The sequence below is a fragment of the Anolis sagrei genome, chromosome Y, assembly GCF_037176765.1.
Source record: "Anolis sagrei isolate rAnoSag1 chromosome Y, rAnoSag1.mat, whole genome shotgun sequence".
NCBI classification, from domain to species: Eukaryota; Metazoa; Chordata; class Lepidosauria; order Squamata; family Dactyloidae; genus Anolis; species Anolis sagrei.
Window position 1 is genome coordinate 44,460,344 of NC_090035.1, and position 141,100 is coordinate 44,601,443.

Sequence of the window (141,100 nt, forward strand, 5' to 3'; positions counted from 1 at the left end):
GACTCTCCTAAAGTTCCTATCTACTTCAAATTGGCCTGATCCAAGGTGGTCACACTCATGCTCTTTGTCAAAGATCAGGCAGCCGTTGAGGCCTTGTCCTCCCAGTAATATCTCAACTGGGAAGGTTGTGTTAAACTGGGGAGGCCTGCCTGGGCCTGATTCAAGATGGTTGTCTTCACACTCTCTCTGGGCATTTTCAGAGGGCATTTCTGTGACTGAAACCCCTGCTGCATCTTCCTATTTAAACACTTGTGTGTTATGTTACAAAATGGCTGCAATCCAACGAATCATAAACATATTATAAGGATATTATGTTATCACTATATTATTACATTGCCTTGCATATTGTTTGTTCGTTTAAAGTGTCCACGAAGAAGGACCAAAAGCTAGTGTCGCCTGAGGAAAAAGAGGCCACGCCCTTCGACGCATTCTAAGGCGTCAGGGTAAAAAAAAAGCATCACTACCGCAAATAACCGGTCCGCTCCCCTCCCCAGAGTTCTTTCTCTTCCAACCCCTTAACAGACGCGCAGGCCGCCCAATGGGAGCCGCGGTTCGCCAGCGAGGCAGCCAATGACCGGCGTCGGAAGGGGAGGCGTGCGCTAGGGAGAGGGCGGGAGAATTCTTTCTCCTACTACCACGCGCGGATCGCCCCATGGTAGCTGCGGTTGGCCCGCGAGTCAGCCAATGAGCAGCTTCGGAAGGGAAGGCGGCCGTTTGGGAGAGGGCGGGAGAAGTCTTTCTCCGCTTACCTCTTAACAGACGCGCGCACCGCCCAATGGGAGTGGCAGTTGGCCCGCGAGACAGCCAATGAGTGTCGGCAGATGTAGGAGAGGGCGTGACCCTCGCTTGGCTCCGCCTTCCCTCCGCCTTTTTTTGGCTGCTGGCTGAGGGAGCGGACGTTGCGGTGCTTCCTCCTCCTCCTCCTCTCTTTTTCCCCGCTGCTTAGTCTGCGTCTTCTTGGCCTGCTTTCCCCATTTGTCAGGTAACGCCGCCTCGGGTGAAGGAAGGAAAAGGATGAGGTCGCAAGGACCGTGCGGCTTTGTCGGTGACGTAGGCCGAGGGGCGTGGCCGGAGCGAGAGTGGGTGGGCCCTGAGGGAGAGGGGTGTGGGAGGGGGCCCCAACGTCATCAGCAGGCGCCGTCCTCCGGAGTGATGTAGGCCTCGTCGTCAGAGTATTGGGATCCCTCGCCGTTGGGAGGTTCTTTTTTTTCCCCCTTGGTTACCGGTACGTTGAAGGGAAGGCCTCGAGGACTTCCTCGCAAGGGCCTTTGCGCTGGAGCGCGGAGCCCCCCCACTCAACAGAGACATGGATGGATGAGGTTGAGATGGATAGGTAGAGAGGTAGATAGGGTTAAGATGTGTGTCTCATAGAATCCTAGGGTCGGAAAGGAACCCCAAGTGCCGTCCAGCTAAGCCCCATTCGGCCAGGCAGGAAGAGCACCATCAAAGCATTTATTTATTTAGGGCTTTTATATCCCGTCCTTTCTCAACCTCCGCAGAGGGACTCAGGACGGCTAACAAAGTGGCACTCCATGGCGCCCACATCAAAACATAAATATACAATTAACAGCAATGTAGTAATAACAACAATATAAAATAGTACAAACAGTATAAAACTGTATAAACAATATAAAAACACCATTAAAGCCTTGGCAGACCGTACAAAAAGAATCTGCGAACCCCACCTCCTCCAAGATGAACTGAACCACCTCAACTGGGCTCTCCAGGCCAATGGATACTCCACCTCAGACATCAGAAGAGCTTCAAGACCAAGAACAAGCTACGGGAGTAAAGATGAAGATCCACCCAGAGGAAAAGTGTTCCTGCCATACATCAAGGGAACCACTGACCGCATAGGGAAGCTGATGAGGAAACACAACATACAAACAATCTACAAACCCACCAAGAAAATCCAACAAATGCTACGTTCAGCAAAGGACAAGAGGGATCCTCTCACCTCTGCAGGAGTCTACCGTATACCATGCAGCTGTGGACAAGTCTACATAGGGACCACCAAACGCAGCACCCAAACAAGAATCCAGGAACATGAAAGGCACTGCAGACTACTCCAACCAGAGAAATCAGCCATAGCAGAGCACCTGATGAACCAATCTGGGCACAGCATTTTATTTGAGAACACAAAAATGCTGGACCACTCTCACAACCACCATGTCAGACTACACAGAGAAGCCATTGAAATCCACAAACATGTGGACAATTTCAACAGAAAGGAAGAAACCATGAAAATGAACAAAATCTGGCTACCAGTATTAAAAAATTCTAAAATTGCAACAGCAAAACAGCAGGGAGACAAACAGGCAGGGACATCTAATCACCTTTCAAGAAGAGTTTGCTCCAGGCACTATCAGCCCATTGTATGCTAATCAAGGTGGTCAGTGGAAAGGCTCACACCCAGCCCAACTTACAAAAGCCCTTTGTCTCACCCTGGTCATTCCACAGATATATAAACCCCTTTTTCCCATTTCCAGCAGACCTCACCTCTGAGGATGCTTGCCATAGATGCAGGCGAAACGTCAGGAGAAATGCCTCTAGAACATGGCCATATAGCCCGAAAAAAAAACACAAGAACTGAATATAAAAACAGACAACAAGTAGTCAGTGTGGTCACCGATTTAAATCATTATCCAAGGGCAGTCCCAGCCAGAGACATGGAGATGTATGAGATGTATGTCTCATAGGATCCTAGAGTTCGAAAAGCCTTGTAGACAACCCTATTTATTTAAAACAGCAAGGCACAATCAAAGCCTTCCAGACAGATGGCCACCTACCCATAGATATGATCAATAGCTATAGTAGATATAGTAGATACAGAACCCTAAATTTGAACGAGGCCTTTAGAGCCCCCCCCCCCCAAAGTCCAGCCCCCTTCTGCCAGGCAGGAAAGGCACCATCAAAGCACTCCCAACAGATGGCCATCTGACCAGCTGCGTTTCTATCAGTTCCATTCTGCAGTTTTTCAGAACAATTACTGAGGATCCTAATGGGAAGGCAACCCTAAGGGAGTTGCGGTTTGAGTCCTTAAGTGGGTTTGTAGCGCAAGGTGTTCTGGGGGAATGGGCTAGGAGGACAGTGCTGCCTTTCCTTGGAAGCCTCTTGGAATCCGTAAGCAAAAGGGAGGAGATCAGGATCGTCGAGGCAGAAAAAGGCAGGATGGCCGGACAATGGGGTTTGAAACGTCTCAACAGGCAGCCAGCAGCTGAAAGGCAACTTCTGTCTTGGCTGGTCATGCATTTTGCCCAGTGACGGGTTCCTCTTCCTCCCCATTGAGCATGAAGCGAGCTTTTGTGCGCAGGAAGATGGATGTTGGTCAGGGTTGATTCTGCAGGCTGGATGTGGGCTAAATGGAGATGGCAGTCATCTGGCCTCTTTCCATGCAGTTGAATTCATTCACTCAGCTGGGCTGGTCTTGTCTGTTGTCTCCTACCATTACTAGATCTTGTGCACATATATGTACAGATAGATCTAGATATGCTTCGTCTTTTATGTAGGTCATTGCCAAAACAATGCCCGAGTGTTTATTATGTTCAATGTGATTCTGAAAAGCAGTCCAAGCCTGGAGAGATTATTAATAACAATGATTAATAATAGAATGATAATAATTGGGGGGGGGGGGGGGTTATGTATAAAATGGACACACAATAATAAGTATAGTAGTGGTAGTATAAAATATATTAATTGAAGGGAAAATAGAAAAAATGGACATACATAGTAATAATAATAGTTGTTGTGTTAGCATAATATACTAGTAATTGAAAAAGGTTTATGGAGAAAGTATACAAATAATAATAATAATAATAATAGAGGGTTACTATTATAGTGTTATAATGATTATTTTTAATATCAGTTAAGCAGTCAAACTATCCAAGCCTGGAGGATTAATAATAACAATAATTAATTAATTAATTAATAATTAATCATAGTAGTCAAGCAGTCCAAACCTGGCAGGATTATAAATAACAACGATTTATAATAATAGCAATAGAATACAGTATAGTCTTGCTTATCCAAGCTTCGCTCATCCAACATTATGTATTATGCAATGCAATCTGCCTCCAACCCAGATCCACCTCTGTTTTAACATTGCAATGTTTTGGTGCTAAATTGGTAAATATAGTAATTACTACATAACGTTACTGTGTATTGAACTGTCCATTTGTTGTAAAACATGGTGCTTTTGTGCTTGATTTGTAAAAATAAGGTAATTTGATGTTTAATAGGCTTTTCCTTAATCCCTCCTTATTATCCAACATTTTCACATATCCAACGTTCTGCCAACCCATTTAATCTACTGTAATAACAATAGAGGTGTTTATGAAAAGCAGGTATTGTCTCATTGGACTTTATAGTCCAATTCTAGAAAGTGTGGTGACACTTTCACCACCTAGCTTTTGATGCGTGTAACTCAGTGAAAGGGAAGCCTGGTCATTTCCATGCTTTCAGTGGTTTGTCCTGGTTTTTCCGGCCCGTTATTATTACTTTTTTTTGGTGGCATGAAACAAACAGCCGTTTGTTTGCGTTTTCCAACAGGGTCTTTTTCTGGTAAAAATGTCAAATGGTTATGAGGATCACATGGCTGAGGACCTCAAGGACGACATTGGCCGGACGAACCTGATTGTGAACTATCTTCCCCAGAATATGACCCAGGATGAGTTGCGGAGCTTGTTCAGCAGCATCGGGGAAGTGGAGTCTGCCAAGCTCATTCGGGACAAAGTTGCAGGTAAAGCAGCGGACAGAGGAAGGGAGGGGCTTCTGCGGAGGCCATAATACAAGTGTAATGGCTCCATATGGCGTCTGTGCGCTGACCCCATCTCTCTCTCTCCATAGGACACAGCTTGGGCTATGGCTTTGTGAACTATGTGACGGCTAAAGATGCCGAAAGAGCCATTAACACGCTGAATGGCCTGAGGCTCCAGTCCAAAACCATCAAGGTAAGAGTGACGTTAGTAGTTTCCCTTCCCATTGCTTTTGCCTTCTGTGTCTTGTTCTCTGAGCCAGGCTGCATTGCTTTTGTTAGTTAGTCCATCCATAAGTTGATTAGTGTCCCTCGCGGTCTAACGAATGGCACAGAAGTGCACTCAGTAAATAACCCAACGTATTATGGCTCGCACATCTACATGGGTTGGTTTAGAACGGTGGAGACCAAAATCCACTGATTGTGGTAATATGAAAATAACTAAATTAACTGAATATATATATTACAAATACACATATAAAAAAAACCTGCCACATTCACATTAAGTAGAAACAACTGGTTCTTCTCTTGAAGTATAAAACAAAGTCTTCGTTTGAGAAAATGTCCTGTTCTTTATTGCATATGAGTAGACTCCAGTAGTCACATGAATTGACTCCAACCTGCAACCGGTTTCGACTCACAAGAGCTTTCGTCAGGCGGTTGGGTCTACAAACAACACATATAATGAATACACATATACGATTGAACAATTTGTTATAACAAGTTTGTAAGAATATATACAGACACTACTTACTAAAATTATAAAAAAGCTCAACTTTTGAGGTGAGAAATTCACCAACAGTCTTTTGGAGGGGTGGATCCTAAGGGGACATAGATAGTGGCTAAAGGTACATTGTGACATTAATTATAAACCATACATAGAGAAATAATATCTATGAAACAAAAATAATATTATAACTCACAGCTATTCTTTGTTGAGCAATATACCCTGCAAGGAGTTTTATTCTGTGGCGAGTATAGGATCAAAATAACTCAACTCATTACTAATATATCAAGTCCATTGGTCAGGTGATAGTGACATCTTTATCAGTTCAGAATACATTGGGGTAAAACCTACTCTGTTATAAAAAGCAGTCATATGAATTGGTGTTGTTTAACCCTTTTGGATGGTCTGTTTGCAGGGTAAAGATCCAGAAGGATTCCCGTTGTAAAAGTTTAGTTTGGAAGTTAGTGTCTCTGGGTGGAGTAACCACCTCTAAAATCTGTACTTGAAATGATTCAGAGCTGTGGTTCAGGTCCACAAAATGCTTATACAGAATGGAATCAGAATGTTTCCTGATTTTACTTTTGTGCTCAATGATCCTGAGCTTGACTTCTCTGCTTGTTTGACCAATGTAAATACATGAGCAGGGACAGGTGATGGCATATATTACACCTTCAGTGGAACAGGTAGCAAAGTGATTGATTCTATACTGAGTTTAATGTGCTGGTTCTGAAAGAACTTAGTTTGTACAAACTGTGAACATATAGAACAGTGATGACAAATATAGTTTCCTATTAGAATAGGTTTAGAGATCACTGGCTTAGGTTCTGTATCTGAGTGAATCAAAATATCCCTGATGTTTTGTGTTCTCCTGTGTGCAATGGGGGGGTCTCTCACAACCTGGTACATCTCTTACCAAGTTCCAGTACTTTTTCACTGTTTTTATAGTGCGTTTAGATAGGTTGGTCAAAGTGAAAGGCCATACTACTCTGTTATCCCTGGGTTTGATCTTATCTTCTAGTATAGCAGATCTTGGAATACTGGAAGCTTTAGTACTAGCCTTATGAATCACATATTCAGGATAGCCCTTGTTTCTAAACTGATTTTGCAGTATTTTCTTGTTATGTTCGAAGTCCTGTGGTAAGGTGCAGTTACGTTTGATTCTTAGCATCTGTGCATATGGTAGATTATTTTTTAGGGGTATGTTGTGATAACTATTGTAATGCAAAAATGCATTTCTGTCTGAGGTTTTGCGATAATTGTTAACTAGCAGCTTGTTGTTGTCTTTCATTACTTTTACATCCAGATATGTTACACTATTGGAATTGATGTTTTCTGTAAATTTAATGCAAGGATGAATGGTATTGACCCTTGTTATTAATTCCTGAGCTGTCTGTTCATTCTGCATGATCAAAAAATATCATCTATGTATCTACAATATTTTACCATGTGGTTGTGAAGGGGATTTTTTCCGTGATTCAAAATAAATTAAACTTCCAAATCATTCATGAATAAATTGGCTATGGATGGAGCAACTGCGCTGCCCATAGCCACGCCTTGAATTTGAAAATAAAAACATTGGTCAAATCTGAAATAGTTTTTCTCAAGGATTACATCAATCAAATCTATTGGAAAATGAGTAGGAGGATGTAAGGTGGATCTCAAATCAAGTGTGTTTGCACAGATCTCTCGAGCTTCTGCTAAAGGAATCCTAGTATATAAGGAAGTCACATCCATAGTCATTATAACTGCACCAGCGGGAACACAAAGATTTTCTATGATGTTAATGAAATGTTTAGTGTTTTTGACGTATAATATGGTTTGTTTGGCAAAGGGCTGTAGAAAAAAATCAACAAATTTAGATAATGGTTCGAGAACTGAGCCGGACCCAGAAACAATGGGCCGGCCTAAAGGTGGCCTAATGTCTTTGTTAATTTTTGGAAATACGTACAAGACCAGAGTGCGAGGATGTAGGGTTGTAAGAAAATCTCTTTCTTTTTCTGTGATGTAACCAAGACTGAGTCCCTCCAGGGTTATGGTTCTGATAATGAGTTGGATGTGTAGGGTCTTTGTCCACAGAGGAGTAATGTTCTTGGATAGAAAGTTGTCTGTATACTTCATTCATGTAATCTGTAGTGTTCATGGCAACAATGGCACCCCCCTTATCTGCCTGTTTCCACACAATGTTCTTGTCATTGGTTAATTCCTTGAGAATTTGCCAATCAGTGCTGGAAAAAATATTTTTGTATCTATCCTTATTGGGAATGTTTTTCAAAAAAAATTAATCACAGGCAATTTTCTCAAAGGCCTTGATCCCAACGTGATCAGTAAATGGAACAAAGGTACTGCGGGTTTTAAATGAGGTTGCACTGGTATTTATTGTGTTGCCAAAATGATAATGCAATTTAATAGAACGGAACAATTTAGATAGTTCACAAGAGCCTTCGTCAGGCGGTTGGGTCTACAAACAACACATATACAATTGAACAATTTGTTATAACAAGTTTGTAAGAATATATACAGACACTCTACTTACTAAAATTATAAAAAAGCTCAACTTTTGAGGTGAGAAATTCACCAACAGTCTTTTGGAGGGGTGGATCCTAAGGGGACATAGATAGTGGCTAAAGGTACATTGTGACATGAATTATAAACCATACATAGAGAAATAATATCTATGAAACAAAAATAATATAATAACTCACAACTATTCTTTGTTGAGCAATATACCCTGCAAGGAGTTTTATTCTGTGGCGAGTATAGGATCAAAATAACTCAACCCATTACTAATATAGCAAGTCCATCAGTCAGGTGAGATTAGGCAAGCCCCCACACTAACAGCCTTTAAGAAAGATCTGACAACCTGGCTCTTCCATTGTGCCTTTGGAGAGTAACCATTCATCCCATTTCTCTCCGTTCCATCTACAGTGTTGTCCTCATGATGCACTTTTCCCCATCCTAAATTGAAGGCCTAATCGTACTGTTTGTCCTTTTTGGGCTCCTCTTAAATACACTTTTTTTACTCCTACCTCGTCCAGGGCTTTATCATTTTATCTTGTCTATTTGTCCTGACCATTTTGTTTGATTTTCTACTATGCTATTTTGCTTTGTTTACTTTATTTTGCCACTGTATGTACTTCATTGTGATGTAATTTTTGTTGTTGTATTTTGCACTTTATTTTGCTGTATTGTATCTTTGGCCTTGGTCTCATATTAGCCTTGTTTTCTGCTGCCCCTGAAACTAGGAATAGTAGTGGTTCAAATGGCAAGAAAGGAGATTCCACCTGAACATTAGGAAGAACTTCCTGACTGTACGAGCTGTTTAACAGTGGAACTCTCAGCCTTGGAGTCTGGTGGATGCTCCTTACTTGAAGGCTTTGAAACAGTCTGGATGGCCATCTGTCAGGAGAGCTTTGATTGTGCTTTTCCTGCATGGAAAAAAGAAGGGGGTTGGCCTAGATGGCCCATGCGGTCTCTTCCAACTCTATGATTCTATATTCATTTCCTTTCTTAAAGACGTAGCACATGTGCCCTGGCATCCGAGTGCAAAAAAGTGCCGCCTGGGGTTAAATGAGCGAGTCCGAAGAGATTGTTGGGCTCACTGGTCCTTGCACTTCCTTGTGGGCACTTTTGCGTGGTTTGGTTTTCAAGCATGTATTATCACCAGTATTTATTCAAGTCTAATGTGCCATGAATCTAATGCACACTTCCATTTTCACAACCCTGAAACAAAACAAACATTTGCTGGCAGAGGTAATACGCAGTAACAAGAAGAATGCACTCTTTGTCATTTGGCCCAAAAGGGTGTCCATTACAGTTGCTGCATGTTTAGGATTCAGTCTTTAAAACACAAAAATGTTAGAACCCCAAAGCTTTTAGCAAGGGATGTGAAGGACGGCATCTCTGTTCTAGACGAACAGCCGGACTAGATCCCTTCCAGTCTGGCTTCCGTGTGGGGCATGGGACAGAGATTGTGCTGGTCTCCATCACAGATCACCTTCGATGCCAGATTGACCAGGGTGGGTCGGTGCTGCTTGTGTTATTGGATCTCACAGCAGCATTTGACCCACCGCCTTGCTGCTGTTGGAGGCAGGGGGCCAGCTTTAAATGGGCTGTCCTCCTTTCTTCACAACCGTGGACAGGAGTGGAGAGGGGAGGCCTGCTCTCTGAAAGGTCCCCTCTATCTTGTGGTGTTCCTTAGGGAGCCATTCTCTCCCCTCTGTTGTTTAACATTTATATGTGACCACTTGCTCAGCTAGTTCAAGGTTTTGGGCTTGAATGTTACCAGTATGCTGATGACACTTAGCTTGTGCTGAAGGTGGAAGGCCGACCGGACTCTGTACCCGATTGTTTCCATCAGTGCCTCGAGGCCTTTCCTCGAGGCACTGATGCCAGCAGGTTGAGGGTGAATCCAGCAACATGCCAGCAAGTTGAGGGTGAATCCAGCAAAGACAGAGATCCTATGGCTGGGTCAACCGGGCAGTGGGGATATCCAGCAGCCTACCCTGGATGTCGAGGCGCTACGCCCGTCATCATTGATAAAGAGTCTGGGAGTCCTTTTGGACCCTCTGCTGACGATGGAGGCCCAGGTCTCCGCCGCTAGCAGAACCGCCTTTTTTCATCTGCAGCAGGCTAGATGGCTGGTCCCTACCTGTCCAGGGATGACCTAGCTATGGTGATCCAGGCTACGGTCATCTCAAGACTGGATTACTGTAACGCCCTCTACATTGGCCTTCCTCTGTCAGTGATCCGGAAGCTCAAGTTGGTACAAGATGCAGCTGCTTGGCTTCTTGCGGGAATTCCAATGAGATGCCACATAACATCAATCTTACTGCAGCTGCATTGGTTACCAAAGTGATGGTACTCATTTTTAAGGCCTTGCATGGTCTGGGGCCGATGTACCTGAGGGACCGCCTCTCCTCCTACCAACCTCAGAGATCCCTCCATTCTGATGAGCAAGATTCGTTGGAAATTCCCAATTTCAAAACCTTGAGTCTAACAGCAACCAGACGCAGAGCCTTTACAGCAGTGGCACCATCACTCTGGAATACTCTGCCACCTGAAGTCCGTGCCTTGCGGGAGTTAGCAGCTTTCCGCAGGGCATGCAAGACATATCTATTTTGACAGGCCTTTGATCTTTAATATTGCTGTTTTTAAATTGTTTTTAAATTGTGTTAGATTTTAGCTTGTTCTTGTAAGCCGCTCTGAGCCCCAGGGGAGTGGCAGCATATAAGTTTGAATAATAAATAAATAAATAATTTAATGCTATGCAGTGCTGGGAGCTGTAGTTTGGTTAGGCATCCTCATTCCTTGGCAAAGGAGTCCCCGGTGGCGCAGTGGCTAAAACCTTGTGTTGACAGGACTGACAGGTCAGCAGTTCGAATCCAGGGAGAGCAGGTTGAGCTCCCTCTGTCAGCTCCAGCTCCCTATGCAGGGGCATAAGAGAAGCCTCCCACAAAGATGGTAAAACATCAAACATCTGGGCAACGTCCCCTGGGCAGCATCCTTACAGACAGCCAATTCTCTCACACCAGAAGTGACTTGCAGTTTCTCAAGTCACTCCTGACACACACAAAAAAATTCTTGGCAAACAAGGTTCAACACTTAGTCAAATTACAGCATTGAACCAAGGGTATTAAAATATTTATTTTTTGTGTTGGAAGCAATGTATAGAAAAACCACAAAGTTAAGAACTTGGCATGATGCTAAATGTCCTTTTACTTGAAGCTGGCCACTTGGAGTGTCTCTGGTGTCGCTATTAGGAGGTCCTCCATTCTGCATGTGGCAGGGCACCGTAAGTGGTCTCTGGTTTGCTCTTCTCCGCATTCTCAAGTCATGGATTCTGCATTGCAGACCCATTTCTTAAGATTGGCTCTGTGCCTCATGGTGCCAGAGTGCAACCTGTTCAGTGCCTTCCAAGATGGCCAGTCTTCTGTGTGCTCAGGAGGGAGTCTCTCATTTGGTCTCAGCCGGCTTAGGTTATTTCCAGCACCCACTTTTTGCTTGTAAGTCAGAGCATGATCCAGGGTGATTCCAGGTATTTGGGTGTGCTGCAGTGCTCCAGTGGGATTCCTTCCCAGGTCATCCTCGGAACTCGAGATGCTTGTCTGTTCTTAAGATGGAAAGCACACGTCTGCGTGTTAGATGGATTAGGAATTAGCTGGTTTTCCCTGTAATAGGCAGTAAGCATTTAGAGCAGTGGTTCTCAACTTGTGGCTCCCCAGGCGTTTTTGCTTACAACTCCCAGAAATCCCAGGCAGTTAGGATTTATGGGAGTTGAAGGCCAAAACATCTGGTGACCCACAGGTTGAAAACCACTGATCTAGAGGTTTGGAGAGCTTCTGTTCGGCCATTTCAAAGCTCCCTGTTTTTCTGCAATGATGGCGCAATCATTTGCATAGATGAAGCTCTGTCCCTTCTAGCAGTTGCTGGTCATTTGTGGAAATATTGATAATTGATGGAGCAAGCAAACATCAGAAGTGAGTTGCAGTATGCAACTAAATAATCAGGCAATTAAAGTGGATTCATTCTCCAACAGAGATGCATCTCAAGGTTTTTTGCTTTCTCTTGCTGAATGCCTTGGGGTTCTAACGTCTTGTATTGTTGTCTTCTTTTCCAACCCAAGGTGTCGTATGCCCGGCCCAGCTCTGAGGTGATCAAGGACGCCAACCTGTACATCAGCGGCCTGCCGCGAACGATGACACAGAAAGATGTGGAAGACATGTTCTCGCGGTTTGGGCGCATCATCAACTCCCGCGTCCTGGTTGACCAGACCACAGGTGCGCACAGCTGGTGGAGTAGGGCTCTCGTCTTGTCTTTGAGGAGTGGGCTGTCGGGAGCATTGCCACAGGGTGCCTCTTATAGCCACTTAGTCCAGGGAGCCCAGTCCCATGGCTTCCATGGACAAAGGGACCAGGCCAGCTTCTCCTTTAATTCCTCTGGGCTCTAAGAAGGAGCTCTGCTTGACAATTGGTATTAATAATTCCATACGTTTTGGCTTGAAAAGCCCAGAGACCGAATTCCCCCTTCTGGGACAGTCTTCGACCCAGTCCAGAGCAGGGGCTAGATACCATGGTGGTTTTGGGAAAGACATGACTGTGTTAGAGAGTGTAACCTTTTGTAAAAATATGATCTTCCTGAGAAGAGTTAAAAATTCTCTTGAGTCAACCTTCTCAACAGTGGTAAATATATCCACCAGTATTCATTCAAGGCAATTCGGTTCCTCAGCTGTTAGACTGATAGACCTGGTTATCTCTGAACTGTTAGGAACAAAGATATGCCAATACACAAAAACAGCAGAGTCTCAGAAGTGTTCTTTTCAGTGCCCAAAAACATCTACTCTCCCTTAAAACATCTTGGTTTTAATCATGCTCTCAAGAGACCAAAATAAGTAGACTTTGTTAAAATAACATACCTGGTTGCTCACACACTTCATGTATTCACCATGCAGGTACATTGCTTATCAGTCCAATTGCAGATAGATTTGAAGTTGTTTCTCTGCAGATAACACGGGGCATCTTTCTTGGAGCCGTAACAGTCCAAAGTCTAAAGCATCTCTCCAGTCTAAGAGTCTAATAGAGTATCTTGTCTTTGTAGAGCATTCTGTTTCGACTGATTTCTAAAATGGAGTCTGAATCTGAAAAATCCCAGACCTGGTTACATGGTTGTCAGCCCCTCCCACAACATAGAGTTAAGGAAAACTGCATACCAAAACACACACATACAGTAAGCAAACGGAATTAAATTATTATTATTATGATTGCATATCAAATCAGTTACAGATAAGATTTGAAGTAGTTTCTCTGTGCAGATAACACAGGGCATCTTCCTTATAATCAACAGTCCAAAGTCTAAAGCATCTCTCTGGACTGAGAATCTAATAGTGTCTCTGCTCTAAAGCATTCTCTTTCAACTGATTTCTAAAAGCATACTGTTTCTAAAATGGAGCCTGTCCTAAATAGTCCCAGATTAGGTCACATGGTCTGCAGCCCCTCCCACAACATAGAGTTAAGGAAAACTGCATACCAAAACACAAATATACAATACAGTGAGCAATCTGAATTATTTACATAGCAAATAACTACTGTAGAAGGTTGCCATTTCCAACTGGTTGGGCAAAATATGGTGCTCTTGCCTGTTTCTGTAACAGCCCAACTTGGTCAGAGCCTGGCCCTCTGCCCAACCCATTGACCCTGCTGGCAAAGCCTGAGCCATAGTTCAGGCCTTTTTATCCTGCATCCCTCCAGGCATTTGAACCTCCAACTCCAAGAAGCCCCTCTTGTTCAATTGCCAGAGATTTTAGAAAACCAAGAAAATCAGCCTTTGGTTCTATATGGAGATGAGTGGAGCAGTGCTACATGATGAAGGGGGTAGCATTCATACTGTGGCTGCATAGGTGGTGAAGAGGACACAGCACACATTGTATCATGATCTGAGACTTAAGGAACCAACAGTTGAAGTTCTCCCTCTGTTCTTTAGACAATGTTCGAACCCGTTGCATCTGCACACGGTTTGCTCATTCCACAGAGGCAGATAGGAAAGCACCCTAGAGAATTATGGGTTGCCCTCTTTCTTTCCTCTTTGTAATATTTGTATAATTCCCACTGACTTTAGAAAACTCTATTGTGAAGTATCCATTTCACCCTGGGTGTTCTCTTTTTCAATTGCTACCACCTCTATCAGAAGGCACAGGATGGTAAAAACAAAGACAAAGGAGAAGAGAGAACTTTCATTCCATATTGAACTTTGGTTTCACACTGATGGGGCATTATAGGGATTGCACAGTAGTGAGTAGAATGCGGAAGGATGGGTGTTTTGGGTTGCTGTGAATTTTTGAGCTGTATGACCATGTTCCAGTAGCATTCCCTATTAATGTCTGGCTTCTATCTGTGGCCAGCATCCTCATAGGGGTTTTGTTTTGTAATTCTACATATATAATAATGTGTATTGGGGATTAGGAATTGTGGGAGTTGAAGTCCAAAACACACAGAGGGCCGAAGTTTACCCATGCCTCCTTTACAGTCTGTCTGATTGCTGCTCCACATCTGAAATGTACATCTTCACTAATATAATCATTATAATAAAATTAAAATTATAATAACAAAAGTGATCTCGTTCATTGTGTTCTTACCTTGTTGTTTATCTAAATAATAATAATAATAATAATAATAATAATAATAATAATGGAAGTATGGGAGTTGAAGTCCAAAACTCCCGAAGGGCCGAAGTTTGCCCATTCTTCCTTCGCAGTCTGTTTGGTGCTTTGTGTTGTCTAAAATTTACGTGTTTAATAATAATATGTAATAGTGATGACAATAATGTGTGAAAGTCCAAAACACCCAGAGGGCCGAAGTTTGCCTGTGCCAGGAGTAGAGGAAATTCATTGATAGAAAGATGTAAGTGATCGCGTGCTCTAACTGGCAAAGGTGAGGGGGGTTGGGAAGGCAGGGTTTGCTTACTGGTTTCTCTAGTGGTGGAAGTTCCTTCCTTGGTAACTTTTAGACAGAGACTGGATGGCCATCTGTCAGGGGTACTTTTATTGTGCTTCTTCTGCATGGCAGGGGGTGGGACTAGAGTTATTTATTTATTGTGTCAGAAGCAATTTGCAATGTATAGAAAAACCACAAACAAAGTTTAAAAACTTGGCATTATACTAAATGTCCTTTGACCAGAAGCTGGCCACTTAGAGTGCCTCTGGTGTGGCTGTGAGAAGGTCCTCCGTTGTTCATGTGGCAGAGCTCACACTGCATTGTAATAGGTGGCTTGCGATTTGCTCTTCTCCACACTTGCATGTTGTGGACACCACTTTGTGACCCCATTTCTTAAGATTGGCTCTGCAGCTCATGGTGCCAGAGCGCAGTCTGGTCAGTGCCTTCCAAGTCACCCAGTCTTCTCTGTGCCCAGGAGGGAGTCTCTCATCTGGTCTCAGCCACTGACTGAGGTTCCAGATTTTGTCTGCCACTTTTGGACTCTCACTTGTTGAGGTATTCTTTCAAGTGTCTCTGTAGATCTTAGGAAGCTGTTTCTTGATTTAGGGCGTTAGCTTGCTGGCTGATATCAGAACACAGTATTGGCCGGAGATGTCACTGCCTTGGTCCTTTCATTGCTGCTACTACTTCCCGGCGTATGTCAGGTGGTGGAGTGATATCCTGTGACATCCTGTGATAATGCGACATGTCTTATTAAGAGCCACATCCATTGTTTTAGCGTGATGGGAGGTGTTCCACACTGGGCGTGCGTACTCAGCAGCAGAGTATCAAAACGCAAAGGCAGATGTCTTCACTGTGTCTGCTTGTGATCCCCAGGTTGTGCCAGCCAGCTTTTGTATGATGTTGTTTCTAACACTCACTTTTTGCTTGATATTCAAGCAGCTCTTTTTGTAAGTCAGAGCATGGTCCAGGGTGACTCCCAGGTATTTGGGTGTGCTGCAATGCTCCAGAGGGATTCCTTCCCTGGTCATCCTCGGAGCTCAAGATGCTTCTTGGTTCTTAAGATGGAAAGCACACATCTGTGTTTTAGATGGATTAGGAATCAAGTGGTTTTCTCTGTAATAGGCAGGGAGAGCACCTAAAGCAGTGGTTCCCAACCTTTAGGCCTCCAGGTATTTTGGGCTTCAACTCCCACAGTTCGTAACAGCTGGTAAACTGGCTGGGATTTCTGGGAGTTGAAGTCCAAAACACCTGGGTGCCTAAAGGTTAGGAACCACTGACCTAAAGCTTTGGAGAGCTTATGTTCAACTATTTCAAAGCTCCCTGCTTGAGCAGTGATGGTATGATCATCAGCATAGATGAAACTCTGTTTCCTTTCTGGCAGTGGCTGGTCATTTGTGTAGATGTTGAACATTGATGGAGCAAGCACACTCACTTTTTTTTGCCATCTGCTTCTGTGACCCTGGAACTCAACAAAAAAGCTCTTGTTTTGTAGCAGATTTCCTATGAGGTGGTGATCTTTTGTGACTAGATGGTTCCTTGGGGTCTCTTCCAACTTTATGATTCTGTTATTATTATTCTTCCTCCTCCTCTGCCAGGCTTGTCCCGTGGGGTGGCCTTTATCCGTTTCGACAAGCGCTCCGAAGCCGAGGAGGCCATCTCCAGCTACAACGGCCACAAGCCCCCTGGCTCCTCTGAACCTATCACTGTCAAGTTTGCTGCCAACCCCAACCAGAACAAGAATGTGGCGCTGCTCCCCCAGCTGTACCACTCTCCGGCCCGGCGGTTTGGGGGCCCCGTCCACCACCAGGCACAGAGGTTCAGGTAGGTCTCCAAGTGGCCCCAGGAGGTCTGCAGTGACATCACGCTTTCTCTCTCTGTCTCTTGTCACTTCCTTTGCTCATTGCTGTCCATCATCAGACCCTATGCACTGACTACGCCACCACCTTTCAGTCACTAAATCAGGCATGGGCAACTTTGGCCCTCTCTCTGGGTATTTTGGACTTCAGCTCCCAGTATTCTTTTACTTTCTGCTTAAGCGGCTGAAGGAGACAAGGAAAAGGTCTGAGGTTGTTAGGAATGGTGGAAGTTGAAATCCAAAACACCTGGAGGAAGGACCAAAGTTTGCCCAAGTCTGCACTAGATGAAGTGAGACTAGGACCCCCCCCCCCCCCCCCATCCTTCAGTATATCCTCCCCTGTTCCTCAATGTTAGTGTTTGCTCTCTGGGAAGTCTTGTAGGCCCCTTGCCCTCCTCCCTCTCCTTGGGCCCATGTCCCTTGTGGCTGCCATATTGGTGTGCTTGCACTGCCAGGAACGCTTTCTCTTCCTCCTCCTGGTTTAGGGCTCAATGTAAATCTGTGTCCGCGGATTTCTGCGATGCCTTTAACCAACTCTTTCCCCATGTTTCTTGACAGTTCGCGTGGAGTCCATCCGCTTGGTCCCAATTGCACCTCCAACTTCTTCCATTAGAGTATTGTTCTTATTCTTATTTTTCTCCTCTTCTTTTTTAAAAATTCTGTGTAACCACACACAGAGAGAGAGAGAGAGTGAGTTCTGATCTCCTTTTCATCTTGAAAACCCACAGCGGAGTGCTTCTGTCCCCCTCCTCCAAATGATTTCTGTACCCCAAGCGATGTCAGTGAACATTGTTGATGTCCATTTCTGTTTCTGATTATTATTTTATTTCTGTTCTACAGGCCTTTCTCTCCCCCCTCATCCCGTCTCTCTCTCTCTGAACCTCCTTTCTCTTCTCCCCCCCCCCCCCTTTTTAATTAGATTTTCATTTAAATAGTGGATTAAACATTGCCCTTCAGGCCCGCTTTTCCCTGTGAATAAAGATTGAAACTGTCTCTGTCTGCTCTGATGCTTCATGACCAGATTGTCAAACATTTCATTTAGAAATTGTGTGGAAGGGGAGGTGGTGGTGATGATCATGTGGTGTTCATTGCAAGGCATGCTTCCTCAGTCAGCAAAAAAGCCACAAATTTAAAAATGTGTTGTCAAGGGAAGTCTTTCAAGGCCAGAATGTTTGGGTTGCTATGAGTTTTCTGGGCTGCCTGGCCATGTTCCAGAAGCATGCTCTCCTGATGTTTCGCCCACATGTATGGCAGGCATCCTCAGAGGTTGAAAGGTCTGTTGGAAACTAGTCAAGTGGGGTTTCTATATTGTGGAATAATATCAGCTGCAAAGTCATTCAGTGAGGGTCTCTGCATAGAGGTAGTGAAGCAAGTGGACTATATATATATCACTGTGGAATGGTGTCTAGAACTCTTGTCTGTTGGAGGCAAGTGGGAACATAGCAGTGAGCAAAGTTGAATAGCATTGAGTAGCCTTGCAGCTGCAAAGTCCATCAGTGAGGGTCTCTACATAGAGGTCTGTTGGAAATTAGGCAAGTGGGGTTTATGTATTTCTGCAATGTCCAGGGAGGAAGAAAGAACTCTTGTCTGTTGGAGGTAAGTGGGAATGTTGCAGTTGGCCAACTTGATTAGCACTGAATAGCCTTAATAAAAACCTTTATTTGTATACCACTCCATCTCCCTGAGGGGACTCAGGGCAGTTTCCAGCATGGTAAAACATTGCAATTACTGACATAAAAACATACAAAAAGTCATTATAAAAAGTATAACTATACTATAATAATTGCACATATTTTTTAAAAATTCAAGTAATTTTTAATTTATTATTAATAATAAGGGAATGGGAAAGAGAGAGTATAGAGTTCCATGTAAAGTGGGAGAACAATTGTATAAAAGAAAAGTAAAGAAAGTAGAAGCGGGGTGGGGAATCCAGTACAAATATAGGCAAAAAAGGTCAGAGAGAACAAAATATAAAAAATTAAAAAATAATTCAAAATAAAAAAAGAAAAGAAATGAAACTGTGAAAAGATAAAAAAGATGAAAAAATGAATAAAATATAAAATTGTGACTTCTATCTAATCCTTTGCGGTTTAGAGTTTATTCCATCTGTGAATGGAATAAACTGTGAATGTTGCAGTTAGCATCTGAGTAGCCTATGGCTCTTCTCTCCCCTGGATGCCATAGTGATTACATTTGGAAAGGAGGAGAGCTGAGGTCTAGGACCGAAGATGGTGCTGAGGACAGCTGTATAGCAAAACTCCCCGGTCTGTTTTTATGTTTTAATTACCTATATTATCGTATACTAGCATTTTATCAGCTATTATTTTAGACTATATCTGTGGAAGCCGGGAGGAAAGCGAAACTGATTAGGCTGCTCTTCAGAACTATATAACCCTTCAGAACTATATAAGGACAAAACAATGAGAGGCATGAGGCACATCTAAAATGCGATGAGGCAAGAAAAGACTTGCCTCATCAACTGTCCAGAGCTCTCAAATTGACAAGAAAAATGTAAAAGAAGGAAAAGATCTTCAGTGCTAGTGGGTGAATCCATTTTACTAAAACAAAGGTACTTAGAGGCCTTTGTAATTGCACACCAAGCCCAGGCCCCAAGGATGCCTGAGGAGACAGCTGTTACTTTAACCAACAGATTTGACCCTTTGATGGAGGGGGAGCTGACACCACTCCCTAATCAAACCAGTCTGAATGTGGGGGTTGAGGAAGAGGAGATGTCAAAAGCATCAAAATGCATAGAAGACAGAATTGATATATCACTACTTGCTGAGCAATGTATTCTAATGGCAAAGATGCTTGAACTCCTGAGCTCCAAAGTAATAGAGATCCTGGATTTACTTACAAAGCAATCAGAGAAGCAATCACAGATACTAGAGGCCTTATGCAGTGCAGGGAGTCAGCGACTCCCCTCAGCATAGACCGCAGGAGTGAAAGCCAAAAATGGGAAAAACCTTACCAACCTACGGACATAAATGAACAGGCCCTGGAGGAACATGGCAAGAGTTTGATGATACAAAACTTTGTACTAGTATTAGATATTTGCCCATTTAATGGAGCCCTCCCAACTGGAATTCTGTACCCAAAGCTAACAACCATATCAGAGAGATTTTGCAATGCAGGAATACATCTCTTAACAGCAGTCAAGCCTCTGATGGGTACTCAGGAATTCACAAGGGTGTCTCTCCATTTCAAACACACCTATATTCCTGGATTATTAATTTGGAAGAAGTCATTGGGAATTTTCCCCACACGTTATTACAAGGACGTTTGTTTTATACCGCTGCTTTCAAGGAGACAACTGAGCACAGATAACACAGAAGAGTTATTGATAGAGAACTTCCACAACCTCTCTCTGATGGCCTGGGACAGAGTTTTAGCTAAACTACAAACTGGAATGAAACACCTAAATTCAACATCAAGCTGCAAGGACTTAAATCAGGAGGACACACCAATCCAAGGTAGCACCACCTTTCACAGACGAGACCAAGATGGTCAGATAAGCAAAAACAGGGAAATGTGTGCAACCCCAAACTCATTTTGCAATAGAATGAGCACTAATTACCCAGACATGAATCCTGGTTAGTAGGAGTGGATGACTCAATACAATTACCCAGGTGTCAATGTTGGTACACACCTGCTTATAAAAGAAGGAATAAAAGGTGTGCCTCGGGGGTGGGCGGGCTATGTATATGTATTAAGGAGGAATTACAGTGGCAAGGGGAAGGATTGGTCATGGGGGATGATAACCACAACACATTGGCTATTAAGTTCAGTCATAAAGAAATGGAGCTTAAACTGATAAATGTTTACATCCCACCAGTCACATCCTCTTACTATAGTCCTAATACCTGGGTACAGTTAGAAATAATGGTGGAAGAATTAACAGTGATGTATACACAAAGAACAATTACTTTAATCAGAGACTTTAATGCTAAATTAGGGCCATCCATTCATGAACTAGTTCAATATGGTGGTCTACCACGTGATTTTATTAACAACCATCCTCAATGTTATTCCAGAGACAAAAGGTTCAGTAGGGCTGGTATAAGTCTGCTTTCATTGATTTATAAGTGTGATTTACAAATCCGAGGAGGTAAGAATAATTCTAACAATCAGGACTATGTATACCCTAACACATTTCATTCTAGGCACACAAGTGGTGCCTTAGATCTCATATGTGTTTCAGCAGATACGGCTGATCTTTTCTCACAGTTCAATGTGCTTTTGAGGGGAGAAAGTGACCACCAACTGGTGTGTGCAAATTTTTGGGCCCTTCAGATTTAAGGCCAAACAATAGGAATGATAAATGGATTACAGCCAACACAGAGGTGATAGAAAGTAAAAAAAAAAAACTTGCTTGGACCAAAGTAGACATGCTGGTAATAGCGAACATCTTCAAATAAGAAGATATAGCAAAGTGGGCCTTACAGTCACTCTCGGCTGAGTGGCAGACAGTCTCTAATGCATTCACAAATATTTGAGGTAACCTAAAGGAACATCTTGTAACAAAAGCCTTTCCTAAAGATTCTCATGGAGCCCCCGGTGGTGCAGTGGGTTAAAGCACCTAGCTGCTGAGCTTGTTGATCGAAAGGTTGCAGGTTCGATTCCGGGGAGCGGCGTGAGCTTCTGCTGTCAGCCCTAGCTTCTGCCAACCTAGCAGTTCGAAAACATGCAAATGTGAGTAGATCAATAGGTACCGCTCCAGCGGGAAGGTAACGGCGCTCCATGCAGTCATGCTGGCCACATGACCTTGGAGGTGTCTACGGACAACGCTGGCTCTTTGGCTTAGAAATGGAGATGAGCACCACACCCCAGAGTCAGACATGACTGGACTTAATGTCAGGGGACTACCTTTACCTTTACCTTAAAGATTTTCACATGAGCAGAGCACCCTGGTTTGACAAAGAATGCCAGCTTCTGAGAATGAAGAGGACATCAATGAGGCGTGCTCAGGGACAGCATTCTGCACATTTGCAAGCAGAAATGTTGACCCTGAGACAAGAATACAAGAAACTTATTAAAACGAAAAGGGGAAATCATACAGTCTCAATCTGGTCTGGACTTGAGTGTTCAGCTAAGAGTAATAACTCAGCTATCTTTTAGCATGCAGTAACTGGAATTTTGAAGGAAAGGAAATTTGCATTTGATATACCTATCCTCGCAGAGGACCAGGAAAATTACTATACCCACTTGTTTGCTCCATCAGAACCCACAGTGACACAGCCTCCAGTTAAAGATTTACCAATAGAAGCCCTACCCCATTGGCCTCCAGTAAAACAATATGAGATCAGATGTATCATAAATGACCTAAAGACCAATAAAGTCCGAGGGGAGTCTACCTGCTGAGCTATTCAAACAATGGAGTTCAGCCAGAGTGAGAGTATAGGCAAATCAACTGCTTAAATTAACAAATCATAGCCAACCAGGGTCTTTAGACCTGCTTCTTAAAATCTATAAAGCAAAGGTTACCCCCCCCCCTCATCCCACCCCCCATGCTCCTGTACAGAGCGGAAGTCTAGGGCCTAAACCAGATATCATTATTAGAGCAATCTCAAGCACAGCACCTGTGTAACTTTCTGGGAGTGGAGAAAAAGACCCCAGCTGCAGCAGTGAGAGCAGAAATGGGAGTATACACAGTTGATGGTTTATCAAATATTAGGGCATGTAAATATTCGTTAAAACTAAATGCCATGGCAAATGATAGACTACCAAAAGTGTGCTTGTTAGAGCAGACCAAAAATCAACATTAGTCCTCTTGGCTAGCTCAACTGACAAAATATCGTAGGAGTTGTGGACTTCCAATTCTATATCCAAATCTCCTAAAAGAACCAGATCCAAAAATAGTAGCACAACAAATGCAGGATATAGAGGCTCAGACATTGCTACCCTCAGTAACGTCAACTCACTGAAATGGCTAAGTCACTTCAAACACACTTTTCAAACAGCCGAATACCTAAAGACAGAAATACTCTACATCTCAGGAGGGTATTCACTAGAACCAGATTTGAACCGATGAATACAATGATTAAACATGGAAGGTTTAACCAGGTTCCATATAACAAACATTTCTGTATCTGTGGGGCGACAGAGGTAGAGGATGTTACGCATGTACTGTTTAGTTGTATATTGTACAAGAAAGAGAGAAATCAATACCTCGGACTGTTCGTTACATAGAAGACTCATTGGGATCCCCATATTAAAACTAAATTTTAATGGCTGGCCAGAATGCTAAGATAACACCAAATGGCCCCTTTTCTCCTTAAAGCACTGCAGCTGAGAACTGCGTATTTGGAGGTGATTGGGGTAAACTTTAGTGATGACGCAGATATCTGAACTGGATTGGGATTGTGTAATAGCTGGTCTATTTTAACTTTTGTTTTAACCTTCATCCGTAACTTCTGTTGTATGAAGTTTTACATTGGCACTTTAATGATGATATTTTTAATTAACCTTAACTTAACTTAATCAAGTTTAATTGTGTTTTAATGTATGAGGGAAGTATGTTCACTATTACAGGAGTTTTGGGGCAGTGATTAGTGTCTATGTGTATTTTCTTTTTGTTTTTGTCTTTTACTATTGATATGGTCAGTGAACTAATCAATAAATTTTACTGAGTGTCCATGAAGTCTGCAAAGTCAGTGAAGGTCTCTACATAGAGGTAGTGAAGCAAGTGGAGTGCATATGTATCTGTGGAATGATTATGGTGGGCAATTGGTTACCTTGATTTGCATTGAATTACCTTGCCATATCAAAGCCTGGCTGCTTCCTGCTTGGGGAAATCCTTGGTTGGGAGGTGTTAGCTGGCCCTGATTGTTTCCTGTCTGGAATTCCCCTGTTTTCTGAGTGTTGTTCTTTATTTACTGTCCTGATTCTAGAATTTTTTAATCCTGGTCCCCAGATTTTGTTCATTTTCATGAATTTCAATGGCTTCTCTCTGTAGCCTGACGTGATGGTTGTTAGAGTAGTTCAGTATTTCTGTGTTTTCAAATAGTATTTGGTGTCCAGGTTGGTTCATCAGGTGCTCTGCTATGGCTGACTTCTCTGGCTGAATCAGTCTGCAGTGCCTTTCATGTTCCTTGATTTGTGTCTGCATTTGGTGATCCCTATGGAGACTTCTCATTCACAGCTGCACGGTATATGGTAGACTCCTGCAGAGGTGGGAAGATCCCTCTTGTCCTATGCTGAATGGAGCATTTGTTGAATGTTCTTAGTGGGTCTGGAAATAGTTTGTAGGTTGTGTTTCTCCCTCAGCTTCCCTCTGCAGTCAGTGATTCCCTTGATGTCTGGTAAGAACACTTTTCCTCTGGGTGGGTCTTTGTCTTGACTCCTATGGCTTGTTCTTGGCCCTGCAGCTCTTCTGATGCCTGTGGTGGAGCCTCCATAGGGCTGGAGAGCCCGGTTTAGGGGGTTCTGTTCACCTTGGAGGAAGTGGGCTTCACATATTCTATTTGCACGGTCTGCTAACTTGCAATGCTAATCAATCTGGTCAATCGCAACATTCCCACTTGCCTCCAACAGACAAGGATTCTTTCTTCCCACTCTGGACACCATTCTACAGGGATATATATAAACACCTCTTTCCTAGTTTCCAACAGACCTCACAACCTCTGAGGAGGCCTGTCATTGATGTGGGCGAAACGTTAGGAGAGAATGCTTTTGGAACATGGCCATTCAGCTCAGAAAACTCACATCTGCCCAATGTAATATACCTTTACTATCCTTGTAAGACTTGTTTTCTTCCCAAACCTGCCAAAGGGGTCTGTTTGTTTATTTTTTGTAAAAAAAAAAAAAAAAAAAAGTTTCTTCTCTGCTGTCACTTTGAATGCTGCTTCTTTGGCTTCTCTCACCCAAAACAATGCAAATACAAATGAAAGGTGGAGGAGATAGGCCTCAGTTGAACAGGGACTCCATTCGGGTCTGCTTTTAGATATAATGGAGAATAACACAGTAATTAATCGCAACAGTAAAGGACCTATAACACTCCTTGCCAAATGACCTAAAACAATAGAGTAAGTGTAGTTAACTCAGAAAGCTAGGCCTTCCTTCTATATCTAACATGGGTAATGTAATTAGATTTGGATTGCTAATCTTTTCAATGGGAGGAGCTGGGATGGACTGAGCCATCTTTTCTTCTTGATTTAATGACTCTTTTTTTTTTTTTTTTTTTTTTGCAACCTTGAATTAATAGGCATCTTCCTCCCTTAATTTAAAGCCTCGTCCTTCCCGGATAAACCCACCGTAGTTCGCCCAGGGAAACATAGCACTACTCCCTTCCTTATTTCTTATCTCACTTGCTTATGTGTATTATTATTAGTATTCTCGCTCCTTTTTTAGTCTTCTCTCATTTCCACACACTTGTTGTAACCTCCTTCTACTTTGCGGGGGACGGGGGGACGGGACCCTTTGCATGTATTGATGATGATTATAATGATGATGATGATTTCCATTCTCTCCAAAGTGAGCATGGGGCCGGGAAAAGCCTCTTTGTTTCTCCCATTATCTCGCCTTGGGAATTCTTGTCACTTGTGTGAAATAAAAACACACTCTTCTCTATCTGCCTGTCCTCCGCCTCTTCCATGCCAGACGATACTCAGGCCTGCCCTCGGCCTGCCCAATCCAGTGTGTTTTCTCATTGTCCAGGTATCCAGGGGGAAGCCTGTGGTATACCAACTTTCTCTCATGTTTCCCATCCCAGAAGCCGACCTTGGGTTCATATGGGATGTGGGAGGGACCTGGGCCTTTCCAGGGTCTTTCCCACTCTTCCACAAGCAGGAAGCCCACCAACCTCAGCAGGAAGCAGTTCCTTTCCCTGCCTCACAGTCCAGTGAAGGTGTGCTCTGCAGTGTCTCCCTTCTAATCCCACCCAACAGATGGCCGCCCTACTATACATAGAATTTAGAGCTAAAGATGTATACATATTATATAGCTGTGTGTGTGATTGGTCTTAGATTTTGACAAGACCCTAAGGGTCATCCAGTCCAACCCCTTTCTGCCAGGCAGGAAAAGCACAATCCAAGCCCTCTAACAGATGGCCACTCAGCCATACATAGGATTCAGAGCTAAAGATGTATACATATGGTTGATACACACACACACACACCCACAAGGAGACTCAAAGCAGCTACTTTGAGACATGGATAGATGGCTCTTGTGTGTGTTTGTATGTATAATACTGTATGTGTGTGTGTATATGATAGATCTACCATAGAACCTTAGAGTTGAATAAGACCCCAAGAGCCTTCCAGTCCAACCCCTTTCAGCCAGGCAGGAGGACACCATCCAAGCCCTCCCCACAGATAGTCATCCCGCTATAGATGAGATATATACGATTGCTCTCTCTCTGTGTGTGATAGGAATACCATAAAAATCTTAGATTTGTATGAAACCCCAAGGGTCCTTTGGTCCAATCCTGTTCATGTTGAACAGGAGATACACAATCTGATCTCTCCCTACAGGTGGGCCCCCAATGGTTGTGAGATATAGATAGATAGATAGATAGATAGATAGATAGATAGATAGATAGATATTGAATGATTAGGTGTAAACCGCCCCTGCAAGCTGAGAGGGGCGGTATATAAAAGCATAGTAAATAAATAAACAGGAGTATTCATGTCAAGCAGGAAAAGCACAATCTAATCCCTCCTGACAGATGGCCATCTGACCATAGATAGAATTGAAAGATGTCAAGCAGGAAAAGCACAATCAATTCCCCCTCCCCAACAGATGGCTCTTCATACTTTACTTAAGAAGTTTACCCTTTCATATAATCCTATAGTTAGACAATACCCCAGGGGTTCTCCAGTCTTACCATATTGGAGTCAAACAGGAAAGGGACAATTTGATCCCTCCTGACAGATGGCCATCAAGACGCTTTGACAAGTCTCCCCTTTCATATAATCCTGTAGTGCCCTCCAGTCTGACCTTGTTTGTGTAAAGCCAGAAGGCACAATACGATTCTTCCCAACAGATGGCCATCCAGATGCTTTACTTGATAAGTCTCCCCTTTCATAGAATCCTATACTTAGAAGGGACCTCACGGGTCCTCCAGTTGGAACGTATTAGTGTCAAGCAGGAAAGGTATGATCTGATCCTTCCCAATAGATGGCCAGACACTTTACTTGACGAGTCTCCCTTCTCATAGAATCCTATAGTGAAAAGGGACTCCAAGGCCCCTTCAGTCTAACCCTGTTTGTGTCTAGTACGAAAAGCACAATCTGATCCCTCCCTCCAGAAGCCATGGCTGGCCATGTACCCTACATGGGGGGCAAAGACACTCCTCCCCCTTGACCTGGAACTCTAGAACCCCATTGGGAGGGGGCTGGTGTGGTGGGCGGGAAGGTTGATTGAACTGCCTCTCTTTTTTCTTTTTTTCTTTTTTGTTGTTGTTTTTGCCGTGTCCCTGAACCACTCTTGTGTGCTTTTTATTTGCTAGGTTCTCCCCCATGGGTGTAGATCACATGAGTGGGCTCTCCGGTGTAAATGTCCCGGGGAACTCCTCCTCGGGCTGGTGTATCTTCATCTACAACCTGGGCCAAGATGCCGATGAGGGAATCCTCTGGCAGATGTTTGGGCCCTTTGGGGCGGTGACTAATGTCAAAGTCATCCGTGACTTCAACACCAACAAGTGCAAAGGCTTTGGCTTTGTGACCATGACAAACTATGAAGAGGCCGCCATGGCCATTGCCAGTCTTAATGGCTACCAGCTGGGGGACAAAATCTTACAGGTTTCCTTCAAAACCAACAAGTCCCACAAATAACTGGCTTCCTCCATTTCATTTTTATTTTTATTTTGGATGACGATGATAATGATTAATATTAATTTTTGTTCTGTTTTGGGTGGAATATAGATATTGAGAGTGACAGAAAAAAGTTTGGAGGAAGATAAAAAACAAATACCTTTTTATTAGTTTACTATTACTCTCTCTTCCTTTTTTCTCCCTTTTTTTGCACCAAGTTGTTTGTCTTTAGATCTAAAAATGGTGGGGGGGGGGGGCAGGTTTGCATTCTGGGATGCCAACATGTTCAAATGTTTTCGAAGTGTTCTATCCAATTATGATTTTTTTTATTTTTTGTTTTATTCTATATTATTATTATTATTATTATTATTATTATTATTATTATTCCTTTTAAAATTTCCTCCTGAGACAACAACAATACTTCCCCAAGGTTGCAATGGTGGATATCTTTCCTTGCAAAATTGGGGACCAAATATTTTCCCTTCGTTTGCATTGGTCGGGAGGCTTCCTTCTAGTGTAGACAGTTGTGCCGCATGGCATTCCATTGACTTTATGGGCCAAAATCCCATAATCCTGCAATGGTTTTTAGTTTATATTTACCACGTCAAAGGACCAAAATGTTTCCAAGGAGCTCTGGGAAAGTTCCAGAGCTTTATTTTAAAACAAAAAGCAAAACTCAGAACCCACAATTTGCCGTTTTTGCAACGCATCGATTTTTGGCCAGATCGATTGACCTTCGCTTTGTTGCACCGCTTTCTTTTTTGTCAGAATCCGTTCTGAGCATTTGAACATCATTCAATCTCCTTGGGTTTTTGTTTTTTTTTGGGGGGGGGGGTTTGCATCCCTCCTAATGAATGAATTCTAGATGACATTGTTGTTCTTTTTTCTCTTATTTTAATAATACAGAATCTGATAATAATAGAGTAGCTTTACATATTGAACAAGTTTAGAGACTGAAGAAAGCCAGCGTTAATGATTTTGTTTGAATTGAATTCAATCCCCCCTTAACAAATGCAAACAAGTTATTGTCAGGCTGCCTTGAAACTTTTTTTGAAAAATATCTTGTTTCCTGTTAATTTGTTCTTTTGCTTTTATTTTTTGGGTTTTTTTGTTTTTTTGTTTGTTTTTACTTTTGCATTTGAAGACCCAATTAAATTTGATTTTGCTTTTGCTCAAGTTTTGTTTGTTATTTTAATTTTCTCTCTCCCAACCCACCTCTCTTTCCCAACGTATGCACACAACACAAAAGGCCTGGCGTTCCAGACAGGAAGAGGCAGGGCTTCTGAGTGCAAAGAGGAAGCAGAGAAGCCTTATTGCCTTGGTGGCCTCCGCAGAAAAGGGAGGCTTCCTTCTCTTGCGTCCAACCATTTAGGAGAGAAGAAACCTTTCCTAAAAAGCAAACGGAACTCTTCTGGCCAAGGAAGATAGATGCACCACAGCAATCCCTTTGTGCATTGAATGGCACAACTGCTGCACTCCAGATCCTAAGCCCATCTTGCAGGCTCTTTTTTAGCTTGCTTTTTTCCCTGGCTTTTTGCTCGTCCTCTCTGCAACCTCTTATTATTATTCCATTGCCTTTTCTCAAAGCATCCATTCCCAGAACATTTCCTCTTTGAATGAGTATGGACTTGTCAGACTTGAGCTGAGAGAACACGCCAGGCTTCTCCCATTCATTCCTCCGTAGGAAGGAGCTGCTTTGTTTTGGCTTCTGAACCAGGCCTTTACTACTTACTACTACTGAGCCAGTAGTAGTAAGTAGTAAACTTACTACTACTACTACTACTGCTACTTCTACTGTGTTTATTTATATCCCACATTTTCCCTCCATAAGGAGACTTGAAGCAGCTATATATCTATTATTATTATGTTTATTTCTAACCTGCATTTTCTCCATAAGGAGACTCAAAAGCAGTTAACATGAAAAATATTACACTACAATGTAATCCCTCCCTCAACCCTGCCTTTGTTCCCTCCTTGTCCCATTGACTTTGCATTACTTTTCCCCAAATCCTGCTTCATTTGTGACCTGAACTATTCCAGGGTCTGGCCTTTGACTCAAATGGCTTCCTTCAGAGACCGGGTAAGAGCCAGAGGTTTCTTAGAAGTGACCTGGACAAACGTAACAAAGTCCTTTGAGTATCTCACTCTTCTGTAGCTCCACCTGCTTTGTCTTTACCACTTTTCTGTGAAACGAGAGGCCTTCGTTGACAAAGTGCAGACTTTCCTATAGAACAAAGAGACACATCCATTTTTAGGGCCTTGATCTCAACATTAGGATCTCTTTTGAGTCGGCCTTTTAGAGCAAATCACTCACCAAACAGCAGAGGCAAACTCATCTTAAGCCTTCGCTCCCATTAGTGCTACTTTACACGAAGAATAATCACTGTCTTGCAGTGAGTTCTTCAGGCTGTCTGGCCCTATTCCAGCAACATTCTCCCCTGACCTTTGACCTGCATCTGTGGCTACTGCGTATTCACAAGGTTCTGTTGGCAGTGAAGCAAGTGGGGTGTATATATATCTGCGGAATAATGTCCAGGGTTGGAGGAAGAACCCTTGTCTGTCTGAAGCAAGTGTGGATGTTGCCATTAGCAAGCTTGATTAGCATTGAATAGCCTTTAAGCTGCAAAGTCAATCAGTGACTTTGCAGCTTAAAGGCTGCATAGAGGTAGCCTGACTTTTGTTGCCTGGAGGCAACCTCCCTCTATATGGGAGGTGTCCACTGGCACTTGATTGCTTGCTGTCTGGAGTTCCCCTGTGTTCCTTATTTACTGTCTTGATTCTGGTGTTTAATACTGGTGACCAGATTTTGTTCATTTTCATGGTTTCCTCCTTTCTGTTGAAATGGTTGGGCTACGTCTATGCAGATGTTGTCACTGATTGACTTTGCAGCTTCATGGCTACTGCAATGCTATTCAAGCTTGCTCTCTGCAACACCCCAGCTTCCTTCAAACCCTGGACATCATTCCACAGACCCTTATCTGTTTACAGGAATTGTGGGTGTTGCAAATATTAAGTTTGAATAGCATTGGAGTAGCCTTACAACTGGAAAGCTAATTGACGAGCGTCTCTTCATAGAGGTATTGAAGCAAGTGGACTGTATATATCCCTGTGGAATGATGTCCAGGGTGGAAGAAAGAACTATTTTTTGTTTGAAGCAAGTGTGAATGTTGCAATTAGCAAGCTTGAATTCGCATTGAGTAGCCATGAAGCTGTAAAGTCAATCAGTGAGAGTATCTGCATAGAGGTAGCCTGGCCTTTGTTTCCTGGAGGCACCTTCTGTTTGGGAGGTGTCCAGGTGGCAAGCAACCAAGGGCCAGTGAACCCCACACTAACAGGATGCCTCCAGGCAACAAAGGCCAGGCTACCTCCATGCAGAGACCCTCACTGATTGACTTTGCAAACTTCATGGTTACTCAGTGCTATTCAAGCTTGCTCATTGCAACATCCACACTTGCTTCAAACAGACAAGGGTTCTTCCTCCCACCCCGGACATTATTCCAAGATGGGGGAGAGAATTTGCTTTACTTACAACAGACCTCTGAAGATGTCATGAGCCACAGACGCAGGCAAAATGTCAGGAGGGAATGCTGCTGAAACACACTGGCTGTATAGCCTGAAATACTCGCTGCATATTCTAGTTGGGAATGCCTTCGTCAATACAGAAGAACCTTTGATACGAGTGAGTTAAGAGCCAGGACTCTGGAAGAAAATGCTGCAAGAATGCATCCTGAAAACACAGGCAGGGATCCTTGTGTTTCTGCCTCACCCCCTTCCCATTTGTGATGGATCTACCATTCCATGGAATTACAGATGAACAAGGAATGCAGACGGACTGTTTCTGGCCCAGAGACGGGCCCAGCTTCAGTGTCCAATGTAAGCAATGCCTTGAGAGTGAACACAAGCATATTATTTGCAGGGAAACACCTTTCTTTTGGAGATGCTTGAAATGCATCCTTGGCTCTCTCCCTAAGGAATATTTGATAAAGTCTGGAAATCTGTTCTGCCCAGCAGCTGACAGCCCTTGCAAAACTATAAATGCCAAATTTTCCCTTTTCTGTCGAAGAGGGACGCCCAACTTTTTTGTCGGTTTACGGAGAGACTGTTTCTTTCGTTCTTCATTCCTCATCCATTGCACATCCATCCTTTCACTGTTGCAGAAAAAGCGATGCTCAGATTGAAGGTTGGTATGTATTCCCAGAGCGTTTGACTGCCATTTATAGGCAGTTCATCCACCCATCATGTGCCAATATATATTTACATCTATATATAATATAGATATATACACACAGTGTTACCCAAGATAGGAAAAATGATCTTATATTACAACCATTTCCAGGAATGGATTTTGCTCTGAAGATTTTGCTGCTTGATCCACAGTTTTGTAGGGAAGAACTTGGATAATACAACAGATTCTTCCTCCCTTTACATTCCATTGCAAACATTTCCTGCCCTGTTCTTCTTTTGTGTTTATTAGTACTACTACTACTACTACTACTATTGTTTCTAAGGACCTGGACCAAACTTTATATAGGATGTCAGTCTGCAAAATGAACAGCTCTGCCATATCCCCATCCCCTCTGTATAGCGTTATAATAACCCATCGATCGGTCACCACAACACCCAAACTCTGGGTGAATATCTATACACACACACACACACACACACACATATATTGAGGCCATACCATGGGTTTATCATATTGGGCATTTTTCTGTTCGTTTGCTTGGCTTGTTTTGGTTTCAGTCACTTTGTTTCTCTGTCGGCTGGACAGTGACTCTCCGTGAGAATCATCATTCCATTTTTTATTTGAGTTGAAGGTACTTCTTGAATTAAAAAAAAATACACACCAAGTTCCCTTTTCCCGTGAAACCATTCAAGAAGACGGGGGCATTGGGCCAGTTTTCCTTTTTTTCAAGCCCCCTCCCCCCATCTGCTTGTACCACAGAAGGAAGAAAGCCTCCCTCACACTCCCCCCCCCTTCTCTCAAAATGTACATATGCTTAAGACATACAATTTTTGTATATATATTGAGTGTGTTTTTAAGTTATTGGTTTCATTTTATACCTACCTCCCAAGATAATTTATTTTTCAGGGTCTTTGGACTTTTTCTTTTCCGTCTCGGACTTCGTTTTTAAACCTGGGGATTTACTTATTTTTTTCTTCAATAAAGTATGATGCTGTTGCTACCCAGACGTCTCCGCTGCTCTTGAATGCACTTGGTTGGGGGTGGGGGGTGGGGAGGGTTCGTCCCTTCTCCGGCTCAGGTAAGAAGCCTTGCTTTCCACCTTCTCCGGCTCTGAGAAGAAGTCCTGCTTCCTTCCCTGACTCATGAGCCCACTTTCTCCCTTCTCCAGTTTAGTTAAGAAGTCCTGCTTTCCCCCTTCTCCACCTCTGTGAAGGACTACTTTCCCCTTTCTCCAGCTCTGAGAAGGTCTACTTTTATTTATTTATTTACTATATTTATATATATTTATATACTTTCCCCCTTTTCTGGCTCTAAGGTGGCCTGCTTCCCCCTCTTCTCCAGCTTTGAGAAGACGGCCTTCTGCAGCTCTGCTAGGAGGCCCACTTTCCCCGGGAATATTGCATATTCCCTTCTCCGGCTCAGATAAGAAGCCTTGTTTTCCCCATTCCCAGCTCTGAGAAGGCTCACCTTCTCCAGCTCTGTGAAGAAGTCCTGCTTCCTTCCCTGACTCATGAGCCCACTTTCTCCGTTCTCCAGTTTAGTTAAGAAGTCCTGCTTTCCCCCTTCTCCACCTCTGTGAAGGACTACTTTCCCCTTTCTCCGGCTCTGAGAAGGTCTACTTTTATTTATTTATTTACTATATTTATATATATTTATATACTTTCCCCCTTTTCTGGCTCTAAGGAGGCCTGCTTCCCCCTCTTCTCCAGCTTTGAGAAGACGGCCTTCTGCAGCTCTGCTAGGAGGCCCACTTTCCCCGGGAATATTGCATATTCCCTTCTCCGGCTCAGATAAGAAGCCTTGTTTTCCCCATTCCCAGCTCTGAGAAGGCTCACCTTCTCCAGCTCTGTGAAGAAGTCCTGCTTCCTCCCTTTTGGAAAATGGAAATCTCCATAAACTTTTGGATAAATTATGATCTTTGCAAAGGCATGGCCTTGTTATAAATCATAACTTTTTGGGAAAATGGCATTCATTATCATTTGGGAAAATCTGGAATCTCTCAGAGAAGAATTAAAAACTTGCTTGAGTCAACCTTCTCCTTAGTGGTAAATATACCCACTAACATTCATTCAAGGCCATTCAGTTTCTCAGTTGTTAGATTGATATATCTAGATTTTCCCCGTGTGGTAGGCCTGTGATTCACACCAATGGTAATCCCTGCGCTCGCGCAGGCCAGCAACGGACATTCCCAAGCTAATAACTGACCGTTAGAGAAGCCCCGCCCCTTTCTCTCCACCCCATAAATAGCCCTGCCGCGGGGCTGCCGGCCAGTTCTTTAAATCCGCCTCAAAAGGCAGCAACGACAACTCAAGCTATATTAAAAAGGAAAAATAGAGGCATGACTACCTCTTTTAAGAAGTGCATTTTATGTCCGAACAAAATTCCAGACAACGACGCCCACACGGAATGTGTGGCATGCCTGGGAGAAGCCCATCTCTCTCAGGCTTGTGAAATTTGTAAGGCTTTTACGCCTCAAACCAAGAAGAATAGAGAAATAAGGCTCAAAGCTGCTCTTTATGAACAAGCCTTGCTTCCCACAGTTCAAAATGAAGACGTGGGAACGCCAAAACTAAAGATAAATAAAAAATTACAGGCAACAGCACGCCCAAAAGGCGTCCAAACTGATGATCTCACCATTAAGGAAAAGAAAAGAACCAAGCCGCTTGTTTCCTTAAACAAGGAAAAAATGGTGGCTCAACAAATAAAGCCGCAAGTCCAAGCGGCTAAAGGCTCCCCTTTACAAATGGGAGATCAAATAGTGGGCGAGGGGGTGACCCCTAAGCAACCCACGGAACGAAGTAAAGGAGATTGCTCAAATGAGGCAGAGGTCTCCGAGACCTCGGAAACCCCGCCTGCGCTATCAAGGGCTTTAAATGAGGCACAAACCTTGATGGAGGCTCTGGCTCCAAAGCAGCCTCTTCTCCAGTCGGGACCGACAATGGAGCCTTCCCCTCGACGCCGAAGGGACCGCCCTCCGTCTCGAGGCTTCGGAGCGGAGGGAAAGCGTAGGCGTCGACGACGCTCCGCATCGAGGAGCACATCAAGCTCCTCCTCTGACTCCTCCTCTAGCTCCTCCCCCGCTCCAAGGAAGGGGAAGAAAAAAGCCAGGAGGGACTCTCCCTCTAGCTCTTCCCCTGTTCCAAAGAAAGGGAAGAAGAAACAGAGAAGAAGCTCCTCCTCTAGCTCCTCCCCTGCTCCAAAGAAAGGGAAGAAAAGGGTTAGAGGGAGGAGCGGCAAAGCCAAGCCTCAAGCTCCTTCGAAGTGGGTGGGCAGACAGGATAGCCAACTGGTTCCTATGCCCCCACAGGGAGGTTTTTGGCAGATGACTCCACAAGGGCAAATGATTTACTGTGCAGGTCCTACCCCTTGTCACTGCCAGCCAAGTAACTCACAAAAAGACCCCCGCGGGGGGAATCATCTGAAACATGTAATGAACCAAGAAGAGGACCCATTAGAGGGTCCTTCCACACCTTGCTTTCAACAAGAATCGATACTAGACCCATCTGATTCTTCTGATGAAAATGCATTCATTTTAGAGGAACCAAAGGAAGCAGTTCAAGATAAATCTAATGCTGAAGAATTTAAAAAATTCAATGCGATGCTGTCCAGGATGATTAAGGCTCTGGATTTACCAGCACCTAAACCACAAGACACTGTGGAAGATCCTATGTTTCCAGCTGAGCAACAAGAAACTCCAATTACTACTGCTCTCCCAACTTTGCCATACTTACTCAAGTTGACAAAAGTGCCTGAAGGATCTCCAGCGTCTGCGCCAGCAATGCCTAGGAAAGTGGACAGTTTCTATAGAGTTGATTTAGCGAATGCTGATTGGCTGGTGCGTCCATTCAGACCCAACACAGTGATAGCGGAAGTTGGTCAGGGGAAAAAACCCAGGAAGACAGCATCAGCCCCAGCAGATAAGGAGGGCAAGAAAATTGATGTGATGGGAAAGAAGATGCACATGGCAGCTGGCCTCATTTCGAGGATGGCCCACTACGCTACGTATTTAAGCGCTTATCAAACTTATTTATGGAACAGGATGACACCATACATTACTCTCCTGCCAGAGGAAGAGCGACGTTTACCAAGTGCATTTAGCAAAGAAGCTCTTATTGTATCAAGGTACCAGAAAGACTTTGCTAAGCATTTAGCAGAATCAGCTGGCAAAATGTTTGCTATTGCCACGTCAGCTAGGCGTCATGCATGGCTAAGAGCTTCGGATCTATCTGAAGAAGGTAGATTATTAGCGGAGGAACTTCCTATGCATCAGGATGGATTATTCAATCCAGTAACAGATGAAAGACTTAAACACAACCAAGAAATGAAAAAGACCATCCAAATTTATGGATTTCCGAAGCAAAATAATTATCAACAGAAACCGAGATGGCAGAATTCTTCCACATACTACAAGAGAAACTTCAGTAACTATATGACTACACAGCAACGCCAACAGCCATCGCAATATAACAGATCATTTGGACAACGAAAGCAGTCCTATGGGGCAAAGAATCGCTATCAGCCATACCAAAATAAGCCTAGCCGCCCGGGGGGCCCAAAGCAGCGCTTTTGATAGCGGCTCTGCTGTGAATGGTTCAATGGAAAATTCCCCTGTTCGGGGAGATGATCCATATGTTAAAGTTCAGAATATTACTACAGTTACACATAATTCCTGTTTTGGACATTTAAGTAAGGAAATACATGACACAGTGCCTCCATTTTTTGAAGATCGTTTAGCACCTTACTATAACATCTGGTCTGAGATAACTAATGACCAGTGGGTTTTAAAAATTATTAAAAAGGGTTATTTTATTGAGTTTAATGAGTTACCACCAGTCGGTAGAGTTAAGGTAACAACTCCTTCACCTTTACTACAGGAAGAGATTGACACTCTACTATCTAAAGGAGCTATTTCTCCATTAATGCCAGGCGAACATAGGCTGTGCTTCTACTCAAGATATTTCCTGATTTCAAAGAAAGGAGGAGGAATGCGTCCTATATTAGACTTGAGAGATGTAAATTCATTCATAACACCTAAGAAATTTCGAATGTTATCTTTGAAAACATTGCTTCCTTTGCTTAATAAAAATGATTGGTTTGCAACGGTAGATCTCAAGGACGCTTATTTCCTCGTATCAATTGCTAAAGAGCATAGGAGATATCTAGCGTTTATGGTGGGAAATCAGGCCTTTACCTTCAATGTCTTGGCGTTCGGGCTAGCTACCGCGCCAAGAGTATTTACCAAGTGCATGGCGGCAGTGGCGGCTTACCTACGCACCTCTGGGATTACGGTTTATCCGTATATAGATGACTGGTTAGTTACAGCGAAATCTAGAGATAAAATCATAGAGCATATCAACAAAACGTTGTGTTTTCTCCAGTCCCTAGGTCTGATCGTGAATTGGGAAAAATCCCAGCTCACCCCAACGAGAAGAATACAGTTTATCGGAGCGATATTGGATTCACAGTTGCAGAGGGCGTTTCTTCCAGACGACCGCTTCTTAAATCTAGAAAGACTAATATGTGTATTGCTCCAACGAGACAGAGTACAGGCCAGAAAGATTCAAGTGGTCCTGGGTCACATGGCTTCCACCACAGCAGTAACCCCTCTAGCGAGACTGCACATGAGACCGTTGCAATCATGGTTCCTGTCAGTATTCGATCCTTTGGTGCACAAGCCGCACACACTCCTCTCATTACCTGGGGTGATACGAGAATCCCTATTGTGGTGGTTGGAGCGCAACAATGTATGTGCAGGACTGCCTTTCAGGGAGTCTGCTGCCTCCAAGGTTGTAACCACGGACTCTTCACTCATGGGGTGGGGAGCTCATGTGGACGATCTCACAGCTCAGGGGAAATGGTCGACAATAGAGTCTGCTTTACACATAAACCAATTGGAACTGCTTGCAGTAGACAAGGCGCTAAAGGCCTTCGAACCGGTTTTAGCAAATCGAATTGTCCAAATTCTCACAGACAATACGACTGTGAAATATTACATCAACAAGCAGGACGGCACACATTCCCCCACTCTGTTGGCATTGACAATGCAAATATGGCACTGGTGTGTGGAGAGAAACATCCACCTCACAGCGGTTCATCTGCCAGGGAAGCAGAACACTCTGGCAGATTTCCTAAGCAGAAACCCTCTCAGCCATCACGAATGGGCACTGCACGAGGAAGTAACATCCCTCCTTTTCAGAGCATGGGGGACGCCAGCAGTAGATCTGTTTGCGTCGCAAGAGAACAGGAAGTGTCGCCTGTTCTGCGCGTGGACAAGAGGGGATGTGGAACAAGATTGTCTAGGGGATGCATTCTTACTCCATTGGGGAATACAGGATGTTTATGCATTCCCTCCATTCCCTCTGATACTGAGGGTAGTCTCAAAGTTGTGCCAGGACAGGGCCACAGGGATCCTTGTCACTCCATGGTGGCCACGCCAGCCGTGGTTTGCCCAAGTACTTCAATTGTCAAGGAAAATTTACAAACCACTTCCTGGCAGAAAGGACCTATTGTCGATCCGGAACAATCGGGTCCTATACCCGGATGTTCAGAGCCTAAGGTTGACTGCTTGGAGAATCCTTCCAATTCAGGAGGAATGAATTCGGGTTTATCCAAAGATGTGAAAAGTGTCCTTGAGGCGGCGCAGAGGGTGTCCACGAGAAAGTCATACATTTACAAACGGTCACGGTTTACGAAATTTGCTCAGGAAAAAGGAACAGACCCATGTGCGGCCCCAACAAGGATAATACTAGATTTCTTAATGTTACTTGCTAACCAAGGCCTTACCTTGTCTTCGTTGAAGTGTTATTTAGCTGCTCTAACATGGTTCCGTAGGAAGGCGGGTCTTCCGTCTTGCTTTAGCGATCCGCTAGTTTCACAATTCATGAAAGGTTTTAGAAATATCAGGCCCCCAGTTACGCCGGTGGCCCCAGCATGGAGGCTTGAGGTAGTTCTCTCGGCTTTGACGAGGCCACCATTCGAACCTATGGCGACTGTAGATCTGTCTTTCCTGTCTTGGAAGACAGCGTTTCTAGTGCCTATAACGTCAGCACGCAGAGCAGGAGAGATTTGTGCACTTAGGCGTGACGAGCCATATTTGAGATAGCACAAGGACAGAGTGGTCCTTAGGACAGATTTAGCTTTTTTGCCAAAGGTAGCCACAAAGTTTCATCTATCTCAGGAGATAGTGCTCCCTGCCCTTTTTCCGAACCCAACTTCTCCTTTGGAGAAGACCCTTCACTTACTGGACGTACGTAGGGCCCTAATCTTTTACTTAGACAGAACTTCGGCTATTAGGAAGTCCCCGAGGTTGTTTTTGAAATACCGTAAGGATGCGTTAGGCTACCCAGTATCATCCCAACGCCTTTCGTCATGGATAGTATTAACTATACGAAAGGCTTACACTTTGGCAGGGAGGGACTTATCTTTACAGGTGAAAGCTCATTCTACAAGAGCTGTGGCGACGTCGACGGCATTCTTGCGTGGAGTACCGTTGGATGCGGTGTGCAGAGCTGCAACTTGGTCGACTCCGTCTACCTTTGTGACACATTATAAGCTGGATATAGCATCAAAGAAGGATGCAGCCTTCGGCCGGGTGGTCCTGTTTTCAGCTGTGGCATGACACCCTCCTCCAAGGTTAGCAGCTCGCTAGTCTACCATTGGTGTGAATCACAGGCCTACCACGCGGGGAAAATATGGGTTGCTTACCTGTAAACATAGTTTCCCGAGTGGTAGCCTGTGTATTCACACGTCCCACCCTTCCTCCCCACTCTCTTGGTCATGCCCCAGGACTTCTGGCTGCTTTTTTTGCGGCGGAAGAACTGGCCGGCAGCCCCGCGGCAGGGCTATTTATGGGGTGGAGAGAAAGGGGCGGGGCTTCTCTAACGGTCAGTTATTAGCTTGGGAATGTCCGTTGCTGGCCTGCGCGAGCGCAGGGATTACCATTGGTGTGAATACACAGGCTACCACTCGGGAAACTATGTTTACAGGTAAGCAACCCATATGTCTCTTTGAACTGTTAGAGACAAAGATATGTCAATGCACAAAAAACATATACATACATACATTCATACATACATACATACATACATATATATAGAGAGAGTACAGTTTCAGTAATGTTCTTTCTGTTGCCCAAAAAAAATCTACTCTCCCTTAAAACCTCTTGGTTTTTAATCATATTCTCAAGAGACAAAAATAAGTCTTTGTCAAAAATAACATAGTTGGTTTATTCACAAACTTCATGTATTCAGCATAAAGGTACATTGCTTATCAATCCAGTTAAATACAGGTTTTGAAGTAGTTTCTCTGTGGAGATAACACAGGGCATCTTTCTTAGAATTGTTACAGTCCAAAGTATAAAGCATATCTCCCGTCTGAGAGTTGAAAAGAGTCCGTTCTCTAAACCATTCTGCTTCTAGCATATGAAGGCATTGTTTCGAAAGTGGAGTCCTGAACAAACTCAGAACAGATCACATGGTCTGCAGCCCCTCCCACAATATGGGAGTTAAGGAAAACATCATACCAATACACACACATACAATACAGTAAGCAATCAGAATTATATACATAAATAATTATTGGAAGGTGTGGTGGAATGCAAATCACATGTAGTTCACGTCCTTACCAATCTACACACTGTCTTGCTAGAGAAAAGATATGCCATGCAGATGATCAGTAAAGAACAAGGTGTTTTTGTTATGCAGAGCAACATATATATAGTCATGTGAACAGTTGCATTGGCTCACACAGTGTCCTTTGAGAGAGATTCAGATGCTCCCTAGGTGTCTATATGAGAGATCTTCCAGCAGCCAAGAAGCAAAAAATACTAACACTGTCTTGGCAAGCTCCTTCACAGAAAACTTAAAACATGTAAATGGCCAAAACTCCCAGGCTCAGCTAGCTTCAGGATGTGGCCCAATCAAGCAGCTTCGTGCTTTGCATTTTTCAGTTAACACACTCACCAACTGATTTTTCCATGCTCCAACATAGGAAGCTTGTAGAAGGTTGCTGTTTCCAATATTTTCTCCCTTCTCCGGTCTGAGAAGAAGTCCTGCTTCCTCTCTTCTCCAGCTCTTGAGATAAAGGCTTGCATTTCTACAGCTCTGAGAAGGAGACCTAAATTTCATCCTTCTGTGACTCAAAGAACGAGTCCTGCTTTCTTCTAGCTCTGTCCTGCTTTCTTCCAGCTCTGAAGTCCTGCTTTCCCCATTCTCCAGCTCTGTGAATGTCTAGATCCATGATGGTGAACCTATGACACGTGTGTCAGCACTGACATGCGTAGCCATTTTCGATTACACACAGCTGCATGCGGCCGCACACAGAGAAGATGGGGCCGCATCCCAAGAAGGACATTTCATCCTCGGCTCCTACACCAGCATTTTTCTATAATGCCGAGATATATGGCATTATAGAAAAAGCAGGTAAGTTAAATAATTAGTTTTTGGTTTATTAAATACAGTTATATATTACAATAATATATTTTTGTTATTAAACTATAAATATCATGAAATTATGGATTTTTTCTCGAGTTATGTTCAGTTTTTTTGGCAAGTATTGACACACCAAACTCAAAAGGTTGCCCATCATTGGTCTAGATTCTCCCTCCAGCTCTGCGAAGATTAGGACAAACACTAATCTTCGCAGGAGGGAGAATGCTTTCCCCCTTATTTTACTCTAAGAAGGAAGTCCCACTTTCTCCCATCTCCGACTATGAGAAGACCTACCTCCTTCCTCCCTTCCCCTCCTGCATAGGGTAACTTTCTTTCCCAGTGGCATCCCAGAGAGTCACTCCACCTTGGTGATACATGCAGACATGCATACTTTGGCTTTTCTATAAATGAGTGGGATGCTCCCAGCCTGCTGCCAGCCTCTCCTCCGCCCACAAACCCATAAGGAAAAGGCAGGTGCAAAAACGCAGGAGTGTTTGTCCTAATCTTTGATGACGGGGATTTTCCTGATTCTGGATTGGAATCTCTTTCCGCCTTGATGTTGACACTTGGTGCCTGTTTGCTCAAGGCTGGCTCCATAAAAAGGGGGCCGTTTGCCCCATGATTGATTATTCCTGGAAATCAGAAAGGATTTCCTTCTCAGTGGTCGAGTCAAGTCACAGCATCACTGCCTCCACACCTGTGTGATGGACTTGGCACACTCTTGACCCAAAAGCCAGCGCAGTGCATTTAGTGCAAAGAAGCACGTTTTTCTACCCATAAAACCAAATACTTGCAATGTGTAATGTCTAGATCGGACCAGATGGAATTTCCCAAGACAAAATTGCCTTATTTTATTAATATCTATATATATATATTTAAAAAAACAATGGTATACCCTGTTCTCAGTCCCAAAAAAGGAAGTTCGTGGGCACGCCTTCCAAATCCAAGAGATTTATATCTTTACACATAATAAAAGTGAAAAAATATGTGTGTGTGTATGGGGGGGAAGAGGCACTTACACAGGCTCTGGCCTTCACAAATAGCTATGCCTTGAAACACTCAGGAGACACCAATAGCCCTTCCTCCAATGACATTGCAAGTTATAGCAAGCACCATTAACATGTCTCAGAGCCCTGACTGTGTCCTCCATAAACACCATACTGCCCAAGTGAAGGCTTTCACATGGGGACCATTCCATCCTAGATTTTATGTGTTTTCCCCTTGTGGTCACTGCGATTTGCACATGTGGTACATTCCTGCTCGTGCGCAGGCAACAACAGAAAAATCTCGAGACCTTTTAACAGTTAACGAAGCCCCGCCCACTCCGCTCCCCTCTATAAATAGCCCTTAGAAGGGGCTTCGGTCAGTTCTTCCAATCCGCGCTAAAAAGCAGCAGCGGAAAACAGGAGACCAGTTTCTAAATTATAATTTAAATAATAATATTATGACTACTTCTCTCAAGAAGTATGTATCGTGTCCTAATAAATATCCGGACAACGATGCACACGATAACTGCCTTGTTTGCTTGGGAGAGGAACATCTCTCCCAGCCTTGTGCTATCTGTAAAGCCTTCACACCACAAACAAGAAAAAATAGAGAATTACGCCTTAAAGTGGCGTTGTATGAACAAGCCTTATTGCTAGCAGGGGAAATAAAGGTCCCACAGGCTGAGCTAGCAGTAATTAACGATTCAGCTTTAAAAAAGAAGATAATTAAGATTAAGAAAATTAAGCCAAGCAAGTCCTCAGAAGGAGGTGAAGTGGCTTCAAAAACTCAAATGCAGAAAAACAAACCGCAAGAATCCCTGAAGGAGGGAGATGCGGCTTCACAAGGCCAGAAACACAATAAAATGGCGCCTCCGACAAGTTCGGAGGAAACAATAAAGAAAAATGAAGGGGCGACCCTTCAGACACTTACAGAATTAGGCACAAAAGAAGCTCCAGTTAAGGAGGCCGTACTGGAGGTCTCAGCAACTCCCCAGGTCTTGGCTCGATACCTAAGCAATGGCATGGAAACCCCTTCCCCCACGCTGTCGGTGAGGCCTCTACAAACAAGCCCCAGGCGTGCTCGGGATCGAGCGCCCTCCCGACACTCGGCAAGATCTGGGAGGCTTTGACGCCGAGCACGCTCGACGTCGAGAAGCTCAAGCTCCTCCTCCAGCTCCTCCTCTAGCTCCTCCTCTAGCTCCTCCCCTGTTAGGAAGCGGAGCAAGGGAGGGGTGAGAAGGGCCTGAGGAATAAGGCAAAAATACCTCATTCATCCACTAGATGGATGAATGAGCAGTGTCTGCCCCCTCAAGCCTTCATGAATCAGGGAGGCTTTGGCATGAACCAGGGAGGCTTTTGGCAAAAAGCGCCAAATGGGCAAATGGTCTACTATGGAGCCCCGATGCCTATGCAATGGCCAAGTATGGGGAATTCTGATAAAAGCAAACAGGCTAGATCGAAGCCAAAGAAATCGCATAGGTCAGCCAGACAACCCAATGAATCAACTGAACCTGTAAGGGCACAAGAACAAGAAAAACCATCATCTGATGGACAGGATGACTTAATCCTTTTAGAAAATACTGATTCCTCTGATGAGGATATTAATAATATTGAGACTGCTGGAGAAGTGGAAAATGACACTTTAAATGGAGATGACAATACAAAGTTTGCATCCTTACTTAATAGGATGATTCGTGTTCTGGATCTGCCAACTCCAGAACCTCCAGTCAGTAGAAGACCCAATGTTCCCTAATTCAGATCAACAGGAATCCAATACAAATACTGCCCTTCCAGCTCTACCTTACTTATTGAAGCTAACAAAGACACCAGAAGGCTCTCCATCATTAGCCCCTGCAATGCCAAAGAGAATAGACAATCTTTACAGAATCGACCTGTCCTCCGCAATGTGGATAGCCAAACCATTGACACCAAACACTGTCATAGCCGAAGTAGGCCATGGACAGAAAGCTAGGAAAATAAATCCGACACCATCTGATAAAGAAGGAAGGAAAATTGATACCATGGGAAAAAAGACCCACATGGCTGCAGGACTGTACACAAGAATGGCGCATTACGTGCCCTATATGAGTGCATATCAAACGTTCCTATGGAACAAAATAGCACCATATATTGATTTCCTTCCGGAGCATGAACAACGCTTATCGAGGGCTTTCTATTCGGAAGCTGTACTGCTAGCGAAATTTAAGAAAGATTTTGCCAAACATATGGCAGAGGCAGCAGGGAAAATATTTACAACTGCTACGTCAATAAGGCAACATGCTTGGCTACGTGCTTCTACTTTGTCGGAGAAGGGATGTTCTATGGCTGAGCATCTTCCAATGCATGAAGATGGTCCATTTAATCCGAAAACGGATGAGAAGCTGAAACACACACAAGAAATGAAGAAGACCATGCAGATTTATGGTTTTCCACGACAAGGATACTCTCAGCAGAGATCTCACCGGCAAGCATCTCCACCATATTTCAGGAGAAATACCGGTAAATTTTATGGAGGACAACAATGTTAACGCACACCTCTAAATAACAAGCCATATATACCACGGAAGCAAGTTTATGGAACAAAGAATAGATTCCAGTCATACCAGAATAAACCCTCTCGCTCGGGAGGGAACAAGCAGCATTTTTGACATTTTCCCTCTAGGCAGAAGGGAGTTTGAGTTGCCTGATGTTTTGTGTTTTAATGTTTCAGAACAAAGTTATTGTTTTCCTAGTTCTGAATGTTTTCCTGGTTATGGGAATTTGAATGTTGTAAATTCGGAATTTCCTTATTTCGGGGCGCGATTAACCGCCTTTTATGACACTTGGTCGTCAGTTACTTCTGATAGTTGGGTGTTACAAATAGTGAGAGATGGTTATTTAATAAAATTTGACAGTTTACCGCCAGTAGGCCGCCTCAGGGTCACACCTCCATCTCCTCCGCTGATAGAGGAAATTAATACCTTGCTTTCCAAAGGAGCAATATGTCCAATCCCTACATCAGCATATGGGCAATGCTTCTTCTCAAGGCACTCTTTAGTATCCAAAAAGGGAGGAGGACAACGCCCAATACTGGACTTAAGGGGCGTTAATAGGTTTATTACTACCAGAAAGTTTCGGATGGTGTCTCTTAAGACAATACTCCCCTTACTGAATAAAAATGTTTGGTTTGCAATGGTGGATTTCAAAGATGCTTATTTTCACGTCTCTATTAATGCACAACACCGTAGATTTCTGGCCTTTAAGGTTGGAAAACAGATATATTTGTTCAATGTCTTGCCGTTTGTATTGGCAATGGCCCCAAGAGTCTTCACAAAATGCATGGCCACTGTAGCGGCTTACCTCCGCATGACTGGCATAATGGTTTATCCATATATAGATTATTGGCTTTTGGTAGCAAATTCAAAGGAATTGTTAATATCGCACATTAGCAAAACATTGTTTCTTCTCCAGTCCTTAGGTCTAATAGTGAACTGGGAGAAAGCCAACCTAATTCTGTCAAGGAGAATTCAGTACATTGGAGCACTGCTGGACTCGGAGGCACTGAAGGCATACTTACCCGACGACCGTTTTCTAAAGCTACAAGCCTTGGTGTTGCAAGCGATAGACACAGACTACATAAAAGCCAAACAAGTTCAAGTAATGTTAGGGCACATGGCATCTACTACTGCAGTGACACCTCAAGGTTACATCTAAGACCAATACAATCTTGGTTCCTATCGGTTTTCAACCCTTGGTTACACAGTTCCAGTATGCGGCTGTCTTTGAAACAACACTAATGTCTGATATGGTGGTCGGACCACCACAATGTGTGTACTGGCCAGCCTTTTCAACAACCCAGACCATCAAAGACCCTGACTACAGACTCTTCCCTCATGGGATGGGGGCGCATGTGGACGGGCTGACAGCCCAAGGCACATGGACAGCCACAGAGACCACATATCACATAAACATACTAGCGTTGCTAGCAGTAGAGAAAGCACTAAAGTCTTTCGAGCCCATTCTAACAGATCAGACTGTTCAGTTAGTAACAGACAACACTACAGTAATGTATTATATAAACAAGCAGGGAGGCACACACTCTCAAGAGTTGTTGATAACACTCAGGGTTTGGAACTGGTGCATAAGCAGAGGTATTCACCTATTAGCGATCCACCTGCCGGGAGAACAAAATTTATTAGCAGACTTCCTCAGCAGGAATCCGCTTACGCACCACGAATGGACCCTGAACAACGAAGTGATAACTCTGCTTTTTCAGGCTTGGGGTATGCCGGAGATAGATCTTTTATGCATCGGCGAAAAATGATATTTTTGCATCGGCGAAAAACAGACAATGCCATCTGTTCTGCGCCAGGGAATACCGGAACTCGATGCCCAACTGTCTGGGCGATGCGTTTCTGATGCACTGGGGACAGCACAAGATCTCTGCCTTTTCCCCGTCTCCCATCATACTTCGGGTGGTGTCAAAGTTGTTCCACGACCACGCACAGGGCATATTGATCACCCCATGGTGGCCGAGACAACCTTGGTTCTCTCTGGTCCTTCAAATGTCCAAGGGAATTTTCAAGCCACTACCAAAGAGGGAGGACCTTCTGTCAGTGCAGGAGGGTCGTGTTCTATACTCGGATGTTCACAACTTAAGACTGACAGCTTGGCACCTGTTGACATCCCGGTAGCCTTTAAAACTCCGTTTTCAAGCCCAGTGATATTGATCATAGAAGCTGCCCAAAGACAGTCAACTAAGCGGTCTTACATTTATAAATGGTCTAGATTTTCCAAGTTTGCAAAAGAGAAATGGGTGGAGCCTGAAACAGCTCCAATTTCCACTATTTTTGGACTTCCTTGCACAGCTAGTGGATTCAGGGTTATCCTGGTCCTCCTTGAAGTGCTACCTAGCGGCATTATCCTGGTATAGGAGGAAAGTGGGTTTACTTTCATGTTTCAGTGACCCACTGGTTTCTCTTTTCATGAAAGGTTTGAAAAATTTAAGACCACCAGTTACTCCAATTGCTCCGCCTTGGAGTCTAGAAATAGTACTCACGGCCTTAACCAGACCACCATTTGAGCCATTGTCAGCGGTAGACATGAGTTTTCTATCATGGAAAACAGCATTTTTAGTAGCGATAACTTCAACCCACAGCACAGGGGAGTTATGTGCTCTAAGATGTGATGAGCCATACCTGAGAGTACATAAGGTCAAGATAGTCTTGAGGACTGACAGCTTTCCTTCCCAAGGCGAAAAGTAAGTTCCATATGTCACAGAAATAGTGTTGCCAGCATTTTTTCAGGATCCTGTCTCCCCTTTAGAGAAGAAGTTACACCTGCTTGATATACGCAGGGCATTGATGTATTATATTGATAGGACCAAAGGTCATAGGAGGTCCCCTCGACTGTTTTTGAAATATAGAACAGATTCCATTGGTTTCCCTGTGTCTTCGCAGAGGATATCTTCATGGATTGTTTCTACAATCGGATATGCTTACCGTTTATTTGGGAAAGACTTACCTTTACAGGTCAGAGCTCATTCTACGAGAGCTGTTGCAGCGTCGACGGTGTTCCTGAAAGGGATCCCTCTCGATGTGATCTGTAGGGCGGCGACGTGGTCCAAGCCAACAACCTTCGTGAAGCACTACAAACTAGATGTGACGTCCAAGAAGGATGCAGCCTTTGGTAGAGCAGTACTGTTTACGGCAGTGGCATGACACCCACCATCCAAGGTTAGCAGTTCACTAGTCTACCATATGTGCAAATTGCAGTGACCACGAGGGGAAAATATAGGTTGCTTACCTGTAAACATAGTTTCCTGAGTGGTCACCTGCAAATTTGCACAACCCGCCCATCCTCCCCTCTTTATTTAAGATGTCATGCGTCAGGACTTCTGGCTGCGTTTTTAGCGGCGGAAGAACTGACCGAGGCCCCTTCTAAGGGCTATTTATAGAGGGGAGCGGAGTGGGCGGGGCTTCGTTAACTGTTAAAAGGTCTCAAGATTTTTTTGTTGCTGCCTGCGCGTGCGCAGGAATGTACCATATGTGCAAATTCGCCGGTGATCACTCGGGAAACTATGTTTACAGGTAAGCAACCTATATTTCCTCCACCACAGGCATCCCAGTGTTTCTGACTCTCTCCATTGATGTGGAATTTGCATGACCCCGCCCACTGCCTCTCCCTTAACCCTTTCCTATTCTTTTCTATGGCACACAGCAAACAGAGGAATTGATCAGCAATGGAACATACTAGAGAGGTTTGGAAAGATTTCACCATGATTTATAGGAGTTGTAGGGACTGGGATTTATAGTTCACCTGCAATCTAGGAACGGCACCCTGAATTCCACCAAAGATGGAACTTGGTATGCAGAAGCTCCATGACTCACTCAACCTACCGGAGAGGTTTGAGGGGACTGACTCACCTTAGTGGGAGTTGTAGTTTACCCTGCAGTCAGAGAGCTCACTGAATCCCACCAATGATGCATCTGGAGCAAACTTGCCCAACATCACAAACTTTGAGTATTGATTAAGTTTCTCAGGGTTAACTATGCATGAGGTGAGTTGTAGTTCACCCACAACCTTATGCAGGGCCTTCTCGGTGGTGGCCCCTCAGCTGTGGAACGCCCTTCCCACAGATATTAGACTGGCTCCATCATTATTGGTATTCCGCAAAAAAGTGAAGACCTGGTTGTTCAAGCAGGCGTTCGAATAGTTAGTGCAATGAGTGTAATGAACATAGGACTGGAACAATGGATGACGGATTTGGATCATGTTTTCAGTGATGAGATGCCAGTGAATGGCAATTGTTGTTAATTATATAGGATTGTTTAGGTGTTATGCTGTTACTGTTTTTTTTACTGTGTACTGTATTTTTGCTGTTCTGTTGTTAACCGCTGTGAGTCGCCTAAGGGCTGAGAACAGTATACGAATAAAGTTAAATAAATTAATAAAGGCATTTGGACAATTAAAATGATTTTTTCAAATAACCTGGGCAAGGCCAAGGACCCAAGCTAGTACACCTACACACACACACACATACACACACACAAACCCATATTTGTGGCAGAGGAGGCAAAACTTTTTGACCCACTCTTGTATAATATAATAAGACAAACATAAATATAAACAAATAGGGGAATCTAGTGGGAAAAGGGCTTGCTTTGGAAGCCTGGATTACAAATCCCATCTCCCTCAGCATCAGAATGGGGGGAGAGGTTGGATCCCATTCCTGGCATCCCTCTCCAAAGAACCTATGGACTTGAATCTAATGCTCACATTTTTTATGACAAAAAGAACTTGGCCGGAATTAGGTTGTGCATTAGATGCACGTCATGAGGGTTGATGGTGCGTGAGATGGGCCTTGACAGCTCTGTGCCCCCAACACCCTTAAGGGGTGATGATGAGCTTGGTAATCCCAAGCCTAATATGCTCACTCAGCCCCTTAGCACCCCATTGGGAAAACATCATAGGGGAGGTTTGCAGCATCCTAAGTAGACTATGGCAATGGCTACTTGCTTAAGGAGGCTTCCCTATTTGTGCCTCTCCCCAAAATGCACAGATCCCTATGGGACACAAGGTGGGGGGTCCTAGATGTCAGTCTCCCTGAGCAGGTGGAAGCAGCCAGGGTCCAAGGCACAAGCGCAGAGGGTCTCCTCACCTTCTTCGCCCTGAATGAGAGTCTGCCTGTTTTCTGTAATAGTCAACTGTGAAGAGCACATATGGTATCCCTGCGCCTGCGCAGGCCCAGCTTCGGAACCTTCTAGAAATCAAAAACGTGATCTACCTCTCCTGGCCCTGCTCTCCCCCTCCCTTGGGTATATAAGACCCCTGGGCGGAACCAGTCACTAGTTCTCTTTTTTCTACCAAGTAGTAGGCATCAGCTAAGAATCTCTAGCACTTGTTAGCTCTTGGACTGCCTTTTACGATACGACTTTGGACTGATCTCGACTGCCTAGGTAATCTGTTGCCCCTGACCACAGACTTGACATTGACCATCCCTTTGATTGCTCCCAGGGAGATGTGTAGCGTTCGCCATGGCCACATCTTCGTTTAAAAAATGCTCCAGTTGCCCGAATGTGTTACCCGACACTGAAGGCCATGATCTGTGCCTGGCCTGTCTCAGGGAGGGCCACCTCTCCTAGGCTTGTAGAATATGCGCTGCTTTCACTCCGCAAATGCGGAAAAACAGGGAGATGAGACTAAAAGCAGCGCTTTATGAGAGGGCCTTGCTGCCCACAGTTGCTGCCAAAACCCCCAGGGCCCCCGAGGACTTACCTACTGAGAGGCCTATGCAGGCTGGTGGGCCGACCAAGAAAAAGGCCAAGAAGCAAAAGTACCAAGATGGCCGTTTGGCTGGAGTTCAGGGAAAGAGCTCCCTTAAAAAGGGTGGGAAGGCCTGAGACTGCCATTCTCGCAGCCTCCGTTCAGCCTTCTCCCTGGCGCCAGGGCGAGGATGCACTTTCGAGACCATCAGGCGTGTTGCCGCGCCAGGATGGGGCCCTGGCCCTGCCCGCGCATGTGTGGTCCTTTGGCTCCACGCACAACCCAAGACCGTTGGCTTTGCCACCCGTGGCCTCTCCGATTGCGGCGCCAACATCGTCCCAGCTTGAAGCAAGGCCCCTGGAGGCGCTGACTACTGACCTTCCTGCCCAGGCCTCCATGAGCTATAGTCCTCCCGATCTCGAGCTGGAGGCCCTCCCCAGGGGCGGGGTTTCCACCCAGGTTCAGGGTGGTTCCTCCCCCGTGAATGCGGAGGAGAGAGTGCGAGAGCCTCTACAGCTGTTCTCCCCGGGATCGGGCAGCGGCCAAGTTCTCCTTTCCCGCAACGCTCCAATACCAAGGTCTCTGATCGGCAGCTGGAGGTCCAGGTGACAGAGATCCCGCTCTCTGTCCTGACGCAGCAGGCGATGGGAGGGGCATCGGTACCGTCGATCCCCGAGAGGAAGGTCCCGATCTGGGTCCTCTTCGTCTGCTACCTCCTGCCTCCTCTTCGTCATCGTGCTCCAGGTGATCCAGGAGAGCTCACCACTCATGGAGATCACACTCCTCGGCCTTGGGATGGGGACTCTATGGGCCTGCCCCTTATCCTTATCCAGGGATGTGGCACCTAGGCCCCTCTGGGCACTTTATGTACGCCCAGCACCCCAAACTTCCCCTTGCCCCTGGCTCCCAGATCGAGGCAATACCCGGCATTCAACAAAGGGATTGTGGCACTTCAACTACCGTATTCCCATCATTGAACACCTTGCCTCCAGCAGGGGGTACTGCGCCTGTGCCACCATCTGATCCATCAAATTGTGTTGTACAAACTGATTGTGTTGACCGCCCACCTTGTGCTGTTCAGAACCCTTGTGTTGATCTTTCAAATTGTTCTGACCGTTCTGATTGTAATGTTACTGATATGCTGACCTCTGTTCGACCGGGCCCTTCGGGCACCCCTGCAATGACCCAGGACACTTCTACTCCGATTGTGGAGCAAAGAACCATTGACTTAGAGGAATCGGACTCCTCCTCCGACTCTCCTGACTCAGCTCAACCCCAAGTGGGAATGGAGCATGACACGCCACTGCCTGACTTTAATAAATTTGCGTCACTTGTGGAGAGCATGGTCAAAGCTTTAGATCTTCCTGCTCCGAAGGCCCCTGATCATGTCGAGGACCCTATGTTCCCTTCAGAGGAACAAAATATCCCTACCTCCACTGCCCTCTCCATGTTGCCATATCTTTTGAAATTGGTCAAAATTCTAGAAATATCTCCTGCGAATGTTTCTGCCACCCCCAAAAGGGTGGATGCCTTATATAAAAGTGACCTTCCCAGTGCTAAATGGGTCACTAACCCGCCAAAACCGAACACAGTGGTGGCAGAAGTGGTCAAATCCAAATGTCCAAAAGGAACCCTTTCTGGCCCCCACCCCACCCCGGATAGGGAGGGGGGAAAGGTCGATTTCCTGGGGGGAAAGGCCCATGTGGCTGCTGGCTTCTTTACCCGGATGGCGCATTACACCACATATATGTCTGGATACCAGACTTTCCTGTGGTCCAAGATACTGCCGTACTTTGACAAGCTACCGGCAGAGGACCAACAGTTCCCGAAGGCTCTTCAGGCTGAGGCCGTCCTCCTATCGAAAATTCAGAAGGACTTCGCCAAACACTTGGCCGAGTCAGCTGGCCATCTTTTCGCCACGGCCACATGCATTAGACGGCGTGCCTGGCTGAGAGTGGCGAATTTGTCGGAAGAGGGCAAGGCCCTGGCAGAAGACCTCTATCTTCATGAGGGAGGCCTATTCAATCCAGAGACAGACACAACTCTTAAGGAGAAACAAGAGGTCCACCAGTCGGCCAATAAGTTTGGCTATACCTGGCAACCATATTACCAACAGAAGCCGAGGTGGCAGGGCCCTTCAAACTCCTACCGTAAGAATTTTAACAATTCTTATCAGGGTCCCTTCAGGGGGAGGAACACATCTTCCTATACATACCAATCAAATAGGAGAAATTCTTACCCCCCGAAATCCCGTTACCAGCCATACCAAACCAAAGTGAAGGCCCAGGGTGCCTCTAAGAAGTGCCTTTGATACATTTCACTCTAAAGGCCTTAGTTCACCTCCTCCTGACATGGTTCTTGTTGAGGGGCATTCTACTGGAGCAGACCTTACTGTTGACAATTTTGCTTACCTTCCTGAGGACTCCCTGATAAACTCTCCCATTTTTGGAGACAGTCTTGCACCGTTCTATAACAACTGGGTGGAAATCACATCTGACAGATGGGTTCTTGCAATTGCCAAGGATGGTTATACTATAGAGTTTGAAGATACCCCCTGCGTGGGCACAGTTAATGTTACCCCCCACTCCCCAGTTTTGTTACAGGAGGTTGATATGCTCTTACAGAAGGGGGCCATTTCCCCAGTTCACCTGTTTTTTCTCCAAATATTTTGTTGTTAACGTGGAGGAGGCTTTAGAGCCATTTTGGATTTGCGGGCCTTGAATAAATCAATTTTGCCCAAGAAATTTCGCATGGTTACTTTTTCATCCATTTTGCCTCTGTTGTCTGAGAACGCCTGGTTTGCCACTATTGACTTAAAGGATGCTTACTTCCATTTGTCAATAGTGCCACACCATCATAGGTTTTTATCGTTCATGGTTGTTACAACCTTTTGTTACAACGTACTCCCTTTTTGATTAAGCACTGTCCCCTGCGCTTTTACTAAATGTATGGCAATTGTCGTTGCGCACCTCTGTACTCAGGGGATTATGGTTTACCCTTACATAGATGACTGGCTTTTGGTTTCCACATCATACTCCCAGTTACAAGAACATGTCCATATTACCTTGTGTCTCCTACAGCACCTGGGTTTGGTGGTCAACATGGAAAAATCTTCGCTGTGCCCGGTCCACTGAATCCAGTTTATTGGCGCACTCCTGGACTCCTTTTCACAGAGGGCACACTTCCCGGAGGATCGTTTTGCGAGCCTACAGGAGCATATCAACTTGGCCCTGAATTCGGTCACTCTTTCAGCCAAACAAGTACAGATCCTTCTAGGTCATATGGCATCTACCACATCGGTTACCCCCTTTTCACAGCTTTGACTACACCCCCTTCAGTTCTGGTTCGGATTGAACTTCAACCCTATCAGGGACGACCCTCATACCAAACTTGTGCTCTCGGAGGAGGTCCGTCTGTCTCTCTTCTGGTGGACACATCCTCAACATGTCTGCATGGGACTACCCCTCCAGCCCCGCAACCCAACATGGATGATCACGACGGACTCCTCTCTTACAGATGGGGCACCCATTCAGGAGGTCTCGTCGCCCACGAAAAGTGGTCGCCAGAAGAGACCACTCTGCACATAAACATACTAGAACTCATGGCCGTAGAAAAGGCTCTCAAGTCTTTCGAACCACTGATTCACAACATAGTAGTGCAAATACTGACAGACAACACAGCCATCATGTACTACCTAAACAAGCAGGGGGGCACTCATTCCCAACGGCTTCTGGGGCTCACACTTCGAGTGTGGGAATGGTGCATTTTGAGAGGAATTTACCTAGTGGCTGCTCATCTCCCAGGGGAGAAGAACTCCCTTGCGGACGCAGGAACCCACTAGGGCACCACGACTGGTCACTCAACCTGGACGAGGTACATTTCCTCTTCAGGAAGTGGGGAACCCCGGAGATCGATCTTTTGCCACCCAGGAGAATATGGGTAGTTTTGTTCGAGAATATGAACCCTTGCGGGAGAGGAATGCCTGGGGGATGCGTTCCTCCAGGATTGGGGGAGGGTTCTAATGTATGCCTTCCCTCCTTTCCCCCTGTTACTAATAGTAGCAAAACTACAGAGGGACAACGCTTACTGCATTCTGATGACACCTTGGTGGCCTCGCCAACCATGATTTGCTCCCCTATTACAGTTGTCCAGGGGCACCTTCAGGAGATTCAAAATCAGACTGGATCTTCTGACTTCACAGCGAGGACAGGTCCTTTACCCGGATGTGCACCTCCTGAGGCCCACAGCCTGGCTTGTGCAACCGATTTAACTAGACCAACCCACTCTCTCTCCCAATACGTTTTGGCCATTATTGAAGCGACACACAGGCCGTCCACTAAGCGATCATATATTTTTTAATGGTCCTGATTCAGAGATTATGCTAGATCGCAGGGTCAGGAACCATAGTTGGCCCTGATTTCTCTCGTCCTGGACTTTCTAGTGTCCTTGTACAAAGCAGGCTTGTCCAACTCATCTTTGAAATGTTATTTAGCTGCCATTTCTTGGTTCCATAGAAAGTCAGGGTTACCGTCTTGTTTTTTGGACCCCATGGTTAAGTCCTTCCTCAGAGGACTTTCGAATATTAGACCGCGTGGGGCTTAGAGCTGATTTTTTCTTCTTTAATGAGACCCCCTTTCGAGCCATTAGCGATGGTGGGCATAGCGCCACTTACCTGGAAGGTCACCTTCTTGGCGGCCATAACTTCGGCTAGAAGAGCGAGTGAGCTATGTGCCCTCAAAGTGGATTCTCCTTATCTGAAGTTTCACAGGGATAAGGTTGTATTACGTACGGATATAGCTTTCCTGCCTAAGGTTGCAACCAGATTTCATATGTCTCAGGAGTTGGTTTTGCTGGCGTTCTTTCAGAACCCTGGAACTCCTCTGGAAAAGGGTTTGCATTTACTTGATGTGAGAAGGGCGCTGGCTTTTTATGTCCAGAGAACAGCTGATTTCAGGAAATCCCCCAGGCTGTTCCTAAAATATTGTAAGGATACTAAGAGTCTCCTGGTGTCCTCTCAGCGTTTTTTTGGCATGGATCATTTCGACCTCTGTACATGTTATCGATTGTCAGGGAGGGATCTCCCTCAACATGTGAGGGGTCACTCGACTAGGGCTGTGGCTGCTTCGGCAGCTTTCCTGAAGGGTATTCCTTTGGAGGCGGTGTGTAAAGCAGCTATTTGGGCTTCTCCTAGTATGTTTGTCTCTCATTATGAACTGGACGCTGTTTCCAAAAAGCAGGACGATTTTGGCAGGGCAGTCCTGTTTTCGGCGGTGGCATGACACCCACCTGCCATGGTTTAGAGCTCATGAATCTACCATATGTGCGATTCACAGTTGACTACGACAGGAAAATATGGATTGCTTACCTGTAACCATAGTTTCCTTAGTAGGCACCTGTGAATTCGCACATCCCCACCTTTTCCTCCCCTCGGATGTCATGCCAAGCCTTCTAGCCACTTTTTGGCAGATGAGAACTAGTGGCTGGCTCCACCCTGGGGTCTTATATACCTGAGGGGGGGGAGGGCGGGGCCTGGAGGGGTCGATCACTTTTTTGATTTCTAGAAGGTTCTGAAGCTGGGCTTGCGCAGGCGCAGGGATACCATGTGTGCGAATTCACAGGTGACTACTCAGGAAACTACAATTAGAAGTAAGCAACCCATATCTCTCAGTGGCCGAGGGAGAAGTCGCCCCATCGTCCTACTCCATGGGGGCTGCCTGGAGGTCCAAGGATGGGGTCCTGCAAGGACAGGAAAGAGGGGAAGCAAGCCCCTTGAGGATAGGACTATCTCCATCCAATAGCATCAATATCATCATTATTATATTTACTATTGTATTTATTATGTTTTCTACGTCCCTCCTGGTGCCTGGAAATCGTACCTCAAAGTAGCATCTGGGAGGAAAACAGGCCCACAGCATCAAGCCCATTGAGAACAGGGCTGTCTCCATTCATTATTATTATTATTATTATTATTATTATTATTATTATTATTTGAAACACAACAAGATGAGTCCACAGCAAACACTCCGTTGGATATTGTATTGGATCACATGTCGGACACTTCCCAAGTGTCCAGGACTGTGTGATGTATTGGCAAATAATGCGTGCAGATACCAGTAAGGTGGCCTTTTGCAGCTGGCAGATGGTAATTTTGTCAGCACCGATTGTGTTTAAGTGCAAGCCAAGGCTTTTAGGCATTGCACCCAATGTGCCGATTACCACGGGGACCACCTTGACTGGCTTGTGCAGTTCAATCTTCAAATCCTCGTATCGTGTCAGCTTCACCAGCTGTTTCTCCTCAATCCTGCTGTCACCTGGGATTGCAACATCAACAATCCATACTTTGTTTTTTAACACGATTGTGAAGTTGGGAGTATTGTGCTCAAAAACTCTGTCTGTCTGAATCCGGAAGTCCCAGAGTATCTTGACATGTTCATTCTCTGTAACTTTTTCCAGCTCGTGATCCCACCAGTTTTTTGTCGCAGGCAGATGGTATTTGTGGCACAAGTTCCAATGAATCATCTGAGCAACAGTGTTATGCCTCTGCTTGTAGTCTGTCTGTGCGATCTTCTTGCAGCAGTTGAGGATGTGATCTATTGTTTCATCTGCTTCCTTGCAGAGTCTACATTTGGGATCTGTCATCGACTTCTCAATTCTGGCTTTGGTTTGAATGGCTTGTTCTTGGACTGCCAGAATCAGGCCCTTTGTCTCTTTTTCAAAGTTCCATTTGTGAACCACATCCATGTTTCTTTTTTGTCAGTTTAGCTCTCAGTTTTTCCCAGGAACTGTCCACGGAGAGCCTTCTTTTGCCAGTTTTCTCGTCTGCTCTTCATTACGGTATTTCCTCTTTGTCTTTTGCACTTGAAGCAGTATATTACTATTGACTTCCCTCAATATTTTTTCTTGATAGCCTTGCACATAATCTGCCAGTGCATGTCTCTCTTCTCCTACCGTTTGTTTCACTTGCAGAAGCTCTCTCTCTGCCTCCTGATTTTCTGGTCAGGTAAAGTCTGTCGATATCACTACCGGGTGTAATGAGTAGTGGATTGTCATCAGTTTTCTTGTTTTTCTGTCCAGATCATCCAGCTCTGCTTGTGTCCAGTTCACAATTCCAGCAGTGTATCTAATGACGGGGATGGCCCAGGTGTTGATCGTATTTCCACCATTTAATTTGCTCTTCAAAATCTTTCTGACTCTTTGGATATATTTTTGCTGACCACACTTTTCACATGCCCATGCTTGATATTGTCCAATTGTAGTATGCCCAGATATTTATAGGCTTCAGGCTGATTGCATTTTATGGTTTGTCCGTTTGGCATCTCTATGCCCTCGCTGTGAGTAATATTCCCTTTCTTTAATGCCACTGTGGCACATTTGTTTAGGCCGAACTCCATACTGATGTCAGTGCTGAATATTTTGACTGTGTTGGTCAGTGACCAGATTTCTGTTTCTGATTTTCCATAAAGCTGTAGATCATCCATGTACAGCAAATGGAAAAATTTTGGTGAATGTCTTGCTGTTTGGTAGCCCAGGTTTGTTTTCTGTAGAATTACTGACAGAGGGGTCATTGCAATGATGAACAACAGTGGTGACAGTGAGTCAACCTGGAAAATTACTATCTTGATGTTAACAGTTCCATAGCTTTTGTTGCCCACGAACAACTCAATTTTCCATTGTTTAATTACATTTTCGATAAACTTTCTAATATTTTCACAAACCCTGATGACATCTAGACATTTGATAATCCAACAATGTGGCAGTGAGTCAAATGCTTTTTTGTAATCAATCCCAGTTGTATAGAGGTTTGTTTTGCAGTTTTGAAATTCTCCAGTACCATTTTGTCAATCAGATGTTGTTCTTTTGTGCCGCTACTTCTTCTTTTATTGCCTTTTTGATCTACTGGCAAGATGTTATTTTCCTCCAAGTAATCCTGGATTTGATCAGCTATTTTGATCAGCTATTATGCCTGTTAGCAGTTTGAACATTGTAGGCAGACATATTATTGGCCTGTAGTTTCCTGGTATTGTCCCTTTTGCTGGATCTTTCTGTATCAAATATGTCTTCCCAGTTGTTATCCATTTGCTGATGTTTTCAGTTTGCAGTATCTCATTGAATTGCTCGGCCATTTTTGAGCGCAGGCTAATCAGATACTTAAGCCAAAATCCATGCAGTTGATAATTGCCAGGTGATGTCCAGTTCTTGACTTTCTTCACTCTTTCAGTGATCATTTCTGTTGTTATTTCCAAGGTTCTCGTTTTGTTCTCTGAAAAAATTATTTTCAAAGTCTGAAAATTTATTTTCAAAATAATTATTATTATCATCATTATTATTATTTAGAATCAGTTGAAAGAGATTAGGGAAGACACAAAGACCAGTTAGATACGATCTCACTAATATTCCTAGTGAATATGCAGTGGAGGTGAAGAAGAGATTTAAGGGACTAGATTTAATTGATAAGAGTCCCAGAAGAACTATGGAAATCAGTCCGCAACACTGTTCAGGAGGCAGCAACAAAGTATGTCCCAAAGAAAAAGAAAACAAAGAAGACCTTGCAGCTTCAAGGTGTTGCTGCTTACTGCCTGGGGAAATCCTTTGCTGATTGGTGATTACCTATCCCTGATTGTTTCTTTTCTGGAGTTCCCCTGTTTTTGAGTGTTGTTTTTTATTTACTGTCCTGATTTTAGAGTTTTTAAATTCTAGTAACCAGATTTTGTTCATGGTTTCTTCCTTCCAATGATTTTGGCCATGAAAACCTTTGACAATACATTGAAACAGTGATAGGTGGAGATATGCCCAATTAAATGCACAATTGCAGAGGTTAACCAGAAGAGAGAAGGAACTATTTTAAAATAAACAATGCATGGTAGTGGAATAAGACAACAGAACAGGAAGGACAAGAGACCTCTTCCAGAAAATTACAAACATCTGAGATACATTTCAGGCAAAAACAAAGATGGTATGGACCTAACAGAAGCTGAAGAGATCAAGAGAACATGGCAAGACTACACAGAAGATCTGTATAGGAAAAATAATATCAAAGATAGCTTTGATGGTGCAGTGAGTGAATTAGAACTAGACATCCTGACGAGTGAGGTTGAATGGGTCTTAAGAAGCATTGCTCATAACAAGGCAGCAGGTGATGATGGGATCCCAGCTGAAATGTTTACAATCTTGAAAGAGAATGCTATCAAGATGATGAATTCCATAGGCCAGCAAAGATGGAAAAAACAAGAATGGCCTTCGGATTGGAAAAAAAATCAACTTATATCCCCATATCAAAAAAGGGGAACACTAAAAAATGCTCAAATTTTCATTTGGGGCCCTTATTTCACATGCCAACAAGTTAATACTCAAGATCCTGCAAGCTAGACTTCAGCAAGACATGGAGCAAGAGTTGCCAGATGGACAAACTGGGTTTAGGAAAGGCAGAGGGACCAGATGGCCAATATTCAGACGCTGGGTAATGCAGGAAGGCAGGGAGTTTCAGAAAAACATCTATTTCTGTTTTATCGACTCTTCTAAAACCTTGGACTGTGTGGATCATAACAAATTGTGGCAAGTCCCTGGTGATATGTATGAGGAGACCAAGTGTCACCTAGCCTGCCTCCTGAGGAATCTGTGTAACAACCAAGTAGCAACAGTAAGAACAGACCAGGGAACAACAGATTGGTTCAAGACTGGGAAAGACTATGGCAGGGCTGTCTACTCTCACCTTCCCTATTCAACTTGTATTCAGAACACCTCATGCAATGTGCAGGGCTTGATGAATCCAAGGCTGGAGTTAAAATAACTGGAAGGAACATTAACCACCTTAGATATGCAGATTACATCACTGATGGTTGAAAGCAAAGAGGAGCTGAGGAGCCTTCGAACCAAGGTGAAAAAAGAAAGGGCAAAAGCTGGGTTGCAGTTAAACATTTAAAAAACCCAAGATGATGGCAACCAGACAGATTGAGAACTGGCAAACAGAGGAGGAAAACGTGGAGGCAGAGACAGACTTTTGCAAAGATGACTGCAGACGCAGAATGCAGATAGGAAATCAGAAGATGTTTCCTTCTTGGGAAGAGAGCAAGTACCAAACTCGATAAAATAGTGAAAAGTAGAGCCATCATACTGGCAACAAAGGTCCACATATGGATGTGAGAGCTGGACCATAAGGAAGGTTGAGCGAATGAAGAGAGATGCTCTTAAACTGTGGTGTTGGAGTAAAAAGCTGAGAGTACCTTGGACTGCAAGAAGATCCAACCAGTCCATCCTCCAGGAAAGAAAGCCCAACTGCTCTCTAGAGGGAAGAAGATTAGAGGCACTTTGACCACATCATGAGAAGGCAGGAAAGCTTGGAGAAGAGAATGATGCTGGGGAAATGGGAAGGAAAAAGAAAGGGACTGACTAATAAGGGCAAGGCGTGTGGATGGTATCCTTTAAGAGGCGGAAGCCACTGAACGAATAAACAAAATTATATTATTATGTCCCTCCTGGCGTCTGGGAATCGCATCTCAAAGTTACGTCTATAGAGGAAAGCAAGCTCTTTAAGAACAGGGCTGTGTCTGTCTATTATTATTATTTGATACACAACAAGATGAATCCACAGCAAACAAGGTCACTCTGCTGGCTGTTGTATTGGATCACACGTCAAACCGTTCCCAAGTGTCTAAGACTTTGTGATGTATTGGCAAATAATGTATGCAGATCCCAGTAAGGTGGCTTTTTGCAGCTGACAGGTGGTGATTTTGTCAGCACTGATTGTTTTCAAGTGCAGGCCAAGGTCTTGAGGCCTTGCACCCGGTGTGCTGATCACCAGTGGTACCCCCTTGACTGGCTTGTGCCAGAGTCTTTGCAGTTTGGTCTTATTGTGTCAGCTTCTCATCAATCCTGTTGTTGCCTGGGATTGCAACATAGATGATCCATACTTGTTTTTCCCCCACAATCGTGAGGTCAGGAGTCTCGTGCTCCATAACAGTATAAATTCAGAAGTCTCGGATGGGTTTGACTTGTTCATTTTCTGTAACTTTTCCCAGCTTGTGATCCCACCAGTTCTTTGTTGCAGGCTGATGGTATTTGTGGCAATGGATCATCTGAGCAACGGTGTTGTGCCTCTGCTTGTAGTCTGTCTGCATGATTTTCTTGAGCAGTTGAGGATGTGATCCATTCTTTCACCTGCTTCCTGGCAGAGTCTACACTTGGAATCTGTCATCGACTTCTCAATCCTGGCTTGGATGGCATTGGTTCTAATGGCTTGTTCTTGGGCTGCAAGAATCAGGCCCTCCGTCTCCTTTTTCAGAGTTCCATTTATGAGCCACATCCATGTCTTTTCCTTCTCAGTTTTGCTCTCCGTTTTTCCCAGGAACTGTCCATGTAGAGCCTTCTTTTGCAAGTTTTCTCTTCTCTGCATTGGATTTTTACAGTATTCCCTCTTTCTCTTTTGCATTTTAGTTGTTGTTGTTGTATTATTATTATTATTATTATTATTATTATTATTATTATTAATTGTATTCAGGGTGCTTTGGTAGATCTCTTACCTTGTGCAAGATCTGCTTGAGTTCATAAGAGAAGACGGAAGTGGAAGACGAGGCCTGCCCCTTCATGATATCCCACCAGAGCATTCCAGGCCGCTTCTCGCTGCCTTTTGCAGGGCCTGAAAGTACGAGAAGTCTGGTTTAGGGACAGACTGACAATGAAATACAAGTATTTATAATCATTTCTAATCGGCAGAAGAGTGAGAGAGGCTGACCCTGCAATATAACAGGAGTTAAGGAGAGTATAGATTTGGGGTCTCTGAGACAGGAACAATATAAGTATTGGTAATCATTTATAATATTAATGACTACATAATAAGGTCTAATAATAATATAAATAATATTGTAAATAATAATACGTTAATTTGTAATAATAGAACAATAACATTAAAAGCTGCTCTGAGTCCTCTGCGGGGGGTAATAATAATAGTAATAACAATAGCAATAATAAATATATTTTATAATTTATAATAATACATAAATATACATTGGAAGAATATTATGTAATAATATAAAATATAATAATTACAATAAGACAGGAATGTATAATAATATTAGAATAATCATTTAATGTAATAATATAAGACATGAATGTATAATAATATTGGAATAATAATAGTATAATATAAAATAATTATTACAATTATTATTAATAATATAATAATAATAATAATAATATATGAATTGTAATACAATAATAGTATAATATAATAACATAAATAATCTAAATAATACAATAACATACTATTACATAATTATGTTAGAATAATAGTATAATATAAAATATAATAATTTATAATACATGAATGTATAATGATTTTTGAATAATAATAGTCTAATATAATGTAAAATAATAAGATGAATGTATAATAATCTTAGAATAATAGTATAATATAAATTAACAATAATATAATTTATAATAATAATAATGCATGAATGAATCATATTGAACAATAGTAGTATAATATAATAACATAAAATAATATAATAATGTACAATAATACACTAATCTATGATATTATATTAGAATAATATAAAATAATATAATGCTTTATAATAATGCATTGATGTATGATAGCAATAGAATAATAATAGTATAATATAACATAAAATGATATACGTAATGTAATTTAAAATAATACATTAATGTATAATTTTAGAATAATAATAAATAGTATAATTTAATAAACTATTATAACAATAGTATAATATAATATATAATAATAAAATTTATATACTTTATTATAATAATACATTACTGCGTAATAATATTATAATAGCATATGATAATATATTATAATAATACATGGGTGTATAATAATAATATTATAATAGTAATAATTATATAATATGATAAGGATGAAATGCAGCCCAGTTCATTGACCTTTGAGGAGGTTGGTCAGGGCGCCGATGGTGATAGTGGAGAGAGTGCCCAGGGCCCCGTAATAGAGGTAGGAGATGGTGTAGAAGTCATCCACTAGTGCCAGCCTGCAGCGGGAGGGTGGGAGGAAGCGAGGTCAGGAAGGAAGGGGCACAGTGGGGGCCCACCAGGCTGTGGCCCACCACTCACCTCTCAAGGGGGTCTTCCGGGGCATCTGTGTTGGGCAGTGGTCCAAAGTGGAGGGTGGCGTTGGCGGCCTCGGAGGCATTGTAGAGTGGGCAGAAGTGTCCGTAGGAAGGCAGGACAACCATGGTGGCCAGGCTGGGTGCGTAGAGGGTGCCCCCCACCACCACCCACAAGAACAGGCCAAAGCTGGCCCCAGGCTGCAAAAAAAAAAACTCCTAGAAGCAAGAAGGAAGGAAAGGAGGAAGCGTGTGCCCAACACACAACCCCACTGCACAATCACTCTCTTGTCGCCCAATGTGCTTACAGTCTATGTCAAGTGGATTTATTATACTTGAATCTGGCTTTTTTTTTTTTTTGCCTTAACTCACAATGGGTGGGTGGCACAATGGGTTAAACCATTGAACTGCTGAATGTGCTGACCTAAGAGCTGGCAATTCAAAGCCATGGGTCGGGGTGAAGTCTCACTGTTAGCTCCAGCTTCTGCCAACCTAGCAATTCGAAAACATGCAGATGTGAGTAGATTAATAGATACCACTTTGGCAGGAAGGTAACAAAGGAATTGAATGTTTGCCTAACTGTGTATGTTGTAATCTGCTCTGCGTCACCTCAGGGAGATAGAGCAGAATATAAATAAAATGTGTTGTTGTATTATTATTAGTATTATATTGAGAGAAACAGTGAACCAAAGTCACTCCATCTTCTCTGTCTATTCTTTAGAAAAGGGCATATTCTCCACTTCTAATTAAGAAACAGCCTGTCTTTCTTTCTTTAGGGAGGCAAGTGTTATGACAGTTGGTTCCAAGAAACAGTTTGTGGCCAGCCAATGTGGTCGGCCAGATATGATGAAGATATATGCAGTATGTCACGTTAATAGAGATGCCTATGGGAGTTGTTTACTCCAGGGGAGGTGTCTTAGACCGTTGGTGGTGAGCTACACCCCACAGATGTTTACCTCGAAAGAGGTGTTAGCCCATCTGTGTAACCTGATAGAGAAAAAGGGAAACTCCTAGACAAGGGTATATTAGCCTCGCAGCCAGAGGGCTCGAGGCGCGACAGCTTTGTATTGACACTGAGCCTTAGTGTCATTCTGTCCGCCTATTCTACTGCAGTACAATAAAGGTGCTTGCTTTTAAACTCATTTGGGCTTCAAGTGGTCTTCAAAGTGTCTCAGCAAGATCCCGGCCGAAAGCAGTGTGAGGAGCGGCCTGCCGTTCCCCCTGTTCCTGCTTCATTTCTGGTTCCCTGACCGGGAAATCGAAGGCTGAGTATTCGCTGTAGGACCATCTCGGAGCTGCTCTTGGGAGCTGAGAGCGGACCTTCCCCTTCTGGGGTGCAGCAATTGGTTCACACCGAGACGCGGCCGCGCTTAAGACCGGCGGTTCCTCTTGCGGCACCCAAGGCAGGGTGAGTAGTCCCTCTTCCAAAGCAGGAGTTTTTGAGACAATCACCACCCGGGAGGCGGCCGCCGCGGGAACCTGGACGGGACCTTGATCAGGCAAGTAGAATTTTTTGGTGTGCATTAGTAGGGCTTTGCGGGACTTGTGAGAGAAGTACCGGGGAATCCGAAAGTGCATGTCTTGAAACCGTGTTGAGAGTCCAGGGTTCACGGGGACCTTTGGAGTGGACAAGGAAAAGTCATAAATCCCCAGGGGTAGGAATAGAGCTCTAGGTATTAGGCAATAGAAGTGTTTGAAATTAAGTCATGGGAGGGGGGGGGATCAAAGGGGCCAAAGACCCCCCTCCAATGCATGTTGGATCATTTTAAGGAATTTAAAGTGTATACTCAGGAGGAAGGGCTGCAGAAATTTAAACTACGGAATTTGTGTGAAACGGATTGGCCACAGTACCCTCTTTCCCGCCCATGGCCCCCTGAGGGGACAAGTGATCCCAAACTGGCCTTGGAGGCATTAATATATGCAGACCGGGTTCATCCAGACCAGTGGAAGTATCTTGATGCTTGGGGAGCGGTTTTGGAGAAACAGCCTGGGTGGTTGAAGGAATGCAAGTGCATGAATGTTGGTGCCATAGTGGATGAAAGGAACAAAGGCACCGGCACAATTAGTGTCCGGCGGGTATTTGGAGCACCAAGGGAAAAGAAACTGGAAGGGAGAGTTAACCCCTATCCGGACTCGGGAAATCCAGCTGATGAGCCGCAGCCGGTTCCCCCATACACCCCCGCCTTCTATCCCCCGTTGCCGCCTCAACTTGGTCTAGGTGCGATTGGAGGAGCTGGCCCCGCTACGGCCCCACCTTTGCAGGGGCCTGAGGTGGACTCCAGTCTTGAACCGTACCTACCCCCAAAGGAGGAATTTGAACAAATGTCCCTAGAGGCACAAAATCGGAGGCTTACTAGGGCAATGAAAAAAGCAAAGGAGGCAAGGAAGCGAGAGGCTGGGCGAGAGGAGGGTCTGCGGGAAGCCGAGGCACTGTGCCCTGTTAGAGAGGTGCCTCAGCTTGTTCCTGTAGCGCCGGATGAAGATGGAACACCAAAGTTTGAGACTCGGGTGGTGTATCAGCATGTGCCATTCACTAGCTCGGATCTTCTGAACTGGAAGGCATCTTGACCTTCCTGGACAGAGGACCCAAGGGGAATGGCAAGTCTAGTGGAAGGCATTGTTCAGACCCATAATCCCAGTTGGGTAGATTTGAAACAATTAATAGAAATGTTGCTAACAGCTGAGGAGCGTGTGTTGATGACACAAGTAGGGAAGCAGGAAGCTTTGAAAGAGCATGCAAGCACACACAGTCAGCAAGCAGCAGATGTATACCAGGAAGCGGTATTCCCAGTAGGGAGAGATCCCCGCTGGGACCCTAATGTGCCGGAAAACAAGGATTCTTTGAAGTTGTACCAGCAGTTGATGGTTCGTGCCTTGAGAAAGGGATCCCCACGGATCCCTAACGTAAGGAAAATTTATGAGATGGAACAGAAGAAAGATGAGAGCCCAGCAGCGTTTTTGGAAAGGTTGAGGGAGGCTTTTTTGAAGTACTCTCCGTATGATATGGAAGATCAGGATGATAAGGCTGAAGGGAAAGTGGAGTTGAAGAGTGCCTTCATCAGTCAGTGTGCACCAGACATTCGGAGAAAGCTTCAGAAAAGCCCTGGGCTGGTACACATGACTTTGGAAAGGGTGATGGAGGTGGCTAGCCAGACCTACATGTCCCGTGAGGCTGTGCAGGCCAAGCAGGAGGAGGCAAAGGTGTGTCGGAGAGCAAAGTTGGTTGCAGCTGTGTTTCAAGGAGAAGGGCCCAATGGGCCAGGATGGAAAGGGAGAGGACAAGGCCAGGTGGGAAAGGCCCAGGGGAGCCGCAGGCCCCCTCTGGGGCCGAATGAATGCGCTCAGTGCCACCGTCAGGGGCACTGGAAGAACAAATGTACAATGAATGTTGTGGAAGGACAGGGAAAGGGAGTGCAAGGGAGAAATTGGAGAGGAAAAGGGCGAGGTCGCGGGGCTGGGAAGCAGCCTCGTTGGGGCCCAGTGGCAGCGGGGTTGGCCGACCCAGCCCAGGATGAGCTTGGTCTTGCCATTATGAGGGAAGAGGATGGGTGGCAGGACATCGAGCAACAATAGGACAGACCGGCTCCGAGGCCCCGGGGAAGACATGGGATGGTTCGGATTGGTCCGGGGGAGCCTTTGGTCTGTATGGAAGTTGGAAACCAATCTGTTGAGTTTATGCTTGATTCCGGGGCCTCAAAGTCAGTGGTGAACACGGTTGTGTCTCACCCTACTAGTGAAAATGTAAATATTGTAGGAGCCACGGGGAGGCGAAGAGCCTGCCCCCAATTGGCAGAAAGGGAGTGTTCGTTGGGAGGGCACCGGGTTCGGCATAAGTTCATCTATATGCCAGAATGCCCAGTGCTTCTCCTGGGTAGAGACGTTTTGTGTAAAATGAGAGCAGCATTGCTTTTTGAGAAGGACGGATCTCTGTTGGCAGGGTTTAGAGAAGGACAGAATGGGCAGGAATTGGATAGGCGTTTGCAAATGGCTTTGGAACTACCAGTGGAGGAGTGGAGATTGTACACAGTAATAGAGGAAAGAACCGATTGGGAGGCTTTTGGTGTCCCAAAGGTATGGGCTGAAGATAACCCTCCAGGATTGGCAAAAGATGTTCCACCAGTAGTGATTGAGTTAAAGCCCTTCGCCAATCCGGCTGTAGTCCATCAGTATCGTCTCCCTCGGGCGGCGGTGGTTGGAATTGCAGCCTATTTGGAGAAGTTGGAAAAATATGGTATTCTGGTTCCTTGCCAGTCTCCATGGAACACACCCCTCTTGCCAATCCAGAAGCCGGATGGAACTTATCGGCCTGTACAAGACTTACGGGCAGTTAATAAGTTGGTGATTCCTCTTCACCCGGTGGTCCCAAATCCCTACACCCTGCTGAGCCTGATTCCACCTCACCACCAGTGGTTCACGGTCCTGGATCTTAAGGATGCGTTTTTTTGCATCCGCTTGGCTAAGAAGAGCCAGGAGATCTTTGCTTTTCAAAGAGAAGATCCAGAGACGGGACACAAGGGCCAGATGACGTGGGCCAGACTTCCGCAGGGATTTTGCAACTCACCAACGATTTTTGGGCAAGCTTTGGCTCAGGACTTGTTGTCTTTAGTCAAAAATGACAAGGGATGGACTATTTTGCAGTATGTGGATGACATACTTTTGGGAACAGATACTAGAGAACAGTGTCTAGAAGGAACTCAGGCTCTGTTACAGTTCTTGGCAGAGAAAGGTTACAGGGTTTCTAAGAAGAAGGCTCAATTGGTACAGCGAGAGGTTAAGTATTTAGGTTTTCGGCTGGCTCAAGGTTTCCGGAGGTTGGAGGTGGAACGTAAAGAGGCCATCTGTTCCATCCCCACCCCCCAGACGAAGAAACAGATTAGGGAATTCTTGGGGGCGGCGGGGTTTTGTCGCATATGGGTTCCAAATTTCGGACTATATGCTAAACCCCTCCACGAGGCTACAAAAGGGAAATCAGGAGACCCATTGGTGTGGGGTCCAGAGCAGCAACTTGCATTTGAAGACCTCAAGAAAGCTTTGATGTCGGCCCCCGCTTTGGGGCTACCTGATTTGGAGAAGATCTTTTACTTATATGTAGGAGAAAGAAAGGGAGTGGCAGTTGGAGTGTTGACTCAACTTGTAGGGAGCTGGCCTCGACCAGTGGCTTATTTGTCGAAGCAACTGGACAATGTGGCTTGTGGATGGCCCCCATGCTTAAGGGCTGTGGCAGCCGCTGCAGTCCTTGTGGAAGAAGCAAATAAATTGACTTTGGGACAGCCCATCATCTTGAAGTGCCCCCATGCTGTAGTAACCTTGATGGAACATAGGGGGCACCATTGGCTCACAAACAGCCGAATGTTAAAATATGAAAGCATGTTGGTGGACAATCCTCAGGTCACCTTATCTGTGTGTGCAACTTTAAACCCAGCTACCCTTCTACCGGTGGAAGAAGGAACCTTGATGCAGCACGATTGTTTGGAGGTGATGGATGAGGTCTACTCAAGTAGGCCAGATCTCAAAGATGTACCTTTTCAGACCCCTGAGTGGGTGCTTTTCACAGATGGTAGCAGTGTGGTGATTGCAGGACAACGAAAAGCAGGGTATGCTGTGGTGACAGGGGATGGGAAGACCTTGGAGGCAAAGGGGTTGCCCTCAGGGACCTCCGCCCAGAAGGCTGAGCTTATTGCTCTCACCAGGGCTCTACAATTGGCAAAGGGAAAGAAAGTCAATATTTACACTGACTCAAAATATGCTTTCACTACCCTGCACGCCCATGGTGCCATATACAAAGAAAGGGGTTTGTTAACCTCAGCAGGACAACAGATTAAGAATGCTAGTGAAATTCTACAGCTTTTGGAAGCAGTATGGGAACCAAAGGAAGTAGCCGTAATGCATTGTAAGGGACATCAGTACGGTGAGGACCAAGTGACTCAAGGGAATCGGCTGGCTGACCAACAAGCCAGAAGAGTGGCTGAGTGTAATGCACCGGAGGAGACAGTGTTGCAATTAGATGTCACACCAGTGATAGGGACCATGACCTACTCTGCAGAGGAAAAGGAGTGGGCTTTGAATGAGGGAGCGAGGTGGAAGGATGGGATTCTTTTATTACCCAATAGCAAGGTATTTGTCCCCAAGGCTTTAGGATGGGAATTGATAAAGGAAGTACATAGGCAAACTCATTTGGGAGCAACCAGTATGGCAACGTTACTTGAAAGACAACTCTGGGTGGATGGTTTGCACGCATTGGCTAGGGCCGCCGCCTTGAGGTGCGAGATCTGTGCAAAGAACAATCCCAGGGCGGGGCCCTTGCTTCCCCCAGGAGTGCAGTATTTTGGTAAAACACCTTTCGAGTCCTTATCTGTAGATTTCACTGAAATGCGAAAGGCCCAACGGTTTCACTACATGTTAGTGATGGTTTGTACATATTCAGGGTGGGTGGAAGCGTATCCCACCACCACTGAGAGAGCAGTAGAGGTTAGTAGGGCACTGTTAAGGGACATTATCCCTCGTTACGGAATACCCCTACACATTGGAAGTGACAATGGTCCAGCTTTTGTTCACCAGGTTATAGGGTGCCTAGCTCAGTTGTTAGGAACCACTTGGAAGCTGCATTGTGCCTATAGACCTCAATCATCAGGGAAGGTAGAAAGGATGAATAGGACTTTGAAAGGGACTCTGTCAAAAATGTGTCAGGAAACTGGGATGTCTTGGATTCAAGTACTACCAATGGCCTTGTTGAAAGTTAGATGCACTCCCACTAAAGTTCTGGGCTTGTCGCCATTTGAATTGATGTATGGAAGGCCCCCTTTAAAGATAAAGCCATTACAGGGAGACATAAGGGAGTTGGGAAAACAAGAACTGATAAAGGAGGTTCAGGCTTTGGGAATAGTATTAAATAAATTGTATAATTATACTGGCATGTTGCGGTATCCCTTCCCTGTTACTGCACTACACTCTTTCTCACCAGGAGACCAGGTGTGGCTAAAAGATTGGAGGTGTGATCCCCTGGGACCGAAGTGGAAGGGCCCGCTGCAAGTGCTGTTAACAACTCCCACTGCTGTGAAATTGGAGGGTGTGAAACCGTGGGTGCACTATACTCGCATCAAGAAGGACTATACTGCTAAGGACCCAGACTTTTGGCAAGTAAACCTGAATCCGGACAATCCACTAAAGTTCACTCTCAACAAAGTTAAGGGACAGGCTAAGGGCTACCCTGAAGAGGAGGGGGATCCAGCTTCATAGAGCTCCTCCCCCGGGGGTCAGGCGACCAAGCGCCGCCCTGAAAGGAAGGAGGGTAGCTTCCGAGAGCTACCCCAAAGACCGAAGGGACATTGGGGGTTGGGAGTGGGATTGTGTATTGTCTGTGAATTGAATATTGATTGAACACTGTTGCTAACACTTACATATGCATACCTGAACATGAAGTATCTATGCTATCTGATACTACTGAGTATGGCCCCCTTGAGGGAGATCCAAGGAGGATGGGAACAGAACATATTCCATCAACTAATAAGAGAAATAGTGAATGAATCCAAAATAACTAACTGCTGGGTTTGTGCCCATGGTCCTCGTTCACAATATGAGGGATGGTCCATGGTAGTGGGAACAGTATTAGACCTGAAGGGTTGGAAAATTTTCACACCATGGACCTATAACATGGAAAAAGGGTTAAAGGATTCAGCCCAGTTTATGTTAGCTCACAGGGTACCTCCGCCAGAGGCCCCTGTGTGTATCACTCGAGGTAAGGCAGAAATCCAGAAAGGAATTCACGAGAACTTTCCCCAGGCAATACCAATAGATCTTGGAGATTACCCCCATTGTAATGTCACTTATACTGTGTACTATGGTCATCTCCAAATGAAAATAGAGGAGCCAAAACAGGAGGACAAACCCCAGAGGTTGAGGAGGGAGACCCCAGGATCATCAGGGGGAGATGAAAAACTCCCCCCTCCTCGTCCTGGACGCCAGGGAAGAATTGGGAGTCTCCCAAAGGGATCTACAGCACGAAAGGCAGGGACGAGGAAGGCCCCGTCAGGGGCGGATGGAGCGGCAGCCCTTCCCCATCACCCAGATTCTGATCAACCTCAGGAAAACCTCCCATTAGAACAACGGATCCCCAGAGGATCAAAACCCGGTATCCTTGTTGACAATCATGCCCTAGGAGGCCTGCCTTCAGGTTTCTATTGGATATGTGGGCAGTGGGGTGGAAAGGTTTTACCCCCACTCTGGACAGGTACATGTACCATCGGTACTTTAGCCCCGACCAACATAGAAATCTATCTTAAACAGCAGCCTCATTTGACTTGGGGGACCAAACGTGGAGGATACCGGGCAAAGAGAGCCTATGATGAGAAATATGGATATGATCCAGATGAAACATACCTTAGTGAAGGAGCCAGGTTGGGAGCCATCTTGTTTTCCCAGGTGGGGGTGGCCCTCAATGTGAGACAGATTAGGAGGCTATCAGCACAAATGGAAAGATTGGCAAATAATACCGTTAAAGGGATCAAAGCTCTCCAAACAGAGATTGATTCATTGGCAGGAGTTCTAATGCAGCACAAGCTGGCTTTAGACTATCTTCTATCCGCTGAGGGCGGATTATGTGTCTGGCTTAACGTGACGTGTTGCCATTATGTCAATGAATCAGGAGAGATTGAATCCGATGTGGAAAAGATCAATAACATAGTCTCCACCATTAGGGCAGGATACTCCCCAAAAGGAGCAGGTTGGTTCGATTGGTTAACATCCTGGCTACCAAATTTCCAGTGGTTAAAAGATATTGTTGTTGTTGTTTTTATTATTTTGCTACTCATAGTTCTTGCAATAATGTTACTGCCATGCTTGTTGTCTTGCTTAAGAAATATGGTTGAAAAGGTGGTAAATGCTTCCAACACCAGGATTAGACAGAGGAAAAACGTCATGAACATGAAACTAGAAAAAATGAAAAAGGAGAAACTCCCCCATAATCTGAGAAATGATAACTAAGAGCCTCTCTCTCTTAGTTCCAAGAAAAAATGGGGGAATGAGAGAAACAGTGAACCAAAGTCACTCCATCTTCTCTGTCTATTCTTTAGAAAAGGGCATATTCTCCACTTCTAATTAAGAAACAGCCTGTCTTTCTTTCTTTAGGGAGGCAAGTGTTATGACAGTTGGTTCCAAGAAACAGTTTGTGGCCAGCCAATGTGGTCGGCCAGATATGATGAAGATATATGCAGTATGTCACGTTAATAGAGATGCCTATGGGAGTTGTTTACTCCAGGGGAGGTGTCTTAGACCGTTGGTGGTGAGCTACACCCCACAGATGTTTACCTCGAAAGAGGTGTTAGCCCATCTGTGTAACCTGATAGACAAAAAGGGAAACTCCTAGACAAGGGTATATTAGCCTCGCAGCCAGAGGGCTCGAGGCGCGACAGCTTTGTATTGACACTGAGCCTTAGTGTCATTCTGTCCGCCTATTCTACTGCAGTACAATAAAGGTGCTTGCTTTTAAACTCATTTGGGCTTCAAGTGGTCTTCAAAGTGTCTCAGCAAGATCCCGGCCGAAAGCAGTGTGAGGAGCGGCCTGCCGTTCCCCCTGTTCCTGCTTCATTTCTATTATTATTATTATTATTATTACTTTATTTGTACCCCGCTAGCATCTCCCGAGGGATTCGATGCGGCTTACACAGGCCGAAGCCTCAGAACACAATACAACAATACAATACATAAAGCAAATTAAAAACACTTAAGCAGAATAAACAATAAACAGTAACAATACAACAAGACACTATTAAAACTGGGCCGGCCATAGTAGTGGGTACAGGACTAAAAGTGCTGATGTGGCAGTAGGAATGTAGGATTATAAAATAAGTGCAATGTGCAGTGTGCAGTGATCTTGGTTCTACTAAAGTGCTTCTAGGACTTAGTATTGGAGGTTTCTAATCTGAAAAGGCACATCGGAACAGCCAGGTTTTCAAATTCTTTTTGAAGGCTGCCAATGTAGAGGCCTGTCTGAGATCTTTTGGGAGGGCGTTCCAAAGTCGGGGGGCCACCACAGAAAAGGCCCTGTCTCGTGTCCCCACCAAGCGCGCTTGCAACGCGGGCGGGATCACGAGCAGGGCCTCTCCAGATGACCGAAGTGCACGTGTGGGTTCGTATTATTGTTATTGTTATTATTATTATTATCGTTTGGGTTCGTATTATTGTTGTTGTTATTATTATTATTATTATTATTATTATTGTTTTATTGTTTTTCTTTCTGTTTGCATCGCGCTTTGCCTTACCAGGGTGTTGCAAATGGGGACAAACATCCCCTGGACAAAGGCACCCAACAGTGGCCCACTGATGACCCCCATGATCATGAAAGAGCCCTGCAAGGAGGAGAAGGCAGACAAAACTCATTCGTGGTATTATTAGTACTATCAATATCAATAGAGCTAAGCAAGGGAATTGCAAGACAACCTCGCAAAGAGCTCCAGTGTTGTTGTTGTTATCATTATTATTAGAGCTTAGCAAGGGAAGTGCAAGATTGGAATTGCAAGCTAACCTGGTCAAGAGCGCCAACATAATTTTTATTTATTATTCAATATATTATTATTGTTATTGTTGTTATTATTATTATTCAGAGGCTAGATAGCCATCTGTTGGGGGGACTTTAATGCTGCCTTCCCTGCATATAACATGGGTTGGACTGGATGGCCTTTGGGGGCCCTTCCAACACTAGGACACTATGGCTGTATTATTATTACTGTTATTATTATCAGTGTCTGAGCCACCTGGGTATGATAGTGAGAATTGGGGGAAAACGATAAGCAGCCTATTTGCACAAGGAAGGCGTGCAATGTTTGTGTGTGAACTGGGCACATCCTATTTGCACAATTTCATCAGTTAAAAGAGTTTGCACCCTCTCTCCCCCCTTTTGTGTACAACGGGTTAGCATTTCACTCATCTGGAAAACACCCAGAGATAGCACCAGGGCAGGAAATTACTCAGGATTGATTACTGCTGTGCACTGTCTGACACAGCCCTTGGAGACTGCCATAGGCAGCCCTTGAAAAGCATCCCTTGCAGTGGGAGACAGATCATCATGATAACTTCACTGCATTGCCACATATTTAAAATTTCAATATATAAGGAATGATACAATAGTTCTGTCAACAGTTCTACTACTACTACTACCGATGATGATGATGATGACAATGATGATGCTATTGACCTGGAGCACCCCTCTGCCCAGCAAGGAGGACAGGGCTGCCACCGTGATGCAGGACCTGCCGTAAATCAGTGCTGGAAGAGATACATAAAAGAGGATATATGGTTTATCCTTTTAATATACCTTCCAGTGTTTTAAAAAGTGGGCTGTTTGGGGTCAAAAAGGCCCAAGTTACAACCTAGAATGTGCTGCAGAGGTTTGCTTTTGTCTCGGACCGATAGGGAAAAAACAAACGAAACACCTGCTGGACAGGTACATGAATTAATTCCTTTTCTCACATCCTCTTCAAACCACACATAGGACTGATTGCTTCACAGCAGGCTGTTAGATCCAATCTAAACAGTGCAGAGTCTTTATCTGTAGTTAGCAGAGATTTACTGCACACCCTCTGGCCTTGTTCAATAAGGCACTCGAGCTCTGGCTTTCAGGCAATCCCCTCTTGGAGGCTTGAGTATTCACTCACTGAATTATATATGCAGCTGTTTACACATTGGGTCTGCTATTGGTATATGTGAAGATATACTTGCAGCAACACAACGAGAAGCGACGACCATGCCAACAGCAACAAATGACAACAAAACTTTATTGAAATCCCACCCCATCTCCTTGTGGGGACCCAAAGTGGTTCGCAGGCATAAAAAGGCAAATATTCAATGCCTTCTACAATTTAAGGAGTACAATTTAAATAAAATACAATTTAAATTGTATAAAACAAATATTTATAAAAAGCAATAATAACCATCCTATAAAGCAAGACATGCACATGGCAATACATCATCATGGCAATGAAAACAAGCACATGCCTGCCACTTCTTTTTATATCCATAGGGACTGCAGGAAATGATCTGATTCTTGTGCCTGTGACACGGTCATGGCTCAGCTGTCCCTCTAGGTCGACATCTCCGCTTGCTTAACCCTTCAGTAGAAGGTGCTGTGATCACAGGTCCATTAGAACTGTATTTTTTCACACACTGATGTTAAAGATAATGCATTACTATCTACCTGACAGTTTCTGGGAAAGTGGGGTTGCAGTGGAGCATGTTAGATAGATAATGCACAGTTAGATAGGAATGCATTGGCTGTAAAACTATTGTGCAAAACTGGTTGGAAAAATACAGCCCTAAGGGACATGTGGACACACACCTACTGAAGAGTTAAGTGGGTGGTGATGTGGAACTGGAGGGAAAGGCAAAGAAGCTGAGTCGTGACCATGTGACAGGCACGATGAGGGTTGCCTCATTAACTATTGTCCCTGTTTGAAGAATAAAAACAATGCGTACCCAAATGGGCAGCAAGCATGTGCGCTCTCTCTCTCTCTCTCAGCATGATTATCTCGCTTCTTGCCATAATCCGTGGCTGATATCTGTATCTGTCATGAGTATATCTGTGCATACCGATAGGACATCAGGGGATTTTGATGTGTGTGTATATAGCTGTACATAAAACCATACATCAAGATTGAAAGCCTCCATTGTGAGTGTGGATGGAAACCAGTTAAAGAGTTCTCTTAAACCCACTTTGGCCCTCCCTCCAGGTGATTTGGACTTCAACTACCACAAAACTGCTACTATCAGGGATTTTCTTAATGATCAGGGAGCTGACATAGTGTGTATCACAGAAACTTGGATCCAAGAGGGGGATGAGATCCTACTCCAGGAAATAACATCTCCAGGTTACGTAATCACTCACCAGATGCAGACTGGGAGGCGGGGGGGGGGAGGGGTGGCTATGCACTCCCGAGAAAGCTTCTCTCTTAGGGCAGTTCCTGTGCTGAACATTTCTGGCATTGAAAGTGTTGGCTTGGTGTGGGTTTCCTCTGAGAGTATAGCCTTTCTGCTGGTGTACCGGGCGCCTAGTGCACCAGCAGACAGTCTATCCCAACTGCTGGAGACTGTGTCGGAATGGTCCTTGAGGTTCTCCAGACTTATTGTCTTGGGAGATTTCAACGTCTATGCTGATGCAGACTCTTGTTCATCAGCAGCTATTGACCTAGTGTCTACCATGGAGACACTAGGACTCTCGCTCTGTATTACTGGGCCCACACATCAGGCGGGACACATGCTAGATCTGATTTTTAGCACAGGAATTCAAGTGACCCAAGCCTCTACTATAGAGGTTCCATGGTTGGATCACTGTGCTCTGAGAGTCTGGTTGGAGCATGCCAACCCACCCTGCAAGGGCACCGAGCAAATTTGGGCTTGCCCAAGGACACTTATGGAACCCAGTAGGTCCCGGAATGCTCTGAGGGATCTGGAGCCTGCCAGTGACTCGATCGATGTGCAGATGGACACGTGCAACATTAGGCTATCCAATGCACTTGACGAGATCGCCCCTAGATGCCATCTCCGACCCCACCGAAATTGGTCTCCTTGGTTTACCGAGGAACTTAAATGGATGAAGTGGGAAAAGAGACGGCTAGAGGGCGTGTGGCGAGAACTCTGTGACGGAGCATCGAGATCAGCTTATGAGGCATTTAGGGAGTGCTATAACCGAGGCAAAGCGAGTACGTTATGCTTCTTTGATAGCATCTCCTAGCTCACGCCCGGCAAGATTGTTCAAAATAATTCAATCTCTGACTACGGTTCCTACTATCCCAAAAATGCAGTGATCAGGCCCCTTCAGCCGAGGTTTTTCAGAGCTATTTTGCAGACAAGATCTCGCTATTTTGACGGGACCTCCTCACCACAATTGATACAGTGAGAGAACTTGAGACTCTGTGGCCACTTGCTGGACCCGTCCTTGACCGGTTCATCCCGCTGGACGCAGAGGCTGTTGATAGGCTCATAGCTGCAGCTAGACCAACCACTTGTCCCTTGATCCGTGTCTCTCTTGGTTGGTGAAATCCTGCTTGGAGGGATTACGTGATCGTCTGTTGAAGATCATAAACAGCTCCCTCAGAATCATAGAATCATATAATCAAAGAGTTGGAAGAGACCTCATGGGCCATCCAGTCCAACCCCCTGCCAAGAAGCAGGAATATTGCATTCAAATCACCCCTGACAGATGACCATCCAGCCTCTGTTTAAAAGCTTTCAAAGAAGGAGCCTCTACCACACTCCGGGGCAGAGTTCCACTGCTGAATGGCTCTCACAGTCAGGAAGTTCTTCCTCATGTTCAGATGGAATCTCCTCTCTTGTAGTTTGAAAACATTGTTCTGCGTACTAGTCTCCAAGGAAGAAGAAAACAAGCTTGCTCCTTCCTCCCTGTGGCTTCCTCTCACATATTTATACATGGCTATCATATCTCCTCTCATTCTTCTCTTCTTCAGGCTAAACATGCCCAGCTCCTTAAGCCACTCCTCATAGGGCTTGTTCTCCAGACCCTTCATCATTTTAGTTGCCTTCCTCTGGACACATTCCAGCTTGTCAATATCTCTCTTCAATTGTGGTGCCCAGAATTGGACACAATATTCCAGGTGTGGTCTAACCAAAGCAGAATAGAGGAGTACCATGACTTTCCTAGATCTAGACACTATGCTCCTATTGATGCAGGCCAAAATCCCATTGGGTTTTTTTTTGCCATCACATCACACTGTTGGCTCATGTTTAACTTGTTGTCCACGAGGACTCCAAGATCTTTTTCACACGTACTTCTCTCAAGCCAGGCATTGTCCCTCATTCTGTATCTTTGCATTTTGTTTTTTCTGCATAAGTGGAGTATCTTGCATTTGTCCCTCTTGAACTTCATTTTGTTAGTTTTGGCTCATCTCTCTAATCTGTCAAGATCATTTTGAATCCTGCTCCTGTCCTCTGGAGTATTGGCTATCCCTCCCAATTTGGTGTTGTCTGCAAACTTGATGATCATGCCTTCTAGCCCTTCATCTAAGTCATTAATAAAGATGTTGAACAAGACCGGGCCCAGGACGGAACCCTGCGGCACTCCGCTCGTCTCTTCCAGGATGAAGAGGAAGCATTGTTGAGCACCCTCTGGGTTCGTCCATTTAACCAATTACAGATCCACCTCACCATAGTTTTGCCTAGCCCACATTGGACTAGTTTGTTTGCCAGAAGGTCATGGGGGACCTTGTCGAAGGCCTTACTGAAATCCAGGTATGCTACATCCACGGCATTCCCCAAATCTACCCAGCTTGTAACTCTATCAAAAAAAGAGATCAGATTAGTCTGGCATGACTTGTTTTTGATAAATCCATGTTGACTATTAGCAATGACTGCATTTCTAAGTGTTTGCTGACTACTTCCTTAATAATCTTTTCCAGAATCTTGCCTGGTATAGACGTGAGGCTGACCAGACATTAGTTGTTTGGGTCATCCACATTGGCCCTCCTCCAATCTGCTGGAACTTCTCCCGTTCTCCAAGAACTCTCAAAGATGATGGCCAATGGTTCCGAAATTACTTCTGCTAGTTCCTTCAATACTCTTGGGTGTAGTTGATCTGGCCCTGGGGACTTGAACTCATTTAGAGTGGCCAGGTATTCCTGGACAACTTGTTTCCCAATTTGGGTTGGATGTCCTCTAATCCCTCATCCATTCCATCTTGCTGAGGTTGAAGATTACTTTCTTTTTGTGAGAAGACTGAGGCAAAGAAGGTATTAAGTAGTTCTGCCTTTTCCCTATCCCCTGTCAGCATTGCCCCATCTTCTCCTTGAAGAGGCCCTATCACCTCCTTGTTTTTCCTTTTTCTACTGACATAAGAAAATAAGCCCTTTTTATTGTTTTTAATGTCCCTGGCAAGCCTGAGCCCGTTTTGTGCTTTAGCCTTGCGGACCTTTTCCCTACAAGTGTTGGCTATTTGTTTGAATTCTTCTTTTGTTATTTCTCCCTTTTTCCACTTCTTGTGCATGTCTCTTTTGTGTCTTAGCGCAGTTAGAAGTTCTTTGGACTTGCTTCTTTGCAATTGTCCTATTTTTTCTCTTTGTTGGCATGGTTTGCAATTGCACCTTGAATATTTCACTCTTGAGAAACTCCCATCCATCCGTAACTCCCTTGTCTTTTAGTATCTGTCCACGGAATACTGCTCAGTGTTTCCTTCATTTTTTTGGAAATCAGCTCCCCTAAAGTTAAAAATGCGGGTTTGACTTGTCTTAGTTTAGGCCTTCCTTTGTACCTCAAATTGCAGGAGCACATGGTCACTTGCCCCTAAGGATCCTACCACTTCAACCGCATCGATCAGGTTCCCCACCTTTGAGCAAGGAGTTTTTCCAGAGGGTTTAAAAGAGGCGGTAGTCTCTCCCCTGCTGAAGAAACCAGACTTAGATTGTTCGGTTCCCTCCAGTTACCGCCCAGTTTTGAATCTCTCGTTCCTGGGCAAGGTGATTGAGAGGGCAACAGCAGATTCCTAGATGACGCAGCAATTCCTAGATGACACAGCCAGACTAGAACCCTTCCAGTACGGCTTCTGTACACAGGACAGAGACTGTGCTGGTCTCCATCATGGATCACCTTCGATGCCAGCTTGACCAGGGCGGGTCAGTGCTGCTTGTGTTATTGGATCTCACAGCAGCATTTGACACAGTCGACCACAACCTTTTGACCCACCGTCTTGCTGCTGTCAGGGGGACAGCTTTAAGTTGGCTGTCCTCCTTTCTTCACAACCGTGGACAGTGAGTGGAGAGGGGAGGCCTGGTCTCTGAGAGGTCCCCTCTACCTTGTGGGGTTCCTTAGGGGGCCGTTCTTTCCCCTCTGTTGTTTAACATCTATATGCGACCACTTGCTTAGCTGGTTCGAGGTTTTGGGCTTGAGTGTTACCAGTACGCTGATGACACTCAGCTTGTGCTGAAGATCTAAGACCGACCGGACTCTGTACCCAATTGTTTCCATCAGTGCCTCAAGGCCGTTCCTGGATGGCTGTGTGCCAGCAGGTTGAGGGTGAATCCAGCAAAGACGGAGGTCCTATGGCTGGGTCAACTGGGCAGTGGGGATATCCAGCTGCCTACTCTGGATGGCGAGGCGCTATGCCCGTCATCATTGGTAAAAAGCCTGGGAGTCCTTTTAGGCCCTCTGCTGACGATGGAGGGCCAGGTCTCCGCCGTTAGCAGAACCACGTTTTTTCATCTGCAGCAGGCTAGACGGCTGGTCCCCTATCTGTCCAGGGACGACCTAGCTATGGTGATCCAGGCTACGATCATCTCAAGACAGGACTACTGTAACGCCCTGTACAATGGCCTTCCTCTGTCAGTGATCCGGAAGGTCAAGTTGGTACAAAATGCAGCTGCTTGGCTTACGGGAATTCTGATGTGATGCCACATAACACCAATCTTATTGCAGCTGCATTGGTTACCAATTGAGCACCGGATCACTTTCAAAGTGATGGTACTCACCTTTAAAGCCTTGCATGGTCTGGGGCTATGTACCTGAGGGACCGCCTCATCCCCTACCAACCCCAGAGATCCCTCCGTTCTGAAGACCAAGATTTCTTGGAAATTCCCATTGTCAATACCTTGCGTCTAACAGCAACCAGACGCAGAGCCTTTACAGCAGTGACACCATTAGTCTGGAATACTTTGCCACCTGAAGTCCGTGCCTTGCGGGACTTAGCTTTCCACAGGGCATGTAAGACATATCTGTTTCGACAGGCCTTTGCTCTTTGATATTGCTGTTTTTAAATTGTTTTAAATTGTTTTTAAATTGTGTTTGGTTTTACCCTGTTTTTGTAAGCCGCTCCAAGCCCCAGGGGAATAATAAGTTCGAATAATAAATAAATAAATTCTTAATAGCTGGTAATAATAATATTATAATAATATTTAAGTATTTAAATATTTAAAACATGTACAGCAAGGAGGAGGGGGAAAATAATATAATAATAAAATATAATATTATATAAAAATAATATAATAAAATAGTTAAAATAATACAATTACATAATAATATAGATTGATAATTCAATAATGATAAAATATTTTAAAATAAAAAATAAAATTATGTTAATTAAATAATAATATAATACAACAACAATATTTAAAAATAATGTTGTAATAAAATAATATATAATAATAAAATATAATAATAATATAATACTGTCTGTTAGGAATTGTGAGAGTCAAAGTCCAAAACACCTGGAGGAAGAGAAGCCATTGTTGCCTCAGGCCTGACTTAAACAGGGAGCAGCAGCAAGGTCAGAAGCTGTGCAGTAAAAATGCTGCTAACTACTCATAAAGACACTGCAATGTTTGGATTGATTTTCTTAACTTGCCCTGGAGACCATCTGTCTGGTGCGCAGCAGTGTATTTAGCGAGGGCATGGTGGAAGAAGGAGAAAATTTCAAATCGTGCACCAATCCCACTGTTTTCTGACAGAGCAACCAAAATGGTCCATGGGAGGCACAAAGAAGTAATGGATATGGCTGGAGATGCCAAGGAGATATTCACAGAAACCTTTAGAGATGGTGAGTTTGCGTGGCAAGAGGTTGGACAGGTTGGGCTTGATGAGGTCCTCCACTATAATGGCAGCCATGGCGTTGATGCTGGTGGAGGCCGTGCTGTTGGGGTCACAGGGTTGGACAGATAATTGGGCCATCATATGTATATTATTATATATTATATCATAATACTATAATTCTAATATTATAAATATTATACATTAGTGTATTATAATAAATCATTTATTTATTATTTATTTAAAAGTTTTATATACCGACCTTCTCACCTCTCTTGAGGGACTTAGACCGGTTTCCAACCGTAAAATACATACAATCAGTAAACATCATACTTCATATTGCAATAAAACATTAAAAACATTAAACAGCAAAACAGCAATTACATTCAATAAATACAATGGTCAGTCATCCCACTAAATTTGATGTTCATCATCATCCAATCTTCGGGTGTTGGCTCACTCATCGAATGCCTGTCTCCATAGCCACGTCTTCACCTGCTTCCTGAATGTCAGGATAGAAGGGGCGGTTCTGATCTCCTGTGGGAGAGAGTTCCAGAGTCGAGGGGCCACCACCGAGAAGGCCCTGTCCCTCGTTCCCATCAGACGCGCTTGTGAAGCCGGTGGGACCGAGAGCAGGGCCTCTCCAGACGATCTTAATAATCTAATAAATCATTTTATATGTATATTAATATATTATTATTGTAATATATATTAATTCATTATAATAAATTATTACATTATGTATATTATTTTATGTTTAATTTTACTTATTATTCAATTTATTATTATATATTAATGTACTATTATTATAAAGTTATTTTGTATATTATTTTATCTTAAATTATATTACAGTAGAGTCTTGCTTACCCAACCTTCGCTCATCCGACATTCTGTATTATCCAACACAGTCTGCCTCCTGCCCTGATCCACAGATGTTTGAATACACTGCGATGTTTTGGTGCTAAATTTGTAAATATAGTAATTACTACATAACGTTACTGTGTACTGAACTGCTTTTTCTGTCCATTTGTTGTTAAACATGATGTTTTGGTGCTTCTATTTGCAAAATCATAACGTAATTTGACGTTAAATAGGCTTTTCCTTAATTCCTTCTTATTATTCAACATTTCCGCTTATCTAACAGTCTGCCGGCCCATTTATGTTAGATACTTACTTACTTACTTACTTAGGTAATCCCTCTTAGTCCGAGGATGATGGTCCTCCAATGTTGGTGTTCTGGCAGTAGGTGACTGTGGAGCCCTATTCTTGATCTACATCTTCTCCTGCAGTAAGGGCATTGGTTTCCAGGTGGAAGATGGTCCTGGTCGGGGTTGGCATGACGTGCCTTCCGCTTGGCACATTTCTCTTTCGCCCTCCATTTGTGCCTCTTCAAATTCTACAGCATTGCTAGTCACAGCTGTTTTTCAGCTGGAGCGCTCAAGGGCCAGGGCTTCCCAGTTCTCAGTGTATGGCAGAGTTTTTAAGGTTGGCTTTGAGCCATCTTTTAATATCTTTTTCTGCTCACCAACATTCCATTTTTCATTCTTGAGTTTGGAGTAGAGCAACTGCTTTGGGAGACAATGGTCAGGCATCTCGAGAAATATGCTGCCTACCTGGGGCAAAAATACACCATATCACTCAGAGGCTCACCAGGCTCCTCAAGCCCCATCACCGTCCTCCACTCATGTTGATTCATGTAGGAACCAATGATACTGCTAGGCATACTTTCCAAAAGATCATAAATGATTTTCGAGCTCTAGGAAAAAAGCTAAAACAATGTAATGTCTTTTCATCCCACCTCCCAGTCGTAAGACACGGACCTACAAGGGCCAGAAAAATAGTACAGGTCAATAACTGGCTTGCAAAATGTTGTCAGGAGGAACGCTTTGGCTTCCTTGACCAAGGCCTGCTTTTCCAGGAGGATGGCCTACTGGCAAGGGATGGGGTGCATCTCACACAAGTAGGAAAACACCTTTTTTGCTCACAGACTCACAAACCTCATTAGGCACACTTTAACCTAGGCTCACCGGGGGAGGGGGGACAACAACCTTGTGAACACTACTTTACCCACAATGTCTGGGAACCGCCAGAAGGCTAAATGGAGGGCTGCACAAACACAACAAGGACCAAGTACTGAAAGCACAATAATCCCAATTGAACAGCTCAGGGGAAGACCTCAGGGACTCACATGTCTTTACACTAATGCACAGAGCATGAGAAATAAACATGATGAACTCCAACTTTTAGCACAACCACAACTTTTAGCACAACCACAAATATGATATTATAGGCATCACTGAAACCTGGTGGGATGACTCCTATCACTGGAATGCAGACATCGGGGGCTATAACCTCTTTCACAGAAACCGAACAAAGAGGAGAGGAGGCGGAGTAGCCTTATATGTCAAAAACTCTTATGCTGCAGAAGAGATGCAAGACAGCGATCCGGGAAACCAGTTTAAAAGCATCTGGATAAGAATCAATGGAACTGGGACTCAAAAAGATCTCGTTGTAGGCGTCTACTACCAACCTCCAAGCCAGGAGGAAGAACTTGATGAAGTCTTCTGCCAACAGTTGACTAAACAGGCACAGAGAAGAGATGTAGTAGTCATGGGCGATTTCAACTATTCTGATATTTGCTGGAAAACAAACTCGGCCAAGAGGACAACGTCCAACAAATACCTCACTTGCCTTCAAGACAATTTCATGGTCCAGAAGGTAGAAGGGGCAACAAGGGGATTGGCTACTCTTGATCTCATTCTAACAATTGTGGATGACCTGATCGATGCGGTTGAAGTGGTCAGATCCTTAGGGGCAAGTGACCATGTGCTCCTTCAATTTGAGGTACAAAGGAAGGCCGAAACTAAGACAAGTCAAACTTGCATTTTGGACTTTAGGAGAGCTGATTTCCAAAAAATGAAGGAAACACTGAGCAGCATTCTGTGGACACAGATACTGTCAGGAACTGGTTTCCAGGTCTTGGGTTTTGGCGCTGAAAACCAGGGTCCTGATGTAGAGCACTGATAAGGACATTGCAGCTGGTGACCTCGGGGGAAGGCAGTTGGCATTTGGCGGGAGAGTTGCGCGGGATTCACCATTTGGCGGGAAGAGTGGTTTCAAATGTGGGGGAGGGTAGAAAGAAGATGACCAGCGGCCACTGGTCAATCTCGGCTTTTGTTATGTCTGAGCATCCTGCAGTAAAGTTTCTAATTGATTACGGATCGGAGTCCTGTGTCGTTATTGGGGATGGCTGCTGTGAGCTGACATTAAGCCGAGATTCACCACACCATCCTGCGGCCGCGGTGAGATGTCTCTATGGAGGAAGAAGATGTTTCGGCAGCAGGGGGAGAGCCGATCTCCCCTTTTGAAAATGTGGAGGAGGAACTGGAGAGAGTAGCTGCCTTGGCATCGTCGACTGCTTACGCCCGACCCAATGGGGTGACTCAGAGGTGAGCAAGAGGCCCGGAGGAAGCTGCGAGGGAGAGCAGCGGTCTGGATATCCCCTTCCCCCAGAGGATGGAGTACCTAGAGGAGAAAGTGGCGGCTATGGAAACCACACTCGCTGTGATGTCGAGACTGATGGAACGTTTGGCCCCCCTGCTGGAAGACTCATGACCCCGGGGAGAGTTGCTGTGGAGCACCGAGGAGAGGAGCGACCGAAAACCCGGGGCGCATCCCAAGACTCAGACGGGCTGGAAACCCGGGGCAGAGAGCAACGAGGAAGAAGGGCGACCCCAGGGAGCGGCGCTGACAACCCAACCAACGCTCCTGGTGCCCCCGATGGGGGCCGGCCGTGGCACAGGGTAGCGGGGATTGCTCCCGGAGCCGCAGGGGCCCCAGGGAGGGCCACCGCGAGTGCAGCCATCTACCTACCAACAGAGGAGGGAGGAGCTGATAGTGGAATTTGGAGGCGAGGCAGAGAACCTTGATTTCTTCCTGACTATGGTGAGGGGCTATCTGGAAGACAACGCTCCTACCTTTAGGTCGAAAGCCAGCAGGTGCGAGCAGTGGGCGCGGTGGTAAGGAGAGGAGCGGCGGATTGGTACGTCCAGCCCCATGCCAGACGTGACCCTTGCTTAGGATCCATGAGGCAATTCCTAGCAGCTCTGGAGGCATGCTTCCGAGGTCCGCTTGAGTGTGTCAGGGCGAGGGAAAAGCTGCAGACAATAACCCAAGGCCAGAGATTGGTGTCAGAGTATGTGGAACAATTCCAGTTGTTGGCCGAAAGGGTGCCCGAGTGGTCCAGTGTGACTAAAGTCCAAATCTTTAAGGAAGGCCTGAAGAAAGAAATTTTATCCTGGGCACTACATCACGACGATCCGGAGATGATCGGCAGATGGATCGAGCTAGCGGGGCACTTCAAAACAACGCTGGCCCACGTCAGGAGGCATCGCGGATTGGCGCCGCAGCAGACCCGGCACAAGGAGGAGAGTCGGAGACCTAAGAGAGGCTCGGCTGGGAAGGAGCCGACGGGGAACCCAAGGGGCGATGAAGCGGATGTTTCGTATGCGGCCATTTGAATCACAGAGCGGCCAATTGTTGGCAGCGTAAGGGGGGAGAGCCCCCTCAGCCCAGGTCTAAGCCGGCCAGCAGAAAGAGAGCAGAGGAAAGCATCCTTCTTGGGGCCCCAGGGGCGGATCTGTCAGAGTCATAGCCCAGGAATGCTAGTATTCCCCGTCAGGCTGGAAGGGGAGGGCAAATGGGCCTGGATTGCAGCTGCTCCAGGAACATTATGGCCCCAGTTAGCAGACGAGTTGGAGTGTAAGAAAACAATCTTGCAGGCACCCATAGTGTTCTCCCAGCTAGATGGATCAGTAGCAGCCGGGGCGCCGGCGCGGTTCGAGGTGAGAATGTGTGATGCAAAGTAGGCTGCTGGGAAGGAGAGATAACATTCGTGGTGTCCCCTATGGCTACTTATAATGTGATCTTGGGGATGCTGTGGCTGAAGGAGGTGAACCCGCAGGTCAATTGGAAGGTGGGGAGCCTGTGTTTCCCAGAGGCTTCTAAGGGGGAATGCTGCCAAGGGGAGGGGACTGCGCTGCCGGATTGGGCCCAAGATATCCCCCCCCCCCCGAGTATCGAGACTTCGCGGATGTTTTTGATGAAAAGGAGGTGGACCAACTACCCCCTCAGAGACGGGTAGAGGTAAAGATTGAACTTAACAAGGACGCTAGCCTGCCCAAGAGTAGGCTGTACCTCATGTCGGCCAGGGAAATGGAAGAGCTGAGGAAGTACATAGATAAGAATTTGGCCAGAGGATTCATAGAACCGTCCAACTCCCCCTTAGGGGCCCCGGTACTATTCAGACACAAGAAGGACAGCTACCTGAGGCTATGCGTGAACTATAGGGGGCTGAATGCGGTAAGCACCACCACCAGTTATCCTTTGCCCCTGTTGAGACTATCAGAGGGGTGGGTGTTCACGAAAATTGACTTGATTGAGGCCTACCATAAGCTATGGATATGGTCTGAGGACAGATGGAAAACGGCTTTTTCAGGTGCGCTGGGGCATTTCAACTTTCTGTGTCCATTTGGACTAAAAGGAGCCGGGGGGGGGGGGAGGCATTCATGCAAATGATTAATGAGGTGCTACATCCATTATTGTATTGTGGGGTGTTCTGTTTTGTGGATGATGTAATCATATTTAGCCGCAACCAGCAGGCCCACATCAAAATTAGTGAGGGAAGTGCTTCAGAAGTTGAGGGAGGCGAAGCTGTTCGCAAAGCTGCCCAAGTGTGAGTTTAACAAGGAGCAGATAGATTTCCTTGGGTACAGGATCTCGCATGGGGGCATTGCTATGGACCCCTCAAAGGTAGAGAACATTAAGGCTTGGGAACCCCCTAAGACGTGCAAGCAATTGCAGTCCTTCCTGGGATTTGCAAATTTCTATCAAACGTTCATAAAAGATTTCACCCAGCTGACACTGCCCCTCACTGAGTTGTTGAAGACGAAGGGGAGGGGGGAAACAGCCAAGGTGTGATCCCCAGGAGTGAGGTTAGTCTGGTCAACGGAATGTCAGCGGGCTTTTGAGGAGCTGAAGCACAGGTTCACAGAGAAGCCCGTTCTAATCCACCCCGATATCACCAAGCAGTTTGTGATTCACTGCGATGCGTCAGATTGGGCCTATGGGGCAGCATTGATGCAGAGGGATCCGGAGGGGGTGTTGAAACCGTGTGGGTTTTTATCAAAAAAAAGTTCAGCGAAACTAAGAGAAATTGGCCGGTGTGGGAAAAGGAGGCACTAGCAATATTAAGGGCTTTGGAAGCTTGGAAGCACCTTCTGGAGGGAAGCGGCATACCTTTTGAGGTATGGACCGACCATAAAAATTTGCAATATATCACCTCACCCAGGAAGCTGTCAGCAAAGAAGATAAGACGGGCTCAATATTTCAGCAGATTCGAGTTCAAGCTGAGATTCCATAAGGGAAAACAGAATGTCTTGGCAGACATGCTTTCCCGCATACCACAGGATGAGGGGAGGAAGCAGGGGCAAAGCGGGAGCTTGTTCTCAGAACAACAATGGGGCATGGCGGTGCAAACCAGAGTGCAGGCGAAGCACAGCCAGCGGCTCACAGGAGTAGGAAGCGGAACCAAGGGATGGGAGGAGGAGCTGAAACAGGCATACGAGGGGGATGAATGGCTGGAGAGAAACAAGGAAAAGGTGGAATGGAGGGACAGATTAGGATTCGTGAACAAGAAACTGTATATCCCTGAAAGCCTGCGGGGAAAAATGATGATAAGGTATCACGATAGCAGAAGCGCAGGACACTTGGGGGTCACCAAGACTATAAAACTGTTGGTGCGCCAGTGTTGGTAGCCAGGGATAAGAGGGGACACGAAATCATATGTATCCCGGTGTGACACAAGTGCGAGAAACAAGGTGCCCACTCAAAAGCCAACAGGGTTGCTGCATAGGGTGGCAGAGCCCACAAAACCGTGGAGTTCAAATGCCATGGAATTCGTGGGCAAACTCCCAATTAGCCGTGGGCAGCATTATGTCTGGACAGTGCTAGACCTATTTTCAAAGCAGGTGCACTTCATCGCACTACCAAAACTCCCATCCGTAGAAAAGTTAGCGGAACTGTTTATAAAGCACATTTATCGCCTGCATGGATGTCCTGACCAGGTCATTAGCGATAGGGGGGTCCAATTCACGGCAAGATTTTGGAGAAGGTTCATGGACTTGCTGGGAGCGGACAGGAGCCTGAGCTCCGCATTCCACCCCATGACAAAAGGGGGGGGGGGTCGAGCGCACACAACAGACATTGGGGCTCTTCTTGAGGATGTACACAAACCACCGCCAGGCTAATTGGGCCGATATTCTCCCTTACGCCGAAGTAGCATATAATGGGACCCCCTACGCAGTGACTGGGAGAGCTCCTTTTGAGATAGTTTATGGTCGAGAAATAGTGCCTTTGCCGAAACTGCTGGACTAGGGGGAGGAAGAGTCCTGTGGGAATGAAGAGTGGCCAGATAAGGTGAAGGCCAACTAGAACGAGGTGGTGAGATCGCTGCAGGAAGCCCAAAGGAAATATAAGCTGTTCGCTGATCATAAGAGGAAGGAGGGGGAACAAACTAGAGGAGGGAGATTTGGTTTGGCTAAGCACCAAAAACCTTAAGCTGGATACCCCGTCTAGGAAATTGTCCCCCAGGTATGTGTGCCCTTGTAGGATCTCCGACAAAATCAATGACGTCACCTATAGGCTGCGACTGCCCTAGGTTTTAGGGAAGGTACACCCAGTGTTTCATTGCAGCCTGTGAAAAAAGTACCAAGGATCGTTCGACAAAGAAGGACTGTAGATTGACGTGTGTTTCCGTTCCAGGGAGAAGAAGAGGAGGAGGACGCCGTGTCAGGAACCGGTTTCCAGGTCTTGGGTTTTGGCGCTGAAAACCAGGGTCCTGATGTAGAGCACTGATAAGGACATTGCAGCTGGTGACCTCGGGGGAAGGCAGTTGGCATTTGGCGGGAGAGTTGCGCGGGATTCACCATTTGGCGGGAAGAGTGGTTTCAAATGTGGGGGAGGGTAGAAAGAAGATGACCAGCGGCCACTGGTCAATCTTGGCTTTTGTTATGTCTGAGCATCCTGCAGTAAAGTTTCTAATTGATTACGGATCGGAGTCCTGTGTCGTTATTGGGGATGGCTGCTGTGAGCTGACAGATACTAAAAGACAAGCGAGTTATGGATGGATGGGAATTTCTCAAGAGTGAAATACCCAAGGCGCAATTGCAAACCATGCCAACAAAGAGAAAAAAAAGGACAAGTGCAAAGAAGTCAGAATGGATGTCCAAAGAACTTCTAACTGTGCTAAGACACGAGAGATATGCAAAAAAAGTGGAAAAAAGGAGAAATCACTAAAGAAGAATTCAAACAAATAGCCAACACCTGTAGGGAAAAGATCTGCAAGGCTGAAGCACAAAACGAGCTCAGGCTTGCCAGAGACATTAAAAACAATAAAAAGTGCTTCTTTTCTTATGCCAGTAGAAAAAGGAAAAACAAGGAGATGATAGGGCCTCTTCAAGGAGAAGAGGCCCTATGCTGACAGGGGATAGGGAAAAGGCAGAACTACTTAATACCTTCTTTGCCTCGGTCTTCTCACAAAAAGAAAGTCATCTTCAACCTCAGCAAGATGGAGTGGATGAGGGATTAGAGGACATCCAACCCCAAATTGGGAAACAGGTTGTCCAGGAATACCTGGCTGCTCTGAATGAGTTCAAGTCCCCAGGGCCAGATCAACTACACCCAAGAGTATTGAAGGAACTAGCGGAAGTCATTTCGGAACCATTGGCCATAATCTTTGAAAGTTCTTGGAGAATGGGAGAAGTTCCAGCAGATTGGAAGAGGGCCAATGTGGTCCCAGTCTTCAAGAAGGGGGGAAAGGATGACCCAAACAATTACCGTCCGGTCAGCCTCATGTCGATACCAGGCAAGATTCTGGAAAAGATTGTTAAGGAAGTGGTCAGCAAACACTTAGAAACGCAGTCATCGCTAATAGTCAACATGGATTTATCAAAAACAAGTCATGCCAGACTAATCTGATCTCTTTTTTCGATAGATACAAGCTGGGTAGATGCGGGGAATGCCGTGGACGTAGCATACCTGGATTCCTGTAAGGCCTTTGAGAAGGTTCCCCATGACCTTCTGGCAAACAAACTAGTCCAATGTGGGCTAGACAAAACTACGGTGAGGTGGATCTGTAATTGGTTAAATGGACGAACCTAGAGGGTGCTCAGTAATGCTTCCTCTTCATCTTGGAAAGAAATGATGAGCGGAGTTCCGCAGGGTTACAATGTCTTCAAACTACAAGAGAGGAGATTCCATCTGAACATGAAGAAGAACTTCCTGACTGTGAGAGCCATTCAGCAGTGGAACTCTCTGCCCTGGAGTGTGGTGGAGGCTCCTTCTTTGGAAGCTTTTAAACAGAAGCTGGATGGCCATCTGTCAGGGGTGATTTGAATGCAATATTCCTGCTTCTTGGCAGGGAGTTGGACTGGATGGCCCATGAGGTCTCTTCCAACTCTTTGATTCTATGATTCTATCTGGACAACGTGGCCGGTCCATCGGAGTTGATGGCGGAGGACCATTGCTTCAGTGCTGGTGGTCTTTGCTTCTTTCACCACGTTGGCATTTGTCCGCTTGTCTTCCCAAGAGATTTGCAGGATTTTTCAGAGGCAGCGCTGATGGAATCATTCCAGGAGTTGCATGTGACGTCTGTAGACTGTCCACATATTGCAAGCGTATAGCAGGGTTGGGGGGACAGTAGTTTTATAAACAAGAGCCTTGGTATCCCTACAGATGTCCTGGTCCTCAAACTCTTTCTGCTTCATTCAGAAAAATGCTGCACTCGCAGAGCTCAGGCGGTGTTGAATTTCAGTGTCAATGTTGACTTTTGTGGAAAGGTGGCTGCCAAGGTAGCAGAAATGGTCAATATTTTTAATGTTACATCATTAAGTTGTATTTCTGGCATTGGAGAGAGAATGGCTGGTGACTGCTGGAAGAGCACTTTGGTTTTCTCAATGTTTAATGAGAAACCGAGCTGCTCACATGCTTCTGTGAAGGTGTTTAGAGTGGTTTGTAGATCTTCTGAATGCACACAGACAACATTGTCATCAGCATACTGGAGTTCTATAATATATGTTGTTGTAACCTTGGTTTTGGCTTTCAGTCTGCTGAGGTTAAATAACTTGTCATCTGTCCGATAGATGATTTCCATTCTGGTGGGAAGCTTCCCATCAACAAGATGAAGTATCATAGCGATGAAGATGGAAGATAAAGTTGGGGTAATAACACATCTCTGTTTGACACCTGATTCTACCTTAAACGGGTCACTTTGGGAGCTATTGCTGTCCAAGACTGTTGCCATCATGGAGGAGCTGCAGGATGTTTACAAATTTGTTAGGGCGCCCGATTTTTTAGAGAATGATCCAGAGAGTGCCACGATTCACTGTGTCAAATCCTTTTGCAAGGTCGATGAATGGCATGTACAGATGTTGATTTTGTTTCCTGCATTTTGTTCCCTGAATTTTTCTTGGTTCAAAAAAGGATAAGAGAATGACTTGAGCGACTAAACAACTTGGGCGACTAAAATGATCAAGGGTCTGGAGAACAAGCCCTATGAGAAGCGGCTTAAGGAGCTGGCCATGTTTAGCCTGAAGAAGAGAAGAATGAGAGGAGATATGATAGCCATGTATAAATATGTGAGAGGAAGCCACAGGGAGGAGGGAGCAAGCTTGTTTTCTGCTTCCTTGGAGACTAGGATACGGAACAATGGCTTCAAACTACAAGAGAGGAGATTCCATCTGAACATGAGGAAGAACTTCCAGACTGTGAGAGCCATTCAGCAGTGGAACTCTCTGCCCCAGAGTGTGGTGGAGGCTCCTTCTTTGGAAGCTTTTAAACAGAGGCTGGATGGCCATCTGTCAGGGGTGATTTGAATGCAATATTCCTGCTTCTTGGCAGGGGGTTGGACTGGATGGCCCATAAGGTCTCTTCCAACTCTTTGTTTCTATGATTCTATGAACTCAAGAACATCTGATGGACAAAAAAGGCTGAAGAAATCCAACACCTGGCAGATACCCATGATGCTCAGGGATTTTTCAAAGCCACAAAGTTTATCTACGGACCAAGAAACCATGGCATACAGCCTCTACGCTCATCAGATGGAACCAAACTTCTGAAGGACAAAATATCAATTGCACTACGTTGGAAAGAACACTACCAAAGCCTCCTGAATCACAGCTCTAATGTGGCTGAAGAGGTTCTCTTACAAATCCCACAACAACAAACCAGGGATGAGCTTGCAGCACTGCCTAGCTTGGAAGAAGTCAGCAATGCCATCAGCCAACAAAAAAATAACAAAGCCAGCGGGCCTGATGCGATCCCTGCTGAAATCTTTAAAGAGGGAGGACCTGAGCTGACACAATAACATCAGCAGCTCATTGAAAAATGAGCGAGCTGTTGGCAATTCGACCTTGCCTAAAGAAATGGGGCATTATTATTATTATTATTATTATTATTATTATTATTATTAATATTAAACTTTATTTGTACCCCGCTAGCATCTCCCCAAGGACTCGATGCGGCTTACAAAGGCCAAGGCCTCAACACACAATGTAACAATTCAGAACCAAAGCAAATTAAAAACAATTCAGCAATAGAAACAACAAGCAATAAACAATAACAAGGACATAATAAAATTGGGCCGGGCCAAAGTAATGGGTACAGGATTAAAAGTGCTGGTGTGAACAGGTGGTATACAATGCATTATAGGGCAAGTGCAGTGTGCGGTGTACAGCAATCTTAATTCTAGTAAAGTGCTTAAGGACTTGGTGATAGGGATTTCCTAGTCTGGGAAGGCACATCGGAACAGCCAGGTCTTCAATTTCTTTCTGAAGACTGCCAATGTAGGGTCCTGTCTAAGGTCTTTGGGGAGGGTGTTCCAAAGTCGGGGGCCACCACGGAAAAGGCCCTGTCTTGAGTCCCCACCAAACGTGCTTGCGACGCAGGCGGGATCATGAGCAGGGCCTCTTCAGATGATCGGAGTGAGCGTGTGAGTTCGTAGATGGAAATGCGGTCCTGCAGGTAGGCATTACCATCAGAAGGGTGTTTGTGGACCCTCATGTTCGCCCCCTAGTTTACAAAGTGGTACCTTCTCACTCTGTTCCACCCGGTCCCTGTGAAAAATCCACAAGTAGTTCTTCGGTTAGGGCCTCCCCACCTGGATTGTATCAATTCGAAACCCCATCTGTCCCAGTTGTCCCTACACAATCGGCCACACTCTCCCGCCCAAGAACACTCCCCCTTTTCAGCCCACTCAGCTCCCTTGACGATTCTCTCTCCACCCTGTCATCGGAAACATCCCTACAGGTCATCCAAGGGAAGTTATATCCTAGCCCCACTTTCTCAGAGAGTTGACTAACTGTAGATCCTAGTCACGTGGGGGGGAGGGTTCCGGAGGAGGGGGGCACCATTCAGGTCATGTGGGGGAGGAGAATTGCTGGTCACCAACGGCCCAAGGAAAAGCGCAACAGAGTTCTTGCGACCCTGGAGAAGGTAGGAAGTGGTAGACTCCATGACAGACCCCCTGGCCTTAAGGTTCTGCTGGTAAATGCCAGATCTGTCAATGGGAAGACCGCAGCCATCCAGAACCTGATCCTGGATGAGAGGGCGGATTTGGCTTGCATCACTGAGACCTGATTTGACGAATTGGTTGGGGTAAATTTCACTCAGCTGTGCCCACCGGGCTTCGGGGCGCACCAGCTGGCCAGGCTTAAGGGGCGGGGAAGGAGGGGTCGCAGTAGTCTTTCAGCAATCCATAGCCATGGTCAGATGCTCTGTTCCGCAATCATCTGGGTTCGAGTGTGTCCACCTGAGGGTGGGGAATTGTGATAGCGTGGGGTTTCTGCTGGTGTACCGCCCACCTTGCGACTCAGCAGTTTCCCTGCCTGAGCTAGCAGATATGGTCTCCAATTCAGCTTTGATCTCCCAGCACTTGGTTGTATTGGGAGATTTTAACATCCACGCTGAGACCTCTTTGATTGGTGAGGCTCAGGACTTCATGGCCGCCATGACGACCATGGGGCTGTCACAAATTATATCTGGACTCACCCACCAGGCTGGACATACACTCGACCTAGTCTTTGTGGTGGACAGTGGAATGATCAGAGTGGAAGAACAAAACATCCTTCCTTCGTCATGGTCTGACCATTATCTGATCAGTTTTAGACTGTGACTGCTAACCTCCGCAGGGGTGGAGGACAAATTAAGATGGTCCGCACCAGGAGAGTGATGGATCCGGAGGGATTCCTGAGGAATCTTGTGGTTCTTCCTGCCATGGAGCCTGGCGATCCTGTCAACACCTTGGTCGATCACTATAACAGGGCGATAGATACGATTGCTCCCGAACACCCCATCTCGTTATGTCGAGACACACCATCTCCCTGGTTTACCGAGGAGTTGGCTGTGATGAAGCACACAAGAAGGCGGCTAGAGCACATTTGGAGGAGATCTCGAGACGTGTCTGATCAAGCACGGGCTACAGCCTCCCTTAGGGCATATACCGTGGTTATACGGGTACCCAGGGAGTCTTTCACGACTGCCTGTATAGCGTCTGCAGAAAATAGACCATCGGAGCTGTTTCGGGTTGTCGGGGAACTCCTTCATCCACCTGCGGTGGAGGAGACCTTTGATGACCCTACAACTCAGTGTCGCGAGTTCGCACACCATTTTGCAGGCAAAGTTGCTCAGATACGCCTTGAGTTGGACTCCAATTTCATCACAGTGCCAGGGGAGGTGACTGAGGCATCTGCTTGTCCAATTTTGTTGGATTCTTTTAGGCTTGTTCTTCCTGAGACCGTGGAGGAGGTCCTTGGTGCTGCGAGGGCGACCACATCGGCTTTAGACCCTTTCCCATCTTGGCTAATTAAATCTGCCAGGGAGGGGTTGGTTAATTGGTTTGTGTTGATCATCAATGCATCATTGGAGCAGGGGGTTTTTCCATCTAGACAAAAACAGGCTGTGGTTCATCCACTTCTCAAAAAGGTCTCCCTTGACTCCACGATGCTGAACAACTATAGACTAATCTCCAACCTTCCTTTTCTGGGCAAGGTGTTGAAGCGGATGGTCACCTCCCAGCTCCAGGGTTTTCTAGATGACATCAATTACCTGGACCAGTCACAGTCTGGTTTCAGGTCTGGCCATGGCACCGAGATGGCTTTGGTCACCTTGGTGGATGACCTCCGTAGAGCGCTAGACAGGGGGAGTGTGACCCTGTTGGTCCTCTTGGATATCTCAGTGGCTTTGGATACAATCAATCATGGTATCCTTCTGGGACGGCTCTCTGGGATGGGTCTCGGGGGCACGGTTTTGTCGTGGCTCCAGTCCTTCCTGGAGGGCTGATCCCAGATGGTGAAGCTGGGAGATGCCTGCTCAGACCTCTGGCCTTTGACCTGTGGGGTCCTGCAAGGCTCTATTTTATCCCCCATGCTTTTTAACATCTACATGAAACCACTGGGAGAGGTCATCCGGAGCTTTGGATTTAGGTGCCAGATGATACACAACTCTATGCAGATGATACACAACTCTATTACTCATTTCCACCTAATTCCAAGGAAGCTCCTCGAATGCTGGACGAGTGCTTGGCTGCTGTGGCTGTCTGGATGAGGAGGAACAAGCTGAAGATCAATCCTGACAGGACAGAGGTCCTCTGGTCGATCAAAAACCGGATTGGGGTATTGGGTGGCAACCTGTGCTGGACGGGGTTACACTCCCCCTGAAGTCACAGGTCCGCAGTTTGGGAGTCCTCTTGGATTCATCACTTACGCTTGAGGCTCAGGCGTCGGTGGTGTCAGGGAGGGCTTTTGCACAATTGAGACTCGTGCGCCAACTGCGACCTTACCTCATAAAGGCTGATCTGGCGGGGTGGTCCATGCCTTGGTCACCTCTAGATTGGACTACTATAATGCGCTGTATGTGGGGCTGTCCTTGAAAACAACTCGGAAATTTCAGCTAGTCCAGCGGGCGGTGGCCAGGATGTTAACTGGTGCTTCTTACAGAGAGAGGTCAACCCTCCTGTTCAAGGAGCTCCATTGGCTGCTGTTCACTTTCCGGTCTCAATTCAAGGTGCAGGTACTCACCTACAAAGCCCTAAACGATTTGGGACCTGCCTACCTGCGTGACCGCATCTCCATTTATGAACCCGCACACTCCCTCCGATCATCTGGAGAGGCCCTGCTCACGATCCCACCTGCGACGCAGGCGCGTTTGGTGGGGCCGAGGGACAGGGCCTTCTCTGTGGTGGCCCCCGACTCTGGAACTCTCTCCCTAAGGACATCAGGCAAGCCCCAACGTTGGCTGTCTTTAGGAAGAGCCTGAAGACCTGGCTGTTCCAGCGTGCCTTTCCAGAATAGGAAATTGCTGGCTTCAAGTCCCAAATGCACTTTGTTAGAGATTCAGGATTATCTGCACATTGCACCTACCTCCAAATACCTCTACATATTACCTGTCAGGCTCAGCACTTATAAATTTTGTCCATTACATTTGGCCCGGCCTCTAGGTTTTTAATTGCATCATGGTGTCATTGTTTTATTGTTTTATTGTTTGCTTGATGTTTTATTATTTGCTTATGAGTTTTACTGTGTATTGTATGTTGTTGTTGGCAGCCTTGGCCTTTGTAAACCGCATCGAATCCTTCGGGAGATTTTGCAGGGTATAAATAAAGTTAATAATAATAATAATAATATAAAAAGTGTGGTTGCCTGATAAAATCCCAGAAGATTTCAAGGATGCCACCATCATCACCCTCTTCAAAAAAGGAGAAAGAACAGACTGCGGAAACTATTGAGGTATCTCCCTTCTAACCTCAGCTGGGAAAATCCTCGCAAGAATCCTTGCAAACCGCCTTCTACCCCTCTCAAAAGAAACCTTCCCAGAATCCCAGAACAGCTTCCACCCCTCCAGAGAAACAGTAGACATGATCTTTACTGCACAACAGCTCCATGTTGGATAAGAAAGATTCTATTGTATTATTACTCTAATAATAATAATAATTATATATATATATATATATATATATATATATATATATATATAGTATTATTGTTATACATCCATTGATTATTATAATTTATTATACATTCATGGATTATTATAATAAAGTACTGCCGGTATATAATTTATATTTTTATATTATATTATACTATTATACATCAATGTATCATTATTACAAATCATTATACTATGTATATTATTTTATATTATTATATGATACTATTTTTCTTCTAATAGGGTGGAGAGGAACAGGGTTTAAGTGTATAAGCTCAGGCAGAGAAAGGGAGGAGGCTGCCCAGATTGCAAGAAAGAATGGAAGGCAAGAAGGAGCAATAGAGAGCCAAAGAAGGAGACATAGAAGCAACCAGTGGCTCAAAGCAATGCCCTGGGCCTCCAGGCTGGGCCAAAGGCTCACTTTAAAGCACCTTGCATCTGCATGGGAAGACAAGGCCTCTGCAAATTTCCTTCCTTTCTTCCTTCTCTCCTTCCTTCTTTCCTCCTTCTCTCTCTTACTCTCAGTTTCTTGTATTCCTTCCCTCCCTCCCTTTCTTTCTTTCCTTCTTCCTTCCTCTTTTTCTCTTCCTCTCAATTTCTTCCTCTCTTCCTCTTTCATTCCTTCTTTCCTCCCTTCTCTCCCTCCTTCCCTCTTTTTCTTTTTTCTCTCTCTCCCAGCCTTCCTTCCCTCCCTCCCTCCCTCCCTCCTCTCTCAATTTCTTTATTCCCTTCTCTCCCACTCACCCCAGGCATGTAGCTGGGGGGGGGGGGAGGGGGGGAGGGGGACTTCAGTCCCCCCCCCCCCCCGAATTCTCATGGTGGTCTGCGAAAAGGCCTTACTGGTACATTATTTAAACTGTTATGTTTATTCGTATCATGATCTGATCACCATGCTCAATATATCTCATATGCATGGGGGTATTGGGGTAAAGATACAAAAGGTTTGCTAGGGTAGACCCTCTTTCACTCAGACTCAGCCCCCCCCCTCTCGAATCAAAATCCTGGCTAGGGCCTGGTTCACCCTCTTCTTTCTTCCCCCTCCCCTCTCTTCCTCTCAATTTCTTTCTTTCAGTTCTTCCTTCTGTCCTTCCTCTCACTCAATGTTCAGTTCTTTCTTACTTTCCCCCCTCCCTCCTTCTTATCTCTCTCTCTCCCACTCAATTTCTTTCATTCCTTCCTTCCTTTCTTCCCTCTCCCTCTCTTGCTCTCATTTTCCTCTCTTTCTCACTCCTCCCTCTTCCTCTCTCAGTTTCTTTCCTTCCCTTCCTCCCGCTCTCTTTCATTCCTTCCTTCCTTCCTTCCTTCCCCCCTCTCCTCCTCTCTCTCAATTCCTTCTTCCTCTCTGTCTTGCAGGCCACTTAGTGCTGGATTTGGGCTTCCTTCCTGCCTGCGTACTTGACGGGGTTGACTCGGGAGCCATTGTAGGCAATGCCAGGACACGCTTGGGCCCACCGGCCAGGATGGTCCCATGGATGAGGATGGCCACAAAGTCTGACAGCATCATCAGCACCTGGAAAATGTCTGTCCAGATCACCAACTTTATCCTGCTGTGACAGAGAGGAATCAATAGCCATAATAGCCATAATAATACTAATAATACTAATAATAATTTCATAATGCCACTTTGAATCTCCTTTGTGCAGAGAAAATAACAATAACAACAACAACAACAACAACAAGCCGGAAAAAGTTACAGAATCATAGAATCAAAGAGTTGGAAGAGACCTCATGGGCCATCCAGTCCAACCCCCTGCCAAGAAGCAGGAATATTGCATTCAGATCAACCCTGACAGATGGCCATCCAGCCTCTGTTTAAATGAACACACTATTTTAGTGTGACGACTGACCATTATAGTTATTGAATGTAATGGCTGTTTTAAGGTTTTATTGCAATATGAATTATGTTGTTTTATTGACTGTATGTGATATTATGGTTGGAAACCGGTCTGAGTCCCTCAAGAGAGGTGAGAAGGTTGGTATATAAAACCTTTAAATAAATAAATAAATCAAACTCCTCTTGGACTTCCGAATTCAGACAGACAGAATTTTGGAGCACAATACTCCTGACCTCACTATCGTGTTAAAAAACAAAGTATGTCAATGTTGCAATCCCAGGTGACAGCAGGATTGAAGAGGAACAACTGGAAAAGCTGTCACGATATGAGGATTTAAAGATCGAACTGCAAAGACTGGCACAAGCCAGTCAAGGTGGTCCCAGTGGTGATCTGCACACTGGGTGCAGTGTTTAAGTGCCCTGACCTGCACTTAAACACCATCGGCGCTGACAAAAATACCAGCTGACAACTGCAGAAGGCCACCTTACTGGGATCTGCGCGCATTATTTGCTGATACATCACACAGTCCTAGATACTTGGGAAGTGACTGGCGTGTGATCCAATACAATGGCCAACAGAGTGGACTTTGCTGTGGACTCAACTTGTTGTGTTTCTAATAATAATAATAATAATAATAATAATAAGAAGAAGAAGAAGAAGAAGAAGAAGAAGAAACAAGCCATCAGAACAATGCAATTAAGGCCAGGATTGAAAAATGCATACTGGTCAAGAAACTGATGAAACCATTGATTATATTCTCAGCTGCTGCAAGAAAATCACACAGACCACAAACAGACTATAAACAAAAGAAAAACTCTGTGGCCCAAATGATTCATTGGGACTTATTTCACAAGTGCCACCTGTCAGTAGTAAAGAACTTGTAAAGGGATGATAAACCTGCAAAGGTAGTGGAAAATGGACATGGAAAAATACTGTGGGACTTTTCGAATCCAGACTGACAAAGTTTTGGAACACAATATACCAGACATCACAATTGTGAAAAAGAAAAAAGTTTGGATTATTGATGTCACCATACCAGGAGATAGTTGCATTGAGGAAAAACTTGGCCATTATCAGGACCTCAACATCAAATTGCAAAGACTGGCATAAACCAGTACAGGTGGTCCCAGTGGTAATCGGCACACTGGGTGCTGTGCCAAAAGATATCAATATTTGGAAACAACAAACATTGATAAAATCATGACATGATCTGTCAACTGCAAAAGACCACCTTACTTGGATCTGCACGCATCATTCGAAAATACATCACACAGTCCTAGAGACTTGGGAAGTGTTCGACTTGTGATTTTGTGATACGAAATTCAGCATATAGATCTCATTTGCTGTGTCATACCATGTTTTTATGTCAGAATAATAATAATAATAATAATAAGAAGAAGAAGAAGAAGAAGAAGAAGAAGATGTAAAATGGACACTATGGTGGTATAAAAGGTGCAAATAATGCCAGTGGAGAGCAGGGAGGCCCAGATATCCAGACCCGTCACTAGGAAGGAAGCATGGAAATGCATTTAATTTAATGTAATTTGTTTAATGAAATGCATTAAATGGGGAAAGATCCTAACAAGAAGAACTTGATTGAAGGTACCTTGGTTTCCCCTCGTGGTCATTGCAATTTGCACATATGGTACATTCCTGCACGCGAGCAGGCAGCAATGGAAAAATCTCGAGACCTTTTAACAGTTAACAAAGCCCCACCCACTCCGCTCCCCTCTATAAATAGCCCTTAGAAGGGGCTTTGGTCAGTTCTTCCAATCCACGCTAAAAAGCAGCAATGGAAAATAAGAGACCAGTTTTTTGGATATAATAATAATATTAGAAATATGACTACTTCTTTCAAAGAGTGTGTATAATGTCCTAATATATATCCGGACAATGATGCACACGATAATTGCCTTGTTTGCTTGGGAGAAGAACATCTCTCCCAGCCATGTGCAATTTGTAAGGCCTTCACACCACAAACAAGAAAAAAATAGGGAATTACGCCTAAAAGCAGCTTTGTATGAACAGGCCTTACTGCCAGCGGGAGAAATAAAGGTCCCACAGGCTGAGCTAACAGTAAATAACGATTTAGCACTACAAAAGAAGAAAATAATCAAAATAAAAAAGATTAAGCCAAGCAAGCCCTCAGAAGGAGGTGAAACGGCTTCAAAGACTCAAATACAGAATATCAAGCCGCAAGAACCCCTGAAGGAGGGAAATGCAGCTCTGCAAAGCCATAAACATTTTAAAATGGCGCCTCCAGCAACTGTGGAGGAAACAATGAAAAAAAATGAAGGGGCGACCCTTCAGTCACTTACGGAGGCAGGCTCAAAGGAAACTCCATTTCATGAAGCCATGCCGGAGGCCTCGGCAACTCCACAGGTCTTAGCTCGATACCCGAGCAATGGCGTGGAGTCTATAATGGAGAATTCCTTTCCCACGCTACCGGCGAGGCCTCTGCAGGCAAGCCCCAGGCCTGCTCGGGATCGCTCGACAGGCCTGCCTGATGCTCGACAAGATCTGGGAGGCATCGACGCCGAGCACGCTCGACGTTGAGGAGCTCAAGCTCCTCCTCCAGCTCCTCCTCTAGTTCCTCCCCTCCTAGGAAGCGGAGCCGGCAAGGGAGGAGCCAGAACGGCCTGAAAGACAAGGCAAATATACCTCAATCATCCACTAGATGGATGAATGAGCACTGCCTTCCTCCACAAGCCTTCATGAACCAGGAAGGCTTTTGGCAGATAGCGCCTAATGGACAAATGGTGTATTGCGGAGCCCCGATGCCCATGCAATGGCCATATATGGGAAATTCTGGCAAGTATACGCAAACTAAATCAAAGCCAAAGAAATCACATAAATCAGCAAGACAAATTAATGAAACTACAGAGCCTGTAAGGGCACAAGAACAACAATCAGCTGATATATAGGATGAACTAATCCTTTTAGAAAATATTGACTCCTCTGATGAGGATATGAATAATATTGAGAATGTTGAAGAAATGGAAAATGACACTTTTAATGGGGATGACTATACAAAGTTTGCATCCTTAGTCACTAGAATGATACGCGCTTTGGATCTACCTACTCCAGAGCCTCCGGAGTCAGTTGAAGACCCAATGTTCCCTAATTCAGATCAACAAGAGACCAATACAAGTACAGCCCTTCCAGCTCTACCTTACCTGTTGAAACTAACTAAGACACCAGAGGGCTCTCCATCATTAGCCCCTGCAATGCCAAAAAGAATAGACAACCTTTATAGAATTGTCCTCCGCAAATTGGATAGCCAAACCATTGACACCAAATACTGTCATAGCTGAAGTGGGCCATGGCCAGAAAGCTAGAAAAATAAATGCAACACCATCGGATAAAGAAGGAAGGAAAATCGATGCAATGGCTGCAGGGCTATATACGAGAATGGCGCACTATGCCACATACATGAGCGCATATCAGACGTTCCTGTGGAATAAGATAGCACCATATATTGACTTCCTTCCAGAACACGAGCAACGCCTACCAAGGGCTTTCTATTCGGAGGCTGTACTACTAGCAAAGTTTCAAAAAGATTTTGCGAAACACATGGCAGAAGCAGCAGGGAAAGTATTTACAACTGCTACGTCGATTAGACGACATGCTTGACTACGTGCTTCTGCTTTGTCAGAGGAAGGACGTACTATGGCTGAGCATCTTCCCATGCGTGAGCATGGCTTATTTAACCCAAAAACAGATGAGAAGCTGTTTTTCATACACAAGAAATGAAAAAGACTATGCAGATTTATGGTTTTCCACGACAAGGGAATTCTCAGCAGAGATCTCGCTGGCAGGCATCTCCACCATACTACAAGAGGAATACCGGTAATTTTTATGGAGGACAACAACGTCAACGTGCACCTTTAAATAACAGGCCATATATACCGCGGAAGCAAGTTTATGGAGCAAAGAATAGATTCTAGCCCTACCAGAATAAGCCCGCTCGTTCGGGAGGGAACAAGCAGCGTTTTTGACATTTTCCCTCTAGGCAGGAAAGAGTTAGACTTGCCTGATGTTTTAAGTTCTGATGTTTCAGAACAATGTTATTGTTCTCCTAGTTCTGAATGTTTTCCTGGTTATGGGAATTTGAATGCTGTAAACTTGGAATTTCCTTATTTTGGGACGCGGTTAGCCTCCTTTTATGACGCTTGGTCATTAATTACTTCTGATAGTTGGGTGTTACAAATAATGAGAGATGGTTATTTAATAGAATTTGACAGTTTACCACCAGTAGGCAACCTCAGAGTCACACCTCCATCTCCTCCACTGATAGAGGAAATAAATACTCTGCTTTCAAAAGGAGCAATATGTCCAATCCCTATGACAGCATATGGACAATGCCTCTTCTCAAGGTACTTTTTAGTATCCAAAAAGGGAGGTGGACAACGCCCGATACTGGATTTAAGGGGGGTGAATAGGTTTATTACTACCAGAAAGTTTCGGATGGTGTCTCTTAAGACAATACTCCCCTTACTGAATGAAAGCGTTTGGTTTGCAATGGTGGATTTGAAAGACGCTTATTTCCATGTTTCAATTAATGCACAACACCATAGATTTCTGGCCTTTACGGTCGGAAACCAGGCATATTGGTTCAATGTCTTGCCGTTTGGTTTAGCAACGCCCCCAAGAGTCTTCACAAAATGCATGGCCACTGTAGCGGCTTACCTCTGCACGACTGGCATAATGGTTTATTCGTACATAGATGATTGGCTTCTGGTAGCAAATTAGAGGGAATTGTTAACAGCAATTAGCAAAACATTGTTTCTTCTCCAGTCCCTAGGTCTAATAGTGAACTGGGAGAAATCCAGCCTAATATCATCAAGGAGAATCATTGGAGCATTGCTGGACTCGGAGGCACTGAAGGCATACTTACCCAACGACCGTTTTCTAAAGCTAGAAAACTTGATGTTGCAAGCAATAGAGAGAGACTACATAAAAGCCAAACAGGTTCAAGTACTGTTAGGGCACATGGCATCTACTACTGCAGTGACACCTCATGCAAGGTTTTAGGCGATCCCTCACTTTCCGAGGATGGTTGTCTTCCAATATTCTTGTGAGTCCGTATGTGGCTGTGGAGCCCTATTCTTGCTCTGCATCTTCTTCCACAGTAAGGGCATTGGTTTCCAGGTGGAAGGCAGTCCCGGTCGAGGTTGGCTTGACGCGCCTTCCTCTTGGCACGTTTCTCTTTTTCACCCTCCACTCGTGCCTCCTCAAATTCTGCAGCACTGCTGGTCACAGCTGACCTCCAGCTGGAGTGGTCAAGGGCCAGGGCTTCCCAGTTCTCAGTGTCTATGCCAGAGTTTTTAAGGTTGGCTTTGAGCCCATCTTTAAATCTCTTTTCCTGTCCTCCAACATTCCGTTTTCTGTTCTTGAGTTCGGAGTAGAGCAGCTGCTTTGGGAGATGGTGGTCGGGCATCCGGACAACATGGTCGGTCCAGCGGAGTTGGTGGCGGAGGACCATCGCTTCAATGCTGGTGGTCTTTGCTTCTTCCAGCACACTGACGTTTGTCCGCTTGTCTTCCCAAGAGATTTGCAGGATTTTCCAGAGGCAGCGCTGATGGAATTGTTTCAGGAGTTGCATGTGGCGTCTGTAGACAGTCCACGTCTCACAGGCGTATAGCAGGGTTGGGAGGACAACAGTTTTATAAACAAGCACCTTGGTATCCCTACAGATGTCCCGGTCCTCAGACACTCTCTGCTTCATTCGGAAAAATGCTGCGCTTGCAGAGCTCAGACGGTATTGTATTTCGGTGTCGATGTTCACTTTGGTGGAGAGGTGACTGCCAAGGTAGCGGAAATGATCAACATTTTCTAATGTTACACCATTAAGCTGTATCACTGGCATTGGAGAGGGGTTGGCTGGTACCTGCTGGAAAAGCACCTTGGTTTTTTCAATGTTCAATGACAAGCTGAGCTTCTCATATGCTTCTGCAAAGGTGTTTAGAGTGCCTTGTAGATCTTCTTCTGAATGCGCACAGACCACGTTGTCATCAGCATACTGGAGTTCTATAACAGATGATGTTGTAACCTTGGTTTTGGCTTTCAGTCTGCTGAGGTTGAATAGCTTGCCATCTGTCCGATAGATGATTTCCACTCCAGTGGGAAGCTTCCCATCAACAAGGTGAAGTATCATAGCAATGAAGATGGAGAATAGAGTTGGGGCAATAACACATCCCTGTTTGACACCCGATTCTACCTTAAATGGGTCACTTTGGGAGCTACTGCTGTCCAAAACTGTTGCCATCATGTCATCATGGAGGAGCCGCAGGATGTTCACAAATTTGTTAGGGCACCCGATTTTGTGGAGGATGGTCCAGAGAGCGCTGTGATTCACTGTGTCACTTTGCAAGGTCGATGAATGCCATGTACAGAGGTTGTTTTTGTTCTCTGCATTTTTCTTGGAGCTGTCGTGCAGGGAAGATCATGTCCACGGTTCCTCTGGAGGGGCGGAAGCCGTTCTGGGATTCTGGGAGGGTGTCTTCTGAGAGGGGCAGAAGGCGGTTTGCAAGGATTCTTGCGAGGATTTTCGCAGCGGAGGTTAGAAGGGAGATACCTCGATAGTTTCCACAGTCTGTTCTTTCCCCTTTTTTGAAGAGGGTGATGATAGTGGCATCCTTGAAATCTGCTGGGATTTTCTCGGTCACCCACACTTTTTCTATGAGCTGGTGGAGTTGGTGTGTCAGCTCAGGTCCTCCCTCTTTAAAGATTTCAGCAGGGATCCCATCCGGTCCGCTGACTTTGTTATTCTTTTGTTGGCTGATGGCATTGCTGGCTTCTTCCAGACTAGGCAGTGCTGCAAGTTCATCCCTGGTTTGTTGTTGCGGGATTTGTGAGAGGACCTCTTCGGCCACATTGGAGCTGCGGTTCAGGAGGCTTTGGTAGTGTTCTTTCCAATGTAGTGCAATTGAGTTTTGGTCCTTCAGGAGTTTGGTTCCATCTGATGAGCGTAGAGGCTGTATGCCATGGTTTCTTGGTCCATAGATGAACTTTGTGGCTTTAAAGAATCCCTGAGCATCATGGGTATCTGCCAGGTGTTGGATTTCTTCAGCCTTCTTTGTCCACCAGATGTTCTTGAGTTCTCTTGTCCTTCTTTGGACTTCAGCTTTTGCACTGGCGTAGATCTTTTTCTTAGCAGCACAGTTGATGTCTTTCTGCTATGTTTGGAAGGCTTTCCTTTTCTTGTCAATTAGCTGTTGGATCACGATGTCATTTTCGTCAAACCAATCTTGATGTTTCTTGGTTTGGTATCCAATAGTTTCTTCGCAGGCTGTGATGATGGAGGTCTTCAGTTTGTTCCAGTGTTCCTCACATTTTTGGGGTGTTCTGTGGGTAGATGGTTCTTGAGTGCTGTTTGGAGATGGGCTCGTCTGGAGGGCTCCTGAAGGGCTTGGGTGTTCATTTTGCACCTTGTCTTTCTTCCTTGGAGCCTGCGCTTGGGGGCAATCTTGAGAGCCATCGTTGATCGGATTAGCCTGTGGTCAGTCCAGCAGTCGTCAGCACCTGTCATGGCTCTTGTGAGGAGCACATCATGGCGATCTCTGGCACGTGTGATTACATAGTCTAAGAGGTGCCAATGCTTTGACCGGGGGTGCTTCCATGATGTCTTGAACTTGTTTTTCTGGCAGAAGAGCATGTTGGTGATGACAAGGTTGTGTTCCGCACATTTGGTGAGAAGCAGGATGCCATTTGAGTTGCTGTTTCCAACCCCGTCTTTTCCGATGGTCCCTGGCCACAGGTTGAAGTCTCGCCCGACTCTTGCATTGAAGTCCCCCAGGAGGATGATTTTGTCCTTCCTAGGTATCCCCGATAGGACGATGTCCAGCTGACAGTACAATTTCTCCTTGATGTCTTCATCAGCATCTAGTGTTGGTGCATAGGCTCTTATGATGGCTGCCCGTTGGTTTTTGGTAAGATCAATTCGGAGGGTTGAGAGTCGTTCGTTGATGCCAGTGGGTGCTTCGGTCAGATGTTTCACCAGATCATTCCTGATAGCAAAGCCAACTCCGTGCAGTCTTTGGTCTTCTTCGGGCAGTCCCTTTCAGAAGAAGGTGTAGCCTCCTTTTTCTGACTTTGGTTGGTTGGTTTTTATTTTCTTTGGAAGACGCCTGTGCGTGAGTTTTTTTAGTGTGTGGAGGTCAGTGCACAACTGATCAACACACAGTCTTCACAGAGTGAGGTTCCACTGGTGATGTAGTTTAACACAATGACTGTGGCTTCTCAGTCTGTTGCAGCCTTCTTCCGCCTTCACAGCCGTTGTAACATGTGCCATGTTATCCTCCGCCTGCTCCGCCATTGAGGTCTTTGGGTCTTCGGACTGTGCTTGGTCTGGAACCTCCCCCGCGGCCACTCCTGGGAGTGCACGACTCCAGTTGTTGTGCCTACAGGTTCATCAGAACACGCAAGCCCCCTCACCATGACAAGGTGACAGGGGATGCAAGGTTACATCTAAGACCAATACAATCTTGGTTCCTATCTAATATTTAATCTAATATTTTCAACCCTTGGTTACACAGTCTGATATGGTGGTCGGACCGCCACAATGTGTGTACTGGCCAGCCTTTTCAACAGCCCAGACCATCAAAGACCCTGACTACAGACTCTTCCCTCATGGGATGGGGGGCACACGTGGATGGGCTGACAGCCCAAGGCACATGGACAGCCACAGATACCACATATCACATAAACATACTAGAGTTGCTAGCAGTAGAGAAAGCACTAAAGTCTTTTGAGCCCATTCTAACAGATCAGACTGTTCAGTTAGTAACGGACAACACTACAGTAATGTATTATATAAACAAGCAGGGAGGCACACACTCGTCAGAGTTGTTGTCGATAACACTCAGGGTTTGGAACTGGTGCATAGGCAGAGGTATTCATCTGATAGCGATCCACCTGCCAGGAGAACAAAATTTATTAGCAGACTTCCTCAGCAGGTACCCGCTTACGCACCACGAATGGACTCTGAACAAAGAAGTAATACATCTGCTTTTTCAGGCTTGGGGCATGCCGCAGATAGATCTTTTTGCATCAGTGAAAAACAGACAATGCCATCTGTTCTGCGCCAGGGAATACCGGAACCCGATGCCCGACTATCTGGGCGATGCGTTTCTGATGCACTGGGGATGTGGTGGCTGTATGAAGAAAAATATAATAATTATAATTTGAAATGAAAATAATGAGAAGTAAGGGGTTACCTGTCTGTTTTTGAGAAGGAAAGCAGAGTCTTTGGTAGAAGGGAAATTCTACAGATGACTCAGAAACCTTTCAGGCTTGTTCTATCTTATGTCAATATTTGAATAAGCCGAGGTCAGAGCGGAGCTATATGTGGAAGGCTACAAGGGTTGGTGCCAAGAACAATTGATAATTATTAATCCAGGGAGAAGCGAACATCTGAAGATATGGTATAACAGCGCCACCTCCTGTCTGGTTGATGTAAATAACAGGCAATTAAATACACCTTTTAAATGGATCAATTGAAAGAACTAATATATTATGAATGTATTGTGAATGTATTGTGGGGGAAATTAAGGAGAATTAATAAGGAAAATGCTTGTTTTGAATAAATTGAAGAGATATATATGAAGACATATGTATGAAGAGAAATATATGAAATGATGATTCATTCTAAAGATTATGTAAGTCCTCTGGGAATGTAGTCAGCTGATGGAAGGGAAAACAGTGGATCTTGCCAACAAATGTTCTTGGCTGCGATTCCTCGAGGACAAACGGATGTTGATTAGATTGTGTAAATGTCAGGACTTTTCTGCGCATGTGTAACCCTGAGAATTATGCTATAAATGCTGGAGCAAATCTGACTCCCAGTGTGTGTCAGATATTGTATTCTGAACACCCGATCAAGCTTGATTGAATAAAGAGCCTGGAATCTGTTGCTGTCTCCTTTCTCTTCCTTCCTGATTGCACTCATCTGATCCTGGGTAACAGACCTGCTGCTACAGGGACAGTACAAGGTCTATGCATTTTCCCCATTTTCCATCATACTTCGAGTGGTGTCAAAGTTGTTCCACGACCAAGCACAGGGCATACTGATCACTCCATGGTGGCCAAGACAACTGTGGTTCTCTCTGGTCCTTCAGATGTCCAGGGGGATTTTCAAGCCACTACTGAAGAGGGAGGACCTTCTGTTGGTAAAGGAGGGTCGTGTTCTATACCCGGACGGTCACAACTTAAGGATGACAGCTTGGCGCCTGTTGACATCCCGGTAGCCTTTAAACCTCGTTGTCAAGTCCAGTGAGATTGATCATAGAAGCTGCCCAGAGACAGTCAACTAAGCGGTCTTACATTTATAAATGGTCTAGGTTTTCCAAATTTGCAAAAGAGAAAAGAGTGGAGCCTGAAATAGCTCCAATTTCCACTATTTTGGACTTCCTTGCACAGCTGGTAGGTTCGGGATTATCCTGGTCCTCCTTGAAGTGCTACCTAGCGGCATTATCCTGGTTTCGGAGGAAAGTGGGCTTACCTTCGTGTTTCGCTGACCCACTGGTTTCTCTTTTTATGAAAAGTTTGAAAAATTTAAGACCACCAGTTACTCCAATTGTTCCGCCTTGGAGTCTAGAGTTAGTTCTCAAGGCCTTAACCAGACCACCATTTGAGCCATTGTCAGCAGTAGACATGAGTTTCTTATCATGGAAAACAGCATTTTTAGTAGCGATAACTTCAGCCCGCAGAGCAGGGGAGTTATGTGCTTTAAGATGTGACGAGCCATACTTGAGAGTACATAAGGACAAGATAGTCTTAAGAACTGACATAGCTTTCCTTCCCAAGGCGATAAGCAAGTTCCATATGTCACAGGAAATAGTGTTGTCAGTGTTTTTTCAGGATCCTGTCTCCCCTTTAGAGAAGAAGTTACACCTGCTTGATGTACGCAGGGCATTGATGTATTATATTGATAGGACCAAAGGTCATAGGAGGTCCCCTCGACTGTTTTTGAAATATAGAAAAGATTCCATTGGATTCCCTGTGTCTTCGCAGAGGATATCTTCAGGGATTGTTTCTACAATCCGATATGCTTACCATTTATCTGGGAAAGACTTACCATTACAGGTCAGAGTTCATTCTACGAGAGCTGTTGATGTCGATGTTGATGATGATGATGATACAAGTACAAGAAAACTGCACTACTGTGAGGAAGTTAATAATAAATTGCATTCTACGAGACGGTGTTACTGAAAGGGATCCCTCTCGATGTGATCTGTAGGCGGCGACGTGGTCCAAGCCAACAACCTTCATGAAGCACTACAAACTAGATGTGACGTCCAAGAAGGATGCAGCCTTTGGTAGAGCAGTGCTGTTTACGGCAGTGGCATAACACCCACCATCCAAGGTTAGCAGCTCGCTAGTCTACCATAGTGCAAATCGCAGTGACCACGAGGGGAAAATATAGGTTGCTTACCTGTAAACATAGTTCCCCTGCGAATTTGCACAACCCGCCCATCCTCCCCTCTTTATTTGAGATGTCGTGTGTCAGGACTTCTGGCTGCATTTTTAGTGGCGGAAGAACTGACCGAAGCCCTTCTAAGGGCTATTTATAGAGGGGAGCAGAGTGGGCGGGGCTTCATTAACTGTTAAAAGGTCTCAAGATTTTTCCGTTGCTGCCTGCTCGCGCGCAGGAATGTACCATATGTGCAAATTCGCAGGTGACCACTCGGGAAACTATGTTTACAGCTAAGCAACCTATATTTAAAGATCAGGGCTGGAGCATAGATGACAATCCCTGTGTACAGCATCTGTTTGGGCCAAAGAGAAAGAAAGAGCTCCACCTTTGGCCCTTTTACGTCTTCAAAGAGGCCTTGATAACATCATAAATAACAATAAGAAGTTCCCCATGAGGTATGTTTTCCAGTATTCGGATGATGTCGATGTTGATGATGATGATGATACAAGTACAAGAAAACTGCACTACTGTGAGGAAGTTAATAATAAATTGCATGATTTGAACTGTATTTATGTGTTTGTGTTGGCTGCAGTAACAATGGAGCGGCCTATTTCAAAGGAATACTCCATCTGCGTTGCCATGGAGACCAAGGCAAGCCGGCAGAGAGAGAAGTGGGAGGAGCCTAGAGGGGAGAGTTTTGAAAATGGACAGTTAGTGAGACAAGATTTGAGGGTGAGGAGTGGGTAGAGAAAAGTATTAGAAGATGGTAGCTGAAAGAGAGTGAATTGTGAAGCAAAGTTTCGAGGCTTTGGAAAGCCAGATTAAGCTACTGGAAGTTTCTTAGGCTAGAGAGGCTGATAAGGGAAACATAGCCAGTATTTCTTTTAGTCTAAGGAAAGGCTAAAGAATAAGCTTATTAAGTATCTGATCAATGGAGGATCAGATGAGGGAGATATCCCTGTATTGAAACTTTGTTTAGAAATAAGTGCTTCACCTCAGGAAGATACTGTGTAACCTGAAAGAGTGAAACATTCAATTAACCAAGTATTATTCTGAGTTTTATAAGAAAAGTTACAACTTGCAACCACACGCTTTGTGCTCAATAAATTCGTTAACTTTTGTTTGAAGACTGCCTCATCTCCATCTATTCTGCATCCAGTGTGCAATTTCTCATAATAATACATCTTACCTCACGTTGGTGGCAGAAATACAGAGAAATAAATAATAAATCTCCCCCTACTCTCCTGTTACACAACAACACTTGTAATTTAGCTACTCCTCTGCTGACTACTTCTCAAATTTGGTGGCAGTGATAATTACTGCATCTTTGCAACTACAAACCAGAGCTGATAGCTGGCACACAAAGCATTGCACGGGCATTTCCATGACAAAATGGAAAATTTCCTAGGAAAAGTTGGGAGAAGACTTGGTTATGGCTCATGAATGGAACACTGAAGAAGGAGACAGAAGACTGAATGAGACACAAATGGATTGAAGGCAAAATCAGAGGTTTCTTCTCAATGGCCAGAGGATGTCTGTGGAGAAAGTACTCCAAAAACCTGACATATTGCAATTGCAAATAAAGAGCGTATTTATTTGAAAAAGGAGACAGAAGGGCTGATTCTTGCAGCCCAGGTGCAAGCCATCAGAACAAATGCCATTAAGTCCAGTATTGAAAAATCAGCTGATGGCCCATAATGCAGACTGTGCAAGGAAGCTGATGAAACCATGGACCATATCCTAAACTGTTGCAAGAAAGTCACACAGATGGAGTACAAACAAAGACACAACTCATGGAAAATGAACATGCAAAAATACTGTGGGACTTTTGATTCCAGACTGACAATGTTTTGAAACACAACACACTCGAACTCATGGTTGTGGAAAAGAAAAAAGTCTGGATTATTGATGCTACCATACCAGGTGACAGCCGCATTGAGGAAAAACAACAGGAAAAACTCAGCCGCTATGAAGACCTCAAAATCAAACTGCAACGGCTCTGGCATAAATCAGCACAGGTGGTCCCAGTGATCATTTGCACACTGGGTGCCGTGCCAAAAGATCTCGGATGGCATTTGGAAACAAGAAACATCGACAAAATCATAATCTGTCAACTACAAAAGGCCACTTTACTTGGATCTGCGTTCATCATTCAAAAATACATCACACAGTCCTAGACGCTTGGGAAGTGTTCGACTTGTGATTTTTTGATACGAAATCCAGCATATAGATCTCGTTTGTTGAGACATACTGTGCTTTTATGTCAGTATAATAATAATAACCATCAACATCATCATCATCATCATCATCCCATTCAAACTGGAGTGTTTTGGGGCCCCTTGAAGCCATCAAGCAGCATCCAAATGAGCTGCTGGACTCACTGTGACCAGGATGTACTGGATGGTCCCACAGAGGCAGACCTTTATGGAGAACCTCATCTCCAGGTACTGCGGAGAGAGAGAAAGAAAGAAGACATGAGGAGTGGACTCCAGCTTGTGTTGTTCTTCCCTAGGAATTGAATGAATGGAAAAATGGCCGCAGAGACCCAGCTGGTGACTGTTGGCCAGCCCTTGGCCTTTGACCACTTGAGGGTTTTGTTTGTTTGTGTCCTGCTCACAGTCACAGCAAAAGGCCAGAGCAGGAAAACAGACGCCTTGGCCTCTCGTTTTTCTCCAAAGGGGGTCTGGCACATTTCAGGCCGGAAAGAGATGGGGGGGGGGGGGAGACAGATAAAACAGAACAGTCAGACAGACAGATAGATAGAAGGATAGATAGATAGATAGATACATAGATAGATAGTGATGGATAGATAGATAGAAGGATGGAGAGAGAGAGATGGATAGATAGAAAGAGAAAGAAAGAAAGAAAGAAAGAAAGAAAGAAAGATATGATATGATATGATATGATATGATATGATATGATGGAGGAATGGACAGACGGACCTCAGACCTCCCTCCAGGTTTTTTGGACTTCCACAATTCATAGCAGCTGGTAATAATAATAATTGGTGAATGATCTATAAAGAGAGCTCGACAGAAGGAGTATGCCCCTTCTGGTTCTCTTGGACCCCTCAGCAGCTTTCGAAATCATCCACTGTCATCGAGGACATCCCAGACCCCCGCCTTCAAGCTGGTCTGACCAGCAGCAGGGAGTTCCACAGTTTTTGGATGCCAAGTTGGGCCAAACTAATGGTGTCCCAGCAGCATGCTCAACCAGGGACTCTACACAGCCGTGTGCTCTCTCCTTTCACTTCCTTGCTAGCCCCAACTATGTAACAAATCCCCAAATAAAGATTAATCAAATTGCAACTTTTAAACTCTCTAGCTTGATACTTGTGTCTCTTTCTTGCCTGAAACTATCCAAATGCATGAAACTAACCTTTTCCAGGCCATGGGAGACTGCAGGCCTGCCCAGAATGCCTTCCTGGTGTTCCGGGGAGGCCAAATCTTCGCTCCCCCAAACTGCGAATACAGAAACCACCAGGGACCCCATATCCGCGAGATGGTGGATTGACTCCATTTTGATGGCATATTTTTCCTAGCTAAATTCTAACACTATCTGCTATCTCGCTTTTTGCATTTTGTGCTTCTACGTTCGGGGAATAACCTTTTATTTTAAGAATATAATTTCAAGGAAACAGCTGTTTGTCAAAAGACCGGCCTCACTGCTGCTGCACTACTGCTGCCCCTCGCCATTTCTTTGCCTCTGCCAAGCCCCTGCCCTGGGGACTCAGTGCGGCTACCCCACAAGGCTTTCGGGGAAGAGCCTGGCCTTGGGGTCCCAGTTCTTGGAAGGAGTTATAGTTTCCCAAGGACCAAGGACCGGCTTGATCTCGGCGCTGCAGGACTCCATGCTTTGGCTCAGTGAAAGTCACCCAACTCCCTTTGTGATTATTGGACTTTCTGCAAAGCATTTTTGATTCTAAGGGACTTCTTTTCACCTATGAATTTTCCTTGTATGAACTATGGACTCATGTTTTCCTGAAATTATTATTTTAATCAATTTCTCTGGTGGGTGGGATAGGGAGGGGGTATCTGATATGAATTTCTTGTGATTCCTATATTTCCCCATGTATTTTTCCTCATATTTCTGACCTGGCTCTGAACCCTTTGCCCCCTTCCCCTCCCCTTGGGGGAAATCAACCAGGAAGCTGCCAACTGTTCTGAAAAGGCAATCAGTAATCACAAAAGAACTCTTATCTTGATACCTGTGCATGGAAAGATAGAACTGAAAACCTTTATTTGATTTTGGAGTTGGGCCATCAGACAAAGGGTTTTGCTTGGCAAACTTTTGATCACTTCACACTGGGGGCAAAAGACCCTCAAAATGTCTCTTTCCCCCAAAACTGTTTCTTGCATTCAAAACTCTCCACAATGGACATCCACCCCAGCCTCTTCATTGTGTCATATCTGATGGCGTCAGGAAAACCCGGATTAAGTAATTATTACTTATCGCAGATCCATCAAAAGACAATAGACTTGGCTTCTTTAGAAGGCTGGTTTTCGGGCCCCAAGGCATGAGAATCCTATAATCCACTCATGAAAGCATTGTTTCTTTTCATCCCGCCTCCTTTCCTCCTGATTCACAAGAGCACCGAGGCAGTGGGAGCTTCCTGATAGGCTCCTGCACAGCGGAGAAGCTCTGTGATTGGCTCTGGCACGGGGAGGGCAGCCGCGCCTCCTCCCAGCTGTTATCACGTCAGCCAATCACCTTCGAGCTGGGAGAAGGGAGGGGAGTGGGAAACTTCTAAGCCTGTGTTTCCTATAAAAATGCCTCTGGTCCCTGTAACCACATGCTCTGTAGGAGAATGATTGCTACATTGCATCCTTTTCAGCTGAATCGCTAATAAAAACACCTCAGTGCTGCTTCTTCAACTTTGTTGAGATTTCTTTCGGATTTTTAAGAAAATATAATTGCTGAAAATCAGGCTTCTCTTAGCTTGCTAAAGTAGCGATCCCTCTTTGGTGTGGTCCCAGGATCTCTCCTTCTGGGGCAGACTCTCCTAAAGTTCCTTTTGACTTCACCACCATGGTATTTTTCTGGGATGCCTCATGGGAATGGGACTAGGAGGCACAGTTCTGCAGTCTTTCCTAGAGGGTCATTCCCAGAAGGGGTTGCTGAGGGACTCCTGATTGACCCATCAGCCTTTGTTCTGTGGTGTCTTGCAGGGTCCATTATTGTCCCCCATGTTGTTTAACATCTACATGAAGCTGCTAGGGGAGATCATCTGGAGTGCGCAGATGACATCCAACTCTAGCACTCCTTTCCACCATGAACATGTCTCCCACACCCTGCCAAGGTCCTCTCCAAACACTATACTGCCCAGCACCCAAGAAATGCTTTCATTCAGGGACAATTTCATCCTAAATATTCTGTTTTTTTCTCCAGAATGGACATCTCAGGGTTCCTTTCTCTCTCTCCATGGGTGTAGAATTTGCATGACCTTGCCCATTGCCTTTCCCTTAACCCTTTCCTACCCTTTCCTATGGCACAAAGCAAACAGGAATTGATCAGCAACTGAACAAGAGGCTTGGGGGAATTCACCCTGATTTATAGGAGTTGTAGTTCACCTACATCCAGAGAGCACTGGGAACCCAACCAATGATGGATCTAGACCACACTTACTGTGGATGATGGGATTTGCAGTACCTTCCTCTATATCCGGAGGCTAATACAAGCTCCACAAATGACAGACCTGGACCAAACTTGCCACAGAGACTCCCTATGATGCACTTTATGTCTTGGTGAGGGTTGGGGGAGGATGGACCACAGACGATGAGATTTGCAGTACCTTCATCCACTTTCACTGACCACTGCGGCCCTCACGAATGACAGGCCTGGACCAAACTTAGACACAAAACTCCCATGCTCAACAGAACATACTGATGGGATTTGGGGCACTGACCCACCGGCATGGGAGTTCTAGTTCACCCTGCATCCAGACCACTGTGAACCCCACCAATGATGAGTCTGGACCACACCTCAAACACAGACCTCTGGCGACCAACAGAACATACTGGAGGTGTTTGTAGAGGGACTGACCTACCCACATGGGAGTTGTAGTTCAGCCTGCACCCAGACGCTCTGAACCCCACCAATGACGGATCTGGACCAAACATGGCACATAGACCCAATGCCTAACTGTGAAGACAGGTGGAGTTTAGGGGTGATTACCCTGGGAATCTGGGAGTTGTAGTTCACCTCCATCCAGAGAGTACTGAACCCAGCCAGCGTCAGATCTGGACCAAACTTGGCACATGGACGTAACATGGCCAACTGTGCATACAGGCCTGGTTTGGTGAGGATTGACCCACGATTCTGGGAATTTTAGTTCACCCACATCCTTATGCATTTTCTAATGGGAACATTCATTAAAAACAAATCAAAAACTGGCTTTCCCCCCTAATAAATAACTCATGCATTGCCTGGTACCCAAGCTAGTAATACGCACAATAAAATATGATGATTGTAGTAATAGTAAAATAATAAGAATTTTTTAAAATAAAAAATATTATTATATAATAAAATAAAAATAAAATATATTATTACTATTATAATATAATATATAACAACAATAATAAAATAACAATAATAATATAATACTGGCTCTTAGGAATGGTAGGAGCTGGGGTCCAAAGCCCTTGGAGGGAGGGCTGGAGTTGGCCTGTGCCTTCCTGGGTCCCTCTCCTCCCTGCTGGGCTCTGAGCCAGTGCCTTCTCTGGAAGCCCTTGAGGGTCACTCCAAGTGAACATGAGGCAGATGCTTCGTTGGCCTAAGGAGAGGAGCCAAGGCCATGCTCCATTGGTCAGAGAGCCCTCTTTAAACCCTCCAAACCGAAGGGCAGAGAAGATCCACCTGCCTTGAGGAGCCTGGCTGACCATCTGTTGGGAAGGATTGGGGTGTCCTTCCTTCCTGCTTGGCCAGCCCTGCAATACTGAGGAGACCCCAAACGTATTGGAGAAGGGATATAGAGGAGGGGTATGCAGATAGATAGGTGGATGGATGGATGAGAGACTTGTCTAGATAGATAGATAGATAGATAGATAGATAGATAGATACATACATACATACATACATACATATATAGATGAGAGGATGGATGGATAGATGAATAGATGAGAGATTGGATGGATGGATGGATGGATGGATGGATGGATGGATGGATGAGACAATGGGTGGATGGATGGATGGATAGAGGGATGAATGAATAGAGAGAGTGATAGATGAGAGGATAGATAGATGGATGAATGGTTGTAGAAAAGGGTGGATTCATAGAGATAGATAAATTGATAGGTAGATAAATAGATGAAAGACTAGATAGATGAATGGATGAATGGACTGACCTGGTATGTGCTGGTGAGGCCCAAAGCCCGATAGATAGACAGACAGACAGACAGATAGATAGATGGGGGGGGGGGGAGATAACATGAATGCATGGCTAGGTGGATGGATGCCTGGATTTTGTGCCCACTCACCTGGTATGTGCTGGTGAATCCCAGTCGGTAGAAGGCGGGGAGAAAGAGTGTGGCAGTGAGGAGGGTGTTGATGGCCTGGGCCAGGCACATCCAGAGGAACTTGAGGTCATAGCGGTGCGCCTCGGCAGGGACACCCAGCCTGGATGGAAGACATGAAGCTGGAAGAGGGAGAGGCCCATGGAAAGGGCGGGCATGCCCCCCCCCCCGTGAAGAACTCCTTGGTGGTGGCCTGATCTTGCCCCTTGGCCTCCTTGCGCCCCCCCCCCTACCTTGTGCAGGGACTGGAAGAGGCCGATAGCTGTGGAGACCACCAGCATCAGCCAAAGACCCCATAGCCCCTGGCCCCAAAGGACAGGGGCACCCCCGGGAAGGGCAGCAGCACATTCCCAGCCCCACTGAACATCGCCCCGGTCAAGAGGTCAAGCCTGCAGGAAATGGTAAGAATAATTTCTTATTATACTTAATAATATAATGTAAATAATAATATTATATAGTATAATGCAATATAATATGGTATATAATACAATGTAATATAATATAAAACAATATAATTAATACAATGTAGTATAATATAATACATATAATATTATAATATAAATTTAGTAGAAAACAATGGCAGCCCTTGAAGTGAGCCCGTCTCAATGCTATATGAGTTGTAGTTTGAACTCTTTTGCAAAAAAGGCTATGTCAAACTACACCTCCTGGGATCCTATAGCAGTTCCAGTTCTAAACTGCATTAGTTCCCCAGTGTGGAAGCCTCTGACTGAATGACAAATCCCATCCTTTCCATTCAGAGTTTAAAATGGAAGCAAATCAGTGCTGGCAAAAGCAAACAAACATTTCCTTTCCGCAGAGAAAGTTTTCTCATTGCTTTAAAACAATATAGTTTCATTGGAGGGCAAACAAGCCAAAGGGATTGACCTCATAAAACAAAATATGAATCTTACAAGTCTGGGAAACTCATAGGATGTTTAGCCCTTCTTATCTGTAATGCGCTGAAGAAAGGGAAGCCATGTCCTAGATGGAGATGATCCTGCCCTGCATTGCGATAAAGGCTCTTATAAGATAAATTGAGATAATAATATTGCCTCAAGTTGAGCTGAGATAAAGTAATTGATACCAAATCAAGCGATAACTTGGATCAATAATAAGATAAAGCCAGGAAAGAAGGCATGTCGGGTGAAGTAAAGCCAGGTGAACACAAGGCCCCAAATCAAGAGCAAATAAGGTAAAAGCAACACCCTGAATCAATAGAAGATTAATGCCTGGAATTAATACAAGGAGGATCAGATCATTGCTTGGGTCCAAAGCCACGGAGAAAGGATAGGAAGAAGGGAAGAAGAGTAGGTAATATGGAGAGAGATAGAGTGAGAGAGAGAGAGAGGCAAATAGATAGAATATAATAATAGTATTGTTTTAATTTAATATAATTAATACAATTTAATAATATAATGTGATTAATATAATATATAAATTATATAAATATTATATTATATATTAAATTGTATTAATTATATAATATAATTATAGTATATATTTGTACTATTTAGAATCAAAGAATCAAACAGTTGGAAGAGACTTCATGGGCCATCCAGTCCAACCCCCTGCCAAGAAGCAGGAATATTGCATTCAAATCACCCCTGACAGATGGCCATCCAGCCTCTGTTTAAAAGCTTCCAAAGAAGGAGCCTCCACCACACTCCAGGGCAGAGAGTTCCACTGCTGAACGGCTCTCACAGTCAGGAAGTTCTTCCTCATGTTCAGATGGAATCTCCTCTCTTGTAGTTTGAAGACATTGTTCCGAGTCCTAGCCTCCAAGGAAGCAGAAAACAAGCTTTCTCCCTCCTCCCTGTGGCTTCCTCTCACATATTTATACATGGCTATCATATCTCCTCTCAGCCTTCTCTTCAGGCTAAACATGCCCAGCTCCTTAAGCTGCTCCTCATAGGGCTTGTTCTCCAGACCTTGATTATTTTAGTCGCCCTCCTCTAGACACATTCCAGCTTGTCAATATCTCTCTTCAATTGTGGTGCCCAGAATTGGACACAATATTCCAGGTGTGGTCTAACCAAAGCAGAATAGAGGGGTAGCATTACTTCCCTAGGTCTAGACACTATGCTCCTATTGATGCAGGCCAAAATTCCAACATCACATTGTTGGCTCATGTTTAACTTGTTGTCCATGAGGACTCCAAGATCTTTTTCACACGTACTGCTCTTGAGCCAGTCTTTGTCCCCCATTCTGTATCTTTGCATTTTGTTTTTTCTGCCTAAGTGGAGTATCTTGCATTTGTCACTGTTGAACTTCATTTTGTTAGTTTTGGCTCATCTCTCTAATCTGTCAAGATCGTTTTGAATTCTGCTCCTGTCCTCTGGAGTATTGGTTATCTCTCCCAATCCCCTCACTTGCCACTTGCTGCCAGTCACGCAAAGCCCTCGCCACTTCCATTGCTTGCCAGGCTAGACTGGCAGTGCGAAGTAAGTGAGGGGATTGGGCCTTGCAAGCGGCGAGGGGCTTTGCCCGAGGCCAGACCGAGCGGTGCAACTTACCTACCTCGCGCTGCCCATCATGCAAGCCGGGCAAGTGAGGCTGCACTGCGCAGCCTGGCATTGCGCAAAGCCCCTCGCCGCTTGCAAGGCCCAATCCCCTCACTTGCCTCACGCTGCCTGTCGGGCCTGGCAAGCAATGGAAGTGGCGAGGGCGTCACGTGAGAACAGGAAGTGCGGTGTAGCCTCCCTTGCCAGTTCAAAGCAGATGTTGTGGGGTTTTCTGCCTTGATTTTCTGGGATATAGAGATGTGTGGAGGGAGCCTGGGTGTCCTTCCACACAGCCATATAACCCAGAATATCAAGGCAGAAAATCCCACAATATCTGCTTTGAACTGGAATATATGGCAGTGTAGACTCAGATAGCCCAGTTCAAAGCAGGTATTGTGGGGTTTTCTGCCTTGATTTTCTGGGGGCCTGGGTGCCCTTCCACACAGCCTTATAACCCAGAATATGGCTGTGTGGAAAGGCACCCACTGGGCTGTCTCCCACTTCCTGCAGGCACAGCTTCTTGGGGAGGCCTCCTTACCAGCCCTTAAAGGGATACATGCACAGCCTCCAATCAGGGCCAGCTAACACCTGCTAACAAAGGCTTCCTACAGGCTAGGAGGAGCCAGGCTTTGAAGCTGTAAGGCAATTCAATGCTAATCAAGGTTGTCAATTGAAACAGTTACACTTGATTCCAACAGACAAGAGTTCTTTGGCCCACCCTGAATATTCCACAAGTATATAAACCCCACTTGCCTAATTTCCAACAGACCTCACAGCCTCTGAGGATGCTTGCCATAGATGCAGGCAAAACGTCAGGAGAGAATGCTTCTGGAAAACTCACAGCAACCCAGTGATCAAAGGTGCATTTGCACTGTAGAATTAATTCAGTTTGAATTCAGCTACTTCAGGAAGAAGGGGGAAAAAATGCACGTGGCCCCTTTAAGCAGAGCCAGTCTACCTTTTCCTTTGTGCCTGGTTTTTTGGAATGCCGCCCCCCCCCCCCCATTGCCTGGAGGGAGGGGACACCCAGCGCTTCTCCCTGGTAACTTGACCCAAAGCCAGAAAGCGAACGCAACCTGAACAAGGCGAGGCAAGGCTGGAGCATGGATGAGACGCGAAGCCACGCCTCCAGCTTCCCCATTGGAGGCAGGAGGTGTGACCTAGGCTCACTCCTTCTCCCCCTCCCTTTTGCAAAACCGGGCAGCGTTGGGAGAGCTTGGTTGCTTGGAGCAGCAGGAGCAGCTAGGATCGCTTTGCTTTCTTTCTCAGATTGATTCCATTAATCGGTGTAATATGGGATCTTATAGATGATTCCGCTAGCAGCCTGGCCACTGCATTTTGGACCATCCAAATCTTCTGGGTTGTTGACTTTGGAAGGCTGGCATATAAGGCGTTGCAATAGTCCAACCTCATGGTGACTGTTGCGTGGATTAGTGTTGCCAATGCTTCTACCGAAAGTCTTGAAATTCCACAATTTCAACTGTGATGGTGAGAAAATATAAAGCGCAACTCGAACCTCCTGGAACAAAGAAAAGAGCCAAAGGAAGTCAACGAAAGAGAAAACTAGAGAGAGAAGATGTACAAGCAGTGGAGAACAAACAGAAGAGAACAAAGTGCTTAGAAGGAAGTGAATCCAGTCCAACAAGAAAAGCAGCAGCTGCTCCCAAAGAGTTCTAGAGATCATCTTGAAGCGACAATGCATTGGTTAATAAAGTCCATTTTGTACAAAACTGGAAAAAATCACAATGAAATCAGAAAGCATTTAAATCTTCTCAAAAAAATATTTCTCAACAGTTTCAAGACCATACAAGTTCCAGTAAGGAAACTAAACAGCTGTGAGAAAGTGCATAGAATTCTAGTAGAGGAAAAGAATAAGACTGTTGCCATTGAAGATGATTTGGAACAGTTGCAGAAAGAGTTGGATAAAGCTTTGCAAGCCACAGTGTTCAATGATAATAATATTCAAACTTTGCAGAACAAAATAGAGAAATTGAAATGTAACTTGGCAGTAGAGGAAGCAGCATCAAGCAAGTTATTCCAGACAGAGAGTAAATATGACCCTTTTCTTCCTGGTATCTTTGAGGATTGTGCAAAAGCACCAATTCTTCAGAATGAGCTCTTGAAGGTTAAAAACCAACCAGTTATTCTTAATGACTTAAATACTATTCAGCAATCATATGAAATGAAGACTCTGTCAATGTTTCCTGATCAAGCCTATGAAATGTGAACTTCTGAATGGAATCAGTCTTTCCTAGATGTCGCCTACTGAAGAAAAGAGACATAGGCTATATGTCTTACTGCTTTCATCTCCCTTAAATGTGTGTAAGAAATTATTTCTTTTCAGTACATGACTTTGATGATTCGTTTATGACTGCCTATGTTTTCGGATTGTGCATTTATATTCTCATAGTATGTTCCATGGAGCTATATTAAAATGATCCAGCCTGTGTCTTACTTAAAATTTACCCAAGTTTTCTTCTTTCTTTGCACATTCTTGGACAGCCTTTCCTTCTTGCATTGACTAAAAAGGAAGCAGTGTCCGGATTGCATTGAAGTGAATGCCCTTTTTTCCTCCCTCTCACGCCATTGGCAAACACGTGGGAGAAGAGGGCCACTGTCCCATGGGTATGCGCTCCCTGCACCAGCCACTGGGCGTGCACTCCCTGCACAGGGAGAAGGCCTAGGCCCCTCAGGCATTTTTGGCACCCTTTCTTCCGGCCTTTGGGAGGGGTGCAGCGGCTCAGCACATCTCGAGGGCCGGATAAATGCCCTCGGGGGACTGGACCTGGCCTGTGGCCCTTAGTTTGAGCCCCCCTGATCTAAGTCATTAATAAAGATGTTGAACAGGACCGGATCCAGGATGGAACCCTGCGGCACTCCACTTGTCACTTCTTTCCAGGATGAAGAGGAAGCATTGGTGAGCACCCTATGGGTTCGTCCATTTAACCAATTTCTGATCCACCTCACCGTAGTTTTGCCTAGCCCACATTGGACTAGTTTGTTTGCCAGAAGGTCATGGGGGACCTTGTCGAAGGCCTTACTGAAATCCAGGTACGCTACATCCACGGCATTCCCCACATCTATCCAGCTTGTAACTCTATTGAAAAAGAGATCAGATTAGTCTGGCATGACTTGTTTTTGATAAATCCATGTTGACTATTAGCGATGACCGCATTTGTTTCTAAGTGTTTGCAGATCACTTCCTTAACAATCTTTTCCAGAATCTTGCCTGGTATCGACGTGAGGCTGACCGGACGGTAATTGTTTGGATCATCCTTTTTTCCCTTCTTTTTTAAAAAATATTTTTATTGGGTTTTTTTTGGACATACAATTTAAGTAAAAACATGGGGAAGGGAGTGCCAGGGTTATTATTATTATTATTATTATTATTATTATTATACTTTATTTGTACCCCGCTAGCATCTCCCGAAGGACTCGATGCGGCTTACAAAGGCCAAGGCCTCAACACAACAGCAGTAAACAACAATACAAAAGAGAGCAAATTAAAAACATAAGCAATAACAAAACATTACACTATTACACAATAAAAACCATGGCCGGGCCAATGATGGGTACAGGTTAAAAAAGTGCTGGGTGTGACAGGAGGTGTATTGGAATTCTGGGCAAGTGCAATGTGCAGAGAGTCTTAAACTCTAGTAAAGTGCTTCTGGGACAAAGTGCTGGGTTATCCTATTCTGGAAAGGCACGTCGGAATAGCCAGGTCTTCAAGTTCTTCCTAAAGACTGCCAACGTGGGAGCTAGTCTAATGTCTTTGGGGAGGTCGTTCCAAAGTAGGGGGGCAACCACAGAAAAGGCCCTATCCCTCGTCCCCACCAAGCGCGCCTGCGACGCAGGTGGGATCGCAATCTGGGACTCTCCAGATGACCAAAGGGAGCGTGTGGGTACATAAGCAGAGATGCAGTCACGGAGGTAGGCAGGTCCCAAACCGTTTAGGGCTTTGTAGGTAAGCACCTGCACCTTGAATTGGGTTCGGTAGGTGAACGGCAGCCAATGGAGCTCCTTAAACAGGAGGGTTGACCTCTCTCTGTAAGGAGCACCAGTTAACATCCTGGCTGCCGCCCGTTGAACCAGTTGGAATTTCTGAGCCGTTTTCAAGGGCAGCGCCACATAGAGCGCATTACAGTAATCCAATCTGGAGGTAACTAAGGCGTGGACCACCCCGGCCAAATCAGCCTTTGCGAGGTATGGTCACAGCTGATGCACAAGTCTTAATTGTGCGAAAGCCCAGACACCGCTGACGCCTGAGCATCAAGCGTAAGTGATGAATCCAGAAGAACTCCCAAGCTGCGGACCTGAGACTTCAGGGGGAGTGCAACCCCATCCAGCTCAGGTTGCCACCCTATACCCCGATCCGGTTTATGATTGACCAGGAGGACCTCTGTCTTGTCGGGATTGATTACAGAGGATTTTGTGAAGAAGGAGGTAAGTTGGGTGTGGAGAAGGGGACGGGTTACATGAGGAGAGAGGTATGGAAAGGGGTGGGGGAGGGTTGACAGGGGTGGGGATTGGGTACTTCCAGGTTTGCCCAGGGTGGTACAAACATTCTTGGTTTTACATACTTTATATAGATTCAATACATATTTTGTTTTCACCTTGTATTCACTTGCCTAAATATTTATCAAAGCTTGTATATACTTGTTTGCTCGGGATATTCAATCCCTTCTTCCTCTGTCTTTTTCTTGGATTTCTTTTATAAGTCTATTGTGTACAACTCTTGGTTTCCTCCTTGATAAATTCTATTACGTATTTCCAGTCAGTTCTCTGAGGCTTTTTCTAATTTTGTGAGATTCTCTGTTTCAAAATGTCCATGTTCATTATGTCCATTTTACAAATCCAATGTTCTGTTGTTGGGATCTCTTTAGTTTTCCACACTTTAGCTAATACCATCCTAGCAGCTGTTGTCAAATAGAAGAATACTTTATCCTCATTCTTTTCCAATTTCAGATTATGTAGTCCTAATAGTAATATTTCTGGTCTTAATTCAAATTTTACCCTAAGTATTTTTTCCATCATCTTGTGGACTTGTGACCAATTTTTTTTACCTTTCTACAGTTCCACCACATGTGTAAAAACACACCTTTTTCTTTATCACATTTCCAACAACGATCCTTGGTCTTGTCCTTATTAATTTTTGCTAGTATCTCGGGTGTAAGGTACCACCTATAAAAGATCTTAAACCAGCTCTCCTTTAGATCTGTGGCATATGTATATTTATTTTATTTTTCCATATTTGTTCCCTTTCTGCTAGTGGAATTGATTGGCCTATGTCTCTTGACCAGTTTATCATGTTAGTCTTAATTTGTTCTGTTTCTGTGGCCCAAGTTAGTAATTGATTATATATTTTTCTTATAATTTTTGTTTCGGTGATTAGTATTTTGTCCCAGAAAGATTTCTTTGTTTCAAAACCTAATATTTTGTCTACTTTGTAGTTTTCTAAGATCTGATGGTAATGAAACCAAGAGATGGAAGGATCTATCTGATTCAGTTCCTCTCTTGATTTTAGAGTTATTTCCTGTCCCTTGATATTTAAGAGTTGATTATATGTAAGCCAGATGTTCCTTGGTATTTCCCTCTTATGCTATGCTTCGTTGGGGAAAAACCACATTGGTGTTTTTTGGTGTAGTCTATTTTTGTATTTGTTCCATGTGTTAATTAAAGCGGCTCTTATGGGGTGGTTTCTGAAGAGTGTTTCTTTTTTCCCCTTATCCCTCCACAGGTAGGCATGCCACCCCTGATTTACATCAAAACCCTCTATTGCCAAAATCTTCTCTTTTTTTTTAGTGTCGCCCAATCTCGAAGCCAGCTTAGTGCAGCTGCGTTGTAGTATAGTTGGAACTCGGGAAGAGCCAGGCCTCCTCTCCCTTTATCATCAATCAGATTTATCACGCTTATTCTATGTTTTTTGTTGTTCCATATAAACTTAACTATTTCCTTTTGCCACTTCTTCAGTAGAGTGTTCGTTTTGAGAATTGGGAGTGCTTGGAATATGAATAGGATGTCCAGTAGGACATTCATTTTTATTACTGCTATTTTACCAACCAGCGATAAATTGAGCATTGATCACTAGGGCTGGGCGGTTTCGTTCGTTAATTTCGTAATTCGTTAATAATTCGTTATTTTTCTTGACAACGAAGCGATAACAAACCATTCAGGAGCAACTAAAACAAAATGAATTTTTAAAGCTATTTCGTAATTGTTTTGTAATTGTTTCGTTATTATTTCCGTATGTCTGGTGCAAGTTTTATAGTTGTTTCCCTCCCCTCTCCCTGGTTGCAAGTGGTGGGCATTTACCCCACTTCCGGGTCCCTGGCCTCTGCTTAAGTGGATCAAATTCTCCTCTCCTCCTGTCGTCACCTCACCTCGTTCCTCACTCTGGCCTGCGTGCATTGGGCAAAGAGACACAGCAGTGCAGCACTCAGAGACCTGCCGGTTGCCTGCCTAACCTCTTTCCTTCTCCAGGTTAAAACTATTATATTTATTATATTTATTATTATTATTATAATTATTAAGAATGGATGGCCATCTTTCAGTAGTGCTTTGACTGTGCCTTACATGCAGGAAGGCAGAAAGTGGTTTGTTATTATTATTATTATTATTATTATTATTATTGGGAAGCGTGGTCAAACCAGAATAGAGATCTCACCCCTCCTCTCTTCCCCCCCCCTCTTTCCTTCTCCAGGTTAAAACTATTATATTTATTATATTTATTATAATTATTATAATTATTAAGAATGGATGGCCATCTTTCAGTAGTGCTTTGACTGTGCCTTACATGCAGGAAGGCAGAAAGTGGTTTGTTATTATTATTATTATTATTATTATTATTGGGAAGCGTTGTCAAACCAGAATAGAGATCTCACCCCTATTATTTTCAATTGCGCAACCGCGTCCGCCATTTTAACGAATTGATTCGTTAATATTTAACGAAATTTCGTAAATATCGAACTTTTTAAAAGGAAAATTTTGTAATTATTTTAAATAACGAAACGCAAAAACCCCCAAAAAACGAATCGATTTTAGAAACAAATTTTTCCGTTGTTACCCAGGCCTATTGATCACTTCTGCAGTTTGTTTTTAATTTCCAACCACTTCTTTTTGTAGTTGTTTTTAATAAGGTGATTGTTATTGGGAGTAATTATTATTCCTAAGTATTTTACTTTTGTACTGACTTTTATTCCTGCCTTTTCTTGCAATTTTTCTTTATTTTCCATGTTCATATTTTTTGCAATAATTTGCATTTTATCTCTGTTTATTTTCAAGCCTGCCACTACTCCATATTCCTCTATTTCTGATAGCCACCTATTTATGTTGTTTAGTGGGTCATCTATGAAGCACACCACGTCGTCCGCGAATGCACGTGTTTTAAAGGAGTGGCCTCTTATTCTTAATCCTATTAGTTCTTTATTCTTATATTGCTTAGAAGGATCTGCAGAATTAGGATAAAAATCAGGGGGGAAAGTGGACAGCCTTGTCTTGTCCCTTTCAGTATATGAATGTCCATAGAGTGTTGTCTATTTACCATTATTTTTGCAGTTTGGTCTGTGTATATAGCTTTAATTGCTTTTGTGAAGTGGTAATGAATATCCATCTCCCTTAGTACCGCCGAGATAAAGTTCCAGTTGACTCTATCGAACGGTTTCTCTGCGTCGAGGAACATAAGTGCTACCTCCTTCTGGTTCATTTTTTCACAGTGGTCTGTAATGTTTATTATTGTTCTTATATTATCTTTTAGTTGGCGCTTCGGGAGGAATCCTACTTGATCTTCACCTATTCTTCTATTTAATAATTCTTTTAGTCTGGCTGCCAGTATTCCCATGAATATTTTATAATCTACGTTTAGTAGAGAGATGGGTCTGTAGTTTTTAACTGATGTATTACTCGTGTTTTCTTTGTGTATTAGAGAGATCAAAGCTGCTTTCCAAGATTCAGGGATTTTTCCTTCCTGTAGTATATTATTCATTACTCTTTGTAGGTGGGGTGTCAAGACTTCCTGAAAGGCTTTATAGTATTTGGTAGTGAAGCCTTCGGGTCCTGGCGCTTTATCCGTGGGCATGTTTTGAATGGTTTTTGATCTCTTCCTGCGTAATATTTTTATTCAGACTTTCACTTTGTTCCTCTGTTATACGTTCTATATGTTGTTTTCCTAGATATTGTGATATTTTCTCTTCTGACACATTTTCATCCTTGTATAAGTCTTTGTAATATTTTACAAATTTGTCCATGATGTCTTTTTTTTGGAAGTAACTTATTCTTTGGAAGTAACTTATTGTTTGGAAGTAACTTATTCTGTCGTGGCAGAGAGGTCAGACCAAGCATGATCCCTGGGGAAGGCAACGGCAAACCACCCCAGTATCCTTGCCAAAAAAACTAAATGGATCAGTACAACCAGAGATATGTCGGTATGCCATTGGAAGATGGGACTCCCAGATCGGAAGATGGCCAAAATGCTACTGGGGAGGAGCAGAGGATAAGTTCAACTAGCCCCAGATGTGATGACGCAGCTAGCTCAAAGCCGAAAGGAAGGCTAGCGGCCGATGGTACTGGAGGTGAACGACGAATCCGATGCTCTAAAGATCAACACACCATAGGAACCTGGAATGTAAGATCTATGAGCCAGGGCAAATTGGATGTTGTTATTGGTGAGATGTCAAGACTAAAGATAGACATTCTGGGAGTCAGCGAACTGAAATGGACTGGAATGGGCCACTTCACATCAGATAACCACCAGATCTACTACTGTGGACAAGAGGAACATCGAAGAAATGGAGCAGCCTTCATAATTAATAAGAAATTCGCTAAAGCAGTGCTTGGATACAACCCAAAAAATGACAGAATGATCTCAATTCGAGTGCAAGGAAAGCCTTTCAACATCACAGTGATCCAAATATATGCCCCAACCACAGCTGCTGAAGAAGCAGAAGTAGATCAGTTCTATGAGGATCTGCAGGACCTACTGGATAATACACCAAAAAGAGACATTATTTTCATTACAGGAGACTGGAATGCCAAGGTGGGAAGTCAAATGACAACTGGGATCACAGGCAAGCATGGTCTGGGAGAACAAAATGAAGCGGGACGCAGGCTAGTAGAATTTTGCCAGGAAAACTCGCTGTGAATAACAAACACTCTCTTCCAACAACCTAAAAGACGGCTTTACACATGGACTTCACCAGATGGTCAGCACCGAAATCAGATTGACTACATCCTTTGCAGCCAAAGGTGGCGGACATCCATCCAGTCGGTGAAAACAAGACCTGGGGCTGACTGTAGCTCAGACCACGAACTTCTTATTGCTCAATTTAAAATAAAACTAAAGAGATCAGGGAAAATACACAGACCAGTTAGATATGATCTCACTAACATTCCTAGCGAATATACAGTGGAAGTGAAGAACAGATTTGAAGGACTAGATTTAGAAAACAGAGTCCCAGAAGAACTATGGACAGAGGTCCGCGACATTGTTCAGGAGGCGGCAACAAAGTATGTTCCAAAGAAAAAGAAAACCAAGAAGGCAAAATGGTTGTCTGCTGAGACACTGGAAGTAGCCCAAGAAAGGAGGAAATCAAAAGGAAACAGTGATAAGGGGAGATATGCCCAGTTAAATGCGCAATTCCAGAGGTTAGCCAGAAGAGATAAGGAACTATTTTAAAATAAGCAATGCATGGAAGTGGAAGAAGACAACAGAATAGGAAGGACAAGAGACCTTTTCCAGAAAATTAGAAACATTGGAGGTAAATTTCAGGCAAAAATTGGTATGATAAGAAACAAAGATGGCAGGGACCTAACAGAAGCTGAAGAGATCAAGAGAAGGTGGCGAGACTATACAGAAGATCTGTATAGGAAAGATAATAATATCGAGGATAGTTTTGACAGTGTGGTGAATGAATTAGAACCAGACATCCTGAGGAGTGAGGTTGAATGGGCCTTAAGAAGCATTGCTAACAACAAGGCAGCAGGAGACGACGGGATCCCAACTGAACTGTTTAAAATCTTAAAAGATGATGCTGTCAAGGTGATGCATGCCATATGCCAGCAAATATGGAAAACACAAGAATGGCCATCAGACTGGAAAAAATCAACTTATATCCCCATACCAAAAAAGGGAAATGCGAAAGACTGCTCAAACTTCCGTACAGTGGCCCTTATTTCTCATGCCAGTAAGGTAATGCTCAAGATCCTGCAAGGAAGACTCCAGCAATACATGGAGCGAGAGTTGCCAGATGTTCAAGCTGGGTTTAGAAAAGGCAGAGGACCGAGAGACCAGATTGCCAATATCCGCTGGATAATGGAGAAAGGCAGGGAGTTTCAGAAAGACATCTACTTCTGCTTCATTGACTATTCTAAAGCCTTTGACTGTGTGGATCATAATTGTGGCAAGTTCTTAGTGGGATGGGCATACCAAGCCACCTTGTCTCTCTCCTGAGGAATCTGTACAAGGACCAAGTAGCAACAGTCAGAACTAACCACAGAACAACAGACTGGTTCAAGATTGGGAAAGGTGTACGGCAAGGCTGCGTACTCTCACCCAACCTTTTGAACTTGTATGCGGAACACATCATGCGATGTGCGGGGCTTGATGAATGCAAGGCTGGGGTGAAACATTAACAACCTCAGATATGCAGATGACACCACTCTGATGGCTGAAAGCGAGGAGGAGCTGAGGAGCCTTCTAATCAAGGTGAAAGAAGAAAGCGCAAAAGCCGGGTTGCAGCTAAATATTTAAAAAACCAAGATTATGGCAACAAGAATGACTGACAACTGGGAAGTAGAGGGAGAAAATGTGGAGGCCGTGACAGACTTTGTATTTCTAGGCACAAAGATTACTGCAGATGCTGACTGTAGCCAGGAAATCAGAAGACGCTTACTTCTTGGGAGGAGAGCAATATCCAGTCTCAATAAAATAGTAAAGAGTAGAGATATCAGACTGACAACAAAGATCCACCTAGTCAAAGCCATGGTATTCCCTGTAGTAACCTACGGATGTGAGAACTGGACCTTAGGGAAGGCTGAGCGAAGGAAGATAGATGCTTTTGAACTGTGGTGCTGGAGGAAAGTTCTGAGAGTGCCTTTGACTGCGAGAAGATCCAACCAGTCCATCCTCCAGGAAATAAAGCCCGACTGCTCATTGGAATGAAAAATACTAGAGACAAAGTTGAAGTACTTTGGCCAGATCATGAGGAGACAGGAAAGCCTAGAAAAGACAATTATGCTGGGGAAAGTGGAAGGCAAAAGGAAGAGGGGCCGACCAAGGGCAAGATGGATGGATGGCATTCTTGAAGTGACTGGACTGACCTTGAAGGAGCTGGGGGTGGTGACGGCCGACAGGGAGCTCTGGCGTGGGCTGGTCCATGAGGTCACGAAGAGTCGGAGACGACTAAACGAATGAACAACAACAACTTATTCTGCTCTCCTCTATTTTTGTTATATGCTTGTTTTGTTTTTTTATGGCTATTCTTCTCGCCAACCACTTTCAAATTTTATTAGCGTTTTCAAAGTAATGTTGTTTGGCGGATTTGAGTTTCTTTTCTATCTCCTCTACCTGTAATATGTTCATTTGTTTCTTTAATAGGTCCAATTGGTGTGCAGGTTTTTTATTATATGGGTTTTCTTTCACTAAGGATTCGAGTTTTGCTATTTCTTTAAAAAGTCTATCGCACTTTTCTTTTCTAATTTTATTCATTCTTGCTCCTTATTGAATGAAGTGCCCTCTTAAGTAGGCCTTCTTGGCATCCCAAACTATATCTATCGGTGTTCCCTTATCCATATTAAGCCTGAAGTATTCCTCTATCGCGGAATTAATGTTTTCTAGTTGGTTGGAGTCTTTTATAAGATTGTCCCTCAGTTTCCATGTAAAGGTGTTATTTTTTTCTTGTTGACTATCTATTGTCATCTCTATCGGGGAGTGATCGGAGTTTATCATCAGTAATATCTTAGTTTTTGTAATATTTGGTAACAATGATTTGGATCCCCAAATCATGTCAATGCGGGTCCAAATTTTGTGTCTGTGTGAGAAGAAGGTGAAGTCTCTTTCCCCTTCGTGTTGGTGCCTCCATACATCTTTTAGATTGAGATCCTCCATGAGACTTTTGAACTTTTTAGGTAATATTCCTGATATGTGTTTGGTTTTATTTTGTTAACGGATTTATCCATTGTTGGGTCTAACACTCCATTGTACTCTCCTACAATTAATAGCTCACCATATTCTTGTTCCTCTATATATATTTTTTCAGTTTATTGATGAAATGGTTTTTTGTTGAGTTTGGTGCATATATGGAGCATATCAGTATCTCTCTACCTTCTATCTCTATTTTTATTCCTAATATTCTTCCCTCTTGATCTTTGAATATTAACTTTGATGTTATTTTTTCATTAATGTACATTATGATTCCGTTTTTCTTCTGTGGGCCTGCCGTATAGTACATTTTTCCCAGGGCTTTTTGTTCTAGAAGGTTGCTATGTTTTTCTGTTTTTCTGTGTGTTTCTTGTAATGAAATAATTCCATAATTATCTTTTTTTTATTGGGGCAATATTTTCTTTCTTTTATTAGGGAGGTGAAAACCGTTAACATTGTTACTATACACTTTAATTTTCCAATCCATCATTAATCTTATTTTTATTCTCTACCTCTATGTCATTCTTAGTTTCGAGTTTCTGTGGCGGGTATTCATTCGGTAATTTTTCCCTGGCTCTTTTTCTTTTGTTTTCGTATTCTTCGTGATCCCGTTTTCCTGAAGGTCCTGGAGTCTCGTCCTCATCTTCCGTTTTTTTTAGTGTATGGCAGAAATTTTTTCCTCTGTTTTAATAAATTTAAATAATGTTCCTTCTGTTTTAATAAATTTCTCCCAAAATGCTCTTGCTTTTGGTTCGGAGGTGAGCCAGTATTTGGTCTCTCTCCATGTCACCATTATACCCTCCTTTTTCTCCCACTTAAATTTTACATGTCTTTTTTTTATTCGTCCATCAAAAAGTAATATTTCCTTCTTCTCTCTAGAACTGAGGGGGGTATTTCTTTTAATATTACTATTTTATTTCCCTTATATATTGATGGTTCCCTTGCTTTGTCTGTCAAAATTTCATCCCTCATTGTTTTTTTGGAGCAGCAAACTATGACATCTCTTGGTGTTTTAAATTTTTTGGAATATTACGTTTGGACTCTGAATTCATTTCAATAATAGACCTTGATTTTTTTGTTATATTTGCTATGATTTCTATGATTATTTCCTTGATGTTCTCTTCATCTTCTTCCCTCGTATTTCTGAATCTCAACTGGTGTTCCTTTTCTTTTGCTTCCAATATTTCCTGTTGGAGTTGGGTCAAAGTCCATTTATTCTCAAGACTTTCAATTTTGTTTTTCATAGTTCCTTGTTCGGTCTTCATTGCCTTATTTTCTTTCATTAAATCTTTGTTGTCTTGTTTTAATTTTTCCATATCTATACCCATAATTTTCATTTCCTCTTTAATTAATGTCTTTATTTCTTCTTTCATCTCTTTTTTATTTCATTCATTTCTCCTCTCAGTATCTCATTTTGACTTGCTTGAGTCTATTGGACTTTCTTTATTTCCAACTGGAGCTTCCAGATTTCCTTCAGGATATCTTTAACCCCTACCTCCTCTGTGAGTGAATTTTTCCTGGTCGCTTTTTCCCCTTTATTCTCCATCTTTTTGGAGGTTTTTATATTATGTTATTTTATTATTGGTTTTTTGCAATTATTTATTTATTTATTGTTTTTATTGTTGTTGTTGTTGTTGGTTGTCCCTTTATTTTCCAATTTTCGGCCAATTAAATATATCTATTTTTTTATTGTGCTGAGTCTAGTGTTTGTTGGAAGTTATTGAGGTATTGTATGTGTAATTATTGTGGTATTATTGTAGACTGTAGTTTTGTATGTGATTATATTTTTTGTTTTTTGGTTTTTAACCTGTCGAGAGCTTACAATGCATCAATTAGCTCTTTCCTAGACTCTTCTTCTTCTCCTTCCTGCCTATCTCTCCTCACCCCCTCCCTTTCCCTTCTTAAAGATTGGGACCACATTGGCCCCCCTCCAGTCTGCTGGAACTTCTCCTGTTCTCCAAGAACTCTCAAAGATGATTGCCAATGGTTCTGAAATGACTTCTGCTAGTTCCTTCAGTACTCTTGGGTGTAGTTTATCTGGCTCTGGGGACTTGAACTCATTTATCGTCCCGTCTCTAATCTTCCATTCTTAGGTAAGGTGATAGAGCAGGCTGTATTGGGTCAATTGCAGCAATTTTGGATGACACAGCCAGCCTGGACACTTTCCAGTCAGGCTTTCACCTGGGTCATGGGACGGAGACAGTCCTGGTTGCTATTACAGATGAACTTTGTTGTCAGTCTGATGTCAGTGGCGGATCAGCGCTTCTGGTACTTCTAGATCTTACCGCGGCATTTGACACTGTTGACTACGATTTAATGATCCACCGTCTCACCATGTTCGGAGTTCGCGGTCAGGCCCTCAATTGGTTCAATTCATTCCTCTGAAATAGGAGTCAGTGCGTGGAATATATGGACCAAGTCTCCATAAGTTCCCCCCTCCTATGCGGAGTACCCCAAGGTGCAATTCTCTCCCCTCTTCTTTTCAACATCTACGTTAGACCCCTTGCCAGTTTGGTTCAGAGATTCGGCCTGGACTGCTATCAATATACGGATGACACCCAATTCCTGTTGCACTTGGAGCCTGGAGTAACGTCAATACCTGACAATTTCACCTTATGCCTGGAGACTTTGTCGAACTGGCTATGTGCTAGCAGACTGAAGGTGAATCCGGCAAAGACTGAGATCCTTTGGCATGGCCGCCTGATAGGTCCGACCCATCCGTTACCTACCTTTGATGGAGCTACTCTATCTCCATTGCCTACCGTAATATGATATCATAGGCATCACTGAAACCTGGTGGGATGACTCCTATTGCTGGAATGTAAGAGCCTAGGTATCGTTTTGGATTCTCAGCTGACGATGGAGGCTCAGGTCGCTGCTGCCAGCAAACAGGCCTTTTTCCATCTATGACAAGTGGGGTAACTGGCATCTTACCTGTTGGATGAGGCTCTGGCAACAGTAATCCATGCCACGGTCACATCTAGACTGGACTATTTTAATGCCTTGTATGTTGGCCTTCGTATTTCTACGACCCGAAAGCTCCGTATTGTCCAGAATGCTGCAGCCAGGTTACTCACAAAAACACCCATGAAATGCCACATAACACCAGTGCTGCAGCATCTACACTGACTTCCAACTGAGTATTGTGGTTTGTATAAGATGCTGGTCCTGACCTTTAAAACTTTATATGGCCAGGGTTCATTGTATCTTAGAGACCGTCTCTCCTTCTATCATAATCGGAGGTTGCCACGACCATCCCAACGCGATTTGCTCTATATACGTAGTCCTAGGGAAGTGCACTTGGAAAGCACCAGATATTTCTGCCCCTGCCTTATGGAATTCCTTGCCTCCCTATTTGAAAGCCATGCGTGACTTAGGGCATTTTATCCTAGCACTTAAGACCTGTTTTTTTTACTAGAACATTTGACCCATGTTAATTTTAATATTTGTATGTATGTGTTTTATCCTGTATAATTTCTGCAATGTAAATTGCCTGGAGCATCTCGGATGGAGGGCGATTAATAAGTAATTAAAGATGATGATGATGATGATGATGATGATGATGTTTTGGAGCGGCCAGGTATTCCTGGACGACTTGTTTCCCAATTTGGGGTTGGATGTCCTCCAATCCCTCATTCACTCTATCTTGCTGAGGTTGAAGATGACTTTCTTTTTGTGAGAAGACCGAGGCAAAGAAGATATTAAGTAGTTCTGCCTTTTCCCTATCCCCTGTCAGCATTGCCCCATCTTCTCCTCGAAGAGGCCCTATCGCCTCCTTGTTTTTCCTTTTTCTACTCACATAAGAAAAGAAGCCCTTTTTTTATTGTTTTTAATGTCCCTGGCAAGCCTGAGCTCGTTTTGTGCTTTAGCCCTGCGAACCTTTTCCCTACAGGAGTTGGCTATTTGTTTGAATTCTTCTTTGGTAATTTCTCCTTTTTTCCACTTCTTGTGCATGTCTCTTTTGTGTCTTAGCACAGTTAGAAGTTCTTTGGACATCAATTCCAGCTTCTTTGCACTCGTCCTATTTTTTCTCTTTGTTGGCACAGTTTGCAATTACGCCTTGAATATTTCACTCTTGAGAAATTCCCATCCATCTGTAACTCCCTTGTCTTTTAGAATCTGTGTCCAAGAAACGCTGCTCAGAGTTTCCTTCATTTTTTGGAAATCAGTTCTCTTAAAGTCCAAAATGCGGGTTTGACTTGTCTTAGTTTCGGCCTTCCTTTGTACCTCAAATTGCAGGAGCACATGGTCACTTGCCCCTAAGGATCCTACCACTTCAACCGCATCAATCAGGTCCTCCGCATTGTTAGGTTGAGATCAAGAGTAGCCAACCCCCTTGTTGCCCCTTCTGCCATTAAATTGTCTGCAATGCAAGCGAGGAATTTGTTTGGCCCTTGTACTCTTGGCCCTTGTACTCTTGGCCAAGTTTGTTTTCCAGCAAATATCAGGATAGTTGAAATCGCCCATGACTACTACATCTCTTCTCTGTGCCTGTTTGGTCAACTGTTGGCAGAAGCCTTCATCAAGTTCTCCCTCCTGGCTTGGAGGTCTGTAGTAGACGCCTACACTGACATCTTTTTGAGTCCCAGTTCCCTTGATTCTTATCCAGATGCCTTCAAGCTGGTTTCCCGGATTGCTGTCTTGCATCTCTTCTGCAGCATAAGAGTTTTTGACATATAAGGCTACTCTGCCTCCTTTCCCCTTTGTTCGGTTTCTGTGAAAGAGGTTATAGCCCTCGATGTTTACATTCCAGCGATAGGAGTTATCCCATTAGGTTTCAGTGATGCCTATAATATCATATTTGTGGTGTTGTGCTAAAAGTTGGAGCTTGTCTTGTTTATTTCCCATGCTCTGTTGTGGCGAAAGATAGAGGCTATTTCCTTTTTAAAAACCTCTTTGCTGCCTTATACTGTTTCAGTTTCTTCTTTTATATTGGCTGGGACTTTCTGTGTGCTGTTAACCCTTTGTGCTTTATGTCACAGGCAATGAAACACTCTTGTATATAACAAAGTAACACAATTTATTTATAACTTCTGGCTCCAACGCTTGTGGTTACACTTGTTTTTGTTGAAATCTTTAGGCTTACAGTCAGTATCATTTACTTGGTTTACTTTTCTGAATAAATTTTCATTGTGTTTCACATTCACAAACATGTTACTTGCTTCTAGCCTTCTTTATGTCCCTTAAAACTTGAGCTCTATTTAACTAACTGCTTCTCTATATCAGAAGTCTTTTACACATCTTCATAACTGCTTATTTCCCCTCGTGATTGTGATTTGCACATATGTGATTTGCACATATGGTAATAATCCTGCACTCGTGCAGGCAGCAATGGAAAGATATTGAGACTATTTGACAGTTATAGCAGTCCCACCTGCCCCTCTCCCCTCTATAAATAGCCCTCAGAAGGGGCTGCGCTCAGTTCTTTCTATCCGCGCTAAAAAGCTGCACCGAAAGGAGAGAGACACTTAAAATTTTCAACAATGACTACTACTTCCTTCAAGAAGTGTGTATCGTGTCCAAATAAATACCCGGATAATGATGCACACCCTAATTGTCTTGTTTGCCTGGGAGAAGAACATCTCTCCCAGGCATGTGAGATTTGCAGAGCCTTCACGCCGCAAACGAGAAAAAATAGGGAGTTGCATTTAAAATGGCGTTGTATGAACAGGCTCTGCTGCCTACAAAAACAATGGAGGATACGATGGAGAAGGTCGATCCAACACTTAAGAAAAAGAAAATAATTAAAGTCAAAAAGATAAAGCCAAATAAGCCAAATAAGCCCTCAGAAAGAGGTGAAATAACTCAGAATACCCAAATAAAGAAAGCCAAGCTGCAAAACCCCTCTAAAGAGGGAGAAATGGGCTTACAAAGCCAACCGCCAAATAAAATGGCGCCTTTGGCCCACACTGAAGAAATAATATCAAAAAGTGAAGGGGCGACCCTTCAATTACCTGCTGAGACATGCCCGAAGGTTCCTGCAGCAGCGAAGGAGGCTATTTCAGAAGCCTCGGTATCTCCACCGACTCTACCTCATGGCATGAGCGATACTGTAGAGTCGGCATTGGGAGCTCCTTCCCTACCGATAAGGCTCTTAGAAATGAGCCCAAGACGCGCTCGGGATCGAGCGCCCTCAAGGAACGCGGCGAGGAGCGTCAAAGCCGCTCGGCGTCGAAGACCACAAGCTCCTCCTCTGACTCCTCCTCCAGCTCCTCCCCTTCAAGGAAGTGAAACAGAAAGGGGAGGAGCCAAAGAAGCCAAAGGAGTGCTTCTCATTCATCCAGAAGGATGAATCGACAGTGCTTGCCTCCTCTCTAGTATAGGAAACAAGGAGGCAAGAGCCAGGAAGGCATGAATCAAAGAGGCCAATGCCAGCCTCCTCCTCCCTTTATGACCTATGGAGGCATGAACCAAGGAGGCCAGTGCCAGCCTCCTCCTCCGTTTATGAACCAGGGAGGCATGACCCAAGGAGGCCAATGCCAGCTCCCTCCTCCATTTATGAACCAAGGAGGCATGACCCAAGGAGGGCAATGCCAGCCCCCTCCTCCCTTTATGAACCAAGGAGGCTTTTGGCAAATGACACCAAATGGACAGATGTTTTACTGTGGAGCGCCAATGCTCACACAATGGCCTTCATCTAGTACCAATATGAATAATATGACCAATATTGAGTCTGTACAAAGAAGAAAAACACATTCAGAGAAAAGTAAGAGAACACATACTCAGGTTTCGGAGCCAGTAGATTCACAGGGCCAGTTGTCGCCAGTCCTGCATACTGAGATGCCACAAATGGATGAATCTCAATCCTCTGATGAGGACATGGTTAGTCAAGATAATTATAGGGTAATAGAGCAGGATGCCCTGAATGAAGATTATACAAAGTTTGCATCATTACTAACTGGAATGATCCACGCACTTGATCTTCCAACTCCTAAACCACCAGAGTCAGTGGAAGACCCTATGTTTCCTGCAGAGCAACAGGAATCTAATACTACAACTGCTCTTCCAGCATTACCGTATTTGCTGAAACTAATAAAAACATCAGAAGGTTCCCCTTCTTTAACTCCTGCAATCCCAAAAAGAGTGGATAGTCTTTACAGAATTGACTTATCCTCTGTGAACTGGATAGCTAGACCACCTATACCTAACACGGTCATAGCTGAAGTTGCACATGGACAGAAAGCCAAGAAATTAAACCCCACACCTTCAGATAAAGAAGGAAGGAAAATAGATGCCATGGGGGGAAAGGCTCACATGGCTGCTGGACTTTATACGAGGATGGCTCATTACGCAACATACATGAGCGCATACCAGTATTTTCTATGGAACAAAATACTACCGTATATAGAGTTCATTCCAGAAGCTGAACAACGCTTATCTCGAGCGTTCTACTCGGAGGCTATACTACTAGTGAAATTCCAAAAGGACTTCGCTAAACATATGGCAGAAACAGCAGGAAAAATATTCAGTAACGCAACATCAATAAGACGACATGCTTGGCTATGTGCATCTGCATTGTCAGAGGAGGGATGTTCTCTTGCTGAACACCTCCCGGTAAACGAAGAGGGCCTTTTTCATCCCACAACAGATGAAAAGTTGAAGCATAATCAGGAGATGAAAAAAACTATGCAAATTTATGGCTTCCCATGGCAAGGATATTTTCAACAAAAACCTCACTGGCAGACATCACTGCCGTACTTTAGAAGAAGTGCCGGT

At 44.5% G+C, this 141,100-nt stretch overlaps 2 protein-coding genes and 1 pseudogene across 3 annotated transcripts; 2 read left to right on the top strand and 1 right to left on the bottom strand.

The window, feature by feature from the left end:
- The first annotated feature begins 850 nt into the window (after positions 1 to 850).
- LOC137094773 (ELAV-like protein 1) lies at positions 851 to 28,690 on the top strand. 2 transcript variants are annotated; one of them, XM_067461293.1, is made up of 6 exons: positions 851 to 982; positions 4,549 to 4,738; positions 4,846 to 4,949; positions 12,103 to 12,256; positions 16,504 to 16,729; positions 27,211 to 28,690. In XM_067461293.1, exons 2-6 carry the CDS (start codon positions 4,567 to 4,569, stop codon positions 27,533 to 27,535), a joined length of 981 nt encoding a protein of 326 aa, XP_067317394.1. In that variant the 5' UTR covers positions 851 to 982; positions 4,549 to 4,566; the 3' UTR covers positions 27,536 to 28,690. The 2 variants fall into 2 exon arrangements, with proteins under 2 accessions (XP_067317394.1, XP_067317395.1); XM_067461294.1 differs by lacking the exon at positions 851 to 982 and adding an exon at positions 1,138 to 1,225.
- Positions 28,691 to 56,022: 27,332 nt separating this feature from the next.
- On the bottom strand, positions 56,023 to 119,117 carry LOC137095609 (sodium/iodide cotransporter-like; annotated as a pseudogene).
- A 3,697-nt stretch (positions 119,118 to 122,814) lies between these two features.
- Positions 122,815 to 123,639, top strand: LOC137095365 (centromere protein Q-like). The gene has a single exon (XM_067461961.1). The coding sequence runs from the start codon at positions 122,948 to 122,950 to the stop codon at positions 123,476 to 123,478; it is 531 nt and encodes a 176-aa protein (XP_067318062.1). The 5' UTR covers positions 122,815 to 122,947; the 3' UTR covers positions 123,479 to 123,639.
- The last annotated feature ends 17,461 nt before the right edge of the window (positions 123,640 to 141,100 follow it).

Coding starts and splice junctions, on each gene's coding strand:
- LOC137094773 (XM_067461293.1), top strand. CDS start 4,567: ATGTCAAATGGTTATGAGGATCACATGGCTGAGGACCTCAAGGACGAC. Junction 4,739..4,845: donor CATTCGGGACAAAGTTGCAG/GTAAAGCAGCGG, acceptor CTCTCTCCATAG/GACACAGCTTGGGCTATGGC. Junction 4,950..12,102: donor TCCAGTCCAAAACCATCAAG/GTAAGAGTGACG, acceptor TTCCAACCCAAG/GTGTCGTATGCCCGGCCCAG.
- LOC137095365 (XM_067461961.1), top strand. CDS start 122,948: ATGCATTGGTTAATAAAGTCCATTTTGTACAAAACTGGAAAAAATCAC.